Here is a 144,179-nt window from a genome sequence, read left to right on the forward strand (position 1 = left end):
TTTTTCTTGCTTTATTGTGTAGGCTTGGTTCGCTACTATAGTGACAAATAGAATAAGTAACAGCGGATATCTTTGCCTTATTCCTGATATTAGAGGGAAATGATGCAATTTTCCATCAGTCACTGTGGTATTAGCTGTAGGTTGTTCATAAATGTCCTTTGTCAGGTTGAAAAAGTTCCCTTCTGTTTCTAGTTTGTGGAAAGTTATCATAAATGATGTGGATTTTGATGAATTGAGACAATCAAGTGGGTTTTTGGTGCTTTATACTATTAATATTGTGTATTACATTAATTGATTTTCAGATGTTAAACCAATCTTGTGTTCCTGGGTTAAATATCACTTTTAATGTTGTATAATAATCCTTTTAAAAAGTGGCTGGTTAATTAAGGGTTAATTAATTAGTATTAATTAGTATTTAATTAAGGATTGTTTTCCTATGTCGTCAGTAAAATTGATCTTTAGTTTTCTTTTCTTGTGATTTTTTTCTGACTTTGATATCAGGGTAATGCTGGCTTCATAGAATGAGTTGGGAAATGTTGCCTCTATTTTGCCTAGTTTGTCTAAGTTGGGCATTATTTCTTTAATTTGATATTTAATATTGATGGAATTCATTAGTGCAGGCATCTGAGTCCAGGCTTTTCCTTGTGAGAAGATTTTTAATTATTAATTCGATGTACTTACTTGTGATAGTTGTATTCAGATTTTCTTTCTTTTTGAGTCAGTTTTGGTAATTTGTGGTTGTCTTAGGAGTTTATTCACTTTATCTAAATTGTCTAATTTTCTTGGCATACAGTTGTTCATAGTTTATCCTTGTAATCCTTTTAATCTTGGTTTGTTTGGTAGTTATGAAACCTCTTTCATTCCTGGTTTTGGTAATCTGTGTATTTTTCTCTTTTTGATTGGCTTGCCTCTCTAAAGGTTTGTCAATTTTGATAGTCATTGCAAAGAACCAGCTTTTTGTTTTATTGATTTTCTCTATTGTTTTTCTGTTTTCATTTTCACTGATTTCTGTTTTGACATTTATTATTTTCTTCCTTCTGCTTGCTTTGTGTTTAATTTGCTCTACTTATCTAGTTTCTTAGGAGGGAAGTTTTGGGTATTTATTTTGGATCTTTCTTCTTTTTAATACGAGCTTTTAATGCTATAAATTTACCACCGTCTGCAGCATTACTTGCATCCCACATTTTCATAGATTTATGGAGGTATACTTGACATATAACAAGCTGCACATTTTTAAAACTGAACAATTTGATGTTTTGAGATGTGTAAATATCCAAGAAATCACACTCAAGATAATAAGTATTTTTCTATCTCCTCTAAGTATTTCCTCATGCCCTTTGTGATCATGATCCTTTGTAGTCCTTCTACAAACTCTTTCTTGCTGCCCCAATAATTTCTGATATATTATCATCCTCATTCTGTTCAAAGTATTTTTTAATTACCTTTGTGATTTCTTCATTGAGCCATTGGTTATTTAAATGTGTGTTAAGTTTCCAAATTTTCAAAAATGTTTTGTTTTTGATATCTGATTTAATTCCATTGAGGCCAGAGGATATGCGTTAAATGATTCAGAGTATGTTAATTCATCGAGACTTGTTTTATGGTCAGATAACGTCTATCCTGGAGAATGTTCTGCGTATATTTGAAAGGACTATATTCTTCTGTTGTTGGAGTGTTCTATAAATGTCAGACCAATGTGGTTGATAGTATTGTTCAAGTGGTTTATATCTTTACTGATTTTCTGTCTAGTTGCTTTATTATTTAGAGTGAATTATTGAAATCTCCAACTATAATTATTGAGTTATCTAATTCTTTCAATTCTGTCAGGTTTTCCTTTTTGCATTTTGGGGCTCAATTATTAGGTTCATACATATTTATAACTTGAATACTTTACTGATGTATTAAGCTTTTTATCATTATGAAATCTCTTTCATTTTCTTTAGGAAAAAAATTTTGTCTTAAAAGTGATTTTCCATAACATCAATGTAGCCACTCCAGTTATCTTATTGTTAATATTTGGATCTTATATATTTTTCTATCCTTTTACTTTGATCTATTTATATCTTTGAGTCTAAAGCTCTTGTAGATAAAATATAATTAAATCTTGCTTTTAAAAAATCCAATCAGATAATCTCTGCTTGTGTTTACAGTGTTTAGTCCTTTCATATTAATTTGATTATTGATGTAGGATTTATATCTGCCATTTTGCTATGAATTTTCAGCATGTCTCATATCTTTAAAAATTTTTCTATTCCTCCTTTGGTGCTTTCTTTTGTATTAAATAAACATTTTTAGTATGCTATTTTTATTTCTTTAATTTTTTAACTGTGCATTTTTTTCATAGTGGTTGCTCTAGGGGTTTAAAACACACGTATTGAGAGCTGTACACCAGTAACTGATAACATTGTAAACTGTATACCTAAATTAAAAAAAGATTAAAAAAACACACAGATTGAGGTATCACTATTTCAAGTTAATACTGACCTAATGCAAGTAAAATTTAGCCACTTTGCTTCAATATAGCTCCATTTGCTCCCCTCTCCTTCATAGTATTATTATAATATATATTATATGTATTATAAGCCCAATGAGACAATTTTATGTGTCACTCTTTGCAATCTTATGCTTTTGGAAGAAATTAAGATAAGAAAGAAGATTTGTATTTTATATATATAAATTTTATATTTACCTTCATATTTACTATTTCTGGTCTTTGCATTTCTTCCTGTGGATTTGAGTTACTATCTGGTGTCATTTCTTTTCATCCTGAAGAACTTCCTGTAGTATTTCTTGTAAGGCAGGTCAGCTGCCAACAAACTTTTAAAAAGTGTTTTTCAAGGAATATATTTTGTCTTCATTTTTAAAGGATTGTTTTGCTGGTCATAGAATTCTTGGTTAACAGCTTTAAGTTTTTCCCCTAGCACTTTGAATTGCCATTCTACTGCCTTCTGGGTTCCACTGTTTCTGATACAAAGTCAGCTGTTAATCATATTGTTATTCCTCTGTACATGGTGAGTCTTTTTACATTGGCTACTTTCAAAATTTTCTGCTTGTCCTTGGTTTTCAATGGGCTGAATACAATATATTTATCCTTTGTTTTGTTTGAGCTTCTTGTGTCTGTAGATTACACTTTTTTTTAAATCAAATTTGGGAAACTTTTGGTGTTGTTTCTTTGAATATTGTTTTTTTTTTTTCTGCATCTTGTTCTCTCTTTTCAAAAACTCCCACAATATGTGTCTTGGCATGCTTGATGACATCTACAAGTCTTTGTGTCTGTTTATTAAAAATTTGTTTTCTCTGTTCTTCATGTTGGGTAAGTTCTATTTTTCTATCTTCAAGTTTACTGACTTTTTATTCTGCCATCTCAGATATGATATTGAGCTCATCTAGTGAGTATTCATTTTGATTATGTTATTTTTCATTCTAGAATCTTCATTTTTCACTTAGGTCTTTTTTCAGTTTATATTTCTCTCTTTCGGTTTTTTGATTTAAATAATTATCATTGTATTTTACTTTAATTCTTAAAAAGTTTTTGAAGTGAAATTCACACACATAAAATTAACTGTTTTAAAGTGTACAAATCAGTGCCATTTAGTAAACTCTTAATGTTGTTCTAAAACCTTTTCATCACTCCAGAAGGAAATCTTGTACCCATTAAAGAGTGGCTTTCCCTTCACCTTTCCCCAGCCCCTGGCAACCACCAATTTGTGTTATGTCTCTATTAATTTATCTTTTCTGGATATTTCATGTAAATAGAATCATTATTTTGTGTCTGGCTTCTTTTACTGAACATAAAGTTCCTGAAATCCTCAAAATACAGTATTAATACATTATAGCATGTGTTAATACTTTATTTGTCTTTATGGCTGCATAATATTTCATTGTATCTGTATATCATAATTTATTTATACATTCATCTGTGATGAACATTTTGATTATTTCTACCTATTTGTTATTGTGAATATTGCGAGTATGACCGTATATACACACGTTATTGTTTGCATACCCAGTTTTGATATTTTGTAGTATATACCTAAGGGTGGAAAATGCTGGATCATATGGTAATTCCATATTTAGCTTTTTGAGGAATCTCCAAACAATTTTCCACAGTGGCTGTACCTTATTACATTCCCACCAGCATTGCAGAGGTTTTCAGTTTCTCCACATCTTTGCCAATTCTTATTTTCCATGTGAAATGTAAGATGTGACCTCATTTTGATTTTGATTCGCATTTCCCTAATGACTAATACTGTTGAGCATCTTTTCATATACTTGTTGGCTCTTTGTGTATCTTCTTTGGGAAAGATCTATTCAAGTACTTTGCCTGTGTTTTAATTGGGTGTTTGTCTTTTTGTTATGCTGTGAAGAGTTCTTTATATGTTCTGAATGCTAGAATATTATTAGGTACATGATTTGCAAATATTTTCCCCCACTTTTCAGGTTGTCTTTTTACTTTCTTGACACTCTACTCTGATGCACAAAGGAAGTAGTTTTTAATTTTGATAAAGCCCAATTTCTTTATATTTTCTTTTGTTGCTCATGCCTTTGTTGGCCTAAGAATTTATTGCCAAGATAATGAAGATTTCCCCTATGTTTTCTTTTAAGAGTGTTAGCTCTTATTTTTAGGTTGCTGGCCCATTTTGAATTAATATTTGTATATGTTGTAAAGTGGAGGTTTTCCTTTAATTCTTTAAACATAGTGCTCCTTAATTCTTTGAACAATTTTATTATAATAGCTGCTTTGAAGTCTCTGTTTTCTAAGTCCAAATCCCACATCTGGGCCTACTCAGCATCAGTTTATATTGATTCTTTTTTTTCCCCTAAATATAGGTCATACTTTTCTGGTTTTTTGCATGTCTTGTGATTTTCTTTTTTATTGAAAACTGGACAGTTGAAATAATATCATGTAGCAACGCTGGATTGTGATTTTTTTCCCTGAGGGTTTTTTCTTTAGTAATTTGCCTGAACTTAATATGTAGAATCTGTCTCCTAAAGGTGTGTGGCTGTTAATGTGTCTGCTTAGTTTTTGTTTTTTTTTTTAACATTTTTTATTGAGTTATAATCATTTTACAATGTTGTGTCAAATTCCAGTGCAAAGCACAATTTTTCAGTTATACATGAACAAATAAGTATGCATTGTCACATTTTTTCTCTGTGAGCTACCGTAAGATCTTGTGTATATTGCCCTGTGCTATACAGTATAATCTTGTTTATCTCTTCTACAATTTTGAAATCCCGTCTATCCCTTCCCACCCTCCGCCCACTTGGCAACCACAAGTTTGTATTCTATGTCTATGAGTCTATTTCTGTTTTGTATTTATGGTTTGTTTTTTTTTTCCTTTTTTTTTTTTAGATTTCACATATGAGCGATTTCATATGGTATTTTTCTTTCTCTTTCTGGCTTACTTCACTTAGAATGACATTCTCCAGAAGCATCCATGTTGCTGCAAATGGAGTTATGTTGTCGGTTTTTATGGCTGAGTAGTATTCTATTGTATAAATATACCACATCTTCTTTATCCAGTCATCTGTTGATGGACATTTAGGCTGTTTCCATGTTTTGGCTATTGTAAATAGTGCTGCTATGAACATTGGGGTGCAGGTGTCACTTTGAAGTAGGGTTCCTTCTGGATATATGCCCAGGAGCGGGATTCCTGGGTCATATGGTAAGTCTATTCCTAGTCTTTTGAGGACTCTCCATACTGTTTTCCACAGTGGTTGCACCAACCTGTATTCCCACCAGCAGTGAAGGAGGGTTCCCTTTTCTCACCAGCATTTGTCATTTGTGGACTTTTGAATGATGGCCATTCTGACTGGTGTGAGGTGATAACTCACTGCAGTTTTGATTTGCATTTCTCTGATAATTAGTGATATTGAGCATTTTTCATATGCCTATTGATCATTTGTATGTTTTCCTTGGAGAATTGCTTGTTTCAGTCTTTTGCCCATTTTTGGATTGGGTTGTTTGTTTGTTTCTTATTAAGTCGTATGAGCTGCTTATATATTCTGGAGATCAAGCCTTTGTCGGTTTCATTTGCATAAATTTTCTCCCATTCCGTACGTTGTCTTTTTGCTTAGTTTTTTAAATTATTTTTTGTTGTTGTTGTTTATTTTTTAGCCTGGCTTTCTAAGAGTTACTTCCAAGACTTGAGGCAACTTTGCCTCAAGGTATAGTTTTAGTTTTTTTCTAGGCTCTTTTGAGTCTTAAGCTGCACATGGTGAAGGTTCTCCAAGCAGCCAAGGGTGTGTGGGCAGCTTATTTAGCTCTTCTGGGATCTCCCTGTTACATTTCTGGCTATTCCACCACTCACCCCAAGTGGGACCACAGCTTCCCGCAGCACAGCTGTGGGTTTTCCCCCATTAATTTTCTTCAGAGTTTGTAACTTTTACTGACAGCACCAGCAGGTGCTGATTTGTCCTCCACTTCAAAACAGGTCAGCCCCCTTTGGCAGTGAAAGTGCTGTCCTTCCCAGCCAGCTTTGCCCTGACAAAACCACTGTGCCAACTGGGCTGGGGAAGTAGACTGGGGCAGCCCTAGGAAGAAAGCTGCAGACTCCCACTGTTCTTACTCAAAGTTCTATCAGGTTTTTCATGAATAAAGACTTCCAATTTGTTGTTTGCCTTTGGGCAACTTCCAGAGTCCTGAAATGTTTGTTTTTGACAACTTTGTCCAGCTTTATAGTTATTTTATGAGGGAGGAAGTTTGTTGATCTCTTTCTCCATTACGGCTGGAAGTCTTGATGCCACAGTAATTGTTTTTAAGTTTGACATTTTCATTTTCACATGGGTCGAATATATCAATGTTTTCTCTAGTGTCGTATTTAGAATATCTTCATTCTTGGATTACATTCTAATTATAACAGAAATTTTATTCTGCAATATTATGGTTTAACTTTCCATTCTGATGAAATGATGACATTTCAAATTCATTTATTTCCTTGTAACCAAGTCAGAATCTGCTTATTTTTTTCTCCTTGTTATAAGCTAGTTGTCCCAGATCAAATTTTGAATAATTTTTTCTTTTCCTGCTGATTTGAAAAGCAACTGTTTGAATATTCAAAGGACATGTTTGCTTATCTGATCTTTGATTCTATTCCATTGATTTGCTTCTTTATCCACTCTTCACTGGAAATGCTACTGTTTTAATTATTAGTACCTTTAGAATGGCTTCTACTATAAAGTGTGACAAGATCCTCCTTTCTGCCCTCTTACATTTCAGCTCATACGATGGACTTACATTTTTCACACCACAGAGTTAGCATTGCATTCATTCATCCAATCATTTATTCTTTCATCCTACAGAAGTTTTCTGAGCTTGTGCTGTGTGCCAGGTAACATGGTGACCAGGGAAGTGATGATGAGCTGTACTGATGTGGTCCCTGCCTTGCTGGAATTTCCATTCTAGTATGGAGACAAGAAAAAAAAGTAAATGAGAAAATTAATAAATTAATCGACAATTAGAGCATGTAATACAAAGCACACAATTAAGGTGGTATGATGGAGAATTGCAGAGGGAGCCTGTTTTAGCTGGTGTGGTTGGGGGAGTTCTACTTTGAGAAACTGGTGTTTAAGTCCAATCCTGAAGGCTAGACAGGAACCTTACAGGAGCTAAACATTGTTTTTTATTTCCAAACAGTTGTCCATTTGTCCCAACACTATTTATTGTAAGATTTATCCTTTTGCCTGTGGGTGGGAGGAAGCAGTCTGTGCAGAAAACAGCACATGCATGCTTATCCAGCCCTGGAAGGAACCCAAGGAGCTGAAAGAAAACCTATGAGGCCAGAACCTGGAATGTGGGAGGGCTTGAGATGGGCACATGAGGTAAGTAGGTGACAAGTCCTGCCCAACAAGTCCTGCATTGCATCCTCAGTACAGTGAGTGGCTCCTAAAGGACAGTGATGCATCATTTTTTTTTTTCAGAAGACCACTCCTGTTGTGATATGGATAAAGGACTAGAAAAGGAAAGGGAGGAAGTGAGAAGACAGGTTAGTGAGGGCTTCCATGGTCAGGGAGAGGTGGTGGTGGTCAGCATGGCAGCCGAAGGATGGGCAGCAGGTCCTGCTGATGAGGCAGACATGCGGCAGATGGGAAGACAGGAAAACAGTGTGGGGACAATTTTGTCTACCTGTGGGATCTGTAAATAGGCCCCTTGTAATAGGCAGAGAAGGAATTTCTGCTCAGGTGAGCTGCCTTTGTTCAGGCAGCATCTATCCTAAGATTGGAGCATACACTGTGTCTGCCTTGGGAGATGATTGAGGTGGCATGTAACATACTTTATTGGAAATCCAGTGGTGTGGACAGTGAGGAGAGTGACTCTGAACCTCTTGGTAAGCATCGCCCACTAGAATTTGGAAGGGCCGAGCATCCCACAGAAAAGGTGATCAGTGTGAGAAGGAGATGTGAATAACTGACAGAATGTTATGGCGCTACAGAAAATGTCAGGCTATTCAAGTGGGTGTCTGAGAAAGCAGAAAGTTGCAAGCTGAAGTGATGAATAAGCCACTGCCAGTTGTCACTGAATGTGTGAGGAGCGTGTGTGAGCAGAGAGAAGCGGAGCTGCACTCCTGGGGCACAGACAGTGGTGGGCACAGCTCTCATCTGGACCCTTCTGCAGCCGAGGATGGAGCCGAGATGCTCCCCAACAGCACCTGCTTCTCCACTCGCCACCTCTCCAACCACATGTCAAGGCTTGCCATCCTGGCTGGAGTGGAAATTCCACCAGGGCAGTGTGGTAGGCAGTTGAGATTCCTGCTCCCTGGTGTGCCCACCCTGTGTAACCCCCACCCCTTGAGTGTGGGTGAGACCTGTGAATATGACATGGTGCATGACAAAAGGGAAGGGATTCTGTAGGTGTAATTAAGGTCACAAATCAGCTGATTTTCAGTCAGTCAAAAGGAAGGCTGCCCTGGGTGGGCCTGACCTAATCAGGCAAACCCTTTAAAAGCAGTTCTAGAAGTCAGAGACTTGAAGCAGTAGAGACACTTTCCTGTCGGTCTTGAAGATGCAAACTGGCATGTTGTGAAGGCCACATGGCAGGGATCTGTGGTGGCCTCCCATTGCTGAGGACCTCAGTCCCACAACTGCAAGGAACTAGATTCTGCCAACACCCAATGAGCCTGGAAGAGGACTCTGAGCCTCAGGTGAGATCACGGCCCTGACAGACACCTTGATTGTGGCTGGTGAGACCCTGAGCAGAGGACCCAACTGAGCTGTACCGACCCCCGCACCCCACAGAAACGACAAGATAATAAATGGATGTTGCTTTATTTTGCTGTGTTTGTGGTAATTGGTGTGCTGCAGTAGACAGTTTACACAGGCAGGGACACTTTGATGCCTGGTCATTACTGTGTCCTAATACCAGGCACAGGGCTGGCCCAAGTGGATATTCAACACATGATGTGTGTTTAATGAGTCAAAGGATGGATGGATGACAGACAGGAACACATGTGTGCTCCATGGGAGGCTCACTGGGACGGGATTCCTAACAGACACTGACTTGACTGGAGATGACGTCTGCTGAGGTCCAGGATGAGGAGCGGCAGTGAGCGTGCCTGCAGTGGTGCCTTAAGTTCTGTGCACTGTGATTTTAAAGAGATCCTGCAGTCTGAGTGTGTCACAAGAGGATCACCAGATGGGCTTAGGGTTCAAGACTTCATCTCAAGATGTGGGGAAGGGCACTTCTGAACTCTTCTGATTTGGATCCCTTTTGTTTCCTTTTCTTGTCTGATTGCTATGGTTAGAGCTTCCCATACTATGTTGAATAGAAATGGTGAGAGTGGACATCCTTCCTTCTGGACTCAAGGATGCAGAGCTTGGGGGTGAGGGCACTGACACCATGTTGATGGATAGGGTTTTGCCTGCTGGTGGGAGCCTTGTATATGGGGAGTGGGTACCAGTCTTGATTCTGCCAGGAGCTGTGTCATGTCTTCCTATGGCTTCCCAACACCTTGGAATAAAATCCAGCTCCTTCCACATATGTGTCAGGCCCAAAGTGCTCTGGCCTGGCCTTTGGTTCTGACCTTGGTTTGTGCCACTGGCCCCTTCTCCCTCCCACCTCTGGGAGGCTGGCCTTCTCTCTGTCCCTCAACATACCAGGCTCCTCCCTGCCTTGCTGTTCCTCCTGCCTTGATGCTTCCCTCCAGCTCTTCTCCGAGACAGCCCCTTGCACCTCACCTCCCCAGAGGTGTCTTCTGCACTTCTTATGTCTGAAGACACACCTGCCTACTCGCCCACCCACCTGCTCACTCTTTATCACATCACCTGCTTTGTTTCCTGCCCTGCAGTTCTCACTATCAGAGGTGACTAGGTTACTCGTTTACGTACTTGCTTATCGGTGGTCTCAGTTCTAGAACATGTGCTGTGAGCTTGTCTGCTCACTCCTGTATCTCCAGCAACTTAGCACAGTGTGCTCGGTACACAGTAGGTGCTCAAATAACTCTTTGTGGAATGAAGTTGCTTTTCCTTTTGCCTTCATTTCTCTGCCTCTAAACAGCTCATCAGGCTCTCCATGACCTCCGAGAGAGAATTCCTAAAACAGTTGCAGAAGAGGACTGTGGCCATCATTTAAGAGAAGGAGACCGAAGGCAGTCTGATGGAAGTGGGAACAGGGCATACTGAACAGCAAAGTTGAAGACTCCCCAGGGCACTGCCTACCAGCCTCCATGTGTCCTGGGTCTGCAGTGAATCCATAGCTCTCTGGGAGGCCATGGGGAAACCAGCTCAAATCCCTTCTTGTGGTTAGCATCATGTGACATGATTCCTTCTCCAAAGCTCTAGGATTCTCAAAGGGTTAAACATGTTTGCCAGCAATATTTAATGCTATAAAGATACAGGACAGCCACTGATTTGGATGATTACTTAGAGTTTATTACAGAGGAATTTAATTTATACAGAAAAGAAAAGATATTGTCCCTGCCCTCAAGGGCCTTGTGAAATGACAGGTGAGATGGGACAAACAGTGGAACATGTCTCAGTAAGCTCGGGGTGGAAATACTGATCACCGCTGCTAATCAGCGTCATTCACTCTCTGTGCCAAGAGTGCTCAGATGACAGCTGTGTCTTGTTTTTTGCCCGTGTTCTTGGATATTCCCATTTAGACACTGAATTAGACACACAGTGATGCTTGGTAATTTTTTCATGACCAGCTATATTAGAGAAGAAAACAGGAATCACTCTGGCTGTCTCAAGTTAACACAGGATGTGATGCTTCCAAAACCACTGGAAAGGCCGGTGGGATGAAGGTCAGGGTTATGGCTTGGCTCTCAGGCATGCTTCCGGCTTTCAGAGTGAACACCTTGCTGGAAACCACCAGTGATGACTGCAGGCACCCTCAGCACATAGCCGGGTACTTTGCAGGCTGCTGCAAAATTCCTATCTGCAGAGCCCACACATCTGCCCACTGCATCAGAGGACGAATGATCAGATTTCTGCTTTTTAAATACTGGGCAAATGTCTTTCATCAGCAGCATCCAAGAGATTCCAGAAAATGTGGTTTCCAGCCCCTGTGGTTCAGGAGAGAACAGAGAAGAGGGATTAATGGTGTCGTGTTGCCCACAGACAGTGTGGAACAGAAAACCAAAGGAAGTCCATCACAATCCAGTGTGTTTTGTCCCAGAAATGCAGTTAACGCCAATAATCTTCAGGCTCACAGACTAAGTACCCATGCATTCCTCTGATCTCATACCCGTGGGAAACAGGTGTCAGGGAAACCGAGGTCAACCTCACTGAAACATCGGGGAGCTCGAGGAGGACACATGATTCCTCAAAAGCATTAGATCGGATTCCCCGGCTTCAGTCTGACCCAATGGCCTTGGCCCCGTGGAGCCGCCGGGCGTGATGGGAGGAGAAAAGGCAGCAGTCACAGACAGACGGAGGGGGAGGAGGGGGTGAGAAAACAGGGCTGCATGGAGACTGTGGGCATGATGGGGGAGTGGCAATTAGAAAGTTACAGAGAGAGTGACTCTTAAGTGAATCAGGCTTGGGGGAACCCTGGGAGGGTTCAGAGGCGTGATCTAGAGCTGTGCCAGTGTGTGTGTGCGCGCCTGCCTGCGTGAGCCCACACACGTGCACACATTTGAAGTCAAGTAACAAGCAGAGTGAAATAAAGGCTCCTTAGTCCTGTGGTCAAGCCCCATCCTCCAGCCCGGGGAATAAAAAGATCTGTGTCTGGGAGTCTGTTGCCCGTTCACTCCTGGTTTAGGGTTTGCCTGCCTCCTGGGAAGCTGGGAGGTGGCTCTGATGGGAGCCGGGGAGGAACACATGTCGCAGCTCAGCTCAGTCTGTGCAGCACAGTGCTGGCTCCTGCGCAGCACGTGGCCCTGACCCAACAAAGGCCTCAGGGGGGCCTTGAACATCTTTGCATTCGAGTTCAGATTGGTTCAAACATAGTGGGAGATGCCTTTCCCTGTGCCCAGACCCACAAGCTTGAGTTTCTGCTTGGAGTTCAGAGGTACAGAGGGATGCTGTCAGTACTGCCCAGACCATGGGGTGAGGGGATTCCACGGGGAAAGGTCGCAGTGGGGAGCAGAGTAAATCTGAAAGCTTCCCCTTGGGGCCCAGGAGGGACTTTCAAGATCAGTTCCACTGAGCTACCTTCCTCTCTGGAGGAAAGTCATGTCACTGCTGGGCACATTGATGGGCGCAGGGCAGAGGGGAGAACCACTGAGTTAGAGGTCCAAGGCATGCCCCAGGTTTGGGCTCCCACCTTTGAATCTGACTTCAGGACTTAAAAGGCAGTCAGCTGTAGGACAGACCAGCCAATCCACTGCGTCCCCGTCGCCCTGGGCTCTTCCCCTTGTGGTGCAGCCCACCCCTGAGCCACCGCAGGGACAAAGGGATCTTGGCGGTAGAATGTACAACACTTACTGCAATTGTAAAGTTTTTCTATCATCTAGGAACTTTTTTTTCCAGTTTATACAAAGTTTGCATTCTATTTATTAATATCTATATCTGCTTTAATGTAAAAGGTTCTGTTTGAGCCTCCTTAGAGCATATGAAATGAACTCTAGCAAGACATGCCGTTTCACCCTGTGGCTTCACACCTATGTCCCTCCGCTGGCTCCAGGACGCCCCCCCCACCCCCCTCCCTCCTCTCCTCCACTGCCTGGGGGGGGGTCCTCTGGTGTGAGAGACTCTGCTGAGAGGATGGCTTCCTGAGAATGCCCGCACCTGACCCTCCCTCCAGTGTGGTTCCCAGCAACCAGGTAGTAAAGTTCTGGCTGTGATTCTTCAGCGGAGTCGTTGTATTCATCAGGGATATAGAATATATAAAATAAGAAATTGGGTCACATGATTACGGATGCTGGCAAGTCCACATCTGCAGACCTGACATCCTACTTTGGGTCTGGAGGCTGGCCGGCCACGGTCGGACCAGGAAGAGCTGACGTTCCAGCGTGAAAGCTGTCAGGCAGGAGAATTCTCTCTTACTTGGGGGGAGAGTCAGCCTTTCACTCTATTCAGGCCTTCATTGCGCTGGATGAGGCCCGGCCACATCGGGAAGGGCAACTGGCTTTACTCAGTGCACCGAGTCAAACGTTAATCCCAACCAAAAACACTTCCATGGGCACACACAGTGTCACGTTTGACCAAATATCTGGGCATCCTGCAGCCCCGTCAAATTGGCAGGTAAGATTAACCACCACGGCAGTGCTTAGGGCAGGAATTAGAGACGCCAAGCGTTTTCTCTGGATCGCTATCGGGTTTCTCTTTCACTGGGCACCAGCGCTTCAGCCCTCTCACCTGTAGCTACTACTAAAAGATATATTCACCTGCCAGACCTGGTGACTGACAGAGCGGGTGCTTAAATATGAAAGGGAAGGGCTGATTGCTCTTTTCCAACTCCAGGTGGGTCAGGCCTGGCTTATACTTTGGTCTGAGTTGGGGGTGATGTTACAGAGCCAGAGGGCAACAGCTCTGCAGACTCTGAGGAAATTTGGCTCTCAGGTCCAACCATAAGCCATGCCCACCGACTCTGACAGACCCAGCCAGCCACGCCCACCCTGGCCCTGAATCCTGAGCCCCTCGTTCTCCCAGCCCAGTTACCCAGCTGGCTCCGTGATCTTGCCAATCACCCCGACTCCCATCTGCACCATTTGCCTGCAGCCCAGGGGTGTAGCAGCCCTGGGAGTGAAGTCTGGGAGCAGCTGGGCCTGGTCAGCACAGGGCAAGAACTGGGTTTGGGGGCCCAGCCTGACAGTCTGACTCGAGGAGACAGTTACCTGAAGAAGGCAGCAACAAACAAAATGTCATCAAAGCCTTCTTTCTTTCTTTTTTTCCTCTACTTTCCAGCAAGGGGAGAAGATGTTTCTTCCAACCTCAACTGATAGATTTTCAGCCACACACAGAACTGGGTTTTCAACTGCTCCTCACACTTCATATAGCAGCTGCTTGGGAAATAAAACGTCCTCCATTTAGATAAATAAGCAAAAAAAAAAAAAGTTAGAAAATTAATAACCAGAAAGATACACTCATTTTATTACCCTATTTCTGAAACAAAACAAAGCACAGGCTCTGTAAAATTCAGGCCTCTGTGGTAGAGATGTGCGGGGAGGTGGCGGGGAGCTGGGAGCTCGCGGGGGCTGATTGCTGGGGCGAGGGAGTGGAACTTCATCTCCTCTGCTCCCCATCCGGGGCTCAGGTGGGGCTCAAGTCTGTGAAGGCCTGAGCTGGGCCTCCCCCACAGAGCCAGCCCTCAGGATCACTATGACCTAGTCCCACCCCCAGGAATGTGCAGTGATTTCTATGTACCAGGGTCTGTGGACAGCAGTTGACACATATTGGCTCATTTAAACCTCATGGCAACTCTGCTAGGTAGATGCTGGATTTGTTATGCCCATTTTACAGATGAGGACACTGAGGCACAGAGGGTGCCCAACGTGCACAGTTAAAGGCAGAGCTGAACTCCAAACCTAAGCATTGGGCCCTAGCTAGAGGTGGCCAGCTACTGGGTCAGGGACAGAGGCCCCAGACAAATCTGAATAAAAAAATCAATAAAAATTTTTAAATGAAGTCATGTCAAAATAAAATTAAAAACATTGAGTTATATGTAAAATGGTTGCCTTAAAAAATACCGACATTGTTAATACACAAAATCCCTATGCATGGTAATGGTGCCAGTCTGAGGACACTGATGAGTTTTATAGGAGTAACGTGACTCTGTAGTACACTCACTCTCAGGGATGTGGTTCCAGGATGCTCTCGAGACAGCAGTTGATGATTGCTTTTGCTTCCAGGGATGACTGCGTGCTTCCGTGACTGTACACCCTCCTCCAGGGGTAGCAGGGAAGTTCCCAACTTCCTGTAGCTGGCCCTGCTGCTGCCTCCACCCCCGCCCCCCACGCCCAACACATCTTAAGCTGCAGTCACGCAGGACCTACCTCTGCACACCACTGCCCTTCTCTGCCCTCACATTGCCCTTCCCTGTCTCGCACCCCTTTAACCACCCCTGTCTCTCTCCCACAGTGACCATCAGTGTCTGATGAAATCTCACCCACCCTCAAGTCCTGCTGGAATTCTAGCCCCTTCCTGGGCTGTCCGAGGGCACTGCCCTCAGGTCATGCTTTCCTCCAGTAACCTGTTCTGTGGCCTGGAGATGGTCACTCTGGCAGGGTTGTCATCTCCTGGAGTTCAGGGAGCTCGCCTTGCATGTCCGTCTCCCGGCAGGGCTTGTCAAAGGGCCCCGCACACACGGGTGCTGACTGGCTGACAGCCCTCGTGCCTGGCCAGGTGAAAGCCCTGGGACTGGTCCAGTGGGTCTCGTCATTCAGCAGAAGTCCTCAGAGTTGAGACCCTGTGCTCAGCCCTGGGGAGACATACATGAGCAAGGGTGGCCCGTCCTCAGAGGGGAGGGTAAGATGCTTGCTGATAGAGATATTGGCGGCTCTGCACTGGAAGCTGGGGGGAAGGTGCAGCCCATACTCTGCAGGTGGGACACCAGGGTGGGGTATGTAGGGCGTTCTGCAGGGGTTGGGGGCTCCTACTTTCTTGACATGGACCATAGTGGAGGCCTCCTGGCACCCCTCCCTGGGCTGGGTCTCTGGGGTGCTTGGCTTAGCATCCTTCCTCAGTTTCTGGGGGGCCTGGCTGCTTTCTCTGCCCTGCAAGGGGCCCCGGCCCAGGCAGCTCCTTCCAGCCCCCCTGGTGCACTCCTGGGCAGGCCTGGTGGGCGTGCTGTCTCTCCTGGAGCTGTCCTGGGAGTCCCTGCTTCCCTTACTCTCAGCTTATGGAGGTCCCACCAAGCTTTGGGGGTCCCCACAGGCTCCCACAAGAACCCCAAGTACTGCAAGTGGACCAGGACATCCAGGAGACAGGAGGGCATGTGCACCAGGAAACAGCACCCACACGACCTCTAAGGGAGGTACTAGGGGAGGGGTGTCCCAAATTCAAAGGGCTCCGGGCTCTGGGCGCCAAAACCAACGAGTGAGGTGCGGCAGGGATAAGACGCGGTCTTGGTTTGGTTCTTCTCACTTTTTTCTTAAATAAATTTGAAAAATTTGAATCATTGTAGGTTTACAGAAAAATTGCAAAGATCATACACAATGTTCCCAGGTACCCCTCACCTTGGTTCCCCTTAACACTAGCAACTTACACTCCCCGGTACGCTGGTCAGAACCCAGGTACCGATGTTGACCTGTTACTATTACAGAACCTCGGATTTCATTTGGGTTCACCAGTTTCCCCACTAACATCCGTTCTCTGATCCAGGATCCAGTCCAGGATTCCACTGAATTCAGTCACTGAGTCTCCTTCGTCTCCTCTGGTCTGTGACAGTGTCTTGTGTTTCCTGTGACCTCGACTATCTCGGTGAGCACTGGCCAGGGAGGCAGAATGTTCGTCCCACTTCTGATAGAAATGGGAGGTAGGCCTAGAACCCCCCTCTTTTTTTTTTTCCCCAAAAGATGGTATATTTCCATGTGGAAGGGTTTTTTTTTTTTTTACTGTTACTAGTTGATAAATGCTGGTTACGATTGGTCAGTGAGTCTGACTCTAGGATGTGTGACTGGCGTCAAGTCTATGCGATTGCTGCCTTCTCAGGTTGTGCAAGTTGTCAAGGAAGGCTCTGTAATGACAGCCTAATTAAACTTTTTGTTTTTTTAAAGTACAAGTCAAAACAAATGCATGTGCAAGGCCTACCCATCCACGTGGCCTTGGTCCATGAGATTCAAAGATGAAGGGTCTTCACTGGCTGCCCAGGAGAATGGATTCGGAAGGAAGCATCATTTTAGTTTCTGTGTACTTCTCCTCTCAGTCTGGCTGCTGCTTCCTGTTTAATCGCATTGTTTGGTCTGTAACCATTTTCCTGTGGAGTTCCTGGCTGATTTATCGGACCCCAGTGACCTTCATCAGGAAAACTCAGGTTGAGATGCTTTTCCCCAGATGTGGGTTGAAGAAGTGAGTGTCTGCTGGGCTTGTCATGAACTTCAATCCCTCAGAACAGGAGTCTATTTGGAAAACAATCCTGTATGTGACTGGCCTAAGACAGACTCACTTTTAGAAAATACCAGTGAGTGACATGTTTCTGAGCAGCCAGTCTGCTGGGTTGAGTATGTCCTCACCAGCCCGAGTTGGAGAGCAAATTCGCCTGACACCAAACACTGCCAGCCCATGTAAGCAGGGCATTGGGAAAGGTGTTTGGCAGGTTCAGCCTCTGCCCGCCTTTCCTCTTTACCGGTGAGTCATAGGGAGAGTCAGTCACTGGCCCAAGATCAGGCAACTGGTTAGCCTTGAACCCAAGGTTTGCTCCCAACCGACTAGGTTAGGACCAGACCCACTGCCTCTGGGCCCGAGATCTTGACCGATGTAATGGGAGAACAGTGAGTCTGTTTAGGGGAACACGTGTGTGAGGTCTGGAAGGAGGTCGTATTTGGATGAATGACTGGTGAAGGGTTAACAGGATTTGCAGGTGATTTCCCGGGATGTACCCGGGTTTAACTGGGGTCGTGGCGCTCCGGGAGCTTGGATTTCCACCCGTGGGTTCACTGGTACCAGCTAAAGTGCAGAGGAAACAGCAAGACTCCACATTTCCACAATAAACCAGCTTCCAAAAGCTTCCTCCGTCTGGGCCGGTTTCCTGGTCCCCACGGCAGCATCCTGGAACGAATGCTGAGGAGGGAAGGCCTTTTTGTGCTTCTGTGCGTGTAGAGTTGTCACATGACGCATCCCGGCGGGGATCTGGGAGCTGTTTGAAAACCCTCAGCTGCTTCTGAGGAGGTAGACGAGCCCTGCGTGATCTGGGCTGAAGCCTGAAGGTGTTATTTTGCTGGTGGCGCAGCGCTCCGCGTGGCCTGGAGCTGCTTCCCCGCGGAAGCCACATTTCCAAGCCTCATGGAGGGCTGCGGAAATGCTACAGTTGTTCTCTCCTTATCTACATAAACAACATAACTTTGTCAGAAAATGGAAAATGTGCACTTTGTCCCATCAGCTAAAATGGGCTGTCAGATAAGGCTTTTTTTTTTTTTTTTTTTTCCTGTTGCCTCCGATGAATGATGTAAATGGATTTTGGCTTTGGAGGTTTTTTTTTTTTCTTTTTTCTTTTTTTTGCCAGGCACAAGAGTAAATGATCAGAGTAGTAACATTTTTAACCTTATCTATCATACTGAAACATTTTTTCTGCCTCCAATAAAACATGTCAGAGTCGATTAAGGACATTTTTCAATGAGGGATAATTCACAGATTTTAGTAGCGAATCCAAGAGCACTGAAGTATTAAAGAGGCTGTGAATACTTAATTACGGGTATGTTCCCATCCTACCTTTTGCCTGAATTCCCTGAACGCTTTGGAGCTCTGCTCGGCAAGCGCACGGGGTCGGGGGAGCGGCAGGTAGGATGGCCCGGGATGTGTCACATCGTATCTGGTGACAGGGCCGTGAAAGATACGGCGGCTCAGTCCGTTTGGCGGTGCTTATCTGGTACATGAGTGCACATTACTTCCCAAAGACCGGGATCACTTTGGACAGTATCATTAAATGCCACGTCATTACCTGTTATGGAGCAGTGCTTTAGCTGCAAGGGCCTCTTGGGACACGTGCAACAGTCAGAAGAGTGATGGGCGAAGATGGAGCCGGCATTAAATTTTCAATGGAAGCAGTATTGGCTTTGACTTTTCAGAAGCCTTATCTGTTAGATGGTGTTTGTCACTGGGCCGCCGAGCTGTGGATGTTCGTCAGTTGGAAGTTGCAGGCAGTTGAACGATGTGGACAGGTGAAGGCTCCGTGGGGACCGGCCCGGCTCGCGGAGAGCTGGAGGGGGTAAATTGAAGGTTTATTTATCCCATTCGCTGTCAAGGTCAGCTTGCTAGAGAGCTGTCCTATGGATGCTTACAAATGCCAAAATCCTGGCAAATTGTCGGAAAGCGCCTCCAAATCACTGACCTTTGTACAGCTCCCATCAACGTGCCCGTGTCTCTGAGCGGGGTCCTTAGAGGGAGTTAAATGTTTGGTAAAATGAGGCGTATGCTGTTGCTGTAATGTCAGCCGAGCTGGTATGTATTTTTTATTTTGGGGATTTTCAGCAATGAGGATGAAGTTAAAGACAGGACTGATGGAAGGGGAGGCGGGGGGTGGGCTGTGCATGATAATTACGGCGGTGTGGGTTTTGGCAAATGGGTCTGTCCAGATTTCTGCATCTCCATTGTTCTGGTCCTTGTTGAAAAGGGGTATTTCGAAGTTCCTTTGTCCCTCCTCCCCACCCATGGCTCCTGATGTAGCCATCGGGTCTCCCGGGGCTGGCTGTTCTGAGCAATGGGCTCTCCTGGCATGGACTTCTGGTCTGACGTGGCCATGGCAGCTAATTGAAGGAGGCAGAACAGAGCCAATCATGTTGTCTTCCCTTTTTTTGGCTGAGGGTGGGAATTCACTAAGCAACACCACAGTGACACGCAGAGGTAGAGGTAACTGCCCGGCAGTTGAGGAAGTGCCACACCACAGAATATTATGCATCTGTTAAAAAGAACGTGTCTGGCAAACATCTCTTGGATTGGAGAGCTATCCATGGAGCCTAAGAGAGAATAATGTGTTAATCTACAATTTGATTTGACAAAAGAAGAAAACCACCCTATGCCCAGGATGCTTAATACGTTTGTATTTTGGACAAAAAATGCATAATTGAAAATAGTTTAAAAAATGTGTTGTTGACTTGAAATTCAAATTTAATTGGATGTCCTGTGTTTTTATTTACTAAATCTGGCAACTCTCTTCCCTGCCCCCAAATATGTAGTATGTGCGGACGTGGTGTGTGTGTAAGTATGCGTACTTACATGGGGTGATAAAGGCATGGAGTAGATAAAGAAGCACACATCCTGGATAATTGACAAGGATTTTCTGGAAGGGGCTGCATAGGGGTTGATAGGAGAGCGAGTCGTACAAGAAGCAGGTAAAGGGGAAAGCAGAGGGTGAGAGAAAAAAGGAAAAGCCCACAGGTCATTCCTTGTTCATTCTACAAACGGTTATGCAGACTTCCTAGGATTCCAAGAGGATGTGGCCAGGGGCTCCTCTTCCGGTGGGAAAGGCAGACAGGGAGCATCTGCATCGTCCAGCGAGGGCTGCCACCTGCCCTTCGGGGCTCACAGGAGGGGTCTCTGCTCGGGGCTGGACAGTCTGCAGTCCCTTTTCTGTTGTTGGTTTGGAATAAAAAAATAAAATGCCGCATCCTCATAGGGCTTGCTCTCAATCTCTGGGAATGCCTTCTGGTCTCAGCTCTCTCCTTAGGCCCCCGTGAGCTCAGGACTGATACAGATGGCCTCCCAGTGCACATCTGGGGCCCTGGGAGTGTGAGAGGGAGCTACCGGTGGGGGACGCTGCGTTGCATCTCTGTTGAGAGTTGACGGCAGTCACCGTGGGGGCCCGTGTATCCACTCTTCACAAGACTGTTCAAAACTCTCCTTCTTATTTCCAAATTCAATTAAAGAGCCGTTAATACGTCCCAGGTTTGTTGTAATGAGCCCATAACTGAAACTGACATCATTATCAATTCAAACAAAACACAAACGCTTCATCTTCTGCTTCCTCTGGGAAACCCCCAACTTCCTGAGCCCGGCCCCTCGCTGGCTGGGATGCTGGGAGGTGTGCCTGCGATTCTTCCTTGCAAATACAGAGTTTTCTGAAGGGCTCTCTCTTCTCCTCCACCCTACTCCCTTTGGTCAAATGAGACTTGGATAATCATGGTTCTGGTATGTTTTTTTCCCATGGCCATTCCTGTTTCGATTTCCTTTCGGGGAAGGACCAAGTGCACAAGGACTGGCGAATGGAGATTTTCTGTATCCTTGTGGGGCCCAAGTCTCTGATGTTCTGTGGCCCCAGATATCACCTTCTTATGATGCAGATTTTCAAGTCTCAACATCCATCTTGGGAGGAGGAAGAAATGGGCAAAGAACCATCCCGGCAGGTTAGCCGTGCAGAGAGAGGAGGAGCGTGGGGCGGCAGTGGTGAGAGGGGACCGGGATAGAGGGCGGGGTGGGTGACCTGGGGACCCCCAACCTTCAGTTAGGGTGGGATATGTCCTGCTGGGCTCACCTTTCAGACCCAAAGACTCCACTGGGTTTCGTGGACAGGGTGCTGAAAGAGAGACAGCGGGGGCGTTAGGGAGAAGCGCTGTGAACAGTAGTGAGCACAAACAGAAGGCAAGGGGTGGGGGGCACCTGAGGGGGTGCAGGCTGACCTTGCTTAGTTCTCTAACAACCCACAGACATAGCTGGTGACAACCTCAGTATTTTCAGCTTAGAACTGTAGGTCACTGAGAGGGAGGTCATATCATTTGCCCGAGCCCCCAAAAAAGCTAGTAAGTGGTTGAACTTGAGTTCAAAGATCTTGTCTTTAAAACTTCCTCAGGGCAGCTGAAAGCAGCGGAGATTTGCAGAGTCTTCACCCGACAGGTGTTTCTGGGAGCTGGGAACTCCACCCCCAGGTGACCCGGGGCTCCCTCCCCACCCACAAGCTCACCCCTCTCCTCTCCTCCTGGGTCCTCAGTGGCTGAAACATGAACTGTGGTCTCCCCTGTATTTCTATATTCCCTCTGTATCCTGAACACCTTCCCTTCTGAAGGGCCCCGTGTTCCAGAGTCCCGCTGGAAGCTCTCACTTGCCCTGGAAATCCGTCCCTCAGTGCTTGCCCTGATTTGGGGTGTGTGCCGGTTTTGATGAGGCTGTGAGTCTGGGCCCGCCACGCGGAGAGCCGGCACTTCCTGCAGGCCTCCGGGGCCGATGCAGCGGCCGAGCGGCATGTCTCAGCCCTGGCTGAGAAGCCAGCGTGCAGCCTCTTTCGAAAGCCTATTTTCCAAAAGCATCTGGCGCCTGGAGGCCAGGCTGCAAGACCCCTCAGCGATGTCTGGGCAGAGCGTTCTGTAGCACGTGTAATTTCCTCACTCCCTCCATCAACTGCCCAGCCCCGGTGTCTCAGTGAGCCCCCTGTGTAGGTCTGGAGGTCTCCATTGCTCTGACCATCTCAAAGTGGAAGGTGATCAGTGTACTCTGCACAGAGCCTGTCGGCTTTGCCCTGGCTGGCTCTCAGCCGCCTGAGCTATGTTTCTCATGCTGCTTCACAAACTCCTAGAAAGGATGGACAGCCACAGAGTCCAGTGATCGGGACCCAGATGACACAGAGGCCAAGCTGTACCTTTACCCCACTCCCTCCCCAGATAGTTCGTTAGCCATTGAGAGTTTACTATTAGCAGACATTGTCCCAGCCTCTGGAGACAGTGGACAAAACAGACAAGATGCCTGCATTCATGGAGGTCATATGCTTTGGGGGAGCAGATGATGGACAAGTAAACCAACAAACGAGATACCTTCAAAAAGCAAGAAGCGCTCTGGAGAAAATACCTGGTCAGCTCTATTTAGGCCTTGAGATGTGAAAGTTCAAGGGAGGCAACCAAGGGGATGCAAAAGATTCGTGGCTCTGGAAAAAGTCACGTGCAAAGGCCCTGGGGTGAGAGGAGCCAGTGTGATGGACGCTCAGGGAACACAGAAGCACATGGTTGGAGATGAGTTGAAGAGGCAAGAAGAACTGTCTCAGGCAGGTCTTTCCCCTGGAGCTAGTGTCTGGGTCTTATTCTCAGCCCAGCCTTTCTCAGAAGGCCCAATGAGTGCACGTTCCTGTTGTTCCTGCAATTCTAGCTTGTGCCACTGCCTTCCTGGGAAGATCTTTCCTCCTTTGCCTACTGAAGTCTTACTTATTCATCTGAGATGACTCCTTGCCCATATAAGACCCATCTCCCTCTCCCCGGTCCCCGACTGGTCACAGCACCCTGTCTGCAGCACTGCCATGGTTTCCGTGCCTTGTTGCCGAGCTCCGGGCTGGTCCTGTTCATCTGTGTGTCCCACAGTACCCGGAGCACGGCAGGCCAGCAGGTGCCTCGTTTGGAAACAAGTCTCTGCCCTGGGAGGCAAAGCCAGAGCTAATCTTCCCACATCCCTTCCCATGCTTTGGAAGGGCCCTGGGCTAGGGACCTGCGGGAGCAGTTAGGCGTCTGCACCAGTTATTTTTAGCTTTGAGTGAGATGCTGCGTAAGACGGCTCAGCGAGCAAAGGGATAAGTCTGTGGACGTCAGCAACATCCCAGGCTGTGTGCCCAGCATCTTTGAGGTCCACCCAGCAGGATGGCAGGAACCAGAACAGCCAATGGTGAGGTGTGTCTTTCTCACCATCGGCGATAAAAATTCATTAGTTCTTGAGCAGAAGTGGCTAGTGGAGGCAGCCTCTTGTAGGGTGATGCTGTGTGGAGCTCTTTGTCCCCACTGATAGGCCCCGGCTCTCTGAGCAAGCCCTTGGCCTGAGGTGGGGTTTCTGTTTGAGCGATGGCTGGTCTGGGCCATCTCTCAGCTAGGAGACATCCCACAGTGGGGCCACATGGTGTGGTGTTTCCGTGAGAGCCACTCCCATTTGCCTGGTGCCTTCCCCGAGATGGGGGCTGGCTGGGATGTTCCCTCTCCTCACCCTAGTGCCCTCACTGAAGACACGCTCAGCTCCATCCCAAGGAGAGGGGCACTTGGATTCACCCCGAGGCATTTATTCTCCCAGTGCCCCCCCCCCCCCCAGCACATGGCCTGCTCTGACCGTCTGGGCCTGATGAGAGCTGGGAGGCAGTACATTCAGTCCCTGGAGAAGTCTGAGAACCTTACATCCCCTGGTACCCACTCTGCCTCTGCTTGGTTTCCGGGTCAGCCTTCTCCTCCGCCCACTCCTACCCACTGGCTCAGTACCCTCTGTGCAGAATGCATGGACCAGTGGGGACCCTGCCCACCTCTAACGTGTCCTCTACTGCCCACAGCTCTTTTCTCCCTCGAGAGACAAAGAGATCTGTCTTCTTTCTGGGTGGCCTGCTTCTCCTGCTTCTATTTTTGGTGGCAGGTGCAGTGAAGTCAAGAGACAGGGAACACGTTATGGTGGCAACTATACGTCCTTAACTCATATTGGACCAACAGCTAACATACTATCCTCACTTGGGATGGATGCCCGTCAGCCCATGGCCAGGGGCGGGGACAGGGGACTTGTCTCAGCTCCGGGTGTGGGATGGTCACACACGTCCTCTCTCTGCCCCAGCAACCGACTCCCGTTGATGGCTGACCATCGGGACCAGAGTCCAGCGTGCTCCATCCAGCTTTGAAACCCCGAGCCCAGCAGAAAGCCTGGCACTGAGTCATTCCTGAAACACACGGTGCTGTGGCCTTTGAGAGATTTTCTCCCTCGGTGCTGACTTTCCTTAAGCAGGTGAAATGGTGACCTTGACCTTGACCTTGAGGCAGCGGGCATTATCATCAGAGCTGCAAGGCTGTGCTAGGGGCCGCCTACCGATGCCACACAAAGTTGCAAAAAATCCCGGGAATATTTACAGTTGGTCTTTAAACAGCAGTGGATACGAATAAAAGAGCAATATCTCACATCATTAGTCCATAAATATGAAGCTTAGTTTTATTTGTCAAATAAAATAACCTGAGATTGAGCTGCCTAGTTGAAAGACACAGACATACATACACCTCTCCCTGCCCCCTTTCCCGTCCTTGTGTCTGCAGACTTTCAGGAATGTTTTTCCCCAGCTGTGTTCTCCTCTGCCCCTTTCTAGCTTTCCTGGGAGGAATCATTCAGGCAGTTTTCCTTCCCCTCCCTCTTGAGGAAGACAGATGCCCGACTGCCACTGAGGCCACTGGCTCACGCTCCCCAGTGAAGGGACAGCTGGAACCCTCTCCCGTCTCTCCCTATTTAAAGGAACCTCAGTTTCAGCCTATGCTGGGCAGGAAGTCTGGCCTGCTGGTTGAAGGGGATGGTGCTGTGCTCCCGGTGGGGACAGACTGGGAGAGGTCCATAGCTGGCCAGCTGGGAGGTCAAACCCTCCCTCTGAGTCCAGATGGATGTGTGCAAACCAGCCAGGGCCCTGGAATATAAGCAGGAAGGCAGGAGCATATATCCCCAGGGATTTGGGACTTCAGGTTGGGGGGCAAGGTGTTCTAGCCCCATGGATCCTGTATGAAAGTCCTGCTTCCCCAGGGATGCAGATGTGCAGCATGTGTTGCCGGTGGAGAGGGCCCTTTCTCCAGAGTGACGTGTCACAGGGGAATGAAGAGGGTGGGCTGGGCGGGGCCAGAGCTCCTGATAAATTGGCAAGGCTGGGTGACACCGCCCCGCCTCTCCACGATGCTGCCTGCCCATCAGGAGTCTCTGAAGAGGAGACTTGAGATTTATCTAACTTGGGTACCGCTCAGCCGGAGCAAAACATGTTCTGATCTGAACTCGAACAGTTGTTGGTAATTTTTAAAGCAGAAATATTAAAGACAGCTTATCCTGTCAACACACAATATCGCCATGACTCAGTATATTAAGTCTGAACTTTATCTCAGAATGTCAGTCCTTTTGCAAAAAGGACTTTGACTTTCAAATTAGTGTTCACTTTGCGGGCTCAGGGACTGAGCTGCATCCCGGAGCTCCATCAGGGGTGAGGGAGGGATAGCAAAGGGGGACCCAGTGGCTGTGAGACTCCCCCCACCCCCAATTCAAGAGACTGCTGCTTCAAGTTTTGGAGTTGCTGGTTGGCCTGTGCCCTCATTAGAGGTGCGGGTTTGCCTCTCCTTGTGTTCTGATAGTGACTATGGTCAAATCGTCATAGCTAGGTTTTAGCCCAGCTGGCACCATCACCCTCTAGCGTGGGGGGCCCCCATAGATAAATAAGCCATAGTTTTCAGACCTTTTCTTATTGTGCCTCTTCCAGATAACGTATGTTCATAGACACCGTATTTGATTAAATGAATCTGTGTTATATTTTTTAAAAAGGAAGTTGGTCATGTAATGAAATTCAAAGCCGTTGTATTTTTTTTTTTTTTTTCCCCATCAAAACGCTCTGTCTCCAAGGTGCTTCAGACGCAGAAGGCTTTGGCACTACAAGCTGATACAAGTGATACTCTGAACTGAGAATTCAGTCTTCTCAGGGATCCAGAAGCAAAATGGAATTTTAAAAATGATAAAAAGTGGAGAAAGGACCACGGTTGTACCCAGTCTGGCTTTGCCAATCAGTTAGCCGTGGCCTCAGCCCGTGAGGCGTGTGGAATTGTTAGGCATCAGCTCTGGGAGGAGGGGTTAGAATGCACAGGGGGCGTCCGATAAGGGTGGGCCAGTTCTGACACGCTTTGTCGGGACGGTTTGGGGACATGGGAGGGGCTGGCTTTTCTATTGCGTGTCTCCCATGAATTCTTATCCCTTTGGTGTCCTTGGGCATTACATCTTTTTAAGTGACGGTCATTTCCTCGGTGCCAAGATACTGTTTTTGTGCTCAAGCACTTGTCAGAAATGGTGACATAAGACAGATACTTACACTCCTTGCCGTGAACAAAAAAAAAGAATGTGTCTTGTTAGTGGCACAGGAAGGATACACAGCCCTGGCTGGCGGGGGTTTTATTGCTTTTGCACCAGAGAGGAAAATGCCCAATTCCACTAAGAAATGGGAAGGGTTTAACCCAACGCGTGAGAACCCAACGCGTGAGAACGATGGGTTTCTGATGGCCCAGTCCTGCTGCCCCGGGCGCTGCATCGCTGGGGAGCGCACTCAGACTCTCAGGACGAAAGGGACCACCCACAGCACTTTGCTGTGCCAGGTGTCCCACCCAGGGCCAAGTGTCTCCCCCAGACGCATCCCCAGTGTAGCCGACTCCATGAAGCCACGTTCAAGGCCAAATCCACCCCGTGAGTTTTTTCTTCTTGCCTGAAACAGGCCCTGTACACACCAGGCTTTCACGGACCAGGGCTGCCATTGTCAGACACACGACCAGACTGAAATACAATGGTCTGCTGTTCATTTCACTGTTTCTTATAGACCCAACTGAGAAGGTTTTTCCTCAAAAGCTTACCTTCAGTTCTGCTGTAGCACAGCGGGTGTGTCTGTCATGAGAACAGCTAAGTAGACATACATTACACATACATTTCACGAAAAGTATTAAAACAATTTTTTTCCTTTTTTTGGGGGGGGAGGGGAAGCAGTTGCAATTCAGTTTATTTATTTATTTTAATGGAGGTGCTGGGATTGAACCCAGGACCTTGTGCGTGCTAAGCACACACTACCACTGAGCTATACCCACCCCTGACCATGAAAGGTATTTTCAAAGGCAGCTGTTGACAATAAGTAGAAGTGTAGTCAAAGGTTTAAACCACAGCACCTCTCTCCCCTGGGTCCGTAAGGTCCCCTGGGGGCAAGCAGGCCCGTGTCCCCTGGCCTCATTGACAGAGAGTCCCTTCCTGGGCACGGGAGTGAGGGGGTTGCAATCAGCCCGGCGTTACCCATGGGCAGAATGAAGCACCAGCCTGACGTCCACAGAGAGAACAGAAGGGTCAACTCCCCAGAGGAGGGAGCAGCCTTCGCCTTTGAAGGACGCATTTAAAACATTTATAAGACCTCCTTAAACTTCTTCCAGGAACAAAAGTTTTAAATGAGGGAAAGAGCCCTGAGCTATTTCAAAGGCTTGGATTCATTCCCTTTCTGCAATTGTGAGCAGCCGTGCATTCTGAAGCTCCCTCTAGAAATGGAGGAAGATGGATTTAGCAGGCACGTGGAGTCCACTCCGTGCAACATCTTCGTCCACTTTAAGGTAAAGCCCTTCTTCATGGGGGAACAGATAAGTTTGGATGGTGCGGGTCCTCGTGTATTTCTGCGTTCTGCAGAGTTAGTTACTGCTGGGGCAATCAGATGTGGGTCATTTAGGAAAAAAGATCAGATGAAAATATGGGGGCCCAAATCTTTATCACCCTTGCTCTCCATCCTCACATGCTCCTTATCAGTTTCTGTTAACCTGCAGTGCTTCCAGAATGACCACATGGCTAATGTCTCTTGATCACACTGACAGTACCTTGAGAGCAGGGCAGTATCTTATGTAGCACCTCCAGCCAATTGCCGGAGTGTGGGCAATACAGGTTGATCAGTAGTTGTTGACTGACTATTTGATTCACATTAAACAGGCCACTCTCTCCCCCATCCCCCGCCCCATAAGACTTGCAAAGGTATGATAGGAAATATTGTGAGTGTCAAGTTTTGAGAACACCAAGTGTGTGGTCTTCATGAGAACTTCAGTGCTTTTTTTTTTTTTTTTTTTTTTTAATGATTTCTGAACAAGCTTCCCAGGATGATTGCAATGCTCTATATGCCTTAATCCTGAATCTGAATTCAATGGCCACCTGCTCCAGGAAGTCTTCTCTGCATGTGGCAGGGCTGATGCATAATCATGGTACATACCAGCCATTGGGGGGGGGCATCACCGAGAAGGAGACTGGGAAGGCAGGTCTGAAAAGAGGGGTGTGATCGGCTGGAGGAAATGGTCAAGGGTTAGGGCAGCTTGTGTCTGCGGCAGAGAGAGGGAAGAGGACACTTTATTTTGGAGAGACGTGAAGTGTGAAGTCAAGGGAAGAAGAGTGACAGGGAAAATCTATTTGATGACTGAATTCCAGGATGACAGCCCCAGCCTTCCATGACAGGGGCAACCGAGGCTGTGGACTTATGCTCAGCAGTCAATTAAACTAGGAGAGAAGCTTCAAAGGAAAGGCATTCCAATAAAAATTTAACAAGCTCCGGGCTGCCTTTCAGGATATGTGTGCAATCACAACAAAACAATTTTTTTTTTTGAGCCAAATTCATGGCAGTTCTTGGTGGATAAGTGTTTGGAGGTGGGACAATTTTTTTCCCTAAAGATGAGTTCTGGAGGCCCAGAGAGTCAGCCCCTTTTGAAGAGAGAGACCCTTAGATGAATCAGAAGGGGTGGGCAGGAGGGAGAGGCCAGGAGGAAGGGCTGTGGCCAGGAGGCTGCTGCTGGGGGGGGGGGTGGTCCCCCTTCCCTGGGACAGATGACATTGTCATGGGGACACAACATTAGCCAGAGAGAATTAGGAACCTCTCACACTGTCCCTCAAGCACTGTCACATCTCAGAGAACCTTAGTGGGTTTGGATCAAAGGACAAAGTAAGGCAAAAAAGTCAAACAATAACAACAACAAACAATAATAATACCAGAAGAAGATTCAGGGCCTTAATCAGATTCCCAGAGCGCATCTGCTGGCGTGATTGACAGCTCAGTGCTGTTTCAATCATTCCCTTTTTGTCACAGAGACAGATAAAAAAGGGGAAAAAAAATGAACTGCCTATCCCCTGATAACACAAACACAACTGCAAATAAACATATCAGTGTCTCCGTGCAATGCGCATTTATGCAGAATCCATGTGCTCAGCGGTTCTTCAGTTACCAAGTAAATGTCCTTTGGAGTCTAAGAGATGACTCCCTGTTAATTCAGTCTTGGGGTTTGGGGTAAAGTTTGACTGTCTGTGAATAAAAAGGTGAGGCTAATTAAGCGGCGTTCATTGGGGATTTGGAAAAGAAGAGGCTTCTCAGGGGAAGGTAATTATATCTTCATTGACCCTCGAGTAGTCCCCCCACCCCGGCGTCGGGGGCTCTCTGCCTGGCGGTGTGACATCTCCTTCGAGATGAGCTGCCGTCACCTTGCCAAGGCCCCCCTCTCTGCGGATGCATTTTCTAATCAGCTCACATGATTGAGCTTCCAGCAAGGGCTGCTTTACTTAATTCCTTTCCGCCTGTAGGGTGTGAGGCTTGGAGGGCCCCTCGTCAAAACTTTGGAGGGCTCTGTCAGTTTGAAAAGAACATGACCTTTAAATTGTATCAGTATGTTTGCTGGTGCATAAGGCAAAAGAAAAGGTTCGTCCTGATGGAAAACCACTCAGAGACCAAGGAGTAATTCAGAGGGAACCGGCCCAGGAAGTTAATTTGTTTATACATAATTGGAGAAGTGGGGCAAGAATGGGGGTCCGTGCACCTGCTGGCTAGAAAGGGCTGACAGTCAGGTCTGGGGACATTTAGCCTGTTTTAGGGCATTTTTCTTTCCATTGCCTCTCCTGTCTGAGTCACAGATGTTGCTATGCTGTTTGTGGAAGAGGTAAACCAGGATGCTCCTGTTACTGCAATTGAGGGACAGATCTAAGAAAGAATTTTCTTTCATACAACTGTCAGCTCTGGGGCTGCATTATTAACTCTTCCAGAAGGATTAGTGGGAGCCATCCTGATGCTGTGTGACCGAAGCAGGAAGCAGAGGACCCATCTTGAAAAAGCTCATTAAACACTGCTTTTTAGAGATCAAGGCGTATACTCTGATTTTATTTTGGAAGTTTTATTAGAATGGAAAGAATTTAGGAAGCCCATCTGTTTTATACACACGTGGACACACACATATGCTCTGTGCATTGTGTATAATTTTCATTGTGTAATTTTCTTTTTTGAAGTTGTTGGACTTTGAATTTAGAAAACCTTTCACTGTGACCCTTCACATCAGCGTTTGTTACCACTCCCCTCTTCTTTTTTTCCAGTTAAAATCTTTTGATTTACAATGCAGAAAAAAATAAAGGTTAAGATAATGGGCATTTGTGGGTTGAAGGAGGTGACCAAAAATAACCATTTGAGCTGGAAGCAGAGATACACTTGTTTTAAATTTTTAAAATTTGTAACATGTTTACCTTTCAGGATCAAGCAAGTTGCCCACACTGCCATTCCTCTCCGCAGAGTGGGGAGAGGCACCGCTAGCCCCGAGGAGGGGAGTGAGGACGGATGGAGATGGGGAGCCAGTAGACTTCAGGTCTACTTGGCTTGGCTCTGACACTGGGATATAGCACCTTGTTTTCTTGTGGGCAATTATTTCTGGATATTCATAATTTTGGAGTAAGAAAGGTGGCTCCCTCAAAAGGCACTCACATTAGGAGTCATGTGTATGGTGGTCTGTTTCTTTCTATAAGCACGTGGTGACTAGACAATGTATTTGCTCTTTGCAGAGGGAAACAGCGGTGAGCCGGGTGCCTTCCCCGAGCCCGTTTATCCTCGTGCTGTGAAGCACAGGCATTTGTCAGCTTAGGTGAAACCCCTGTGCCCGACTGCGGCACTGGTGCTGGGAGGTATCGACTGAGGCTGGGTTCCTAATGCAAAATGCAAAATGAGCATTGAAACATACTGGATAGAATTAAAACATTAGTATTGGCTTTCGGCTCTTGGTTCTCTGGCTCCCGTAATAAATGCAGGGCATCTTAAAAATAAAAGCCGGCAAACCGACAGAAAACAGCCAGACGCCTTTGCCAGACGGGGGGGAGGCACAGACTCTCTCCGCGAGATTCGCGCATTGATTTTCTCCAGTGTGGACTCAGCGACTGTTTCGTCTCTAACTTTGACATAGACTTTCCATTTCTTCTTAAGGAGAATGCTTTTATTTTTACTGCGAGTATATGAAGACACGGTGACACGTGAGATAAATGAAATAATCCCGATTACCACACTGAGCCACGAACAGGGCATCTTAAAACGAAAGTGCCGTGAAAAAAGCGAACACACGTTTACTCTCTGCTCCGCGTGTCACGAGCACGTGGGGCCCGCGCCTGCGCACCGCGGGCTCCGTGCGCTGCGGGGTCGGCCTCCCCCGGGGCGGTCCGCGCCGAAGTTAACAGGAAGCAGCCTCCTGTGGTACGTGGATCTGGGCGCGGTCCTTGGAACCCTGTCCTTTGTCAAATAGCTTTGACGCTCGTCAGAATGCCACGCGTTGGTTCCTCCATGACCCTGGAGGACGTTTAGGTCCATATTTAATCCCAAATTTTGGGACTCAGATTTGAGTCTGGGTTACCGCCCTGTTGCTCACCCATGGGTGGCCCGCTTGGGTCAGGGAAGCAAGATGGCCCAAAGGGCCATGTCCTGGTCCCAGACATTCCTTTATGCTCCCGCAGTTGTCAGTAATCACACCCGAAAGCAAAGCAAGCCATGGCGGTATTTTCTAAGGGGTTTTCATCTCCCCTTCATTTCAGAACATGGCGTTTCAGACGTCCGTCTGGTTTAGAGTCACTGATCCTCGATCCCAGTTCCCGCTGCTCAGTCCCTGCCGAGCCTCGGCCCCGAGAAGGTGAGACGTTGTTAATGGGGGAGGGTGGAGGACGGCCGGAACCTTCCTCTGGCCCCGGTCCGTCCATTCAGCTAGGAAGCCTCCCGGGGAGACAACACTCCCCCAAGTCACCACCACCTGCTCTTCGGTGTCTTGGGCTGGCCGGGGGATGGCTTAGCCTGACAGAACCCAAACGTCTCTGGTTCCTTGTCCTGTCACAAGTCGCCGCGCTGGTAGGCTGCCCCTCTAAGGAGCCAAAGGACCTCGCAGCTAGATTTGCTCTTATGAACCAACAAGATTTCCTTGGCCTCAGAGTCTCATTTATTCCTGGGTCTGAGCCCCCAAGTTTTCAGGATTACGCCTGGCATTCCAGCCATCTCTCTCCAGATTTTATTTCAAGGGTATTACAGGGTGAAGTTCACTGGTGGTGCAGTATGAAGAGGCCCTCTGACCTTGGTCTGGGGATCCTCTGGTTCTGAAGACCTGTGGATAATTTGCGGTGACTTCCCCAGGGGATGGGGGGCGGTTTGGCTCTCTGGTGCGTGCCTGGGTCTGGGTTCTCCAGATCTGGGTGTGAGCGAACAGCTTGGCCGATTGATTAGATTGTTGTCCTGGGGTCTGCAACTTTCCTGAGCCTTGGGCCTGTCTGGGCGAGGTAAATCTGTGACTCTGCAGACACATTTTGAGTGAATCGGTTTCGGCTTTCACAAAATGCTAATGTTGATTTTGTTTATGTCTGGTCGCATTGTTTTTCACTTTAAAATTACAGCTTTAGTACATTAAGCTAATTTCATAATACTGTATTAACTTAATATTCCATAAATCACACATGTCAGATTGCATTGTTACGGATGCACAAAACCCAAATTTACTACTCAAGCTCTCCCAACACATGTATTCATAATTTGCTCCAGCGAGCCTTGTGCCACCATATAGGGTTAAGGAATTACACATTCCAATGCCAGGCACAGATCATGCTGCCCTCTCTCTCTCTGCAATTGTTCTCCATACAAATTGAAACAATATATTTCCAGCCATTTTCATAGTTGTAATTACTAGCAAAAATCGTAATACCATGAACATATTTTAAACACCTGCACTTTTGGTCTGACTCATTTTTTTTTTTTTTTAAGCTGAGCGTTTCCATTTGAATAAGGTTGAGAAAGCTCACTGGTGGTAGCAATCGCTGGGTATCTCTTTTTTTTTTTTTTTCCTGGGAGGAAGATGGTAACTTTTGACTTGGAAGGAAGAGGTAAAGAGACTGGCGGGAGGAACTCAGCATGCATCCTCTCTTGCCATTTCCCCCTCTCCCTCCTTCTCTCTTTTCACCTTGGCAAAAGCGATTTAATTGGAGCCGGATTGCCTTTTACATGCTGCCTGGCCCTTCTGCAAGGGTGCAAAGTTCTGTGCTTCAGCCCGGCTTGCTGGTTCCGGGAACAAAGGGATGCTCTCCGTGGGGGACATGGCGGTGGGCTGGGGCGGTTGAGGAGCCTCTGTTGGGTTTTAAGCACACACTGTCTAATCGGGCTCTGACAAGTCCATTGTAAATCAAAGGTCTGGTAAGTGGGGATGCCAGAAATGTTTGATCTCCTTCCAAGCCTTGAAACAACTTGCTTATTTTTTCTGCAGTTTGGCTCCTCACTAAAATAAAACATTGCGAGATGAATGTTCTGACGGGTCATTGTGTGTCAAGCTGTCACTCTGTAATGGTTACATATTTCAGCTGGATTGAGGTGGTGCCGGCTGGGGGAGGTCTGGGAGAAAGAGAGAGGCAGAGAGATAGGGTAGGGAAGGAGACAAAGAGTAACAAGATTTCTGCTTTCTCCTTGTGGCTGATCTTCATTTAAACCAAACACTTGTCATGTTCAGGGGAAGTTTTATAAATTTTTAATGATATTGGGTACAACTGGTGCTTTGAAATTTGCTGTACTTTAATTTTTTCTTCGTTAGCAAAGGTTCACTAATGCATTGAAGTGCTAAGAGCGTATCCTAGGGATGCCACGATAATTGTGTTGTTAATAATATTGTGGCACTAGTAATGTTCTCCTGGTAATCAAGGCATGAGATTTTTTTTTAATATATTCAGTTATTACACTGCATCTCGTACAAATCATGTCAATTACAATTGCCAGCCTGTGACAGTTAAAATAATTGTATACGTTTTCTAGAATTTTCCATTGGCTTGGCTAATCAAGCTAAAAAAAAAAATCAACACATTATTTGCATTAATTTTGTTTCTAGTCTATTTCCGCTCCTAAATCATTTGTCCATCGACTTCAAAAGGCAGAACAGTAAGTATTTTAATAATAAATATACAAACGCATTCACACCAACCTAATTTAAGAATACGTCTATAGGTCTAGCAAGACGGAATCGTCTGGTGGGAAGGTTTTGTGTGACTGGGTTTATGACTTTCAGCGGTGTGCATGCATGCAGTCTGCTATGGGGTTCACATTGTATACGCTTGGGATATGTGGCATCTGTGTTTATGCAGACAAACCTTGTAAGAACATTCACTCCAGCATTTTCTATTTCTGTATTCCGTCCGTAGTTCTGTCTAGGTCAGGAAAATTGCCTGATTTTGGTCTTTCCTTTTTGGCTTCCCTGAAATAGCTCAATATTCCTCTGCACCAGGAATGATGTATGTAATGCTTTGCGGAACGGCCCTGCAAATTTGCAGCTCAGACACTAGTCTTCCATTCTGTGAGCTCTACCTTCTGACCAGCACCGACTCTTTTCTTTATTTGGAACTCAAACAGCTAAACACTCTGAAAGTCCTGAACACGTGAGACCGGAGGCACACGGAATCCCCTGCAGTGTCTCAGCGCATTTTCCCAAAGCCTGGCCTCTTTCTCTGTCACCCAGGGTCTCTCCTTGTCACAGCCAAGGACGGGGAGGGATTTTGGTGGCATGGAGGCATTTTTGAATGAGGACCCCAAGGTACCCAGGAGCATGGGAGGAGGTGCTGGGAGGCTGGCTGGGGAGCCTTATGCTCCCATTGCGGTTAGGAACAGTGGGTCAGGGACAGGGTGAGGTGTCATGCCCTGAATGACTCTCAGGCAAACCCTGAAGAGTGAGTCAGCCTGGCCTGTCACTCCTTTGGAAAAGAGGATCTGAGAGCAGGCAGGAGCATAGCAATGTCACAAGGAGCCATCCAACAAGAAGGAACAGCGGCTCTTGCAAAATAACAGTGGCAGAGGGATCCGAGGAGTGACAGGTGGATGGGCAGGATTATTTGAGCAATTTTCGGGCAGCACCGTGATATCATCTGGAGAATAATAAATAAGCTTCCCAATTCCTGAGGTCCTCCACCCCCCACCCTTGCTTCTGTCCCCTGCTAGGCCATGTCTGTGGTGTCAGGATTTTGCATGAGGGTCAGTGGCTGCAGGTTCTGGAGGGTCAGGGAAACCAAATATTTTCCCCCCCCTTTTAATGCAATCATATTCTCTTAAACATGGCTTGAACAAATCATCTCTCAAAACGGAGAATTTATTTTTCAACTTTGCCTGGAGGTACAGCAGAGAGAACAGATTTTTTTCCTCTCTCTGGCCCTTTGAGTCCTGACCATGCAGAATGGATGGCTTTAGAACTGTACACGGACAGGAAAATCAATGCGTCATACCAGGAGGCTTCAGGGGTTAGGTTCCCATGTCCATGTCAACAAGGCTATTGGTTTTTTTAATGCTCCAAAGTTATCACTTCCCGCCTGCAAGAGCCACCACTGTGACTTGTGTGGTCAAACCTTAACAAAAGAATTTCCCTTTGCCCACCGCTCGGTGGCATGGAATTTAATTACCGTGCAGGGAGAATTTTTCTAAGTCTGACAATTGAAAACAAACAGGCAGGCCCCCAACAGCTGATGTTCCCAGGGCAGCTGACTGGTGGATTATAAGGGGGTTCACGATCTTGCTGGGGGCTGGGACCCCACCTATGTACCAGGCCTCAGCTCTGTGGTGGGATGGTGAATGAGCTTGGGGTGTCTGCTACCTCTGGATCTTCTGGGGTGCAGCTGGCTGGGAAAGAGGACAACTAACCTTCTTCGGGAAGGTCATCTTGGTGTCTGTTGAAATTTGGACTGTAGAGAGCTGGGACTGTGGGCAGCATTCCTGCTTTAAAACACCACTGCTCTGTTATAGATGCTTCAGTCGGTCAACAGAATTACGTGCCATGAGGTGAAGCCCACGTTGCTTCAGATAATACTTGTTGTCATTAGATTTTAAACTGAGTATCCGAAAATGAAGCTGTGGCTAAGTCTTTGTCAGCTGAATCAGCCCAACACCAGCATTTGGTGTACTGAGCTGGGAGGAGTCCCCGGCCCCCGACAGCAAACCTGTCTACAGACTCAGAATTTCTCAGATTCACCGAGCTCGCAGCCATGCTGGGTCCAGACCTTTCCCGGATGCTGACACCGGGCCAGGCAGACCCCTGTGCCTTCCTAAAGCGACCCTTTGATCTGGTTGCCATCCTCGCCACCCCCTCCCCCATCTGCTTTTCCCCGGGCTGTCCTGTCGGTGGTGACACAGTGCTAACGCCAGGGTGCTGGAGGCCACGGTGAGCATTGCTCACTCACAGCGGGCGGATGAAAAGGCAGTGCAGATGTAATTTGTTTTCAATGGCTGTTTCAAAAGAATAATTGTGGTGACATTGCGGGATCAATATTATAGATTTTTGTTTTCAAGTACACTGTATGTGTGGTGCTAAGGGGAGGCAGGAAATACAACACTGCAGCCTGAATACAATAAAAATGGATTGAGGTCTGCGGGTATGTGTCGGCTGCTAGCCATCACGGGTTTGGAACATCATTGGTGGGATTACCGAGTTTGTCCTTCGGGTGGGTATTTCATGGTGAATGTGTGCACGTTTCCTGTAGTTTTCCTCCTTTGCTTCTTTGGGGACCTGTTTCTTGAATCCGCATAAAGTAACTGGAGATGAGGTTCCCTGACCCCGGGGCTGGGCTTTGCCGGCTACCAGGCGGAGCTGGCCGGGGCTGGCGTGGCCCTGTGTGCTGGAGATGGGGTATTAAGATCTACAGCAGGGGCTGGACGTCTCCACAGGAAAACAGCAGCTTCTAACCCAGGGCAGGCATAGGACGACTCAGGCAGCGGTCAGATACTTCCTCTTCGTGCAGGGCTTCTAAAGGCCAGGCCTCCTCCCAGCGTTTACAGGTCGTGCAGGGAACCAGGGACTTTTGTGATGGTGGGGGCACATGCCAGGCTCCCCTTCGGAATGCCTTAGGCTGCTGCCTCATCCTTGGACAGCACGCTCTTTAGAGAAGCCCTTTGCTCAGGAAGCTTGTCTGAACATAACGACTGTCACTTTGAAACCCATCAGCATCAGGGGAGATGATGAGGCTTCCTGAGTTCAGGTGGGTTCCCTGACTTGCAGCAACTAGACAGAAATGCAGATCCCAGGGTGAACAGCACATGAACAAAGAATTAGTAATGAAGCTGAATAAATGTAATGAGATCTGAAAGAGAGCGTGGTGCCTGTTTTCCCCCCATTCCTTGGGAATTAGCTCTTGAAAGAAATGGAAATTCTGGCAAAATTCCTTTCTGGTTGCTGGCTTCAAATTGTAAATGGAAATGACTTGTTTTGAGGTGAGAGAGTTGTTGGGTAGTCCGCAGGATTCAGAAGGACACCCAGGATGTGAGAATTGGAGCATCAGGTCCAATTGACTCATTTGCCAGATGGGAAAACTGAGTCACGGACCTTCCTGGGGCCCCGCCTGGTCTGCGGGTGAGTTTGCAGAAGCTTTGTACGCTGACTTACAACCTGAAGCCTCCTGAAGCCCATGAACTTGGCCCTTATATGGGCACGTTTTGTTTGGATAGCGCAATATCTTTTTTTGTTTTCTTCTTCTTTAAAAAAATTGAGGACACATATAAAATTGCGAGAGTTCAATACAAACCCAGTTCAGGATTCTTTTGAAAACTCAGAATATCCAACGAGACCGAACCCATATCTGACAGGATGGTGTCTGGCTGGGGTGGGTCCCCACTGCCTGGTTTGGTGGGACACTCCCCCACCCATTCAGCTCAGCCCAGGAAGCATTTGGGTGTGTGGGCTCTGTTGCAGGGACGCAGCAGTGTCCGTAGGACCTGAGACCTTTCTGGAACATTTAATTTGGCAGAGAGGTGATCACCAGGGGTGCATCTCCCTCAGAGTTAGGCTTCCTTTAGTCCTCAGCGTAGAGCAGGAGGAGTGATTATGAACTGATCAGCAGCCTCTGACCTCTAACATCCTATGTTAGCAGTGTGTGTGCCTGTGTGATACAACTGTCTGGAAGAAATAAAAACCGAAGCATCTCCACATTTCAAAATAGCCAGATGTTTACATTCACACTTCCTGAGGATTTTCTTCAATAAACATTCACCAGGCTCCTCACTTGAAGTTCAGACAAGAGGGAACTCCTTCTCTCAACGAGCTCACAGTCTAACAGGAAAGAAAAACACACACACACACACACACACACAAAAACCACACGCATTAACCACTTAAGGTGTAAATGCAGGTATTGTGGCCCAGGTGCTTACTGTGTACTGGGTCCTGCGACAGTCTCTTAAGTCACTGGATGAAGAAAATACCCACAAGAAATAACACTGCAGCAAAAAAGATGGTATTTATGTATTGAGGGATTTGAATCTAGTTTAAGGAGGAATTAGCATCTTAATTTAACAAATGTTTATTGTCAGTTATGAGTTAGGCTTTGTGATAGGTGCTGGAGCTGTAATGGTGAGCAAAATAAACATTAGTTAAACAATGACCAAATGTATAATTCAAACTCATAAGTGTTATAAAGAAAGAGTGCCTTGTGCTATGAGCATGTACGACAGAATGATCTGATCAAGTTTGGGGAAGATCATGGGTCTCTCTGAAGAAGACGTTGGTCTGAGGGTTGAAGAATGGATAGAACAGAAGACCTTTCTGTGCAGAGGAATCAACATGTGCAAAGGCACTGGGGCAGGAGAAATCACGTGTCATACCTAAGGAATGCAAGGAAGGCCGGTGCAGCTGGAACAGAGAAATCGAAAGGGAGAAGTGTGGGCAGAGGACCTGCAGAAATGGATTGGTGGCTGTCGGACCAAACAGGATGTTATGGGCCAGGGTAAGACATTTGGTCTTTGCCCTCAGAGGAATAGGAAGTGAGAAGATTTTAAGCATGTGTGTGTACATGTGGTAACACAAACAAATCTGTCTTTTGAAAGAAGCATTTATTATAAGCCAAGTTTCCCAGGAAACAGATTCTAAGGTTCAGAGATCTGTGTGTAGAACCTTCATTGGGGAAATGCTTTTAGGGGTAACACCTGTACAGAGTCTGGAGTTCCCGATTGGGCAGAGGAGGAAGTTAAACCACAGGAAGTTGCATCAGAGGCCTCAGCAAATCTTATGGAGCATTCTGTGGCTGGAATTGCTCTGCAGAAATGGCCCACATTGAGGCAAGAGGTTGGGGTCTGGTACCCCTACCCCATCTCATCAACCAGCTACTGGGTTGGGCTTCCCCTGGGGAGGGGGTCTGATCTTGGACAAGGCTACTCTCTTCAGCTGAGGACAGTTTCCAAATTACCAGTGCTCTCAGGAGCTAGGATGAGTAGCGCACACAGCCCTGTACAGTCCAGCCCTTGCACAGCACAGATCTCCTCGTTTCGTATGATACGTTTTGTGAGCAGCTCTTTCAGGATCCTGGTTGGTCTTTTTTTTTTTCCCCCCCCAGGGGAGTCTTATAAGGGGAGAAAAGCTATAGTCCCCATCACTGAAGCTGGTCTTTGGCCACATCTGTTACCCATCCTCTCTGTCCTCTACTGGCTATAATTCTTATCCTTGGCTAGCACTTCTGTTGATCTGAGTGACTCATCTGTTGCAATAATCAGACCCTCATCTCTAAAGGGAATGGCCCTCTGGTCACCATGCCCTTTTCCAGTCATGGCTGCTGCAGTCATCCATCTGATTTCAAGATAGGGCACTGGTGACAAGAGATGCTTCAGTAGATCAGCTAGCTGCCTCCATTATATAACAACAGCCCTATCTCTCCTTTCTTTCTTTCTTCTTCTTCTTCTTCTTTTTTTTTTTTTTTTTGTTAAATTTTGGCATAGGAACTCCAAATGAATAAGTGACAGCTGGAGCTAAAAATGTAATGGGACTCTTGCCAGGTCTCCTGCTGGGAGAGTTCTTGGTCTGGGTATTGGCACCTCTAGATCCATAGAACTAGCAAGCCCCAAATTCCCCAGGTCCCCAGCAAGCACCATCCCCTGGGAAGGATGGTGAGTGGGGCCACTCTTGCTTCCACATCTGGTGCCTGACCCAATGTGCTCTACCTATCAGGACACAGAATCATGTAAGTTTCATTGCTTTCGCGTGTGTACTGAGTCCTGGAAAAGGATATCCTGTTCTTTCAGGATATTGCCTCCAAGTTGATGCCTGGGCTGAACCTTCCAAGGGTCATTCTATTGCTCCATCAAGCTGAAAGCTTCCTTGGTGGTGTGGGAGGTGACAGAACCAGTGGATCTCATGGTCAGATTCCCACTGTCACACCTTCTGTGATATACAGTGGGTCCCTTGATACAATACAACAGCATGTGAAATCCAATTTCGGTGCAAACCCTTGGATAGGAGGGCTAGCTAAAGTCGAACTCAGGCAGGAAAGGCAAATTCTTATCCAGAATATGTCTCAATTATAGACGAGTTGAATTACTGCCTTTTCCAGGGTGGAAGGCATTCAATGAAATCAAGCTGCCCCCAAGTCGATGGTTAGCCTTCTTGTGGTATGGTGTCATGTCAGGGACTCAACGCTGGTCTCCATTGCTGGCAAGTTGGACATTTGGCAGTGGTAGCAGCTAGGTTAGTCTTAGAGAAGAGGACCCCTTCATACTGGAGCCATATATCATCTTTGGGCTACCATGTCTCTAACTCTATTCATGAGGCTGTTGTCCCAGCACAATGGCCAGTGACAGAAGCTGGCTGACATCACGTGGCTGAGTCGTTCGTTCTACTTACTTAGTGCTTCTCCCGTGCTTCCTGGTGGACATTGTCCTGTGATACAAAGATCGTCTTGGTTTGTGCCTTCCCGTAGATCCATTTATGTGCTTCTTTCCCAGAACTCTTTGTAGTCTTCCAATGATCCTGTTTCCAGACTCTTGAACAACCAGCCAAGCCATTTGCCACCGCCCACGATTCTCTACATATTCTTATGTCACGACACTTCTTTTCTGTGCAGAGTGAATTACCAGGTTTACTACTATTGGGAAGATTCTCCATCACTGTGTGGGGTTGTATTGTAGCTGCAGTCTATTTGAAGCTTATGTTCATGAACTGACCTGAAAACTGAGCTCAGCCTTTTTCCTTCTTCATCCGCTGGTCCTAAGCGTACCTGTGGTACCACAGGTGTTCGCTGAGGGAGCGATGCTGATGCAGCAGTGGTGGACGACCCAGGGCCTGGGCTACCGGCTCGTGCAACTCACCTGGGCCCTGTGGCCCTACGTATGCCAATCCTGGATGAGATTCACCCATCTTACAATGGAATGCTGCTGGGTCTACCCAATCTTATGACTGTGGGTCTAACAAAACCCAGTTCACGACGGGCAGCTCTGACTGCATGGTAATTTGATATTCCTCAGGCAGGCAGTTTGTCTGTACCTGGGCCCAGGTGTATACCGTGAGTTGTTGGCGGTGGGACTGGTGGTTTTCACACCTGTAATTCCTTCCCACTTAAACTCTGCATAGTCTTTTCCCACCTCAGCTACCTCTAATAACACTCCGTCTTCCAGCTCATGGATCCTGGATCCTGGACTCACCACAGAGCCCTTTCCTGATCTGGGCCCCTCTCAAAGTCAGAAGACTTTCCTGTTGCTCAGCAAATGGATTGGAGCTGTATTCCGAAATGTGGAATAACTGCCTCTGGAACCCTGGGGTGGAGGCAAACTGACAGTGTTTTTCATTTGTGAGAAATGTGAGAGGCAGTAATTTGTCCTTCAATTTGGATGGGATGTTCTGGTATGTCTTTGGCCATTGGGCCCCTACAATCTTCATTGATTTGGTGGGTCTCTGAATTTTCTTAGGGTGTATCTCCTACCCTCTGGAGTGCATTTATCTCACCAAGATTGTCTGCAGCCATCCTTCAGGGTCTGCCTGATTTTTGTGGCAGTCAGTCTGGTGAATTCAGTGAAATATGACAGAGGCCACCACCTTTTTATCATAGACATATTGACCACGTTGACTGATTCATAAACAGTTTCAGAGGCTTCCCTTTGGCCTTCTGTACCATGGTGGTTCTTATCCGAAGGTCCCAAGAACCAATTTAGAGATTTAACCAACTGCCAAGGGTGTCCATTCCAATTAGGCGTTCTGGGCACTTGGAGATTACCATCAGGTGGACCTCAGTCAGTGCTGGGTCTGGACCAGGATTTCATTTTTCACCTGGATCCACTCGTGCACGCTCGGGGCAGCTTGCTGGGGAGCAGGCAGAGTGAACACAGAGAGAAATTGGAGGTGTGGATGCGGAGGGGCTGGGTCTGATTTGGGTCTCAGTCTGAGGAGGCTGCAGAGTTTGATGAAGTGGCCTGGGGTTTCCCAATGTGTGGGACCTATGAATGGTATTAAATAGAATAAGGATATGGTATTCAGTTAGACCGAATCACGAGGTAAGTTACTCCTTTTTCAATTCAGCATGTTTGAATATTTGCTGTGGTTCCAAAATGCACAGGTTGAAACCTCTTGGGTGGGAGTTGAGATAAATCTCACATACAAATGTGGCCAGGAAATTGGCTGATTTTTCCAGTATTGTCTTCCTTTCACTCTGTAGTAAGACTTTTCCCCTTATCCGGAGACAAGAAACATTAGGTCAGCTTCCTGCAGAGAAACTAATGATCTTATTTCTCCAGCCTAGTCCCCACCTTGGAGATGTTTCCACCTTCTGGTTCTAATGACATATGTGATGGTGTGAGCTGGGAGCTCAGGGGAGTCACCCAAATCTCTCCAATCTCAACAGGGGAGAAAGAGTTCACCCTCTGGTTCTGAATATTTTTATTTCTGTGTAGTAGAAAATGCTTTCTAGGATTTAAATGGACTAACTGCTGGTCGCTCTTGGGTTGGAGTGTTGGTTCTAAGCTTGGCATGTTCTCTATGCTATCTTCAGTTTCTTTGCTCAGTTTAGCATAGGGACCTATCTCGTTGAACTCATTTATTTCATGCTGGAGGTCAAAAGGGGAATAACCTTGGAACTCAGGGCTTTCTGATCAAGTTTTTTTTGACTTGGGTAAGAAATCCTAAGACCATGTACTAGTTTTCTGTTGCTGCTATACCAAATTACCCCAAATTACCTAAAACTCCGTGGTTTAACACAAAATTTACAACACTGCAGTTCTGTTGGTCAAAAGTCCAACCCAGGTCTCACTGGACTGAAATCAAGGCGTTCCTTTTGGAGGCTCTAGGAAAGAATTCATTTCCTGCACCTTTCCAGCTTCTGCAGGCTGCCCTCATGCCTTGCTCAAGGCCCTCATCTTCAAAGTCAGCAGAGTTGCGTCTCTCTGACACTTCTTTTGTCTTCATGCCTTTCTCTCTGATCAAAGCCAGGAAAGGTTTCCCCCCCAAGAAATCCTGTGGTTAGTTTGGGCCCACCTGGATAATCCAGGATAATCTCCCCATCTCAAGGATTTGTGTCCCTAATACATCTGCTGAGTCCCTTTGCCCATGTAAGGTAGAGTATTCCTAGGTTCTGGGCTTCCGGGATGGACGTTTTTAGGGGCCGTTATTCTGTCCACAAGCGACCATGACATTGAAAAGTCATGAGGAATCTCTGATTCTAATCTCTGACCTCCCACTCGTTTTGGAATTCCTTCTGAAGCATTCCTCAGAGATGCGCGTTCAGCCTCTGATTCAACATCCGGACATTGTGAGCTCACTGCTGATCCGAGGCGTTTGCCCCGAGGAAGCTCCGTTTCCCATTCCCTTCAACATCCCTTTGGGCTGCTTTGTTTGGTTTTCAAATCAGGCTCCAATCTGGAAATTTGATAGAATGAACAGAGCCCAAAGCTGCCTCCACAGGACTTTGGGCTGGTTGCCTGCACTGGTGCATTGGTGCATGACAGGGCCGTGCCACAAACCAGGCTGTGCTTGCAAGTAGGTTCTGAGTTTGGATTCTTCCCACCAGACTCAGGATGCAGGAGGTGGCCTCTGGTGACAAGCACCAGCTTTGAATAGCCTCTCAGACTCGTGAGAGCCTGAGAATTGACGGTGTCCTGTTCACACGGCCCATTCATTCCCAAATATTAATTGAACCACTGCCATGTGCCAGGTATTGTTCTAGGGGCTGAGAACCCGCAGTGGACAAGCCAAAGTCCTTTCCCGCATGGAGTTTCCATTCTAATGCTGGGGGTGGGGCAAGAAATGATAAACAAATAAGTCCCTGTTGTAACATCTCAGAGAAATGAGTGCTAAGATGAAAAATAAAGCAGAGTAAGAGGAAGGGTAGAGACTGATGGGGCTGTTCTGTATCCCATGATCAGGAAAGCCCCTCTGGGAAGGTGAAGCGTTGAATCGAGGGGTGAATCAAGTCGGTGGCATCCCATCCAGAATGAGGGAGAATCGTGGAGTAGAATTCTGAGACCTTAACCATGTTTATTTCCACCCTTCCTTTCCTTTCCTGTTCCCCCGGCCCCCGCCAGCCCTCCCTCAAACTCAGGCATCCTACGACCCTGTTTCTGGGAAAGGTTGCCAGGGCAACACCAAAGGACAAGCGAAGTCATACTTTCCAAACGTTCAAAATAGGTTCTAAAACTCATGGCAAAAGATTTTGCTTGGCCAGAGCCAGGCTCTGTGGATAACAAAGTCCTGAAGAGCTCAGGGTCTGATGTATCCATCATAAACAGTAGATCGGGAAGGACAGGTAAGGAGCAGATGTCCCGGGTCCCGGATGAACATTCCGTGGCCGTGTGGGAGGCTGGGAGGGGCTGGAGAGGGCTGGAGTATGTCCTGTGCGGTCCTGACAGTGATGTGCTGTAGGTAGCCTTACCCTAGATTCTGGGTAGTGCTGAGAAGGGAGACCTCTTGCCGATGGTGACATGGCCAATGTGTTGTGCAGGTAAGACTCTGGTGGTTTTGGCTCCTTGTCCCAGTCTGTGATCCCAGATCTCAGTCTTCTTCTTTTCCTTTTTTTAATTGAAGTATAGTCAGTTTACAATGTTGTGTTCTGGTGTACAGCATAGTGATTCAGTTATGTGTGTGTGTGTATATGTATTTTTCATATTCTTTTTCATTATAGGCTATTACAAGGTATTGAATAGAGTTCCCTGTGCTATACAGTAGGACCTTGTTGTTTATCTATTTTATATATAGTAGTTAGTATCTGCAAATCCCAAACTCCCAGTTATCCCCCCCTAACCCCGCCCTGGTAACCATAAGTTTGTTTTCTATGTCTGTGAATCTGTTTTTGTTTTTGTCAGTAAGTTCATTTGTGTCCTTTTTTTTTTTTTTAAAGATTCTACATATGAGTGATATCATATGGTATTTTTCTTTCTCTTTCTGGCTTACTTCACTTAGAATGGTGATCTCCAGGTCCATCCATATTGTTGCAAATGACATGATTTCATTCTTTTTATGGCTGAGTAGTATTCCATTTTGTGTATGTGTGTATGTACGATTGATATATATATATACACCACATTTTCTTTATCTAGTCGTCTGTTGATGGACATTTAGATTGCCTCCATGTCATGGCTGTTGTAAATAGTGCTGCTATGAACATTGGGGTGCTTGTATCTTTTTGAATTAGAGTTTCCTGCAGATATATGCCTGGGAGTGGGATTGCTGGACCAGATCCCAATACTTCTTCGTTTTCCCTTACCTTCTTCACTGAGTGTCTGCAGGGAGTTTGGTTCCCAGCCTTGAGCCCTGAAGCCCCCACATGTCCCACGTGCCCTATGAGAGACATCAAGGTTGATTTGAGTCAATGGGATCTGGCAAACAGGGAGGACGAATTCATCTCATTAGTTTTCCCATCACCTAGAAAAATGCTTCGGAGACATTGTCTTTGGGCTGGTTAACTTTAAAAACCAACGAGCTCATTGAATAGGAAATACCTGAATATTCCCCATTTGGCATGTTTCCCTGGACTAGCCCAAGAACCCCTGAGCCCGGTGGTTGTGCCCCCAGGGTGCCCCTCCTTGTTCACGTCTCTCTCCCAGGGTGTGAGGGGAGCCTTGCCCGTGGCAGGCTGAGTCACCCCTAGGTTGAGAGCTGGCGTATTGGCTGTGCAAGACTTTGCTTCATGGGACGGTTTCCAACGTAACTGGCCAAGGCTGGGAAAGGCGGCTGCAGCTCTGACTAATAAGGATTGAATCCCATTGTGGCCGTCAAAACAGCTGGAAAAGCTGTAACCCCTGCTCAGTGAGGAATTGGGCAAATATCTTGATGCAGAAAAAACTGTGCGTGTACCCTGGTAGAAATTATACTTTTATAGTTACTTTTACATCCAAACATTACTCTTTGAGTGCAGTCATATCTTATGAAAACTTTTATTAACATTTCCCAATGACCTTACCCTCACCGTGGGGCTATCCGTCCCGGGAGCCCTAACCTATTTAAAACATTTTCCTCTTTACAAACACAATAAAGTCAGCTGTCTTCAGCCAAGATTTGTAGATCTCATTAGAGATACTTTTTAAAAAGGTAGTGCATCTCTGGGGTACGTAATGACACGTTGTAATCTTGGCACGCAAAGTTTTCAAACATGACGACTTTGTGCCAATGGGTAGTTTCAGCTGTGGGGCATCGTTGTCACCAGATCTGGTCCCTGATTGCTCTGATATGCAGCGAGGATGGTGAGGGCCCTGGCGGCCCTAACAGGGCAAGAACGGGATGGAAGGGGGCCGGTGATGCCCACACTGCAGCTCCCGAATTGGCTTGGCCATCTGAGACCAGGTGAGGTGAGGGGCTGGGGACCGCGGGGGTGTGGGAAACTCTCGCAGAGACCAAAGACAAACGATGCCTTTCCTTTGATTAAAGCCTGCTCGCTCTCCTAGGTTGTAAATGAGGCCTCTCCCTTGGGTAGTGCCTGGCTTAGGTGGCAGTCGGGGGCGGGGTGGTGGTGGTGATGGTAATTTTTCAGAAATGCTGCCTCCAGCGGGCCAGCGTTCTGGAGGCTGCCCCGCTTAAATGGTCTTTTTATGCAGCCAGATAATGGCAGCTCGTGCGCTGCTAAATCAGGCCTATTTTCTGAGGAATGGTTGCATTCAGGGCACTTCTAATTTGTCAGAAGAAATGCAGACCATCTCTCCAGGAGCCTGCTGAAGAGGACATCATTTCTCTGCAAGCTCTGCCTTGGGTCAACGTGCAGCTTGGCTAGCCTGCTGTCCCCTGTTGCTTCTACCTCCCGGGGACACTCTGATTTATTGGGATTAAACAAGCCATGTCCTCCTCCTGACTCAGTCCACAGGAGGAACACTCCCTCTCTTTCCCCTGCTCTCTTGCCCCTTCCCTCTGCAGCCACAGGACATAGAGATGCTCTCTACGTTACTTGTGGAAAGCGGGGCCGAAGAGGTTCCGCTCTGCTGGGCCCAGTGATGGTGCTTCTGGGGTACAGCTGCTCCACGTGGAGGACCAGGCCACGGGCAGCAGGCTCTGGGAGGGCCTGCCCTTCTGGGTTTTCAATCGTGAGACGACAGTGAGATCACAGGCTTTCAAATGTTGGAGAAATGAAACCGAAGCCTTGATAACTGAATGTAGTGACTTTCCCCATTGTCCGTCTGGGGGCCAGAGCCCAGGGAATCACACTGCTGAACACGCCCCCGAATGTTTTATCTTGTAACCATTCTAGCTTACTGACCTTTGAGCCCCCTCTTCGTGAAGCTCACTGAATGAAGTACTCCTCTGGCTGGGCATCCATTTGAAAACTGTTTTTTTTAGCATGGATTTATTATAGTAATATTATTATTATTATTGTCATTCTATAGATGTGGTCTGATTCGCATCCTGGGTTCACCCTCTGTTGTGTTACCTCCTTGTGATGGCCTTCATCCCTGGGCCCCCAGACACCCCCTGCAGCAACAGAGCACTAGGGATCCTGCTGTCTGCTCTCAGCTCTGGGATCCCAGCCACATCACTTGAGTCCCCTGAGGAACAACCGTGGAACCGTCGTCATGGGGCGCTGGTGAGGATGAAATGAGTGGTGCCTGGCACGGGGTCAGGCGTCAGCAGGCGGCGTTCTACTACGCTGGGATTGGCGGGGGCTCTCCAACCCCCTTGTCTTTTGCTGCTCCTGTGTCAGGAGTTGGGCTTGGGCCCATCAAGCCTCCTCTTCTAACACACTCTGCCAGCTGATGAGTGCGTGTGGTGTCGTTCGGCTCAGGGGTCGGAGCCGTTGGCCTTTGTCCACCAAGCAGATGAAGCTGGGGCTGAGCAGCACAGCGCTATGGGAGGTGAGCCTGCCGGCCTGCAGCCCAGTGTGTTCTGGGCATCACTTCCTCCTGGGCCTCTGCATTTGAAGGATGTTGCTTGACTTCTTCTGGAGTCTGTTCAACTGAACTGTCTTCCTTGTTCAGCCATCTGTGTGTCCATGGTGGCTTGTTCAACCTACAAATACATTTTGAGGGCCTACTGTGAGTACAAAGGCATGATACATTCTTCCCATTTATTTAGGTGGAGGCTGGCAAAGAACAAGGATTTGTTCATTGAAATATCTCTTCCTCTGACTTTGTTATTTTTGGCTAAGTAATGAATTTGTCTGCAACTTCAGTCGTACTAGGAAAGGCTGATCCAGTTAGAGAACAGGGCCTGAGTCCCAATTCCTAGGAATATTAGATATTCTTTTCCTTCCTTCCTTCCTCCCTCCCCTCCTGCCTTCCTGCCTCCCTCCCCTCCTCCCTTCCTTCCTTTCTTCCTTCGCTTTTCCAACAGAGAAACTTGACTGAAAAGTTTCAGGCTTGGTTTTATATTCCAGCAGCTGGAAGCTGTTGCCCTCTCCAACCCGGATTTATTTTCAGCTCCTGCATCCCAGCTTCTGCTCCAGTGCATCAGCCCTAATGCTACACAGGCATGAGGTGGTCAGGGAGGCCTCTCTCACTGGGTTGGAGACAAGAAAGCTGTGTCCTTGCACCCAGTTGTGTGCGCAGTAAAGCAGTGATGATGGCACCAAAGGCGAGAGGCTGTCAGCAGTCACATCACGAAGACCAGAGACACGGTTCCTGGGCGGAGAACTGAGGGACTGGGCATCCTTGGGAAGCCACGGGGTGCAAGGCACAGGCTTTCATTGATCACAACCCTCATGAAGCTCCCAGAATTGTGCTGTCTAGGAAACCATTTAAACTGGTGAGAAGAGAATACAGCATCTGACAATGGTTGTTTTGTTTTAAGACACATGCATTAAAAATACATCTGAAATCCAGGGCACAAAGAATCCAAATGATGTTATTAAATTTCTTGTTGAAGAAGGTCCTGAGGGACAGCTGGCTCTGCTCTTTTACAAAAAAACTTGCCGAACTCGACTTGTTGCGTGAACAAAGCATCTTCATCTCTTTTTTCTTCTCCCTCTTTCTCTCTCTCTCTCTTTTTTTTTTTTTTTTTGTATTTTTCCACTTTCCTTTTTCTCCAGAGGAGACAAACAAATCTCTGTAGGACTATTAAGTTGCAAATATACCGGAGCCAAAAATAGAAGATGGAGCCTTATAAACATTTTGCATATTTTGGTGTAATTTATTGAAAATAGTACAAAATATGCTCACAGTTGGCATCTAGAATGCAAATATTAGGAATCCAGTCCCCTGATACATTACGGTTTTTTCAGCAGTATGGTGTGGGCTCGTCCAATAGCTATTGTGTGACTTTGTAGTTAGTTAGAGTGTGAATAATGTCGGTGACTTGTTTGCACAGTATATTAGGGAGATGCATGTCGCCGAGTGATATTAACTCCTCTGGAGGTTCCCAGGGACAAAAGCCGAGACTAAGGTTCAGGGAAAAACAGATGCATAGATCTGGAACATCCCTTGTGCTATTTGCTTTTCTGAGCTATTTCCTTAGAATACAAAAAAAAAAAAAAAAAAAAAAAACCCAAAAAACCAAAAACTGGGGTGGGGATCAAAGCGTGCAGGGAGCCTGTGGCTGCGGGAGCCCTCTCCTTTCATGTTCCAGAGCACGGGGTTAAGCGGAGAGGCTGTCAGTGAGGGGATCAGCAGTTCGTCTGTGAGCTGGCGGAGGTCTCTCCCACCCGGAGCTTAAGTGAGGCCGACTGGTTTTACGGCGGCCGGTAAATCCGTCTTCCCCCGCCTCTGACAGGTGAGGAGCCGTCCTCCCCGGGCACGGGGGCTCCCGCCTGTACATCTGGCACCCACCTCACAGGTGAACCTTCCCGCTCCTAAAAGATGACTGGTAAGAAAAACAAGATGTCTTTCCTGGTTATAAATTTAACTCTTCTATGATTAGTCTGGGCAATTAGGACACCCCTGGGGTTGAGTCTAAGGCGGAGGCACAAGCTGGAGTCTGATTAGCTCAAGTCTCTCGATGCTTGTTCCTGGTAGTAAATGCCTGGCACATATAGTATTGATTTCCATTTAGATATCTTAATGTTTCCAGACAATCCCGGCAGATGTGGGCTGAACTCAGATCGGAGGGAGCGCCGGTCTGCAATCTGCAAACATTTTTCTTGCCACTTTGTTTCATTTTTCCTAAACTTAACTGATTTGGAATCGGGAGATATAAATGAAAAACGCCGCGGCGGCCTATCAATCACGGCCGGCACAAACATCGCCACTGCCCTTTCCTAACATCCTATTACCACCGGGTAGTTGGCTAGTCAAACAGGAATAAAAATTACTGCTGCAAACATCATAAGTTAGGCTTGATTTGTTGAGCAAGTAGCCTGACAATTCGGTAAGAGTTATATACCCCAGCTTCGCTGAAAATCAGGCTTGTTATGGCTCTGGTACGTCTATAAAGATTGTTCATTTCATATAAAACAGCTACCTGCACTGAACGCCCTGCAAGGAAAAATGATGCTGGTTATAAGTATAGAGGAAAATCTATTTGTCTGCCCCTTCATGCTGTTAGCGAGTCACATGGAGGGGCCCTTTGGTGTTTCTCGGCAGCAGGGGGAGTTCTCCGCGGCCACCTTCCCCTCTGCCAGGCTGGCCTGGATTGAAACACATCATCCCTCTTTGTCATATGAGATAAAGCAGTGAAGTGTGACCGGTGCCACTGCCTTGCTCTCTGCCCACCAGGGGGACGCTAATGATATCGAAAAACTAGACGGCACTGCATTTAAACCGAACGTGAGGGGGAAGGCTGTCTGTTGGCCGGCTGGGCTGGATAACAGTTAACGTCAGGAAAGATAAATAGAAATTATTAGAATGGGTTTGGAAGGGATTTTTTTTTTATATAGGGGCAGGGTTGGATTCGTTTAAAGATACATTATTGGACTGTTATATCTGATTTCAGGCTGCTGGGTAATTAAAATGATTAACATCCCTTACTCATAGAGTTCAATTCATTAAAGTTTTAAGCACCCTTTGTGCTCAGAACGGAAGGATGGAACACCCGTGTGGACTCACGCCAGGGATTGCTCGATTCGGCCCTGTGGTTATTGTCACTGATCTTTCAAGCCACTGTGTCCATTTCTAAGCTGCTGGAGCACAATTGGGTAGAAAGCATCGCCCATAAACACCCATCCTGTAGGATCCCTTGTTCCGAGAGGAGGAAAAGAAAGGAAAGAGAGAAATTGGAGGATCCTGCTAAGAATTCTCATCCAGGGTCTTCCTGCAGGCATTGATTCTTTCCAGCTGCTGGTGCCTGGGGAACTGTTCCTTTCTGGGGGCTCATCAGCTGTGACCCAAATGTGGCTAGCCCGCAGGCACACAGTGTCAGCAGAGGGGCTGAGCAGGGCACCTGCCTTCAGAGTGCAGGGGACATGCAGGGGACGCAGTTCTCACTATTATCGCAATGCAAATGTGCTAAAGATGTAGCTTCCTGTGCTATACTTCTATTTTTACATGTATGAAGTAGCCAGCAATGGCTTGGTGAATAAATGGGACATCTGTAAGAGACCACTCATGGGATGGCAGAATAAACATTCTGTTGTCTTTCAGGTACACTCATTTTTGCCACCATTGTTCCCTAGTGTTCGGAGACAGAGAATGACATAATCCTATTTTCTAGTCTCCTAACACAAACTTTCACCATTAGTAGCAGTGATTTGCAAGACTGCTTGAGACACAAACTTATTTTTTAAGGCAAAGATATGGCTTGGAATTTATCACCTTTTGGCAGATTCTGGGGGAGGTCAGCACCATTGCTGAGCCCAGCTGTGTGACCTTGAGTAAGACAGTTAACCTCTCTGTGTCCTCATCTGTAGGGAAGAGATAAATATGTCTTCTTTATAGGACGATAAGGATTAGAGAGTGTTATAAGGATGATGCTTGTCCAGAATGGTGCTTGGTGCATGATAGCCAATATTCTTAGCATCTGTTATGATGTGAATAATAGTATTACTATCTTATGCATATCTGAACGTTGTTGATGCTGAGAACCAAAAGGAGATATGCAAATGGGGCCAGGCATTCCTAGCCTGGGGCCTCAGGAGCGTGGCCCATATGGTGGGCTGTCATTTTCTTTGCTGATTAAGAATTTTCCAGCCATCTCCTTGCCCAGATCATTAGTTAACATGGAAACTTCTAGAAAGACTAGATACAGTCTATAATTCCATCGTGTTAATGTCAAAAAGCACGCACACTAGCAAGTGAGAGAAAGAGAACTGAGACAGAAAGACCGAGACCATAAATATTGCTGCACAAGTGGGTTTCAGGTCACTGTGTAGGGAAACTGGCCGAGAGAGGAATGTCAGGGAGTCTTGAAGAGGGTCCTTCCTGCGTATTGGGATCCCAGGGCCAGTCTCTGTGACTCTGCAATTACCCTGGTCTCCCTGGAGTAGGGGGGTACCCGAGGCCACTGCCAGCCCACCCAGGACTAATCATTCCCTTTTTCCTGCATAGTGACCCTGAGCGAAGAGGTCTCCACCAGCTTGGCAGAAAGACAGCACACTGGTGATGGTCCCACTTTTCTTTAGGTAGGAAGACCATACACCACAACTGGCCCGGGCCAGCCAAGGCTAATGCTGTTTTCCTGGTGTAACAATGTCCCTTTCAATCTGCAAAGTGGTCCAGTGGGTGTGAGAAGTTACACAACCATCCCAGGCCAGCAGGGAGTTTAGGGCGGCAGGCATTTCGGGTGTCGCCCCAGGAAACGTGCAAGACGTGTTACAGACCTGGAGAAGCAAGATCAAGCAGTCAGTCCCAAGGTTATCTGTGTGAAGGCAAGGCCATGATCAGTTAGTCACTCAAAGGGCAGTGACAGTAATGCATTTGCTCCCAGGTGTGAAATCCATGCTCCTCGGAAGGAAAAAAGGAATGTTATAGAAAATGTCATTTTAAGTGTTTGTGACAAGTGTTTACTTCTGGGGAAAAGCTCATTTTCACTCTCGAGACCGGCTTCTTGGTAAAGTTTAAAAAAACATCGAGGCTCACGTTGATTTGATGACTTGTTACTCAAGTGGTTCGGCTCTGAAATTCTTCACAACGGCTTTGGTGAGTTCAGATCAAAGTCTGCAGTTATTACATCAGAATACCTTTTCATTTGGACTTGGCAGTAAGTCTAAAAGAATATTGGAAATTAAGAAGAATGAAGCGTAAATAAACAACGATTTTCTTTCACCCTAAGTCGAGAGGGGTTTTTTGGTCCTGGGAGAGAATGTGGCTGTCCCATCTTCATGCCATTCGAGTCAAAATCACAGAGTCTCACGTGTTGTGTTTCCAAAGTCAGGTTTCCAAGTCGGGACACAGTTGGGCCAAGTCTGCAACTGTGGGTTGATCAGGGGAGACTTCTCATCAGCAGAGTGAAGAATGTTTTCCCATGATGTGTTCTCTCTACCTCTCTTTAGGCACTGTTTTCCCCAACTTTGTCTTAGAGTTACTGGTGAGGTATAGGGTCTTTCCATGTATCATGGTATCTGGTCTCCAGTTCCCTGAACATCAGAGGGTACAAACTGGTGCCCCACAGGGAAACAATCAGAAAACAAACACATTTGTTAAATGGAATGAGCTGAGCTGCTCACATTGAAAAAGACTTCAGATCAAGCTGGAAATCTGTTTCTTTGGGAAAAGAAAAAAAAAAAAGAGGATGAGACAGCAGTATTGGGCCTGCATTTCTGCAGAGCAGTCATCAGGGACAACAGGTGGAACCTACCCTCTTTAGAGGGGAACCTGCTCTCTGTTTCCTTCTACCAAGGGCTGCTGCATTTGCTTAACTCTGTCTGGCCCCTATGGGTACATAGGCTTGAAACCCTTGCTGTACACAGTAGGTGCTTAATGAATGCTTAACAAATGAATGAACATAGGAGTCAATGAATGAATAAGAGAATAACCCAAGTCAGTTGCTGGTTGCTGGTGTTCGCTGGTGCATGGTAAGGATGCTGGAATCTGGGCTGGCCATCCTGCTCAGATGATGCCAGCCTCAGGGTTTAATAGCTGAGAGGACCGTGCACAGGTTGGAAAGCATCTGTCCATGGGCTGCCCACCCGAATCCCTTGATCGATGCTCTTGGTCATTAAAAGGAGGGTGAAGATGACCTAGGCTAACCTTTCCCACTTCTGGGATAACCAGCCAAACCAAATGGGTGGGTTGTGTCCCCATTGCTTCCTCACTTGACACAAGTTGCACTGAGCCCAAGCTGTGCACCTGCCGCCATCAGACACAGGTGCAGAGATGCAGAGTGATGGTACCTACCTCCATGAGCTGGCAGGGTGAGGAGAGACACTGTAGATGGTGGGAGGCAGAGGGTCTGCACCTGACCTTTGTATACCCTGTCACATTCACTCTTCCCCTCTATTCTCAGCCTCAGGAGGTGGGTGTGTTTGCATTATTTCAAGGGGTCCCAGGTCATCTGGATTCTGTTGGGTTCTGACAGAGGGATCCTGGGTAGGAGATTGGAGGGGAATCTGAGGTCAGAGTGTTTCATCTGCTGAGCCCTTCCCTCTGTGGTTTCTCCCTTGCCTGAAGGTCTCTGCTATTCTCCAAACAATGTGGGGTCCTCTTTCCAGGCCCCGGGAACCTTTCCTTCTGTCATCCCTTAAGGCCCAGACTGGTTCCTACACCATCGCTTGAGGTACTCCTGCAGGCACTTCTCGTGTTATAATTTGCCCCTTTGTAGATACCCTGCCCCTGCCCCCTGGAGAATCTTTACTGGAGCATGCCATCTGTTGCTGCTCACCTGATTGAGAGGGGGCCACTGGGGAGGTGATGAGGCAGAATGCCTGTGGGACATCTGAGGAAGGAGCGGGGATGGGATGAGAGAAAGCACGGCATCCCACTTGAAGAAGGCACTGTGTTGCCAAGGTGCGGGTCCAGGGCAGGGAGAGTGCAGACACGGTCAATTTCTTCCAAAAATGAAGAGGATCAAGAGTGGTAGGTACTGTGATTGGAAAGTCAGTCTGAGCTTGTTTGGAGAAGGACTCATTCCTCAGGAAGGGTTTCATGTTGTTCATACTGAGTGGGGCAGTCCCAGAAGGTTTTGGGTCTGGGAGATGAAATAACTGGAACTCCCCTTTTGATAAGGAAGATCACAAACAAACAAACAAAAACCTCCAAATGAGCATTTAGCATGAGGTTTCCCTTGAAACAGCCAAAGGAATGTAAATATAGGGGAAAATCTGTGTTCACACTGGAAACCAGGAAAGGTGGCCAGGCCCATTACAATGTTTTGGGAAGATTTCTATGAAATATAGAGCTAAAAGCACCAGACCAAGGGGAGGACCTGTCCACGGATGGCTGCATGCAAATGAGCTGCGTACCTGGAAGGAGTTTAGCAGGATCCCACCAAGGGAGGGAATGCCACGGGATGCGTGGGGTCAGTCCAGTTTCCTAGCAGTGCAGAAAGGAGAAGGAGAAGAAGACTGGAATTGGATTCCAGCCTGACCACTGATTATCCATGTGGTTGGGCAAGTTACTTACCTACTTGGTATCTCAGTCTTGTCATCTGTAAAATGGAGTTCATCATAGTCCCAACCTGATAGGTTTGAGTGAAGATCCATTGAGGTGATCCTTGTTGAGCACATAGAACAGAGCCTGGCCCGGGGAAGAACTCAGTGAACGCTAGGTGGGGTTGGTAATACCTGTGCTTCTGGTAGTGTGCTGAGACTGAGAATCCCATCCTAGTCTGTACTCCCAGATCCATGAGTGAGAAGACAGTTTCTTATGAAAGGAATAAAGAGCTGAAAAATGAGAGGACCAAAAGGAGACAAATTCAGGAGATAAGTCCAGGTGAGTCAAATCACACATTGCTAGCAATTCCAGCAGGAAATGGCACAGAAGTTAAAAAAAAAAAAAAGAAAAAATGAAAAAAGAGAAGAGAAGAAAAGAAACAGTCTTTGAGCTCAATAAAAAATTTACCTTTTAGATGAAAGCATTCACTGAGTACCAGTCATAATTATGAATACAGTGCTGGAGACATAGCAGCACCTCATGACATTTTTAAACTTCAAGATTAGATGAGATAAGTTAGGAAGCAGTAGGAAGGCAGGTGGCAAGTGAAGTTGCTCTCTGAGTTTTATTTGGTTACCACCAAGTGACAGGAGCACAGGAGAAATGTTTACAGAGATTTGGAGAAAGACTGTGCTTCAGTAATTGTTCATAAGGAGGTGAGCAGACAAATCCAGAAGAGAGGGCACTTGTTCGAATCCATTCAACCACTGGTCCCTTTTGCCTACTGGATTGCGTCTAGTTGGGGCGATCCATCTATAAAGGACAATTAGGGAAATTTGAGTACAGTCTGGGCACTAGATGACATTATAATTTAATGCTGTGGAAAGGTGGACATTTATTTATGGAATAAAAGCATGTTACAAGACAATGTGTGCAGGTTGATTTTACTTTGATAAACATATATATACATGTATGTGTACAGAAAAAGATCAGGGGAAGATGTAGCCTAGGGTGTTAACAGTGGAAAAATGTTGATTTTATTTTCTTTTACTTATCTATATTTTCTAATTTTCTACACTGTACCTATACTGCTTTTGTGAAAATGCAATTCTGCAAACTCTCAACCTATTCTTCCTGAGGCGATCTCGCAGATTTTGAAATATGAAAGTACTTAGAATGTACACCACCCATGTGCCCGTCATTTAAAAAAACACTCAACTTGACTGATTTATGGGTGTTGAACAATCCTTGCATCCCTGAATGAAATTCCACTTGATCATAGTGCACGATCCTTTTAATGTACTGTTGAATTTGGCTTGTTAATAATTTGTTGAGGATTTCTTCCATCTATGTTCATCAGGGATATTGGCCTATAATTTTCTTTTTTGTGGATTCCTTGTTTGTTGTTTTTTTAATCAAGGTAATGCTAGCCTCATAAAATGAGTTCGAAAGAGTTCTCTTTTCTATTTTTTGAAGAGTTTGAGAATTCACTAGTGAAGCCATTTGGTCCTGGACTTTTGTTTGTAGGGAGGTTTTTTTTTTTTTTTTTTTTAAATTACTAATTCAATCTCCTTACTAGTAATCAGTCTGTTCCAATTTTCTATTTCATCATGATTCAGTCTTGGTTCATTGTGTATTTCTAGGAATTTATCCATTTCTTCTAGGTTGTCCAGTTTGTTAGTGTATAATTGTTCATAGTAGTCTCTTATGACCCTTTGTATTTTTGTGATATCAGTTGTAACATCTATTTCATTTCTAATTTTGAGTTGTCTTTTTTTCCCTTGATGAGTCTAGCTAAAGGTTTGTCAATTTTGTTTATCTTTTAAAAAATAAGCACTTTCAGTGACCTTTTTTCAGTCTCTATTTCATTTATCTTGGTTTCTAATCTTTGTTACTTTCTTCCTTCTACAAACGTGGGGTTTTGTTCCATTCTTTTTTCCCTAGTTTCTTGATGTATAAAGTTAGGTCATTTAGTTGAGACTTTTCTTGATTCTTGAGGTGCTGTGAACTTCCCTCTTAGAACTGCTTTTGCTGCATCCCATGAATTTAGTTATGTTAAATTTCCATTTTTGTTTGTCTCAGGTATTTTTAAAATTTCTCTTATGATTTTGTCTTTGACCCATTTGTTGTTTTCTAGCATATTGTTTAATCTCCATGTTTGCAAAATTTCCAGTTTTCTTTGTGTAATTAATTTTATCCCATGGTTGGAAAGGATGGTTGATATGATTTCAGCCCTCTTAAATTTACTAAGACTTGTTTTGTGGCCTAACATATGATCTGTCTTGGAAAATGTTCCACGTGCACTTGAAAAGAATGTGAATCTGTTGCTTTTGGATGAAATGTTCTGCAAATATCTGTTAAGTTCATCTGACCTAACATGTTGTTTAAGGCCAATGTTTTCTTACTGATTTTCTGTCTGGATGATTTATCCATTGGTGAAAGTGGGGTATTAAAGTCCCCTACTATTATGGGGTATTGCTGTCTATGTCTGTCTTTAGGCCTGTTAATATTTGCTTTATATATTTAGGTGCTCCTATGTTGGGTGCATAAGTGTTTACGAATATTATATACTCTTGTTGTATTGACCATTTTATTATGTAATGCCCTTTTTTGTCTTTTAAAACAGACTTTTTAAAAAAATCTATTTTGTCTGATATAAGTACAGTTACTCCAGCTTTCTTTTGGTTATCAGCTGCATGGAATATCTTCACGTTTATTGTGTGTGCCCTTACATCTAAAGTGAGTCTTTTGTAGGCAGTAGGTAGATGAATCTTGTTTCTTTTTTTTCCCCATTAAATTCATTCAGCCTCTCTGCCTTTAAATAGAGAATTTATTCCATATACATTTAAAGTAATTATTTATGGGTATATGCTTAGGCCTTTAGATAGAGAATTTATTCCATATACATTTAAAGTAATTATTTATGGGTATATGCTTATTACCATTTTGATAACTGTTTTCTGACTATTTTTGTAACTCCTTGTTGTTACTTTCTTCGTTTGCTGTTTGATGACTCTCTTTAGTGGTATCCTTATATTCATCTTCTGTGTATTTATTATAGGTTTTTGCTTTGTGGTTATCATAAGGCTTACATATAACAACTTTTCATCTATAACAAAGAAAGTATATCTTATTGAAAGTCTATCTTACATCAGAAAACTACTCCAGATGAATGAAGGGCATATAAATAATAAAGAACTCAAGAGATGGGAAAATGTGGTGTGAAACAAATGGTACAAAGCCCTACAAAGGAAACAGCATTCATTCATATTAATTGTTTAAAACATGACAAAGGAGAAAATAAATTATTTAATGGGAATATTTAAGTTCCAAATTATATCAACTAAAATTTGAAGACAAGATGGCATAAAGAAAGAGTACACAGAATTAATCATTTTACATGGGACATAGTATACACATTGTATTATTTTCAATGTTGCTTGACTAAAGTAAATTAAAAATAAATTCTCAAAATTTCAGTCCAACCAAGTGGGTGTAAGAATAAGATGTTTACTTCCATAACACTAATTGTTTTAAAAAGAGTAAACAAAACTGGGTCCACAAATTAAAGATGAAAAACAAAACAAACAATAATCAGAAAATCAAGTGTTAAATGAGGTGATGGAAGAAAGACCAAGATCAGACATGATAAAAATCATGAAGAGGTTATTCTTTCCATATGAGTCTCTCAAAATGAAAGTCAAATGACATGTGAATCAAAACCCATGAATTGTAGTCCAGTTAAACATTTTATTAAGTCTATGTCATTGTGGAAGATTCTGGCTATAGCTCTAAAACAAAATGCAAAATAATACTCAAAACAAAATGATTTAACAATTACTGAAAACTGCAATAGTAGGTTGGAACTAAATATTTCTAATTGTATTAATAAAACTAGAAAGATTGCAGGGAAACAATATTGATATTCTCATTTTACAAAGAGCTACCAATAATTATAAAAAAATAAAAGTGGGTAAGTTCTCTTTTTTTGTTGTTGTTTGTTTAACTTCATTGAAGTGTAACATATATGCAGAAAATTGTTGTATGTTCAGCTTAGTGAATTTTCACAAACCGAAAATTCGCTGTCGCAACCACCAAGATCAATATGAAGACCATGGCTAGACTCCAGAGGGTACCTCCTGCTCCCTTCCAGTTACTGTCACACCCTCAAGGGTTATCAAGATCTGGACTTTTACTTACATAAACTGAATCATATAGTATGCAGTCTTACTTTTCGCTTCTATCTCTCAAAATTATGTTTCTGAGACTTACTCAGAAAGTGTGGTTATAGATCACTGATTTTCTTTACTGTGTAGCATTCTAGTATGTGACTGCATCACAATTTACTGATCAATTTTACCATTGATGGCATTTATGGAGTTTCCAGTTTTTGACTAATATGAATGGCACTATCTTGCATATTATAATATGTGGTTTTTGTTAAAAATATGGGGGTGTTGGGTAAGTATGGACTTAGGAGTGGGAATCTGGGTCAAAGATCCACGCATGCTCAGGTTTAGTAAATGCTGCCAGTGTTCCAAATGGTTTGTACACCACCAAGAGAAGTGCACGGGAGTTCCAGTTGTTCTGTGTCCATTGGTATTTCCTGTCTTTTCATTTTAGCCATTCTGATGGCTAGAGCATTGATTGTAGTTTCAGTTTATATTTCCTTGATAACTAGCTTGACACATTTTCATGTGTTTACTGGCCATTTAAACATTTTTTTTTATTGAAGTGTAGTTGATTTACAACGTTGGTTTCAGGTGTACAGCACAGGGATTCAGTTATACACCTACATACATATAAATTGTTTTTCTTTTTAGATTCTTCTCCATTATATGTTATTACAAGAAGTTGAATATAGTTCCCTGTGCTCTACAGTAGGTCCTTGTTGTTTATTTTATATATAGTGTGTGTGTCTGTTAAGCTCCAACCCCTAACTTATCCCTCCCTGCCCTTTCCCCTTTGGTAACCATAGTTTGTTTTCTATGTCTGTGAATCTGTTTTTGGTTTGTAAGTAGAATTTGTATCATTTATTTTTAGATTTCACATATAAGTGAGATTATATGATATTTGTCTTTGTCTGACTTCACTCAATATGATAATCTCTAGGTCCATCCATGTTGCTACAGATGGCATTATTTCTTGTCTTTTTTTTTTTGGCTGAGCAATATCCCGCTGTGTGTTTGTATGTGTGTGTGTGTGTGTGTGTGTGTGTGTGTATGCCTGCCACATATTCTTTATCCAGTCATCTGTTGATGGACACTTAGGTTGCTTCCATGTCTTGGCTACTGTAAATAGTGCTGCTGTGAACATTGCTATGAACATTTTGAGAGTTTCTTTTGTGAAGTATCTGTTCATTTCTTTGACCTATTTTTCTATTTAAAAAATCTTTGCTTATTAATTTGTAGGAGTTCTATGTACATATTTTAATAAGAGAATATTTCTGGAAATTGTGTGTGTGTGTGTGTGTGTGTGTGTGTGTGTGTGTGTTTGTCTTTACAATGCTGTGGTTGGCCTTTTTATTCTCTTTTTTTGCTGTCCTATTTAAGAATCTTTGTATACTTCATAGATCTCTAAGATATTTTCTTCTTTAAGTTTTATTTAACATTTTACATTTAGAGCTGCAGTGCATGGGGGATTGATTTTTGTGTGTGGTGTAAGATAACAGTTAGGGTGTACTTTTTCTCATATGAATAGTCAATTGACTCAGCATCATTTATTGAAAAGACTGCACTGCAGAGTCAACTTTTCATAAATTAATGACTAAACATTGCGTAGTTTCTAGACTATTTTATTCCATTGAATTTTTTGGTCTTTTCTTGCATCAGTATCACACAGTCTTCTTTATTATAGCTTTATAATAAGTCTTCACACTTGGTAGTGTGAGTCCTTCAGCTTTGTTTTTCTTCCTTTAAATAGCCTTGACTATTTGAAATTCCATAAAAATAAAGAATCAGCTTGTAAAATTATACACATACACAGAATCATGTTTGGATTTTGATTGGGATTATAGCAGATTTATAGAACAATTTGGGAAGATAATGTGATTTTACAAATCAAGCCTTCCATTTATTTAGATCTTTGTTAGTTTCTCTCAATAACATTTTATAGTTTTCAGTGTAGAAGACTTGTATAAATTCTTTTAGATTTGTTTCTTGGTAATTGTCACTCTTTGGTGCTAATATAAATGTTAATGATTAAAAATTATTTTATATATGTTTGTTGCTAGTGTACAGAAATAAAATTGACATTTGTTTATTTCCTAGTCTCCAGCACCTTTGCTAAATTCTCTATTAATTCTAATTGTCTTTAGATTATTTTGGATTTTCTTTGTACACAATCATGCCATCAGAAAATAATGGTATTTTTTCCTTTTGTAATCTGAATAGCTTCTGTTTATTTTTCTTGCTTTATTGCGCTTGTTGGAACCTGCAGTAAGATGTTTGGTGAAAGTGGTAAAATTGGACATCCTTGTTTCATTTCTGATCTCAAGGAGAAAAGTTTTAATCATCAAGTATACATTTGCTATAGGCCTGTTTGTATCTATGTATTTTATTTCAGATTTATTGAAATATAAGAGACATACAACATATGTAAGTTACTGCAAAATGGTTACCACAATGAAGTTAGTTAACACGTCCATCTCCACGTATATATACATTTCCTTTATTCATTCATCCTGTCAAGGGCACTCAGGTTGTTTCCATGTCTTGGCTGTTGTGTGTAATGCTTCAGTGAATATGGGGATACATATATCTCTTTGTGATAGTGATTTCAGTTCCTTCGGATATATACCTAGATGTGAGATTGCTGGATCATACGATAATTCTATTTCTCATATTTTGAGGAACCTCCGAACTATTTTCCATAGTGGCTGTACCATTTTACATTGCCATCAGTAGTGTACAAAAATTCCCTTTTCTCCCCAGCCTCACCAACACTTGCCTCTTGTCCTTTTAATAATAGTCTTTCTAGAAGGTATGAGATGATATCTCAGTGTGGTTTTGATTTACAGTTCCCTGATGCCTAGTGATGTTGAGCATCTTTTCATGTACCTCTTAGCCATTTGTAAATCTTCTTTGGAAAAATGTATTTTCAAGTCCTCTGCCGATTTTTTAGTTGGATTGTTTGCTTTTGTTGTTGCTGCTATTGAGTTGTATGAGTTCCTTATATATTTTTTATATTAACCCCTTCTTGGCTAGGTGCTTTGCAGACATTTTTCTCCCATTCTGCATGTTGCCTGTTCATTTTGTTGACTCTTTTGTGGTGGTGCAGAAGCTTTTTAGATTAAGTCCCACTTGTTTATTTGCACTTGTGTTGCTTGTGGTTCTGGTGTCACGTCCAAAAAAATCATTGCTAAGACCAATTTCAGGGAACTTTTCCCTGATGTTTTATTCTAGTAGTTTTCCAGTTTTAGGTATTATATTTAAGTCTTTAATCCATGTCAAATTAATTTTTGCATATGGTGTAAGATAGGGATCTAATTTCATTCTTTTGCATCTGGTTAATCAGCTTTCCCAATATCATTTATTGAAGAGGCTATCTTTTCCCATTCCATCTTTTTGGCTCCCTTGTCAGATACTAGTTGGCTGTATATGCAAGGGTTTATTTGTGGGCTCTTGATTCTGTTCCATTGGTCTATGTGTCTGTCTCCCCCCCCCCCAAGTACCATACTGTTTTGATCACTACAGCTTTGTAGTAAAGTTTGAAATCAGGAATTGCGATGCTTCTAGCTTTGTTCTTTTGAATTGCTTTGGCTTTTTCAGTTCTTCTGTAGTTCCACACAAATATTAGGATTGTTAAAATATTTTGTGAAAAATGCCATTTGAACTTTAATAGAGATTGCATTGAATCTATAGATGGCTTTGGGTAGTATAGATATTTTAACAATATTTATTCTTCCAGTCGATGAACATGGGCTATCTTTCCATTTATTTGTTTCCTTCATCAATGTCTTGTAATTTTCAATGTACAGATTTTTCACCTCCTTGGTTAAATTTATCTCTCAATTTTTAAAATCTTTGGTGCTATTGGAAATGGTATTTTTTCTTTATTTCTTTTTTTAGATAGTGTATAGAAATTCAACTCATTTTTATGTTTTTTATATCCTGTTACTTTTACTAAATTTGTTGATTAATTTTAATAGTTTTGGAGTCTAGAATTTTCTACATATAAGATCATATCATCTGCAAATAGAAGCAATTTTACTTTTCCTTTCTGATTTGAATGCCTTTTACTTATTTTTTCTTGCCTAACATCTCTGGCTAGAACCTCCAGTACTACGTTGAGTGGGTAGGGTGAGAGTGAACACCTCTGTCTTGTTCCTGATCTTAGAGGAGAAGCTTTCAACCTTTCACCATTTGGAGGCATGTTTTTCAGTCAGTATTCTTCACTGGATTAAAAAAGATCTATTTCTTGTTTGCTAAGAGTATTTTTTTTTAAAACAATGAATGAATATTGAACCTTTTTTATTTTTCCTCTTTTAATTTGAAGGTTAAGACTTGTAGAATAAACAAGAAAGCAAATCGGCTATACATCTAAATAGTTACAGAAAATAAGATGCAAAAGAGTTTATAATAGCTGGAACCATGTTTGTTCTTTTCACCTCTGAATATTAGACCTCATGCACAGTAGTTGCTCAATAAATATTTGTTGAAAGGATAAATGGGATTAAACTCTTTCACAGGTCAAAAAAATGAACTGAAATTGAAGTTTTTTTCCTGCTTAGGAGAAACACTAAATTGGTGGAGAAAGCATAAGAATAAATGGATTAGCAAGGATATATTATGAATATATAAACCAAAAGAAAGCTGCATAGACAGTATTAGAACCAGAAGAAGTAAAATGTAAGATAAAATAATTGAATAGAATATATTTATCTCACCTTGTTAAGAGGTTCACTTTATTGTTAAGCTTGAGTAGTCATGAACTTTTATGCCCCAAATAACAGCATCTAAATATATAAAGCAGTTCTAAGGTTGTTATTATGAAACTAAAATTATAGTCAAAGATTTAAAGAAACTGTCCAGACTTGGACAAATCAAGAAGCATATTAAATAAGGATATAAAAAATTTATTACATAATTCATCTTTGTTATTAAATTATTCTTGATTTACTTGATGAATATGTAGAACTTGTGAAAAATACACAAATGGTCATAGTGTCTTTAAAATGATCATAGTATTTGTAAGAATGTTTCATCATAGTGATGTAATACAGGGCTATGGCAATGGATTCCATTAGCAGGAGTGGTTCCCGATGGGCAAAAGATGAAGGGTGAAGAGGAAGGACATAGTTGTTCATGCTCTGTGCTGTCTGAGATCCTGTGGTGATGATCAGATAGAAGAACAACAACAACAAAAAAAAAAAAAAAAAAAAAGAAAAAGAAAAAGAAAAAAAGAAAAACAAACCAAAAACTCCTATAAAAGAAGAATTAAAGGGAGCAGGGAACAGGTCTTCAACCAGGAGGAAAACACATTCTGAATGATCAGGATCGGACAGGAGTAGGCTTGTGGATGACAAAATTGGAGAACGAGAAAGACGAGAAGATGCAACAAAGGGGCTGCTGAAGAGGTGGGGGCTAGGTGGCCTTAGAGATTCCTGGCTCGGTGTAGACTGTCAGCTAGAGGACAGTGGAGGGAGAAGCAGGTAGGTTAGTTAGAGGTCAGTGCACAGCACAGGGATACTGGCTCATAGCATGACTTCTACATGATGAATTGAGTTCAGGTCACCGGAATTTATTTCTGGGGGAGGGTTGAAGGGTGACGTTATAGCAACCAACCAACCAACCAACAAATAAAAGGGATGTACGATCTGGGATATGCTATGTCTTCTTTGAATAATAATGTCTGGAATTAACTAAACTCTTCTGATCTTGGTAGGTATTAGGGTCTTCTCTCCGACATCTTCCTCCCCTAATCCAAAGCCAGGCTCTCAAATTGCCCTGCCATTTCCTGTCTCAAAGAACTCCAAGTCAGAACTCTCTCATCAGTGAGGAAAGAAGGAATTTTTCTTGCTAATCCAACACCCAAGGAAATTTATCCAACTACCCCATCCTAATATATGAAGACAACCAGGTGTGTGTGTGTGGGGGGGGGTGTGTGTGTAGCAGATAAAAGAGGAAGACCAAGATTAAAAGCAGGACAAAAATATATTCTAAAAGCACATTCAGCAACATTAGCGACATTCAAGATGTTACATTCAAAGAACAAGAACAGTAGTTTAGGGAAAAGTATCACTCAGAAAACAAGAAATGTCTTAGAGATTAAAAACATGATCGCTAAAACAAAAGAAGCAATAAAAGTTCTGGAAAGAGAAGAAAGTATAAGAGGTAGGAGAAATAAAGAATCAGTCCTCAAAGGTCTAATCCCTATTATTGGAAGGACTAATAGCAAAGAACACAAGATGCTAAGATAGAAAAAAATTGAAAAGGAAACAATAGAAGAAATTTCCCCCCAAAGGAGAGCAGTCTTTATATTGAAACAGTTCTCTGAGTTCTCAGAATACTAATGAAAAAGACATCACAACTGGATTTATCACTGAGAAATTCCAAGGCACCGGGAATATTGTATGTAGAGCAAGACTTGGAAGACTGTAAGCTCACAGTAATGGTTTGTTAATATCATCATCATAAAATTTAAAGAAAAAGGAAAATATCACCTCATAAGAGAATCAGACCATTATTTGCGTTTTCCTAAGCAGCACTGGATTCTAGAAATAATGCTTCCAGTGTTTGGAAGAGAAGAAACAATTTGACTTGAAATTGCATACTCTGTGGAACCATTACTTGAAAGTGGAGTTTCGTTTAAGGGCTTAAGAAAGTTTATCAGCTAGACACCCTTTCAGAAAATTAGCTTTACTGAAATAAATTTACATATAATCAAAGTTTCCATACTTACTCTTATAACTGACAAGTTTTATGTACACAGAATCATGGTTCAGAACTTTTCTGTCACTCCAGAAACTATCTCCTGTCCATTTGCCACCACCCCTTCCCCCAAACTCCTTTTTCTTTGCTAGAATTTCATGGGTATGGAATCATACAACATGCAGTCTTTGTGGCTTCTTTCCTTTAGCGTAATGTTTATGACATTCATCCATATTGTTTAGTGTAGGAATAGTGCATTCCTTTTCATTGCTGTATAGTAGTCCATTGTATGAATATAGCATAATGTGCTTATCTGCTCACCAGATGGGGTCATTTGGGTTATTTCCAACTTTTGAATATTAAGAATAGTGCTTCTCTGGACATTTGTGTGAATTAATGTTTTTATTTCTCTTGAGTAAATACCTAGGAGTGGAATAGTTGCATCATATAGTAAGTGTATGTTTAACTTTAAGCAAAAGTGCCAGACTGTTTTCCAAAGTGGCTGTACCATTTTGTATCTCCATCAGTAATGCATGAGGATTCCAGCTGCTTTACATTCTTGGCAGCACTTGGTATTTTTAAGTCATTCTAATAAATAGGTGTTTAATGGCATCTCACTGTGGTTTTAGTTGCCATTTGCCTAAAGATGAGTAACACTGAGCATCTTTTCACATACTCATATCTGTACATCTCCTTTTGTGAAATATCTAAATCTTTTGCTCATCTTTTATTTTTTATTGCATTGTATAGGTTCTTTATATATTTTGGATACAAGTCCTTTCTCAGATTCTGTTTTGAGAAAAATTTTTTCCATCTGTGCTTTGCCTTTTCATTTTCTTAATGGTGCCCTTTGAAGCAAAAATTTTTCTTTGGATTTTTAAAAATCTAAAATATATTTTATTTATAATATTGTATTTGTTTCAAGTCTACAACAAAGTTATTCAGTTATATATGTATATATATGTATTTTCCAATATAGGTTATTATAAGATATTGAACATAGTTTTGTATGTTATACAGTAAATACTTGTTGCTTAGCTATTTTATGTATAGTGGTGTGTATCTGTTAATCCCATTCTCCTAATTTGTTCCCCCTTTTTCCCTTTGGTAACCACAAGTTTGTTTTCTATGTCTGTGAGTCTGTTTCTGTTTGTATTATTTTTATATGCCACATATAAGTGATATTAGAGGCATAACCCTCCCAGACTTAAGAAAATACTACAAAGCTTCAGTAATCAAAACAGCATGGTATTGGCACAAAAACAGATCAATGGAACTTTGTAACAATGTCATGTATGTGATGTGAACTAAATTGCTCCATTATTTAAACAACTGAGGAAAATTAATAAGACTTCACTTGATCTTAATGCTAGGCATATTCTCCTCTGAATGACCCAGGAGTCATGACATTGATTTTCTGAGACAGAAACAGAATTCTAGCATATTCTGTGACCAGCACTGTATAGTTGCATACCAATAATACTGATGAATGGTTTTCTGGTTTTAAGGTCAGCCTAATGACAAAGTATGGAAGGCTTGATTGATTTCAGGATGAAAGTCTAAATATCACCTTCCTTGACAATGTGTAGTTAACAAAGTAGCTAACTGAAGGTGGGTTGTGGAGGTGTGTACATGAGTGGAGAGGGGAGAAAGATGTAGAAAGAAGACTTAGGTCATGAAATCTTGAGTTTACAAAGTGTATACTCAACACACACCATCAAACATTGATGAAACAGAAGTAGAAGTTTTAGTAAATTATTTAAATTTCCAAAGGTAACCAATCAAAACACCAATAATAATACAATGAAAAAATAGGAGGAGGAGAATAAGGATGATATCTGAATGAGTTAAATTCATGTTTAATACTGATTCATAATAAAGCCTAACCCTTAGGAACACAGATTCTGTCTCATATATTGCTAGTGGAAATATAAAATATTGCAACTGTTATGGAAAACGGTTGGGTAATTCCTCAGAAGTTTAAACACAGACTTACCGTATAACACAGCAATTTTACTCCAAAGTATATATCCAAGAGAATTGAAAACATCAGTTCACATAAAGACAGGTATTCATAAAAATATTATTCATAATACCTCTACAATAGAAATAACCCAAATGCCCATCAACTGATAATGGATAAAAAATATATGATACATCCATACAATGAAATATTATTCAGCCATAAAAAGGAATGAAGTACTGATGCTATGGCATGGATGAAACTTAAAAACATGCTAAGTGAAAGAAGTTGGACACATATTGTATGATTCCATTTATATAGAATGTCCAGGATGGGCAAGTTCATAGAGATTGACAAGGGGGGCATTGTGCCCGTGGGGGTTAAGACTTACTGCTCTTGGGTACAGGGTTTCTTTATGAAGCAATGGAAATGCTCTGGAATTAGATAGTGGTGATAGGTGTACAACGCTGTGAATATATGAAAACTCACTGAATTGTATACTTTAAAGTGGCAAATTTTATGTTATGTGAATTATATCTCAATTAAAAAATATTAATAAAAAAAAGAGACTCTGGAACCTGGGTTGAAGAGTGCTTCTGGATTTCCTTTCTGTGTGGCTTAGGACATGTTATTCAATCTCTCTGTGCCTCAGACCCTTATTTGTATAATGGGGATAATAATATACCTTATAGGTTGTTGGAGGGATTAACTGACCTAATATTTCTAAGATGTCTGCCATAAATAGTACCGTACAAAAGGCATAGTACTATTTATAAATACATAAAGATTTTAAAACTAATTGAGACACATCTATTAGAATAGTGCAAATCTGGAACTCTGACCACACCCAGTGCCAGTGAGAATATGGAGCAACAGGAACTCTCATTTATTGCTTACGGAAATGCAAAAAGAATGGTATAGCCACTCTGGAAGACAATTATTGGTTTCTTACAAAACTGAACATACTCCTACCATATAATCCAGCAATAGCACTCCTTGGTATTTACCCAAGGGAGCTGAAGACTTATGTGCACACAATAACCTGCACATAGATGTTTCTAGCAGCTTTATTCATAATTGCTAATCCTTGGAAACAACCAGGATGACCTTCAGTAGGTGAATGGGTTAACTCTGGTACATGCCAACAATGGAGTATTATTCAGTGCCAAAAAGGACTGAGCTATCAAGCCATGAAAAGATACAGAGGGAATTTAAAGCCATATTACTAAGTGAAAGAAGCCAATTTTTTTTTTTAACATTTTTTATTGATTTGTAATCATTTTACAATGTTGTGTCAAATTCCAGTGTAGAGCACAATTTTTCAGTTATACGTGAACATACATATATTCATTTTCACATTGTTTTCTCTGTGAGCTACCATAAGATCTTGTATATATTTCCCTGTGCTGAAGCCGGTTTTAAAAGGCTACATACTGCATTATTCCAAATACATGACATCCTGGAGAATGCAAACTATGGAGAGAATAAAAAGATCAGTGACTGCCAGGAGTTGGGGAGAAGAGGGATGAATAGAAGATTACAGAGGTATTTTAGGGCAGTGAAAATACTCTGTGTGATACTATAATAATGGCTGCACGTCATTATACATTTGTCCAAACCCACAGAATGTACCTCATAGAGTGAACCATAATGTAAACTATGGGGTTTGGGGGATTATTTTGTGTCAGTGTGGGTTTTTCAGCTGTAACAAATGTACCACTTGGGTGGGGGATATTGATAATGCATGGGGGATATATGGGGAATCTCTGTATCTTCTCAGTTTTGCTGTGACCTAAAACTGCTCTAAAACAATGAAGTCATCATTTTTAAAAAAGGTTTAGAAAAGGAGTATAGCGGGGCCTGGAGTGCTGTAAGTCACAGTTCAAAACAAATGATTAACTGTCATGGATGGTTATGCACACACTTACAAAGCACTAAATTACACAAAGGAATAGGGGGAAATGAAGAAAAACACAACTGTAATGATGGAGCCTAATGCGTATTTCTTAGCCCTTGACCCACCAAGCAAACCAAAGAGGTGTTCAGTCTTTGAAATCCACACCAACACCTTGACCTCTGCAGGAGAGCCCATTCTCTTCTCACTAAACACAAATGAGGCCATCAAAATGTCAGCGTATTTTAAAAAGTAGATATACTACAAGTTACATTCTTTGACCATTTAAAAAATAGTATCAGATAGCAATAGAAAAAATGCCCTCTCGACCTAACCATTTGGAATGTCAAACAATAGTACTTGTTTTCAGAAACAAAGCAAAACAAAACAAAACCCTTGGGCTGAAGATAAAATCAAAGCTGCAATTTACAAAATATCTTCCTCTCAGTCCTGTACTGAGAAAAACATTCATATTCTTTACTGTTTAAGAATCCAACAATACAAAAAGGAAAATAAGTGAATTAAGGATTCAACTCAAAGAGTTGATTAAAAAACAACCAATTAAACCCAAGCAAAACAGAAAATAACATTAATAATAATAAAAGCTTGAAATTTGATGTATTAGGAACCAGAAAAACCATTGACTAAGAGCTGGGCTAAAATATAGTAAAATAGCTAAACTTTTAGAAAGCATAAATAAGAAACAAAACAAAACAAAACGAAACCCCAACAACTTAAAGCACAGTGTTAAGAAAGAGAAAGGAAAAGAACTACAAACACAGAGAATTGAAAGACTTGGACCTCTTTGTAAAATTCTGATATAAAAACTTGATGACAACATAGATGAAATGGATAATTTTACAGAGATATGGAGATTAACCTTGATAAAAAAGAAAAGCTAAATAGACAAGTAATTGTGATATGAATTAGAAACTTTGGTAAAGAAACACCTCAAATAGTTGTAGGCCCAAGCACTCCCCTTTCTTTTTATTCCTTTCTTTCTTTCTTTTTTTTTAAATGGAGGGACTGGGGATTGAACCCAGGACCTCGTGCATGCTAAGCACACATTCTACCACTGATCTATACCCACTCCCCATACCTGTTTCTTTTCAACCTTCAGGGAACATCTATGCAATAAAGAGTAATCTCGTTAACAGAGTGAAAATAAATATATATGTCAAAAACAATAGCTGACATTGCGCTTAATGGAAAAACAATCAAAACATTTACAACAAAATGAGAAACAAGGGTCCTTTCTATCACTACTATTATTTAACATTTAACAAAATTTAGAATGCTACTCATGAATTTTCTCAGTAAAATAGATTAACAAATTTGTTAACACGATTAACCAATACGTCTATCTCAAATGACAGGCAGTACCAGGTGAGACGCTAAAAAAGTTCTTGATAGTAACGTGATAAGTGTGCGTTCAATTGTTGCTGTTATTTGGTATAATTATGAAATTGTTAGGTGATGTAATTAGATAGGAAAGTGCCATGAGATGAACGTTGAAAAGACAGAGGTGTATACTTCACTATTTACAGATGATATGTTTACATTCTTGAAAAACTGAAGAGAATTAACTCAAAAACTATGAGCATCAAGCACCTGATTAAGAAATTTTGTTGAGTCCATACCTCATGGCTGGCACTGAAATTACAGTGATGAGCAAGAGAGAGTCCCTGCCTTCACGGAGCATGTATTTCAGCTGGGGAAATGGACCACAGCCTATAAGAACCAACGAGTGTATAACGAAATGTCAGATACTGATGGAGATCACAAAGAAAACCAGGGGAAGTCCATGAATGATGGGGATGCCCACACTAAGGCAGTTCCCCTAAATTACTTCCAGCATTAAAACAATGCCAGCCAAGATTCTGATGTAATTCCTTCCATCCCCATCTCTCCCCTCCTTACTTGCTTTTAGAAATTGACAAAATAATTTAAATTTTATCTGGAAAAATAGAAGTGGAAGGATAAAACCCAAATTTTCAATGAAGACAAATGGGGGTCAGAGGGGAGGGAGGTAACTGTATTACATTGACATATTGTTAAACGACAAATATCAAAATGGTGTGGTAGTCATTCTGTAAATACAAAGAAAGTGAGACCAGTGAATTTGAATATGAGGTCTAAGTTTTTTAATGAACTGAGTGTACAAAAATCTTGGTGTATTAGCTGTAGCTCATGTAAAATATTTTGTGTCATCTCAGCAGACCTAAAAATGTGAATATATTAACCCATTTTATTTATCCACATATTTCCTTTTAAGTACAATTGGCAATATCATATTTCTCAGGTATGGCACTTCATGAATCCAATGATCGAGCCCTTGAAAAGCCAACGTAGAGCTCTTTGAATTTAAATACAGTTTAAGGAGGCAGTAACAGAATTTTAAGAAGCCTGTCCTCAGAAGGCATGTACTTTTCATGAACACTTCTATGTATTATTTTAAGGTAAAAATTGGTGACACGTGCGTAATAACAACATATTGCAGAGATTGCAAAGTTGAGTTAAAAATTCTAAGTAAAAAATTGTAGAGAAATTGCCATGAGTTGTATTAAAAAAACTTACGTGCTGCACCATGTTAGTTCAACATGTATTAATAAATAGAATTTCCAAGAAGTCATTGGGGTTTCAGTGTCTGTTTGGCTAAAATAATCGAATGAAAACTGTACTGAGCTAGAACTTGGGGGAGGAAGTTCATAAATGTTTTCTGTGGATATGACTGATTTGACTATCTAAATTTTTAGAAATATACAGCAAATTGCACTAAAGTTAAAACATACATGACAAATCAAGAAAAAATTCCATAATATGCAATAATGCTTTAATAAAATTACTACATAAATATTTTTAATCAATAAGGAAAAGATAACACTAATACAAAAATGGGCCAAGGGCATAAGCAAGTTGCATTGAGTAGTCTCAGTCCCTCCTTTCTTTTGTTTGCCTTGGTTAATTAAACGTTTGGAAGCAGAGGATTAGTTTTTTTTCCTCCAGACATATATCCAGCAGTGGAACTGCTGGGCCATATGGTAGTACTATTTTTATTTTTTTGAGAAGCCTTCATATTATTTTCTACAGTAGCTGCACCAATCTACACTCTCACCAACAGTGTGCAAGTGTACCCTTTTCTCCACATCCTCATCAACATTTGTTATTTGTGGTCTTTTTGATGACTGACATTCTGACGGGTGTGAGGTGATATCTCATTGTGCTTTTGTTTTGCATTTCCTTGATGATTAGCGATGTTGTGCATTTTTCATGTGCCTATTGGCCATTTGCATATATCCTCTTTGGAAAAATGTCTATTCAGGGCTTCTGCCCATGTTTTAATTGGTTTGTTTGTTTTTTGATGTTGAGTTGTGTGAGCTGTTTATATATTTTGGATATTAACCCCTTATTGGTCGTATCGTTTGCAATTTTTTTCCACTCAGTAGGATGTATTTTCATTTTGTTAATGATTTCCTTTGCTGTGCAAAAGCTTTTAGGTTTAGTTAGGTCCTGTCTGTTTATTTTTGTTTTTATTTCCTTTGCCTAAGAGACAGAACCAAAAAAAGTTTGCTATGATTTATGTCAAAGTGTTCTGCCTATGTTTTCCTCTAGGAATTTTATAGTTTCCTGTCCTACATTTAGTCTTTAATCAATTTTGAGTTTATTTTAATATATGGTGCTAGAGAATGTTCTAATTTTATTCTTTTACTTCTAGCTGTCCAGTGGTTTAAAAACTGCTTAGTGAAGAGATTATCTTTTCTCCGTAGTATATTCTTGCCTCCTTTGTTGTAGATTAATTTGACCATAAGTACATGGGTTCATTTTTGGGTGCTTTTTTCTGTTCCACTCAACTATGTGTCTGTTTTTGTGCAAGTACCATACTGTTTTGATGACTGTAGCTTTTTAGTATAGCCTGAAGTCAGGGAGTGTGATTCCTCCAGCTTCATTCTTTTTTCTTAACATTGTTTTGGCTATTCAGGGTCTTTTGTGTTTCCATACAAATTTTAAAATTATTCTAGTTCTGTGAAAAATGCCACTGGTATTTTGATAGGGGTTGCTTTGAATATATAGATTGTCATGGGTAGTATGGTCATTTTATTAAAAAAGATATGTGCGCCCCAGTGTTCGTAGCTGCATTATTTACAATTGCTAAGGTATAGAAGGAACCTAAGTGTCTATCAACAGATGAATGGATAAAGAAGATGTGAGATATATATACAATGGAATACTACTCAGCCATAAAAAGAATGAAATCTTGCCATTTGCAATAACATGGATGGACTTGGAGGGTATTATACGTCAAGCAGAGAAAGACAAATACTATATGATATCACTTATATGTGAAATCTAAAAAATAAAGCAAGTTAGTGAATATAACAAAGGAGAAACAGACTGCAGATATAGAGAACAAACTAGTGGCTACCAGTGGGGAAGAGGGAAGGGGGAGAGGGGCAACATAGGGGTAGGAGATTAAGAGGTACAAACTATTATGTATAAAATAAGCTACGAGGATATATTTTACAACACAGAGAATATAGCCAATGTTTTGTAGTAACTATAAATGGAGTATAACCTTTAAAATTGTGCATCTCTATATTGTACAGCTGTAATATATAATATTGTACGTCAACTATACTTCAGTAAAAAACAGCATTAGTAATATTTACTGGTACTCTGTTTATATTCTGTACTTATTTCTCTAAATTGTGTTAATTACTTTTTATCATTGATTGATATGAGAAAGCTCTTTGTTGTATGTTGCAAAATCTTCATAATTTGTCACTTTAGAAATAGTTTGTGGTGTCATTTGCTGTAGAGAAATTGTAATTTTTTATGTGTTTAAAAGCATCAGTATGTTATAATCTGCTGCTTTAAGTTGTGAATATTTTCTATTTTAAATTTACTTACAAAATTATTCACCACTTATATTTAGAGAAAATACAATTAAATAATTAAAAGAGAAGATGGTGATGTAACTTTTGATGGTTTAATCTTTTTGTAAATATGAATCACAATTACGGTAAATAGAACATAAAATAATGACAGAGATCACTAGGAGGCAAAACTCATGGGATGCTATTAAAGCTGAACTTAGGAAAATTCACAGTGTATATACTTAAATTATTAAATCTAAAAGGGTAAATGTAAATAAAATAAATATTAAATGCAAGAAACTGCAAATTTAGAGCACCAAAGGAGGAGAAAGGGTATAATAAAGGTAAAAGCCTTAATAGAGTAAACATTAATATGTATATATATATAAAATCAATATTTAATATATCTAATTTAAAAGCTTTTACATATATGATATATATGTGCATACACACATACAATATTACACATCATATTACGTAATACATGCACACGTATGTAATATATATGTATGTAATATATGTAAAAGCTTATATTTACAAATACATATTCTTAGAAAAATAGGCAAAGAATAGAAATAGACTACATGTCAATATTGCTATATTACTTATTCTTTGTTTTGAATGTTAAAGTAAGATAAATTTTTGAGAGCAAAAATAAGTGAATGGAATTAATAAATAAGTCTAATTCCTGCTTCTTTAAAACTATAGGTGAATTTCTAATATACTTAGCAAGAAAAAGGAGGAGAAAATTCCCCGTCAAATATATAAAACAAATTATGAGAAAGAGAAGAGTAATCAAATCTTTAAAAAATGCTATTTTTACAATAAATAAGTTAGCAAATGTATATGTGAATTGGTTGCTTTTTAAAAAAGCTTTATTACAACACAAAACTATACAATGCTTGCAAAAATAAATAAAATACAAATGATTAAAAATGATCAACATTTTACTTCCAAAAAAGAGCAAACACAAGATGTTTTTATCAGAAGTGTATTTTTTATAAACAGTTTTAGAGCATAGTAACCCTTAAAAACACTGCCCAATTTATTTTAAGAGGCCATGGTAACTCTGATAATGTAAGTGGGCAAAGATAGTTCAAAAAAGATAATACTCTTGAACATAATATGAAAATATTAAATAAAATATGAAAAAACCTGACAATAGAATAAAAGAATAATATTCTCTGACTAAATTTTTTCCATTAATTGATTCAGAGATAATTAAAGTATTTAAATATGTTAATATACAAGAGAGAAAATTTACATACATCTATTGAGATGATTTATAATAAAATTTAACACCCATTCTCAAGAAACAACATCCAAAACTTAATATCTATTAGTATAATAGAAATTAAGCCTTCTTTATCAAGAAAGGTGGTTTCACTTCTCAAACAACTGGATCACATTTTAGAATGAAAAACAGAGGCTATTATCTATTTAAATAAGAATTCTCACAATCCCTGCCATAATTAACACAGTTCTTTAAACTATGGCCAATAGACTAAAACAAGAATAAAAAATAAGAGGGGAGACTCTCTGAAAGTAGATGACATAGCTGTTGTCATTTATGCATGATAGAATTACGTAGCTGGAGAACCCAAGGTAATAAACTGAAAAATTGTGAACCCAGAAATAAAATTTGCTCAAAGTAAACACATAAGTAAAATTCTGTATACCAGTGACATAATGGTGTTAAAAAACACCATTCACAAAAGCAACACAAACATAAATGTCTAGGAGAAAATTCATAAGAAATGTGTAGAAATGTGATGAAAAAAGAACTGAGGGCTGAAAATGGAAAATTGTGCCATGTTATTGAATTAAAACTCAAAAGACATACAAAGTTATCAATTATCTCTATAGTGTCTAGAAATTTAGTGGAATCCAAATCCAAACACCAGCGGGACTTTGGAGAGGATAATGCTTTATACAAGTATTACGAAATTCATCTGGAACTTTGAAAAAAATAGAAGGTCAAGGAGGGGCTTGGGAAACTGAGTAAGCAGAATGCAGCGATGTACTTGTAACTTTGTATATGGTTGTTCGCAGTTGTTCCCACTTACCTGCCAGGATATGTTCCAACCCCTGGTGGATGCCTGAGATGATGAATAGTACCAAACCATAAATACAGTATGTTTTTTCCCTGTGCATAGATGCCTATGACAAAATTTAATTTACAAGTTAGGCACAGCAAGATTCCTAACAATACCTAATAAAATAGAACAATTATAACAATACACTGTCTTGAGTTATGCGAATATGGACTCTTTCTCTCTCAAAATATCTGATACAAATTTAATATCTTTTCCACCTTCACTAAGCACTTATCACACACTGTGGCTGTAACTTTTGCAGTTTGAGGTGTAGCAGCAAAACTAGCATGGATTTCTTCTTCCTCCTTCACAATTTTGTGGCTAGATTTGTTCTTACCGTAGGTCTTAGGAACCTGAGCATACTTTTTTTTTCTTTCCTTTTTTAGTTGAGAACTTCCACCTTTTAGCCTAAAGGAAGTACTTTAAGGCTTCTCTTTGGAGTATCCAAATTGCATCACCACTCTTGTGCAGGAGGACTATTATTAAGTAAAATAGGAGTTACTTGAACACAAGCATGATGATGCCAAGACCATTGATCTGGTAATGGAGATGGCGACCAAGTGACCGTTGGGTGGGACAGGCTGGACAAATGGATGATTCACATCCTGGGCAGGATGGAGAAGGAGCGCACGAGATTTCATCACGCTACTCAGAACAGCATGCAACTGAAAACTTATGAATTATTCACTTTTGGAATTTTTCATTTAATATTTTCAGACCGCAGTTGACCACAGGTAAATGAAACTGTGGAAAGCAAAACCGTGGATAAGGGGGCGCCACTGTATATTCAAACCGTCTGCTTTAATTGTAGGAATAGACACATAAATCAATGAAACAGTACGAAGAGCAGAAGCAGGCCCATGTAAATATGAATTTCATGTAAGATGAATGTGACATTTCAAATCAGTGGGGAAAAGATGAAGAATTCAGTAAGTCAAATTGGGTCAATTTGCTGACCATGTGAACTTTTTTTTTTTTTTTGCACCACAACATGCAAAACTTCAGATTGATAAAATATTTAAATGTGAAAGCTGAAACCATAGAACGATTTTAAGAAAAATACATAAATATTTGATGTCATAGTGTGCAAGTACTTTCTAAGAGTATATATAAAGGCTTAGTCCATAAAAGACTGATGGATTTGACTACTACAAAATGACAAAATTCTCTATGTCAAAATGATCATAAACAAAACTAAATATTAGACTGGAAACTGGGGGAAAACATTTTTGCAACAAAAGCATTTAGTATCATTATTATATAAGAGAATTTACAAGTCAATAATTAAATGACAAACATGTAGGAGAAAAATGTGCAAAGAAAATTAGCGGGAAATTTTATAGTGAAGGATCGCAGTGGCTGATGAATGTAAGGAAAAAAGTTCAACCTCACTATGCTTAATCTTACCCAAAAGGCTGAGAAGCGATTCAGCCTCGCTAGATTAAGGCGTTACCATTAAAAATAAATGATATATGTAACACATTTAGCTCAGTGCCAGAAACGTAGAACATTTCAGACAACTTTAATTCGTGGTGATGATGATGATGATGATGAAGGTGGTGGAGATAATGATGATGGAGGTAATTATGATGTTTGTTTCAAATGTTAGCACTAACTGTTGGCATACGGAATGGTGGTGTAGGGGTAAGAATTATTCTGTTGGTAGAAGAATTAATGAGTATATTCCTAAAGCGTGATTTTGCGATGCATCACCAAAGTATTGAAAAAGAACATTCCTTTTGTTAAGTTGTTCTCATCCATATGCTCATTCTAATGAAATCCTTTTCAAGGATTTACTTCCAGGATGTCCCTTACAGTATTGATTATAATAGTTACCATAAAGTTGGGTACAAGAGAAGATTGGTTAAAGTACAGGATATCTATGTGGTAGGAAATTATGTGGTGATTAACAGTGACGTTGCGGGAAACGATTTACTGGCATGAACTCAGTCCCAGCACGTTGGGTGAAATGGATTTTACAGTTAAAGTAGGTGTATATATACCCAGGGGAGAGCTGCATGTGCATTTAAAAGTCACCAGTGTTTATATTTAAATGGAGGGATAATGGGTGATTTTGATTTTCTTTCTTGTGTGTGTGTTTCAACGTTTTCTATAATGAATAGGTAATAATTTTGTAAGCGGGAAGACAAAAACCCCACTAGTATATATTACCTTTCAATTTTTAGAAGACTTCTGGGAATTTGGGGGCTGAGATTTGGGGCAAGTATTTAGCACTTGGCTGTGTAATCTACTCCCTACGGCTGTCCTTAATTAACAGAGGTGAGGCTCACTGGGCGGAGTGGCTGGAGCCATGCAGCTGCCAGGTGCTGAAGAGGGTCAGGAAGCTTAATCAATCCGGGACACGTGATGTGCTTGGTGGTGGAGGAGCCCAGGGCATCCCTCCTTATTGGCATTGTGTCAATAGGCACAGAGGCGTGTAGCTGTATAAACACAGGGCTTGAGCGACAGCACCCTAAATGCTTAGCCAATAGGTCAGGAATTAAATAGACTCACAGACTGAGCTAGAAAGCTCTGTGGGGAGCATCTGGTCCAGCTCCCCAAATCTGCAGGAGTCTTCACTGGGATTCAGCATTTGTGCTAGCCTCCACAGCTGGCAGACCCATCTTCCCTGCCGTCGCTGTGATCTGCTCCTGGATGGGAGGCATGGAGCCCAACACATCCCTCGCTACACACGGTGTTGTTACTGCAGAGGGCAAGGAAGGTGCTGGGAGACGTTTGGAGGAAATGGATTCTCTTTGAAAGCTGTCTGTAGAGGTAGGGCCCAAGATAGGTGCCTGTGAGGTTGAACACGTGTGTTTTGGATAACAGGGTGAGAAAACCCTGGAAGGTGCCACCAGGGCAACTGCTCATTTTGCTTCTACCTCCCTTAATTTAGGTCAACAAACAGAGCAACTGTTATGTGCCAGCTCTCTGCTAAGCCTGGCTATGTATACTCGGCCCTTGAGTCCAGGCTCCAGTCCTGCTGTGCTTTGTTCTCCAGCTTAAAGTCTTCAGTGACTTCCCCGCTAAGATAAAAGTCCCACACAGCGCCTCATTATTCTTCCAGGCTTATCTCTCCTGCTCTCTAATTCTTCCTCTACCATCTCCCCCGTGCCCCAGACAGTTAACTTGTAACTTCCTTCATGCCTGCTTACACTTCCTTCTGGAAGCCTTCCTTGATTTCTTAAGACTTGATTGGTCCCCTACCATGTTATAACACTCTGCCCATGGCCTAAACCCAGGGTTTTGCTTTGTAATTTCTCATGTGGTTGTCTCTTTCTGTTAGTCCACTCAGCCCTGGGATGGCGTGTCCATCTTGGATGCTACCTAGTATGGTTCACAGCCTGTTATAGGTGGTACTCAGTTTACTGAATGAATGATTGAACAAATGATTGAACTTAAAATGAGGACAATTCATCCTCTCTTTGCAAGAAGCTTATAGGGGAGACAGACCTGTGGAAGTGGTGCTAGGAGTGGCCTCAAATTGATGTGCATTCAAGGGGAGGTTGCAGGAGAGGAGAGATGATTGATTAATTGGGTCTGAGAGCAGGTGATCCTGGGTCGTTTTCCCAAGAGGAGGAGCCTAGCGATCAGGTCCCTGGAGGGAGGATGACTAGAGCCCCGCCTGTTAGTGCGGACTCAGGGTGGAGGGCCTGGGAGTCAGAACGCACCAGCAGGCGTTCTGGGTCACTGCTGTTTCAGACTGAGCTGGCAATCGTGAAGCTCCAATGGTGTGTCTGGCCCGGGGACACCGTGAAGCCGGGGCGGGTCCCAGCCCTCCAGCCCCTGCGCCTGCACCCTCAGTGCTCCGGTGGTCTCTTTCACAGCCTCCTGACTGCCCTGCCTGAGGATGTGGGCTGAACTCGGGCAGCCGGGGAGGGAGGGGCCGGGCCAGCCTTGCCCACCAGCAGCGCCATATGCCCACGCCTTGGCCTATTCCAGTCATGTCCCTGGGCTGCCCAGCTGTCACTGTCATAATTACCGCAGCCACGGCTGAGGGAAGTGCGTGGTGGTGGGGACCCTTCGGTCTCCTTAGAACTTTACTACTGTTGTTATAGCTTATCAGGACATGGCCTGCCTTCTGTTAGTCTCTTGAAAATGGCTGTAATTCCCATCCATCATGGGGGGAAGCCAGCTGCTGCTGGGGCAGCTGTCAGGGAGAGGGCTCTGCGGGCTCCTGACACGCTGGTCCTGACCTTGGGGAGCTGGCGGCTGCCAGCCAAGTGCCTTTCTTGGGGCAGCATTTGGGCTGTCTCTTTTCTCTGAACCTGGGTAGCGGGTGACCTCTTTGTGCTTTATGCTGTGCCCTGACCTGCTTGTCCAGCGTCTTCCCTGGACCTCGACTTCCCAAGTGAGGGGGCACTGGAGAGGTCACAGGCGATCTTCTGCTATAAAAGGCTTTACTTTAGTAAAAAAAAAAAAAATCACCAATAATTTCACTTTCCAAACAAAACTTGTTATGGTCTTGATCTATGTCCTTTCATGATTTTTGCTATTCATTATTTATCCATAATTGTGATTATAGTATGTAATCAATTTTGTCTTATGCTTTTAGAATTAATATTGTCACAAACATTTTCTTATGATTGTATCATATCCATTTTGTGAGCTTAGTATCCTTTATTGTTCCTTTTTTTGTTACTTGATTGTATCCATTTTTTCCCTAATGTAATGAACAAAATAACGTGTGTGTGTGTGTGTGTGTGTGTGTGTGTATGTGTGTGCATGCATGTGTGCACGTGGGTCCCCCCGCCCCCTGTATGCACCAATGTGTGGGCCCAAATGTGTGTTCCTTACTGTATACTTGATTTCTTGTTAAAGTTTGTAGATACAGTATATAATTTATTCTTGAGTAATCCTGTGAGGTAAAGAAATATTAACTCCCCCATCAAACAGATCAAGAAACAAAGGTTCAGACGGTTAAATAAATCACCCAAGATTACGCAGCTGGCAAGAGGCAAAGCCAGAATTGAAACGCATGTCAGTTTGACAAAACCCATACTTTTGGCCATTAGTCTATACTTTGACTATAAAGCTTTTCTCCGTATTATATTTTTGTTTTTATTTTTGGATATACTCCTGTAGTGGAAATATTGAGTCACAGGGGCTAATTGCTTTTTAAATGAGTTAGAGGAATTTACATTCTGTTTCTGTTAGATCTTCCCCTTGCCAGCACTGACTACTATCCTTGAATCCATTGGTAGGGTTATTAACAATCCCCAAGCCTTAATGACTTGTGACAGTCCAAGTTTACTTCTTGCTCGTGCTCTGTGTCCGTCCGTGTCAGCTGGGTTCTGCTCCAGGTGTCCTCACTCTGGGACAACTGATTGAGTTGTCACCATCTGGAATGTGGCTTGGTCACTGTTACAGATGGAAAGAGAGCTCTGGGCAGCTCCCACTCAGTGATCTGGTCCAGAAGTGACCAATGTCCCTTCTGCTCATAACTTAATTGGCCCAAAGTAGTCACATGGCCCCACTCACGTGGAGTCAGGAAGTTTCTCCTGTGTGTCCTAGCAGGAGAAAGGGCTGGAAAAACCTGATGAAGGCTCTCATGACTAACACAGTCATGAAAGTTACTCATTTGATGGTTAACAACAGTAACACACTGTTGTTTGACATCATTTTTCTCTAAGTCTTAGTATTTCTTCATATTTTCTTGGCCGGTTGGACCTCCTTTTTTCTGTAACTTGTTTGTCCTGCTCTTTGGCTATTTATTTGCAATATCTTAATACATTTCACAAATGGTTTCTGAACAAGGCGATGTCCTTAAGTGAATCTCTGATGAGTTAAAACACTTGGTGTCTTAAAAGCCATTTTCTCTCCGATATTTTTAAACCTTTATACGTAAATTACCCTATTAATTTACTCCTGTTTTCCCAAAGAAGTGACCCAGAATTTATGTTAATTTCAGGTTAAGCATTAAGTTATGTTCAGTTCAGCTTTTCAGTTAATCCAGGAAAACGGAAAGAGGTTTCTGAGTTTCGAGGGGTTCTAGCATCTGGGTTTGAAAACTCTGCCATACTCTTGGGCCCCTTTTTCTCCCTGGGCCCCCACATCCTGCTGGGCATCTGGCTCTCAGTATCCGTCCTGCAGCCATATTGATCCTTGAGTCCACCTTCTCCCCCTCCATCCTCACTCCTCTGTCCCCAGGTTAGGGTGACACCTGGACAACTGATACAGCTTCCTAGCTGGTATCATGGATGGACTACCCGAGAAGAGGCCATTCTAACTCTGCCATCCTCCACGAAACCCATCACGTGGCCCCATCCACCATGGCCATGCACAACGGATTTTTAGGTGGGACACAGGTGAATAGTCTGTGTAGTTAGAAATACATTTTCGTGCACCTTAGGAAAGTGATTATCTAGCAGTGTGGACATGTGCATCGGCACCCATTATTGCTTATGATAAGGCTGTGAGTAAAAGTGAGTAAAACGTAACATTTTGAAGGAAACTATTGAGTTGGTAATATTATAGGGAGCACATGGATTTGGCAAAGGTAATGGGATAGCATATCAATGACAGAAATTTGGGAAAGACTGTTCTACAGTCTAACTTCCAAACTTTACAGTGTCCATGAACCTGCCCCAGCCTAGCCCCTGCCCTCCCTACAACACTGTGTCCTATTCCTACAATATAGAAATACGGGTCATCCTTAAATGGATAAAGGAGATATGTGTGTGTGTGTGTGTGTGTGTGTGTGTATACATATATACACACACAATGGAATACTACTCAGCCATGCAAAAGAATGAAATTTTGCCATTTGCAGCAACATGGATGGACTTGGAGGACATTATGCTAAGTGACATGAGTCAGGGGGAGAAAGATAAACACTGGCTGAGATCACGTATATGTGGAGTCTAAAAAAATACAACAAACTAGTGATTATAACAAAAAAAAGCAGACTCACAGATACAGAGAACAAACTAGTGGTCCCTAGTAAGGGGGAGGGGCAGCATGGGGTGGGGCGTGGGAGGTACAGACTGTGGGGTGTAAGGTAGGTTCAAGGATGTCTTGTACAACACGGAGAATATAGCCAATATTTTGCAATAACTGTGACTGGAAAGTAACCTTTATACAAATTATATACAAATAAAAATATTTTTAAAAAAGAAACACTGATCATCCATTAAGGCTCCTCAGCCATAAAGCCTTCCCGCTTTGTTCCTGGCAAGGGTAGGCTTCTTCCGTTTGTCCTTTGATGGGTCCTGGATTCCTTTTTACCTTGGATATTCCTTAATTGTTCAAAGCCTTACTTTTGCTGCTGGATATTTATCTAGAAGCACAGCTGGGGCTTTCTCTGAGCAGCCAGCTTCAGCCTACAGAAAGCTTTTGACTACTTGGAGAGTTTCTTGGTGGTTGTAGTCTAATAATGCCTTCTCACAACAGCCCCCTGAGGTTGCTTCTCTCCATTTCACTGATGAAATCACCACGGCTCAGGGTCAGATGCCGTTCAGCTCATTGTTTCCACGATTCAGGCTCTGATGATGTGACCTGACCACCGCGCTGGCCCCGACCGCGCCCTCCCATGGCGCTCCTGCTTCCCCCATGCCTAGCACGGTGCCTGCACAGAGTACCTGCTCAGCAGAGTGTGTGGAGTGAACAGACTTCGGTGCGTTTTTATTTCTATGACTTCGGTTCACTTTATGCGTGACAGCATTCCCCACAACCCTTCTCTCCTCAACACAATACTGCTTCCCTCCTGCCTGGGCACTAGAGTGGTTCTTTGGAGACAAAGGCATCTCCCTCAGAGGAAGGATGGCTTGACTGGAGATGCAGCTGGGAGCAGAAGAATGCGTTAAAAACAGTATTCTGAGCTACGGTTTGAGAGCTCCTTGAATGGGTTCAGCTGTGTCCTCAGAGATACCCAGGAGCAGCTTTTATAACACTTGTGGGGAAGACAGAATGGTAAAGAATTAACTAGTATTTGAGTGTCAATATTTTACCACTGATGCCTCCCAAACCAGCAGAGGCATGCCAGACGCTTAGAGTCAGGGAATCAGGGCACAGTCATCGGGGCCAGAGAGCAGGAGATGCAGGTGAGCTGGTTCTGCTCTGGTCCTTGCTCGTCACCCCTGTGGGTGTTGGCACAGGTGACTCAGCGGGGATGTGCTTGGCTTGATGAAGGAAGGAAAGGGACAGGATGCCTCCAGCCTTGGCAGCAGGTGCCACAGGGATTGGAGGAGAGGGCTTGGATTCTGAGGAAGGTGCCGGGAGCCAGATTAGTAGGTCTGATAAGGGAGAGTTCTTTCAGTATTGGACCACTCTCAGGTATGCCAGAATGCCTCTCCTAGACAAAGATCCTGGGAGATGGAAAAAGTGAGGTTGAAATACCATGGTTTTCATGGAAAGTTGGGATAGAAATGATGAAAAAGTCAGAGGAGTAGGGATGTTGAATGCATGGACCCTGAAAGGCTGATAAACCCTCCAGGGGGTCATGTTCCACAGGAAGACCCAGCAGGCACTCAGGGTTTCAAGACCACCAGGAAGGTGTCAGTGGGAAGTCCCCAGCACCACTGAAAAGCTCAGTGGTGGCCGGTCTCTGTGGGCCAGGGCTGACTTTACTCTCCAGCCATCACAGAACCAGGCTCATGACAGCAATGGGGATGAGAGGATCCCTCAAAACAAGGAGGCCAGATGGCCCTGTTCAGCCACCAGAAGTCAGGCAGGTAGATGCAATCATTTTAATGAGCAGCCTCGATGGTGGGGCAGCCAGGTTGGCCTGCCCCACAGAGGGATGTAGAGACGGATCTGTCTCCTAGGAGCAGCCAGCATGGCCACTGCTCAACAGTGAGATTCTCAGTTTTCCTTGATTTCTTTTGAAATCAACAATGATGGGTCAAGAGGTTGAAGGCAGTTACTCCAATAAAATGACAGCATAGCAGGCCCAGGTTTTGGACCTGAGCTATTTTTCGGACCTGGAACCCTTGGACTGAAGAAAAGATGAAACACCCAGGAGGACAGACCCTGCAGATGTCCATGGTTACAAGTCCCCGGTCCTTCCCCAAGGAGAACGTTGGTCAGTTACTGGGGTAATTATGTCCTGGGAGAAAGGAAATCGCCAAACATTTCAAGGAGTGTTGGGCACGGAAATCTGTTTGGAGGCTTAATGTATTATCGTGGCTCTTCGATCTGAGTGGGGTTCCCTGAGGCTAGGTAATGAATGGAGTCCTGGTCAAAGACCACGCTCTCAGGGGTTAGTTGCCTGATACCTGGGTGTGTAATCAGAACAGACATACTTGGTATTTGGCACAGTTCCCATAGTAGGCCCTCGGACTCTATGGTACGAGCAATCCTAGTGGGGAAATCAGTATGATTCTAGAGAGAAGGAGGTGGTAAAAATAAGGTCCACTCTTAAAAGATCTAGAGAATGTTGCAGGGGTGGTGGTCTATGCCATATCTCCATCTATTCACCAGTATGGCCTTCGGGAAAGCCAGATGAATCCTGGAAAATGACAGTGATGACCACGAACTCCGCCATGGAGTGACCTTGTTCACAACTGCCATGCCAGAGGCAGAGTTTTGCTAAAGCAGATTAATGAGGCCTCAAGTTGATGGTTTGCAACACTGATTTGGCAAATGTGTTCTTTTCTTTTTTTTTTTTAAATCCCTATTGGAAATGGTCTAAAAGAGTTTGCATAGACAGGGAACAGACAACATTATAATTCATAGTTTATCCCCAGGGAGATGCTCTCTTTTCTGCCCTGGGTCATAATATGGTCCAAAGTAATCTGCCCTGCGTTGGGCAGGAGATGAAGCAGTATATCGCATTGATACATTGTATCGAGAACAAGAGAATTGGACCAAATGAGCAAGACATATCTAGCACGTTGGTGGCCTTGGCAAGACGTATGTGTTGCAGAGGTTAAAAGATAAACCCTAGGACGATTTGGGAGACTGCCACATCGGTAACAATTTCAGTGGTCAGGGTGATGTCACAGCAGTCTATCCAAAGTAAAGGAGAAATGATCACATCTTGCATCTCCCATGATGAATAAAGCACAATGTCTGGTAGGCTTCTTGGGTTTAGTAGGCAGCAAAATCTAGCTGGGACTACTGCTCTGACCATATACCAGTGGCTTGAAAGACTGTCAGGTTTGAATGTAGCCTAGAACAAGAAAGGATTCTACAAGAAGTCCTGGTTCCATTGCAAGAAGACCTGCCCTTTGGGCTATAAAACCCAGAAGACCTGATAGTATTAGAGGTGAATTCCAGTGCTCGGAAGGCATGCCATGTGGACTTTATGAGAAGCTCCAGTGAGAGAGTCACAAGTATCCCCTAAGGTTCTGGGTCAAGGCCAGGCCATCTGCCCAGGAGAATTATATACCATTTGAGAAACTACTCCTGATTGTGCTGTGGGCCCAGGTAGAGATGAGGCACCTGACCATGGGGCCCTGATGACCACGTGGCCAGAGCTGCCCATTGTGAGCTCATCGTCAGACTCACCAACCCACAAGGCTATTCACGCCCAGAAAGAAACCATCATAAAGTGGAAATGGTGCATGGGGGTCAAGTCCAAACAGGACCAGGGGGCATAAGTAGTTAGCATGAGCAGTTAGTCCAGACCCACAGAGCATCCTCTGCTGTTGTATCAGCACCTATCCCTCAAGGTGCTCCTCTGGCTGTGTAGGGGATCCCTTGTGACCAGCTGATGGAGGATTAAAAACCTGAGACTGCCTCATGGAAAGGCTGGCTCTGCACAAGGATATAGCCTGTAAACAGATGGCAGCCACACTACAACCCCTCTCAGGGATGGCCTGGAAAGAGTGGCGAGGAAACAACTTCGCAAAAGGCAGAACTTCAGGCAGTGCTGGTCACCCACTTTGTGTGGAAAGAGTTGTCTCCCAAGGGTGGAATATACATGGTCTCATGGGCCAGGTGATGACTGTTTTGGCTGGCTAGTCGGAGCCTGGAAGTAGCAAGAGTGAATGATTGGGAATGAGAGGTCCAGGGTAGAGTCAAGGGGAGTGGGCACAAAGTATGAAGATCTTTGTATCGTGTGTTGATGCCAAAGGAAAGCTTTTATCACGCTAGATGTACTTAATGGTCATGTAGACAAACCAGCTCAATCAGGTGACATCAGCCACCCTTTGTCATCAACCGTTCCAGTGCTGGCATGAGGGAATGTGAGCCGAGCAGCCATGATGATATATATGGCGGCCATGCATGGCCCAAGAGCATGGGGTCCTACTTACCAAGGCCAGTCTTGTTACTGCTGCTGCAGTGTCCAACATGCCAGCAACAGGGACCAGTGATGAGTCCCTCATATGGCACCATGTCTCAAGAAGACCACCTGGATCCTTGTTGGCAGGTTGATTACATTGAGACCCTTCCCCTCTAAAAGGACCAGTGATTCTTTCAGGCAGGAATAGACGCATATTCCAAGTAGGGTTTGCCCTTCCTACCCACAGTGCCTCAGCCACTATCGGAGGGCTTGCTGTGTGCTTGATCCTATCCCATTGGAATAGGATTCCATGTAACTGCACATTGGACTAAGAGACCTACTCTACAGCAAAGGAAGTGTGGGACTGGGCCCACGCTGATCGGGTCCACTGGTCAGGTCATGTACTGTCTCCAGAAACTGCTAGCCTAGCAAAGAGTTGGAATGGCCTGTACAAAGCACAGCTAAGGCTCAGAGGTGATAATTTATGAGGATGAGAAATACATTTTGACTTAAAGATGTTTGTTCGACATTTTGTCCTCATATACTATAAAAAGAACCCATGCACCCAGGATCCAAGGTGGAAGCATGAGTGCCTTGCTTCCCGTTGCGCCTATGAACCCACCTGGGGGATTCGTGTCTGCACAGCTCTGGCTTCTGCACGTGTAGAGGTCTTCGTTCCCAAAGAGGAAACACAGCTGAGTCCCTCAGGGATGAGAGGTAGAAAGAGAAGAGGGAGAGAGACAAGGGAAGGGCCTCCGAGGGGGCATGGAGACCCCTGGGCGGTGGCTGGAAGGTGACCACACAGAAAACTGTGTCGACAGTTTGTACCCAACCATCTGGCCAGATGTGGATAAGATCAAGTCCTTGGTGGGATGGGCAGGGCCAGGGATCTTTCTAGTCATTGCTGGGGGATCTCCCAGACCCCTGCATCCACTCCACGGTTCTCAGCACCTTGGGAAGTGTAGATTTTTGAAGTGGACCAGCTGGACTGTGCCGGGGCTCTATTTATGCATGTCCTGGCGGTTCTGAGTTTGAATAATTGATTACGCTTTGCAGAGCAACCCTGCAGCTTTGGCCTGGAAGAAATTCACACAAGGTTGTATCCATCCACTGCCGCTCAGCCTTCACCCACCTCAGGAAAATCTGCTCTTTTAATTAGCGGCGTGCATGAATCTATCTGGTGCGCAGGTGCAGTTAATAACAGAGCTGGTTCAGGCTACTGGGCGAGACTCCTATAAGGGGCTTAAAATATGGAACGTTGCTGCTAAAGACCTTCCCGGATCTTGGCCGCGTGAGGATGGAGACTGGGCTGTGCTCACGATGTGTGGTGATGCATAAGTATTAGCCTTAAATAACTCTGAATACCTTGTTTCCTAAAAAGATTAGTGGCTCTTCCCCGTGTGATAAATTGTGTGAGTTACAGTGCAGACCTGTCTTCCCACTGTATTATCCCAGAGCCCTTTAAATAACCAAGTCCGAATTATGCTCGGCCGACTGCGGGGAGCGCGCGTGCAAGCTGTGGGCAGAACAGTGTAATTTGGGTTCATTCTTCTTCCGTTTCGACCTCTTTCTCTCATGCCTTCATTTCACTCTCGCCTCGGCCTTTTCCTCTAATTCAGTTTCTGTGTATTTCTTACTCCTCCTCTCCCTCTCTTTCCCTCTGAATCTCCGTGTTCTCAATTCTCATTTTCATAGAATAATGATGGCTAACTTTTATGAGTCGAATGAGACTCTTACCAAGTTAGTGAAGTTCTAAGCCCTTTATTTCTGCTGTTTCATTTACTTCTAGCACTGACCCTGGGAGGCAGGCCCTTTAACTGGCCTCCTGGTGGAGCTGAGATAACTGAGGCACAGAGAGGTGAAGGAACTTGCTCAAGGTCACACAGCTAATAAGGGAATGGAGCCAGGATTTGCAGCCAGGCCTGTCTGACCACTGAGTCAGTGCTCTTAGCTTCTGCGGGCTCTGCTGATGGCATGTGGGAAGCTGTCAGGGCCCCAGACGGTGGGGGTACAGTGCTTCTTTCTCCTGGCAGTTCCTCGAGAGCGCCCTCTGTGGTAAGGAATGAAACGGCTGCTTCATTGTGAAGGCAAGTTTTAGGGATGTACTGAGGTATCCGGGCTCCTGGGATGAAGTGACAGGGTCACAGGTACCGTGCCCTGCCTCTCCCCACAGGCAGTAGAAGGGGAGGAATCAGCACTGAGAGAGGGACCCAGGTTCCTCCCCTCTCTCCTCTCTGTTTGCATCAACTGACTTTCTTGGGGCTTGAGTAACAGACAGGACCAAAGTAGACCTGACTGCTTGGTGGCCTGGATGTCCCCAGGGGAGAAAGGGCCAGGTGCTTGGTCTGAAGGAGGTAACTCCATGAGCCCTCAACACCGTGGGCCCACTCCTTTCCAGCTAAGCATAATCTAAAGCTTGGAGAGAAATTTGGTTTTTTCTTTCTACAATCAACTTTGTTAAAATTAGTTTACATACAATAAAATGCAAAGATTTTAAGTGCACAGCTTGATGACTTTTGACCGAGATACACGTTCAGGTAGCCACCCCTCCCCCCCTTGCTAGATTTTTGACTATTTCTGCCCCCTGGGAAGTTCTGTCCAACCCTGCTGTAAGCCAGCCTCCACACCCTTCCCTGAGGCAACCACTCACACGATGTTTGTCATCATAGCTTCCTTTTCCTGGCAGTAGGACTTCCTATAAAAAGAATCATACATAGTATTTTTGAGATTCTCCATGTTGTTGGCTATATCAGTAGTTTAAAAATGTTTTAAATTTCTGACTACTATCTTATAGTGTCACTATGAAACTACACATTACCCACTCCTCAGCTGGTGGACATTGGGTGGTTTCCAGTTTGGGGCTCTGATAGGAGTGATGCTACTACGGACGTTTGTGGGCAAGTCTTTTTGTAAACAATTTCAATAAATAGGAGTGGAATTTGCTGGGTCAAATTTTAAGTGTTTGTTTACCTTTGTAGCCCTTTTCCAAAGTGTTCCATTTTACGTTCCCACCGGCAATGCCTGAGAAGTCTAGTGTCCCCACATCCTTGTCTGCACTTGGGGTTGTCTGTCTTTTCAATTTTAGCCACGATGACATCTCATTGTGGTTTTAAGTCGCATTTCACTGTCAAACCTCTAGTCCTGTGTGTATCATCTCTCCTTGTATCTTTTTTTGTGAGGTACCCATTCAAGAATTTTGCCCATTTTGAACCTAAGTTTTATGGGTTTTTTTATTATTAATTTGTAGGAATTCTTTACCTCTCATGGAATCAAGTCCTTTGTCACATATGGGTACTGTGCATATTTATTCCTTAATGGTGTTTTTTGGGGGAGCAGGAGGAGGGAAAATTTGATTCCTGGCCTTATAAGAGCTGTTCCTACAGCGTGACTGTTGAGAACTACAGTAACTGGAATGAAAATGTCTGAAATGTCTTCCTTTTATTGGAATTGAGGCCCAGGGCTGAGTGGACTCTCAGTGACCGGGGCCAGCAGGGTCAGGCTGATGATTCTTCAGGACAGGGCATAGAGTCCCTTGGTGAATCGCAGACACACTCAGGAGAGCCTGGCAGTCACCTTTACAAGAGACTAGAGTTCCGGTGTGAGCTGGTGAAGAATTAACAGCCAAGTTATTCTGCAGTTAATCTCAATGGAACCTCACTATTTCCCACAAATAGAAGGAAAGCTTGGGGGATGTTTGTTTTCCTGAAACTCTGTCTTCAACATCCAGCAGCTAGGTGCGTCACAAACACTTCCCTGTGTCCTCTCAGCAGGGGATTGAGCTGAGTCACAGCAAACTGGAGTAATTGCTCAGGGTCCCACAAAGCAGCAGGTGGGGGGCTGGGATGGAGGCCACCCACGGCTGTCTTGCTCTGGGGCCTGGCTCCTTCTGCCGTCTGCACTGCCTCTCCGCCCCCATGCCCTGAGTGTCTCTCTGCAGCTCCACACAGCAGTTTAAATCCCTCTCCCTCTGTGTTATCTTTCAAATAATTGCCATGATTCCGTTCAGCCATCTTTTTCTTCCAAGGTCAACATTCTCTGGCCCTTAACCCAAGCCTCGGAAGACTGATTTTGCGCAGTCCCTTCTCGTCTCCCAGTGCTCTGGTCCAGCTCTTTTCTCCGTGAGATGCCCAGAGGTGGCCGCAAAACGCCGGGATGCTCCTTCTGCACACAGGGACATGGGATTGGCTGCAGGACTGTTGTGAGGCCCCAGGGGGAGGCATGGACCACATCGCTTTCTGAGCTGGTACCCAAATCACTTTGTTTACCAATTATCCATTGAGATATCCACTCTTGGCAAACAAAAGGCTGGAGGCAGCAGGCTGAGCAGCGGGCATGGCAGAGAGCACCTCTGTCCTCCCCGCTGCCTCCCAGCTTCTCTTACTGGATCACAGAGACAACATAAGATAAACCACTAATTGAAATGAACACAAAGTGTGCATGTTTCTCTTAATTAAGGGACTATGAAACAGAGAAAGGAGGGAGGTGCCCTCCATAAAATAGAGTGATCAGAGAAAGTGACATCTGAGTGGTGACCCGAAGCCTGAGGGTTCTTCTGTAGGGTGGGAGCAGAGCGTTCCAGGCAGAGGAGCTCCGTTTGGGACACAGTAGGTTAGAAATACACATCGGTCATTAAGAATAGATATCATTGGAGCTGGAAGCTGTACACAGTGGGAGCTTCTGGGCTGGAGGTTTCGATCCAGGAGTCATCAGCCCAGAGCTGGTGTTGAGTGTCCTGGGGCCGGATGAAACCCCAGGGTGCGCGAGGTTGTCATGGCGTTGTCAGGGCAGCAAGAGGTACACCCAGCCAAGTGGTGATGCTCAGAAAGAGAGTGCTGGCCTGGACCCGTGCACTCGTGTCCCCAGCACTGGCGAGGGGTGCACTTTTCACAGCACTCTCCTTGGGCCAGTCCTGCACCTGCATTCCCCTCTCCCAGACCTCCTGCCGTTGCATGCATGCTCACTCTTGGTCAAACCTTTTCTGAGGAATGGGAGATAGGATTCCAGACAGTTCGTTTGTTTTCAGCTTCAGAGGAAGAGGCAGCCAGTGCCTCATCCCTTCAGTGGTCCCTTGTCTGAGCTGGACATTTGGGGGTGGACAGAGGATGGAGCCGCCTTCCCTCTGACCCTCACTCCTCCTTCGCTCCACTAAAGCCCGTCACCAACCCCTCCTTCCCACTTCTCTCCAAGTGCATCTTGATGAATGGCTTTCTTGGTGAGAGCCCAGCGTCAGATCCCCCATCTGAAAACTTTTCTCCCTGTCTTTGCACTTAGGGGTTTCGCTATACACAGAATCCACCCATCCACTTTCAGTAACAAAACATGAGAGGTTTTCATCAGCAGGTAGAAGGAGAGAGTGGAACATTAAGCATGCAAATCAGTCACGTTGTTCCCAGCATCATAAGGAAATCACTCCAAGAGCCGGAAGTGCACACCAAGGGATGGAGAGAGGCCACACGGTGACTCTGGCCGCACCTGCCAAAGGTGGTCCTCCTGAGAACGTTCTCTCTACTCGCTGATCCCGACTCCCTGGACCTGGAAACAAGTGCTTTAACCTTGAAAGATTAAAATATTTTCATGCAATCAGTAAATTCTGTTATTAAATCTTAGAGCCACTAAATTAAATGATAAGAATAAGTAGTATTTTGAAATTCTGAACATCTTCTAATTAGACCAGCCTTTAAAAAATATTCCAACTTAAGGCACATTAGAATGTATTCCACAACATGGAGACAGCCTGACAAAGAAACATTATTCTTAGATTTACAATTAATTACCCTTATGTCTATACCTTGCATTCAATTTGCATATCTTAAAAGTGCTGTAAATTTCACAGGGCTCCTTGTTATTTAAGATCCTACCGCTTAGTAAAAGTTTCTTCCTTGATAACTTTCTCTTGGTTCCGTAGCCATGAGGTCAGTAAATCTGGCGCCCCTCGGCTCTCCCATGTTATGATTTTTCTTCTGTGTGTGTGTGTGTGTGTGTTTTCATTATTTGGCTCCTTGTTCCCTTCTGCCCTCTCATTTATTATTCCCCAAAGAACCACCAGATAGAGGAGCCGGCTGGAAGACTAAGTGAGTGGTCAGAGTCGGAGATGGTATCTTTCCCGCACTACGCATTGGTACTGGGTGTCTGACATGTTCTATACATCTTTCCGATGCCAACCTCATTAAACAAATACAACTTGATGTATAGCTCTCAAGAAATGAAATTTCATGCAGCAGACTCGTTCTTGCCCCGACCGGTGTGCTCTGCCCCTCCCCTTGTCCCTCCGTTGTCTCTCCCTCTCCCCCTTCCTTTCCGAGCCCCTCACTCCCAGAGTGAGCCGGTGCCTTGCGATTTCTTGTTACAATTTCCGATGGTCACCGCTAATTTCATCACCTTTCATTTGCCTGAGATTCTGTGCTCACTGTGAATGTTATACTTTAAAAAGACTGCCTTGGAGTTCCTAACTTATTCATAAGGGGCCATTAGCACCATATAAAATAGTCTATATTTTCTAGAATGCCATTATATATGTTTACCTTGAGCCAATGCACGTTCCGCACATGCTTTAATCTGCCCCTCACCTGCTGTCCCGCGTTGTGTTTTCAGCCACAGAAAAGCTCTCTCAGGGATTCCATCTACTTACTGTTCCAGCCTCAGAGGAGGGGGATACGGAACGCTTTTGCAGAATTGTAAATATCATTGGGAGGCTGCTACAAATAAAGGATTTGAAAAAGAAAGAACCGTTTCAACCAAAAGCAACTCTTAGTTGCTTGGAAAAAAAAGTCAGACACAATTAGAACTGGTATCACCACGGAGGGGAATTTCGAGTTGTTTTTTTTTGTTTTTCTGGGTTTTTTTTTTTTTTTGAATGTATTTTGTTAGAATCGTTTACCCACCCTAGGATAATCTTCCACTTTGAAACCGAGTAAATTCTCTCACAGGTGAATATGTGGTGCCAGGCAGTGTAGATTTCGTCTCAGGAGGGGTTGGGTTCAGAAGATTGCAACTTGGCGTGTGAGAGCCCTGTGCTTGTGCTTTTGGAGAAACGAGGCGGAAAAAGCCCCCCTCGCCCTTTAATTTTATTTTAAGCATGACCAGGTAATTTCCCCTGACTTCCTCTTCCCACTTATTAATTGGCAGTTTATTAAAGCAATTTTTAAAAAGTTAATACCATTGTCATTTCTCCATTACAGCTGCCGGGGAACTGAGTGGTAAGGAGTGTCAGGGAAGGAAAAAGGAGCCGGCCAGGCAGCACAGGTCCCGGCAGACACGCCAGGGTCTGACCCCTAGCCTTGCTCCCCTCCCCCACCCCCGCCCCAGGGGAGTGTGACATTGAGGGAGAAACAGGAGCCTTGCCTCCCTCTTGACAAGTTTTCCTCTCCCTCCTTCCGTCCTACCGTCTCTCCCTGCCCTCCTACCCACGTATCTTCTAACTCCTTCTGGGAGGTGGGTGAATGGGAGACTTTTTTACAAATTTATTAATTTCCGACAGTGACATTCTTCCTGACAATTCAATATGTAAGCGAGTCCCCGTGATTTCAGAAAGCCCGTTTATCCTGGCTTTTGATGGGCTGAATGCTCGCGAACATACAAGTGGCTCTCTCCTCGCTGATTATAATAGAATATTTCTATTAAAATCATTTTTTAAAAGCCTTCTGAAAATCCGAATCATACTTCTTCAAAGAGTATAAAGCTACCCCCACCCCGCTGCCCAGACCGGCTGTCCTGGAATACCTTGGCAAAAGAATCCAAGTAGCAAGAGTTTTCCTAGTCTTATGTCCTATATACATCTGTTAAATTACTCTGAGATCTCATTAAATAAAGCTAATGTACTTGTAAAACAGTAGGGAGAGACAGTTTATCATTGTAACTGTTAGAGAGAGCCATTCGGGTAGGGAGGGAGCCAGGAAGACTAGGTGTATGCTGGTCAGTGTAGATGTTTCGAAGTCATAAATCTTGGCTCTTTCCCGCCTAGTTATTGTGTATTTCTTTAGGTGAGAGATTGATTGTAGCAGCCGAAGATGAATTTGCCCATAGTCCCTTTCTTCTTCTTCTCCTTCTTCTTCTTTTTCTTTCTTTTTTTTTTTTTTTTATACTCCTGATGCTTCGCCAAGGTGATAATGCTTTCTCTGCCTCCTGTAATCATTTGTTTCAGATTAAAAGCAGGGAAGGCACAAAGCAACACGGGGAGGCTGGTCCCTGTGGCCGGGCAAACACGAGGGCATGAAGATGTATAATGTCCCAGGTGGGCGGACACCCCCCGCGGAGCCCCCAGGATTTATCGCAGGCTCCCCTGAAGGAGAAACAGGGGCATCTCCACCATCAGATACCTGGAAAGGCGCTGTCATTTCCTCGCCGAGGAGTTTTCAAGCAGATGGTAAAAGGGGTTTAATTTGAAAACACTGAGACATTGTGTACGCTCCCAAACCACGACAATTGCAGTTTTATTGTCTCCACTCAGGGAAATGTGTGTCTGGATCATCTCGTGGCCCGAATGGGGAGAAAAGGTACTTTTCATGAATATATATAGATGCTGAATTTATAAGGATCAATATAGTCGCCAAATGTTGTACAACATGTCAGGATATCATAAAAAGCAGGCAGTTCTACATAAAATACCAGCTTAATCTTGGAGATTTTAAAGCCTCATTAAAATGTGGATAAAGTCCATATATGGAAAGGCAGCCTTCAAAAGGTTGAAGTTATATATCTGGAGGGCAGGGACTGTAACCGCCACTTCTGAATGTCAGTGGCCTGGTGGGTTGCAGGGCTGGTCGTCGGAAACTTCAGCCTGGGGTGTGTCCCGATCTGGAGGTGGTGTTGCGGCACCAGGGTCTGTCCGTGCTCTGGGATCTCCGCCCCCTGCCCCCTTCAAGGCATCAGATGTAGCCAGAGAAGCCACAGGGGACAGGTCAAGTCTTGCTACCTTTGGCAAACTGGCACTTTGGGGGATTGAGGTATTTTGTTGAATTAGAAGTCGGTTCCCTGTGCAGCAGAGCGGAGGCCAACAGGGTTATTTCAGGGCCTGGGTGATGTGACCAGGGGACACAGAGACCTGCAGGATCATCTGTGGGCAGGAGGGGAATTGCTTACTGAGCGGCTCCCTCTGTGTCCCCGGGCAACTCGAGGGTGAACCGTCCATGCAAAGAGGACGAGGCTCTTGTTCCCTAGCGCCAGTGTCCTCACCCAACCCACGGCTTTTGATCCATGCTGCCCCTTTGCCTGGAACTGAGCCCAAGCCGGTCCTCCTGCAGCAAAGCTGGAGTTTGCACCCTTGTTGGGAGTCTGGGTGGTTTGGGCTCATTTGCTCGTTTGTTTTCTGGAGACACTCTGAAAGTCAAGCAAATAGTTTTCTCCTGCCCTTTCTGCAACACCGGCCCCTCTTCACCGCGTGTCAGCAGCACACATCGGCCAGGAGTCATCCGTCACTGCCAGCCGTCACTCTGTGGCCGTTCCCATCAGTCCCATTCCCCGGGATCAGGAGAGAGCGGAGCCTGGCGTCGGAAGGATCATTAAACTTGAGGCTCCCAGGTAGCACAGGTAGGCCAGGTGCCTCTTGTTATTTATAATAAAGGAAAGCGCAGCAGAAGCGCCTGACAGTGGCCCAGGAGGCCGGCAGAGGACGCCTGAACGGTGTCATCTCTGAAGGACAGTTAAAAGTGGACTCTCCCCCCCTCACTGTAAGCAAAGAGGATTTATTGAACATCTGTTCTGTACATGGCTGGGAAGATTGATTAATTTAATTGCTCACACTTTGCTTAAGTAACATTTGAATACTTAATGTCAAGTTTGAAGGATATTCCAGCGTTCGCCTGCACACCTTCTCCTGACGGCTTCAGAGGGGGCATTGGGAAGGGGGTGGGAGAGCGTGGCCGTCCGGAGCCCCTTCCAAACTCTTCCGCGAGAGCCTGCAGGAGTTGCCAGTGGGAAAAGCTGCCTCTTTTCATAAAAGCAACTAGTTACTTTTCACATTTTCCCATTGTGATAAATCATTAATGTAATGAGCTGGGATCTTCTTCACTGAGTGGTGGTAATTTTCCCTCTGGTATCAACTGTAGAGACAGTTGAGCACATTATATATTTCTGTACCCTTTAACATAATACCGTAATCGTATGAAACTACCAGATGAGTTAAAGCTGTTAGAATTTATGGCAGGTTACAGTCAGGCGGCGTATTGAGAAGGAACTCCCGAGAAGTTCTACAGGAAACCAGACTTGAAGATGGTTCTCGGCTCCTCGACACGTGCCCTTCCCATGACTGGTTGGTTTTTCCAGGTGTTAATCTCATCCAGGTTAGCGGAAGAGGTGCCCTGGAAATGTGAGATGGCCCTGTCATGGGGCTTGGCTTGGGGAGGGCTGGGCACCTCGAGCTTTGAAACCGCAACATCTGAACCTCACGCTGAAAAACAATTTAGGCCAGAGCATGGGAGTTAAGGTTGTAAATGTTTTCCACAAAGACTTTCTTCCCTCCCCTCCAGAAGTTCTTAAACATCGAAAGTGGGGTTCCATTTGCAAAGCAAAGACAAAAAGAATTATACCCAAATTTGCATGAATGCAGCTGCAAGGGGAGTGTGGCTGGCTGAGGTCTACCACAGTGAACAACGTCTGAACTGGCCTTGGCAGGTGACTAGGAAGGCTTTCTTTATAAAAACAATCCCACTTATTCGTTCATCCATTCATTTATCCTTGCAGGCAATTCATATATTCATTTATCTATTTAGCAACCATTTCTGGGACACTCAGCCCCTTCTAAAGCAGAAAACATTGCTCCGTTTTTGGAGATTTCTTTCAGGAGTCGATTACGAAGGGAGACTTTCTAGTTGAAAATTTAAAAAAATATATAAGGTTATTTTCGAGATGGGGAAGATGAGGCCGAGGTGCGTAAAGAGGAGGGGGCTAAATATTCAACTCCAGCCAGAAAAGGGCACCAGCCTTGAATCTCCTGCTGTCAGAGATGCTGTATAGAACATTCTCACAAAAACACTTACATCTGGGAGGGCTGGGACCAGGGAGGCTGCGCTCCTAATTTACTGCCAGAGCCAGAGAAAGAAGGAAAATCACAGAGCTGAGGGCTGGGGAGGACTCCACCAACCCACTGAGCTCCGGGTTCCAGGGAGGGTCCTTCCTAGGAGGCTACGTTGGGAGGAACTCCACCAGCAAAGGTGAGTCTTTGCCAAGGATGCTCTTCGGTCACGTGTGACTGAAGGCAGGTGTGGCGTAGGCTGATCCCCTGAGAGATGCCCGTCTGTCCCCGGCTCTGACCGCACACAATACATCCTGCACGGGGTCTCAGACTGTCAAGGCCGGAGCCAGGTGCCTGGGCTACGCGTATCCTTCTCCATCAGTCATACTGCAGGGAGCAGACAATTAATTCTGGAGCAAAATTGAAAGTCAGAGGCAGAGTCTGAAAGAACAGAATGACAATAATAAAGTGCCCCAGCCTCGCATTAATCTCCCTCACTTCAGGCCTGTCACAGCCGGCCTGGCTGTGACTAATGCCAAGCTTTGCATACAGTGGTCACAGACAGGAGCAGCATGCTCCCTTTACAGCGCCCGCGATGCGCTTTGTTGGGTTTTTGACTCCTGTGGAATCGCTGAAAAAATGCTGCCGCTGGTCATAGGTAAGGGGGTTAGAGGACCTCCGTGCCACACCTGGTGATGGATGCCTGGATTGGGGACCCACTGCGGGAGCCACGGGAAGGCTCTCTCTGTGTCCTGAATATGTATTTCCCTCCTTCTCTTTTCTACTTTTCCCATCTCATCTCTCCTCCTAAGCTCTTGGACTCAGTTCTCACAGTCTAACTCAGGTCCTCCACGTCTTCCTGTCGGTCCTGTGGGCTCCGTCTTTGCTTTTCCCAAAGAGCCGCGTTCACCTAATTAAATGGAAGGAGGGCAGGTGGGAGGGACTAGTTCCCACGTGGCTGGCTGCGTAGGAGGAGGGGGATCGTGTTCACGGGGTGGGGGGTCTACAACAGGTCATTGGGATCAGCTTATTCTGACCCGGGAGCTTTGAAGAAATTCAAGTGGGAAACGGTGGCACGTCGGGTTTAGAGGGACAGCAGGTCCCCACGTGGCCACGGGACCGAAGGACCCTAATGACTTTCCAGAGCCCAGTGAGTTTCACGACCCTGCTGGTGACATGGGACGAGGCAGCAGGGGGTGATTGGTCAACAGCAGAATGAGCAAGCACCTCAACAAATCTAATGCACAGAGGCAAGGAAGATGATTCCTCTAACGGGGAATCATGATTCCTCTAACAGGGAGTCATGCCTCCCTGATTCAATCGAGTTTTTCTGAGTAAAACAGAAGACGATCGAGGGGGCAGGCATCGTGACAGATTTCAGCAAGCTGTGTGACGTTGCTTTCCATCCAGAACCTGGGACAGCCCCTAGCACGGGGGGCCGGGGGGCATTCACATCCATATACATTCATTTTGGGGACAGAAAACAAAAGGAAGGGTTTCGACAATTATTTCTTAGATGCAGAATTACCAGTTCCCATGAGTGTCCCTCTTCCCAGGGGACTGGCCTCTGGGCAGGAATTTAGCACCCAGATCATGTGCAGTGCATTTGCACAGAGCCACCCCACGGAGCCCCAGGGCCGGTTCAGATCTCTGCTTGCACAGAGACACCACAGAGCTGGCCCTGAGGGGACGGCTCAGACTGGCCGGAGTAGCAGTGCAGTGACGGGGCCTGACCTTTCCAACTGGCCCTGTGGGTCTCATCCTTGCTTTTCGCTGTCCTTGACGTCCTGTCTGTCAGAAACGAACTTACACTGGACAGACTGCAGGGCCACTCTCCTGCAGCTTTTTTCCACATCTCTTTAAGGCTTTCTCTGTACCCTGCTCTTGGTTTCCGTCCAGCCTGCCCTTGCTCCCCACCACATGCGACAGTAAGACAGCCCCGGCCACCCTGGGCCCACACGGTGACTGCAGCAGCACAGTGCAGTCTGTTTGCACCGCTCTCCTGTGCCTTTGCCCCGGCTCTGTTCCATCAAGCTTTTCCCACCCCAAGTCCTGCCTCTCCTTGGCCATCGACATCCCCGCGTGCCACCCGGTGAGCAAGATGAAGGCAGCATTTGCTGCAGTGAATTCCCCTACCAACACTCCGCACCTCTCTTCCCACCCAAATCCTGGCTCACAGACATCCTAGAAATGCCAGGCTAGCAAAGTGAACTTGATGCTTATTGTGAGAGTTCTCAGGACCTTCTCAGTCATACACTGACTACCCAGGACAGAAATTTTTATAGAGCCTTCCCCAAACCTCTCTGAACACTCAGGCCTTGCTGGCACTTGGATGAGTCACAGCCCAGGACATCCTGCCCTCCTGGCTGCAGGTGTTGCTCTGCTCTAGAGACCTCTGTTCTAAGAAGGGATACCAAAAGTGGGGGAGAAACCTCATTCCACTGCAACAGCAGAGCGCTGGATAGAATTTTCAACCAAGGACCTCAAGCTACGGTTTTGGGTCTGGCTTCGTAACTTATTAGCTGTGGGGCCCCAGGTGGACCATTTTCCCTCTCTGGACCTGTGTCCCTGTCTGGAGAAGATGGAGTTGGACCTGTCAGTGCCTCTAAGTGCTGGCCAGCTCACAGGGTTTGTGATTTTATGTACCTGTCAGTCTGCCCTCACCCTTCTTCCCCCTATTCCACCCATTCGCTCAGCCCAGGGACTAAGCAAACTCTTTAGAATGAATGAATTTGGCAGACGGGGGTTAGCAGACGGGGGTTAGCAGACTGATAAGAGAAAGGCCGAACGTCCCCTTGCTGGAGCCGGGCATCCACTCAGGCCGGCATGAGCTCACACCTCTTAGACCCACCAGTCCATTAACATTGCAAAAGACTTTGATGGACTTTGGGGAATTGTGCAACATTGATTGTATTGTCATCTTTTTGCACGAGCAGTAAATAGGCTAACATTTTAGGCACCGGATAATTATTCCCGAAAAGCAAGACATCAAAATAAAGTTTATAGTTAGCAGCCCGACATTTTGACAGCAGCTGTGTGCAAGTCCCAGCGATGTCTGAGCTCCTGGAGAGGTTAAAGGTCAGCATGCTGTGCAGGCAGGAGGGAGATGCAGAGTGGGAGGGCAGAGATCCTGGGCTGGCCCCCACGCAGGCCGACATGGCAGGGGATTCTGGGGCAGGGGGCAGGTAACTGCTTGTCCACCATGGAGCTTGTCCCTTCCACCAACGCCACAAGACTTCTAAGGACCGTCGGTGGAATGAACACACCTGCTCTTGCTCCCAACTTCTGTTAGGAAGCAGAATGCAAGGTACGGAAAGCGATCCCCCCACCCAGGAAGTGGGGCACTGAGGGGGTGGGGGCACCACAGTAGCTTCCATCAACCAGTACGGGGACTGAAAGACCTTACGGGCTTCTAAGTTGTGCACTTTTTGGACATGTGACTTAAACCAAATCCAAAGATTATTTAGGCTTTGATGGAAGAACAGAGTGGCTTTGTCTTCCTGGATGCCATCCTTACCAGTGGGGCCGTGTCTTGGAGGATGGCTGGGGCCGCTCCTCTGCTGTGCTAAGAAGGGCTTGTGGTATAGACATTATGCGGCAGGTGGAAAGAGGGTGGCCTCTGTTTCCTGGGCAAGACCACTGTCGCTGGCCTCTGAACTGTCCTCCTTCCTACCTCAATGACCCCAAGTTCCCCGCCTGTTCTTCTGGATCTTGAAGGTCCCGACAGCGCTAGGTCTCCTTGTCCGCCTGTACGCTGTGGGGGAGGTTGAAGGCTTACTTGAGTGGACGTGAACACAGCACCCAAGCCCAGCTCTTCCGAGGGCACGTTCTTCTCCCGCCCAGAGGGGATCGTTTGGGGGTTGTGTGTTCTCATGGGCTCCTTTGCGCTTTCTTCCCACAGGTGCACTTGGGTCATTTGCAGGTCTCTGTGGCGTCTGGCCTTCTTGCAGTCCAAATACAGAACAGACCAATGTGCATCCGTTCAGTAGCTGGCAGCACCCTTTGTATTTGAATCCCGGCGTGGGGCAAACACTCACTTAATGCCTCGTTATGTGAAAGAGTTGTTCCACGAGCACAAGTGAAGAAAGCTCCTTGCTCCCTGTGTCTGCACGGATCAGCTCAGAATCTTCCTCCCCTTTGCCAGCTCCTTCAAGGAGCTCAGCGGAGAGATGGCTGCAAATATATTCTTGAGGAAGAATGGAAAAGGACTTTATCTGCAGGCATCCCAAGACTCTGCTTTCTGGAAGGGGCCCTTTCAAAAGGCAGAGGGGGAGCCCAGGGGCTCTGGGCTTGCCTGTGGCCTTCCAGTAGCTGCCACTCAGAGCTGCTCCAAGTCCCTGAGAAGCTCCAGCTACCCCGTCATCTCAGGATCTCTGTACCTGCTCCTCTTTCTGCCAGGAAGGGCCCTCCATCCCTGCTCTGTGTTCTCCCTGTTGCCATCAGGCACCCTTTCCTCCAGGAAGCCTTCTCAGAGGCAGACTGATGTACATTCACCAGTTCACCAGCAACTTGCCTTGTTGCCTGGGGTACCACTTTCCTTGTGCCTCTGCATCCTTTTGCTCTGACATGGTTTGGGACTTCCTGCTTCCCTCCTGTCCCAGCACCTATCACAGGTCATGGCGCCTGGAGCATGACTTAGGAGTCAGTCCTGCACATCAAACTAATTACTCCTGACTGTTTGTGGGGTTCGTGGATGTGGAGAGACAGCTGTTCCGTCAGTTGTCCAGGGACCCTTGGGATTTCTCTAGCTCCTTCTTTGAAGATCCGCTTATATAATCTTTTATCTCCCTCCCCAGGAAATTCAAAGGAGAAGCTACAAAAGTAGAGATTATTGTAATAATAACTGATCATTTAGAGTAGTAACTCACTGTTTATTATTGTAATATTAACTATGATTATTGAGAGTAGTAACTGATTATTATACAAAATGTCAGCATACAGACTCCCCCCTTGCTTTGTTGAGATACAATTCACGTATTATATTGTGTAAGTTTTGGGTGTAGAATATGTTAATTTCATCCCATGTATACAGTGTAAAATGATTACCACCATAGCATTAGCTAACACCTTCATCACATCACATAATTGTCTTCTTTTTTGGGGGACAAGAACATTTAAAATCTACTTTCTTAGTAACTTTCAAGTATATAATACAATATTATTAGTTTTAATAATCATTAAGCTGCACCTGAGATTCCCCAGAACTTGTTAATCATACACCTGAAGTTTGTACCCTTTGGCCAACATCTCTCCATTTCCTCCACCCGCCACCCCCCAGGCCCTGGTAACCACCACTCTCCTCTGTTTCTTTGAGTTCAGCTTTTTTGGATTCCATATACAAGTGAGATCAGAGACAGGATTTCTCTTTCTCTGTCTGGCTTATTTCACTTAGCATAATGCCCTCAAGATTCATCCATGCTGTTGCAAAGACAAGATTTCCTTTTCTCAGGGCTCAATAATATTATATGATACACACACACACACACACACACACACACACACATTCACCTGTTGATGGACACTTAATTTGCTCCCCTCTCTGGGCTATTGTGAATAATGCTGCAGTACACATGGGGTTGGTGGTGGGGAAATACCTCTCCGAGATCCTGTTTTCATCTACCCAGAAGTGGGATTTCATGGATGCCATGGCTGTTCTATTGTTTTTTTTAAGGAGCCCCCATACTGTTCGGCGGGGAGTTTTTGTTTTTTTTTTTTTTTTTTTTCGAAAGCAAGACCGTTCTTCAAGGATGCTAAAGGGAACTGGAGATTCATACCTTGAGAGCCTCGTGCCTCTGAGCCACTTGTGAGGTTAGGGGTTCTAGCTGGTGGAGACTTTCTAGCAAATTGCTTCCTGGGCTGGTAAGGTCCCAGCTACCACACCTGTGGTCCATGGTGTGGCTGTGGCGTCCCTGTAATGGGCCTCCTACTCTCCTCCCCCCAGAGGACAGGGAAGAGGGGACCCCCCATCCCAACATCACTTTTGACTCTACTTGGATTCCACAGGAATTGTCCCTCCTGCCAGCGAGGTTGTCCCAGTTCTCTGTTCTAGTTGGACCACTAGAGGTGGCTTTTGAGACCACGAGGAGGCAGCGAGAGTCTGCAGGTCCCCAGCCTGTACCTCGTGCGTGTTACAAACCAAAATGTCCAACATCCAACTAGATGTTTTGACTCCGTGGGGCCAAACTATCAAATGAAATGCAATTATTAGATATTGTTTCCTTTTTAGTTTCATTAGATTTTCATTCCTACTTCATTTCATAGTTTTTAGCATCATCATTATTATTCCTACAACCTATTTTTGCTGTTGAGATGGTCAACGAGGCTGTGAAATGTCAGCAGACAGCTTTGAATTCCTGCTCTGCCACTTGGCCCACATATGACATTTATGCGCTCAGTCTCAGTTTCACCATTTGTATATAAGGAAACTATGAACCCCGACTTCCTTGGGTGGCTGCTAAAGTTAGATGGGCAGATGGTGGGGCGAGACTGCATCTCTCAGCAGGGATGATTGGAGGCATAAGCTTGAGAGAACTCGGGTTTGTCTTTGTGCACTTGACCTGAGGGTCCTATTTCTGGGACACAGGTCCTGGGCTTCTGGTCCTTTTTGTGCCTTGAATTTCTTGAAGAGTCTGGAAGAAAGGCCTGGACCAGCACTGTCTCTGAGTGTGAGCACTGTCCCAGCCCTCTTCCCAAGCCATGGGCAATCAAAGCCAGGTCATTCAAAATGAAACACCCCATGGTTCTTCTTCCTTTGAAAAAAAGAAGAAAGAAAAAAAATTACATCGCTCTCCTTTTGTGCCACTGCAAACATTGCGACGTTTTTGGCGGGAAGGGGAAGTTATTTTGTGTATGTGTGAACGAGAATTTTGATAGACAGGGTGAGTTGCAATCCAATTCTAAACTATAGATTTTCAAGCAGATTGATGCAACAAATTGTTAGCAAATAGCAGTTTGCAATTTGATGCTAATTAGACATAAGGCAAATATGTGCCATGACAAATTAGCAGCGAACCATACTGCAGAGGATTAGCAAGAGCTGGCACAGCTTGCGCCCTGCTTCGCACACCTCCCTGTCGCCGTCATCGGCGTCACCGTCGGGGCCTGAGCCAGCCTCGCCTCTCTCCCAGCAGGAAGCTGGGGAGGAGACCAGGAGCATCCCAGGCCAGCGCTCCCAGTGATACTCTGCCTCTTTGCTTTCCAGCCGTGCCTGCTTGCTGGTCAGCGTGGTCCTTCCCGAGAGCGGTGGCAGGTTCTGGGAAGCTCACATGATATACATGCATGTAGGTTATAAATACAAGAAAGTAATCCTGGAAACATTAGAAAATACACACCAGCCAAAAAGAAAAGCAAAGCAAAGAAGAGAAAAAAGAAAGAATGAGAGAAAGAAAAGAGAACCAAAGGTAACCACTATTACCACTATTAGGAATTCAGTATTCATTCATTGCAATCTTTGTTTCCAGGAATAACATTGTATTTGTGTGTGTGTGTGTGTGTATATATGTGCAATATTTTATATATGTAATTATTATTTAAAGCAAAAAGGGCTCATTCATATATTGTTTGCAACCTGTTTTCTTCATTTAATTTTACAGTAAGTATATTTTCCCAAGTCTCTGAACACAGATTCACATTGAAAAAAAAATAGTTACACGTGTTTTCTTTTATTAATTCCCCCAGTAGTTTAGCTGGCCCATCCTCTGCTGTCAGACACCTGGACTGTGTGTAGCTTTCAGCTACTATAAACACTGTAGCATTAGAGGGGCTTGAAAATTCATTTCTGCACACACGTGTAATTATTCCTAAGGCTACATTCCTAGATGAAAAGTGATGGAGTCACAGCAGAAAGTTTGTGTGAAATTTTTTTCTCCTTTCGGAATAACCATTTCCTAAGCCCTGGCCAACACTGGTTATTATTTTAAATCTGCATTAATTAGATGTACCTCCAAAGTTACCCTGTTGCCATTTGCTTATTAATAAGGTCATGTCTCAGGACCCCATGGTCCCTACAGATAATCACTGGAAATTGAATTCATGCTCAAGATTGTTTTGCTAAGTTTCTCTGTCATATAGATTTCCATGAAATTTTAAAACCATGGGTTCCACAGAGATAATGCTAACAGTGTGACTGTCAGGCTCAGAGAAAGCAATGCAGTGTTTTTCAGGCTTGTCTTGTCAGAAGTGCCTGCGCAGGTCTTCAGAATCCAGGTTCCCCTTCTTGCTTTTAGGGCTCTGGTTCAGTGCGCCTTTGGAGGGGTGGGGATGCTTCCCAGTTAATTTTCATCCTCGGAGCATCTTTAGTAAACATAGCTGGAAAGTGCATAATGCACCTAGCACAGTCCTTCCCTCCATCAAAGTAACTGGTACTCCTCCTCGGGGGGTGAGGAGCCCAGGTCCTGGAGCCAGGGGGCACGAAGGAGACTTTTCAGGCTGGTCTTACTGTGGGACAGAAGTCAGGAGTTCCAACTCTGGGTCCTAGGCATCTTGGCTTGCAATCTAGAGACCTGAGTTCACAGCCCTAAGTCTGGACACTGCTATTTCTGTGAACTTGGATACATCCCTTACCTTCTCAGAGCCTTTGTGTCCTTGTCTGCAAAATGGGACAAGAGAGGCATAAATAATGCACCACCAGGAGAAAAATTAGCAATTCTATGTGTACTTTTGCATTCGAATGAGCATGGCATGTGGTCATGTGTGATGAAAATGCATGAGAAGTGGTAAAGTGATCTGGAATTCCATCAGGTACCATGGGGAGGTCTATGGGAGTTGGAGGGCTCACTATTTTCAGGAATAAGCTTGAAGCCGTGTTGTTTTGGTTCATAGATTTGTAACTATGAGTGTCTGTGTTTGTGTTTCTGCACAGATACATTCAAGGCCCACATATGAGTGAGGATGATTAGTCATCTCTTCAGAGGCATCACATTTTTCTTTATTTTTAAAATTTTTAATTAACATATAAGTAGTATATCATAAATACACTCTTGTAAAGTATACAATTCATTTGTTTTGCATCAGACATCCAACTTAAAGCTGGTAAGTTTCACTGCTTAATAACTGTTCTCAGCAGAATGGACTACCTGATTGTAAAAGTATTTGTGAATCTCCTTGACTGTTTGTTGCATTTTTGAATTAAAGAGAATCATCATAATAATTTAAATAAATAGAGAAATAATCATGTTATGAATACTTTTTATAATCTAAGGATATAGGCGTGATACACACAAATGTATATATATATTTATGTCATGTTTATGTTGAAATTTTCTTTTGACCCTAAATAACCATGCTCTTTTGAGATATGATATTGGTTATATTTTCTAACTGATCATTGCTTTACTTCAGGAAGGTGCTTAATTTTTAAATGTGTATTACTTGACCACCTCTCTAAAGTCTATTATTAGTACAAATAGTTTTCTTTTTTAGGTACACACATAAAATATGTAAATAATGACCCTTTTCCATTTTCCTTTCCTAAATTTCCTAAATTTCTATTTTTTTCTTATCTTATTGCTTTGGATAGGACTTTCAGAAAAAAATGTTAAATAATGGTGGTGATAATAGACATTCTGGTAAAGATTTTCTCCTTAAAGGAATGATTCAAATGTTTTATTACTAGGTATAATGGGTGATGATTGGTTTGAGAAACTTTTTTTTTTTTTGAGTCATATAAAGGAGTTAGCATTTTATTTTTAGTATTCTGTGCATTTAAAAAAATCAGAAATGGCTGTCAAATTTTATCAAATGTCTTTCCCTCCACTATAAACACTATTATATGTCTTGTTTGTCACATTTGATATTCTAAATTATATTAATATTTTATTTTCTAATGTTGAACCATCCTTACTTTCCTTAAATAATACAGACTTGATAATGGATCATTTTTCATTTTAAATATATTGTTGGATATTATCTGTTGAAGCACTTTAGGCAGAAGGACTAGGAAGTCAAAGCTATCGATACAGGAAAGCATCTAGGATGTTGGCTGAAGTGAGTAGATTAATTGGTCTGGAACACAGGGTATGTGAGAGGGTAGTGGGAAATCTGGAAAAAATAAACTGGGATATGGGGACATAACACCTTGAATCCTGTGTCAAAGATCTAATTTCTAGATAGGTAGATTGATGATGACATTTTAAACCATGAGAGGAGGTGAGAGGCTTGGGAGAGTGTTTGGAATGAGATAAGAAAACTCTGATTGTAATTTTGAGAAATGCCAAACTTTCAGAACCCTTGAAAATGGGGACAAGGGCTTATGAGGTCAGAGAAACAGGAAAAGAACTAGAAGAGAGCAACAATAGGGAAAAGAGAAGGGGAAAGAGCTTTAAATAAGAGGCAGTGGTCAGCGGTAGTGAAATGAGTTGAGAAATGAGACGTAGATTTGGAGTTGGTTATTTGAAGATTTTAATGGAGCAGATCTAGGCTAGAGTAAAAGAAATTAAAGAGTTAAGAGATACTGGTAAAAAAAAAAAAACAACACCAAGTGTATCTTCTTATCATGGTGATTGTTACTGTAACATCATCATAGTTATTCACACCCAAATTGTTGACATATGATCCAGAAGTTGTATGAAATAATTCAGCAATACTCAAACATTATGTGGCTATAGGAATGCACATAATTATGGGAGAAAAACCAATGAAGTGGAAAAACAGCAGGAAACAACTCAGGAAAACAATGTTTAATTTCTTTCTTAAGCCCTCTGGGGGAATTCTCCAGACAGTTTTGAGAATGATCAATAATGAATGTTGCCGTGAATTTATTTTCCTTGCAAATCTTTATTTAAACAGTATGTAATAGGCTGTAGCCTGCCAGTATTCTGGGCTGTCTGGGCGGGTGGGAAGCCCTGGGGTTTGGGGAGTTGGTTATGACCAGAGTGTATCCTTCTTTGCGCAATAAATAGGTCAATCTCAATCTCTGGCTGCCGTGATGGTGGTGTCATTCACTAGTGTGTCATTGTTTTCTGAGTTTTGAGAATCATTGGTCACTTACAAGAGTCAAATAGGTTTGTGAATGATTTGCTTAAAAGATATCAAACAAATTTATATTTATCCCTGTCATAATATTGTTCTAAATTCTTGAGTTCAGATGTTTTCTAGGTAGGCAAGAAAAGAATTGGTGTTTCACCTAAAAATCTAGAAATCAGGCTGAACTTCAGAAAGGTCCTATGGACAGTTATTATGGGAATCTAACATTGTGGTATTTGCAGATGATGTGCGTCTTTTACTTTTTGGAGATATGCACATGGGAAGGTTCCACCTAGTTGACCTTAACCCTCAACATATGTGCCACATAAAGAAAAAGTGGAGGGAATCTTGGTGTGTGAGGGTGTCACTGTTCCTTACATCAGTTGCCTCTTACAAAGTGCCTGGCAAATTATTTCCAAAGTGTATAGACTGAGACTCCTCACAGAAGTTAGTGGAACACAATGTCCCCCCCCCCTTTTTTTTTTCGCCTAGTCATAAAGCTTGGAGCCTGGCTGACCCTATTCTAAAATAGGGAACCTTGGGCTCCATTTTACATCAGTCATCAGGAATGTCTGCAGAAAAGGCAAAACCTTAGCATATTCCCCTCCTGTATCAATATGAGATTCTGAAACACTGTGATTGGGGTAGGGCCTAGCAATCTAAATTATTCACAAGCTCCCTGTGGATTAAGTCATAGGTAATTCTCAGATTACTCTTTTAATTTCTGCAGGGTCTGTAGTGATGTCACCTTTCATTCCTGGTATAGGTATGTCTCTCTTCTTTTTCTTAGTACATCTAGTGAGAAGTTTATGATTTATTGATATTTTCAAAGAACCAGGTTTGGTTCAATTAATTTTCTCATATTGTCTTATTTTTAATTTTAGTGATTTTTGAACTTATTTCTTTTCTTCTACTTGACTTGGGTTTTATTTATTCTTCTTTTTCTAGTTCCTTAGAGTGGAGGCTTAGGTTATCAATTTCAGACATTTCTTTATATTCTGTACAAACATTTAATGCTGTAAATTTCCCTCTAAGCATTGTTTTAGTTGTATCCCCCAAATTTCATTATGCTGTCTTTTTCATTTTGTTCAGTTCAAAATATTTTCTAATTTTCCTTGGCTATTGTTTAATTTTTAACCCATCTGTGTCTTTAAATTTAGGGCAGGATTCTTTGAGACAGAATATAGTTGGCTGTTGTTTTATTTTTTAAATCCCCTTTGACAATCTCTGCCTTCTAATTGGGTGTTTAGACCATTTATGAGTAATGTGATTATTAATACAATTTTGTGTAAACTTACCATATTGTTTATTGTTTTCTGTTAATCCCATCTGTTCTTTATTACCTTTCCTCCCTTTTTCTTCCTTAATTTAGAGTAATAGAATACGTATTACGGTTACATTTCATCTCCTTTCTTGACACATTAGCTATTGCTCTTCATTGTTTTCTTTTAGTGGCTGCTTTAGGGTGTACAGTATATATCTGTCACTCATCACAGTCTGCCTTCAGTAATATTATACCATTTTTCATATGGTAAAGAACCTTGCAACCATTTCCATTTCTCCCTCTCTTGGCCCTTTTGCTATTGTCATAGTATATTTGACTCCTATGTATGTTATATACACCACAATGTATTCTGTCTTCCCTCCTTCTAGGACTACAATATTAGTCCACTTAAAGTTTTCCTACATAACAATGTTTATTTCTTCAGTCTTTTTATTCTCTGTGCTTCATTTTGGATAGTGCACTTATTTTTCTTCTTTAGTCTAACCTGCTCTTAATCACATTGTATATTTTTCATCTCACACATTGTATTTTCCAATTTAAATGTTCAGTTTGGGTCTTTAATAAAATGTCTTCCATGTCTCTACTTACCATACTCATTCATTCTTTTCCTTTATTGAACTTATGGAATATATTTATAGTAACTGTTTTAATATCCTTGTATTTAAACTTTGCAAGACAAGGAAGGAGTAGCTTTTTATCTGAGGCTACGGTTGCCACAGTATTGAGGCAATACTCTACTGAATACTCAACCCAGTGTCCTCTGTGTTATGAAGCTTCTCTACTCTATTGTGACGTGAATTGTTTCTAGCCATATGTGACCTTTGACAATCTTTGCACCTGCTCTTTTCTGGTGGTTTTATCCAAGTTTGGGGTAATTTCCTCACAAAAATGTACTGATCAGTATTGAATTGAAGAATTGATCTCAAAATCTCTCTCTGTAAAGAAGTCTTTTCTCCTGAATTTTTCCCTGTGAATTCTGGCTTCCTTGACTTTCTGAAACTCAAAATTTTGTCTTCTTAACTTGGAGGGCTCACTGGGTTCTGTTTGGATTCTCCTTCCTTGTTGCACCATAGGCTGAGTCCCCAGCTCTCTAGGAAGTAACCTCAAGTGGTTGTAGGGATCACCTCATTTGCTTTTATTCACTTTGGGGTTAGTGTCTTATGCTGTCAGTGGTCTGGTGTCTGAAATCCATCATTTTATACAATTTTTCTATTAAAAATTTTTTTAAAGTAGGAGAGTAAAGTCAATTCTTGTTCCTCCATCATGGTCATAAATGAATGCTACTTTCACTTTTAAAGATATTTTCAGTGGTTATATAATTCTAGGTTGATAATTATTTTTGGACATTTCCATTTTTTTCCTGTGACGATCATTTTCTATAGAGTTAGCTGTCAGTCTTACTATCGCTCCTTTTAAGGTAATATTTCTTTTTCTTTTCTGGATGCTTCTAAGACTTTTTTTTTGTTAGTTATGAGGTGTAATTTTCTTTGTATCTATGAAGCCTAAGATTTGCGGAGTTTCTTGAATCTTGCCTGGATATCTTTTTATGAGCTGTTGCTGTTATCTTGGCAAATTATTTTCTCAAATTATTCTTGGCCATTATCTCTTCAAATATTGCTCTTGTACCTTACCCATTCTTCTCCCTTCATTGTATTCAAATATAGGTATATTAAACATTTTCACTATACTCTATATGTCCCTTACATTTTATGCTGTATTTTTCATACATTTTTCTCTATGTGCTTCTCTTTTGCTTATTGTTTACTGTTCTACTCCCCAGGTTCACTTATTCTCTATTTAGCTATCTTCAATTTGCTACTAAATACTTCTTTTGAGTCTTTGGTATCAGTTACTAAGTTTTTTAGATCTCAAATTTACATTTTATTCTTTAAAAATATATTTTAAATAAAATAACTTTATAGGAAATTTAATAAAAATTTATAATTCTTATAAAAATCTGTTTTAAAGTTCTCTAGGAAAACTTCATTTTGTCTGTTTCCCTGAACATGCTAACCATAGTTATTTTAAAACTAATGTGCCAAGTTGGCAAACCCAAACTTAGATAGCTTTCATGTCCCTGTAAATGTTCTGCTTGACCAGAAATGTTCTGCTTGGCCAGCCAGTTCCGAAATGCCAAGCCAACTCTGGCATCTGTACTTACTTCTTTGTTCTTTATTAATTTTCTCTTTTCCTCTTCCTTATTCCTCATCCTTTATCCTATAAACACTTCGTGCCCTCTGCCCCATTTTGCAGTTCTCTAGACCCCTGGAGACTTTGTATTCATGGAGTGTTAAAATTTGTGTGACCTAAATTGTCTTCTTTAATCCTTTTAAACACAGTATTAGAATTTGTCTTACATTTATATCATGATTAGACCAGATAGGTTTTATCATGACTAGATTGGGTTTGGGGAAAAAAGGCCACAGAGGTAAAGTGCCATTTTTTTAATCACATCGAGTCAAGGCTACTTAATACCAACATGAGTTATCACTGTTGATGGTGAACTTCATCACCTGATGGAGGTAGTGAATCAGATTTTTCCACCATAATACTGTACTTGTTGGAAGGAGGTCACTATGCAGCGTCTGCATTTAGGGGTTGGGGAATTATGTTCTCTTTCTGTAAGGGTAGAGTCTTTATGTAAATTATTTGGAATTCCTCTGCACAAGAAGTTTGTCTTTTCTCTCCATTGATTTATTTATTCAGTCATTACTTATATCTATTTTCCACTGTATGAATGTACCACAAATTGTTTACCCATTCATCAATTGAATGACATCTTGGTTGCTTTGAGTTTTTGGTGATTATAAATAAAGCCACTATAAACATTCATGTGCAGGCTCTTGTGTGCATATAGATTTTCAAATAAGTTGGATAGATACCTAGGAGTACAATTGCTGGATTATATGGTAAGACGAGGCTTTGCTTTGTTTGAAACTGCTAAACTATTTTCCAAAGCAGCTGTACCATTTTGCATTCCCACTAGCAATGAATGAGAATTTCTGTTGCTGCACATCTTCATCAGCTTTTGGTGTTGTCAGTTATTTTGTTTTATGTTCTTTTTTAGTTATACTTATTTTAATAGGTACCCTAATAAGAGATACCTTGTTTTTGCTTTAATTTGCAATTCCCTAATGATAAATGATGTTGGACATTACTTAATGTACTTGTCACCAGTGTATCTTCTTTTGTGAGTCATCTGTTCAGATCTTTTGTCCATTTTAAAATTGAGTTGTTTGTTTTCTTATTGTTGGGGTTCAAGAAATCTTTGTATGGTTTAGATACAATTCCTTTTTCAGGTATGTGCTTTGCAAATATTTTCTCCCAGCCTACGGCTCATCTTTCTATTCTCTTAACAGTGTCTTTTACAGAGCAGAAATTTTAAATTGGAATAAAGTCCAACTTATCATTTTTTTCCCCATTTTTGGATCATGCTTTTGGTGTTGTATTTAATCACTCATTGCCAAATTCAAGGTAAACTAGGTTTTCGCCAATGTTTTCTTCTAGAAGTTTTACAGTTTTTCATTTTTCATTTTGGCCTGTGTTCCATTTTGGTTAATTTTAGTGAAAATTCTAAGGTGTGTGTTTAGATTCTCCCCCACCCCTACTTTCTGGTATATGAGCATCCAATTGGTTCAGCACCATTTGTTGAAAAAAACATTTTTTTGTCCATTGAATTGTTTTTGCCTTTTTTTTTTTTTTTTTTTTGGGGCAAAGGTCTATCCGCTATATTTGTGTGGATCTATTTCTGGTCCTTCTAGTCCATTTCATTGATTGATGTATCTTTTCCTTCACCAAAACCATGCTGTCTTGATTTCTGTAGCTTCCTACTAAGTCTTGAAATCAGGTAACACGAGTTTTCTGACTTTGTTATTATTCAGTAGCCTGTTGTCTATTGTAGGCATTTTGCCTTTCTGTACAAACTGTAGAATCAGTTTGTCTATATCTACAAAATGGCTTCCTGCAATTTTGATTGGGATTACACTGAATCAAGTTGGGAAGAACTTTTAACAGTATTGAATCTTCAAATTCGTGAACATAAAATGTTCTTCCATTTATTTAGATCTTCTTTGATTTCTTTCATCAACTTTGTGATTTTATACATATAGATCCCAAACATACTTTACTAAATTTATGCCTAAGTATTTCATCTTTTGGATGCTTATTGCAAATGGCATTAAAAAAATTCAAATTCCAGTTATTTATTGCCAGTATATAAGGAAGCAGTTGACTTTTGTGTATTAACTTTGTATCCTGTGTGAAATTCTGAACCCACTTGTTAGTTCCGGGAGTTTTTTTTTTTTTTTTTTTTTGTCAATTCTTTGGAATTTCCTGCATAGATAATCATGTCATTAGTGAACAAACACAGTTTTATTTATTCCTTTTCAATCTTACATGTTTTATTTCCTTTTTATTTCTTTCTGCACTAGATAGGACTTCCCAATCAAGGGAAAAGCATCTAGTTTCTTACCTTTAAGTGTGATGTTAGCTGTTTTTTGTAGGTGTTCTTTATCACACTGAGAAAGTTCCTGGTTAGCTGAAAGTTTTTATTGTGACTGTATGCTATATTAGGTCAGATGTTATGCTGACCTAATAGAATGAATTAGGAAGTATTCTTTCTGCTGCTCTTTTCTAGGAGAAAATAGGTATAATTTCTTTTTTAAAAACACCTTTATTGTGGTATAATCCCTGTACAGTAAACTACACATATTTCAGATGTATAATTTAATGAATTTTGAATTTCTACCTTAAATGTTTGGTAGAATTCACCAATGAACCCATCTGGGCCTGAGTTTTTCTTTTTTTCTGAAGGTTGTCAATCGTTGATACAATTTCTTTATTCCTCATAAGCCTAGCCATAATATATATTTCTCTATGCATGAGTTTTGGTAATTTATGTCTTTGAAAGAAGTGGTCCCTTTCATCTAAGTTATCAAATTTATTGTCATAGATTGATTCACAGTATTTCTTAATTGTTCTTTTACTGTCTATGGATCAGTTGTGATGAGCCCTATTCACTTCTGATATTGGTATTTTTTTATCTTCTCTCCTTTTCCCCTTGTTTAACCTGGCTAAAGGTTTATTAATTCAATTGATTTTTTTTAAAGAACCAGCTTTTGGTTTCATTCCTCTTTTCTTGTATTCATTTTATCGATTTCTACTTTTTTCTTTAATTCCTTCCTTCTGCTTGCTTTATGTTTATTTTGTTCTTATTTTTCTGGTTTCTTGATGTAGGAATTTGGATTATTAATTTGAGATTTTTTTCTAATGTAAGCATTTAATAATACAGATTTCCCTCACAGCATCACTTTAGCTTCTTCTCACAAATTTTGATATTGTCTACTATTATTTTCATTATATTCTATGCATTTGTTATGTTCAATGAGACTTCCTCTTTGACTCATGGGTTATTTAGAAGTGTGTGTGTTGTTTAATTTCCAAATATTTTGAGTTTTTCCATTGTCTTTCTGTTCTTATAGTTTGATTCCTTTATGGTCAGAGAACATAATCTGTATGCCTTCAATTCTTTTACATATGTTGAGGCTTGTTTTATGATACACAGTATGGTTTATCTTGATAACAAAGAATATGTGAAAGGAACATGTATTCTGCTGTTTTTCTGGATGGGGGGAATGTTCTATAAGTGTCATTTAGATTATGTCAGCTGATCAGTTCTTCTGTATCCTTGCTAATTTACTGTCCTGTAGTTCTAATTGTTGACAGTGGGGTACTGAAGTCCTAAATATAATTGTGGGCTTATATATTTCTTCTTTCAGCTCTATCAGTTTTAGTTTCGTGTATTTTGATGCTCTGTTATTTGGTGCATGCACATGTAGGATTGCTAGATCTTCCAATGAATTGATTCATTTATCATTGTGTTATGTCCCTCTTTGTCCTAAATAATTTTATTTGTGCTTATCTATGTTATTAGTGTATTAGTTATCTGATATTAATGTAGCCACATTTTCTTTCTTCCTTCCTTGCTCCCTCCTTCCCTCCCTTCTTCCTTTTCTCTCCTTGCTTTACTTCTCTCTCTCCCTGCCTCCTCTCTGTCTTTCTTTTTCTTCCTTTCTTTTTTTGTATTCATGATTCTGTGGTGTACCTTTTCTTCAGTCTTTCTCCAGGCTGTTACATTCAACCTATCTAGTCATTATGTCATTATGTTTGAAGTGAGTTTCTTGTAGACAGTATATATTTGGGATTTTATTTACTCTGCTAATACCTATTTTTTAACTGTTGTATTTAGACCATTTATATTTTAGTAGTTTACATTTACTTTTATTATTGATATATTAAGATTTGAGTATGCTATTTTATTATTTATATCTTCCCCTTTGTTTCTCTGTACTCTGTTTCTTTTTTGTTACTTTCCCATGCATTAATTGAGCATTTTTAAAGTTCCATTTAAAAAATTTTATAATGTTATTGAATATATCATTCTGTATAATTTTCATAATGGTTACTCTAAATCTTACCATATACATAAAGTTTTACCATTTCAAGTGAAGCATTCCTTTACCCTCCTCACTTTTAAAATGTAATTGCTTAAAGTAATCCCTCTATATACAGTGAGTAACACATCAGGTGGCATTACAACTTATGCTTCAGACATAAAGAAACTCATGAGGCAAAGAAGAACCTATTATGTTTACTTCTATTTTTGCCCATTCTACAGTTTTCCTTTCCTTTTTGAAGGTCCCAGCCTTTTTCTACTTTCATTTTATTTCTGTTTGGAAAGCTTTCTTTAGCCATTCTCAAAGGGTAGGTGTGCTTGCAACAAATTCTCTTAGTTTTCATTTGTCCAAATATATCTTTATTTCTCCTTCATCTGTGAAGGGTAGTCTTGCCAGATATAGGCTTCAAGGTTGACAGTTCTTTTCTTCCAGCAGTTGAAAAATATTGTGCTGCTTCCTTCTGGCCTCTACAGTTTTAGATGAGAAATCCACTGTCATTCACATTGGGGTTTCTTTACTGGTAATGTAGCATTTTCCTTTGCCTCTTTTAGGGTTATTTTTGTTGTCTTTTGTTTTCAGTATTTTGATTATTACGCATCTTGGTATGGATTTCTTTGGATTTATCTGTATTTGGGATTTGCTCAGCTTCATGAATCTGCAAGTTAGTTTTTTTCCACCAAATTTGGGATGTTTTTAGCTATTATTTCTTTGAATAGTTTTTCAGTTCCACTATTGTTCCCTTTTCTTTCTGAAACTCTGACAGTGGGAATGTTAGGTCTTTTGTTATTTTCCCTCAGATCCCTGAAGCTCGGTTAATTTTTCTCTGTTGTTCTATTTGAATAAATTCTATTGATTTGTCTTCAAGTTCATTGCTTCTTCTGTGTCATCTTCAACTTCCCATTGAGCCCTTCAGTGTATTTTGTACTTTTGTCATTGTAGTTTTTAGTTCTATACTTTCCTTTTCGTTCTTTTTTTTTTTTTTATAAATTCTATTTCTTTGATTACATTTTTGATGTTTTCACTTGTTTCATGAGAACTGCAATCAATTATTGAAGTGTCTTTATGATGGTCACTCTAAAATCCTCTTCAGATAAATTCGACATCTCATTCATCTTGGTATTGACATCAGTTGATTATTTTTCTTCATTTAAATTATGGTTTCCCTGATTCCTGGTATGAGGAGTGGATTTAGACTGTATCTTATACATTTTGACTGTTATGTTAGGGGACTCTTGGTCCTATTTACATCTTCTATTTTAGCATCTGTTTAGGTTAGTGTGCAATCTGGCCTACTTTTATGGGCTTAGGTTCCAAGGACAGTTTAGTTTTCTGAGCTGTTGCAAAGCTGCTCTGATCTGTTTCATTCTTCTGGTACAATGGTTCTCCCAATCTCTGCAGGTGTCATCTGTGGGGACAGAAGGTGCTTTCTTGGGATACCTGATGCTAGGTGCTGCTGAGAGGAGAGGTGGAAGTTAGTGGGCCTGGATCTCCTTATTCCCCTGGGGAGATATAGGGCTTTGCTGCTCCAATAATGCATATTTATGAAGTGGAAGGAGTATTCTGGAACTTCTCTGTTGACACTGAGGACAAATCAGACTATCCTTGTGGACCCTAGTTATAAAGCAAGGGTTGGGACAGCTGGGCTTTGCTGCTGCCACTCCTGCCTACAGATCAGACTGTTCTTTGCGGCCCAGGCTGTGAAGCATGGTTGGGATTTCCCACCAGGTTTTTGTTGAGCTTCCCCTTTCCCAGTTTTTTTGGCTTTGTGTGTGTGTGTGTGTGTGTTTGTGTGTGTGTGTGTGTGTATACATATATGTGTGCCTATAGGCAGTTCCAGGTTGCAGGCTTCTCTGAAACCTAGTCTAGGGGTATATGGGAGATGGAAAGAAAACTGGGGCAACTCACTATGTCATCATTCAAGTTCTGAGATTCTTGGCCATTCTACCCTCTCCTTTCCAGCTTTGGGAGCTCTTTTATCATTGTCTGTTGAATTATTTCCATGGCATTCAGTTGTATTTAAAGGGTGAGAGTAGGGAAAAGTGAGTCTATGCATTCTTGCTCCTGAACTGGAAGTCTGGTCTATATTTTTTATCGAGGTATAATTGACATATAACATGTTAGTTTTGGGTGTACAACATAATGATTTGAAATTTATGTGTATTAGGCAATGATCACCACAAAAAGTCTAGTAACATCTGTTACTATATAGAGTTAAAAACATTTTTTTTCTTATAATGAGAACTTTTAAGATTTACTGTCTTAGTAACTTTCAAATATGCAACACAGTATTATTAACTGTAGTCACCATGCTGTACATTACACCTCTATGGCTTTTTAATTTCATAAGTGAAAGCTTATACTTTTCACCCCATTTACCCATTTGGCTCACCAACCAACCCTTGCCTCTGGCGATCACCAGTCTGTTCTCTGTATCTATAAGCTTGCTTTTTTTTTGTTTTAGATTCCACTTGATAAATGAGATCATACATTATTCATCTTTCTTTCCCTGGCTTATTTCAGTTAGCATAATACCCTCAAAGTCCATCCATATTGTCATAAATGGTAAGATTTTATTACTTTTATGACCAAATAATATTCCATTGTATATATGCACACACACACATATACGTACAGCACATTTTCTTTTTCTGTTCATCTATTAGTAAATACTTAGGTTTTCCATATGTTGGCAATGAACATGGGGATGCATATATCTTTTTGAGTCAGTGTTTTTTTGTTTGTTTGTTTGTTTTTGTTTTGGATAAATACCCCGAAATGGAATTGCTGGATCATATGGCAGTTCTATTTTTAATTTTTTGAGGAACCTCCATATTGTTTTCCATAAAGGCTGTACCAATTTACATTCCCACCAACGGTACACAAGGGTTCCCATTTGACCAACACTGATAACAGCCATTCTAACAGATGTGAGGTGATATCTCATTGTGGTTTTGATTGGCATTTTCCTGATGATTAGTGATGTTCAGCATTTTTTCATGGACTTGTTGACCATCTGTATGTCTTCTTTGGAAAAATGTCTATTCAGACCTTCTGACCATTTTTTAAAAATTTAAATATAGTTGACATACCATTTTATGTTAGTACTACATAGTGATTTGCATGTTATGAAATGATCACCATGATAAGTCTAGTAACCATCTGTCCCCATACAAAGTTATGACAATATTACTGACTGTATTCCTTTTGCTGTACATAACATCCCTGTGGCTTATCTATTTTATAACTGAAGATTTGTACCTCTTAATCCCCTTCACCTATTTTGCCCACCCTGAACCCTGCCCCTCAGGCAACCACCTGTTTGTTCTCTGTGTCTCTGAGTCTCCTTTCATTGTGTTTTATTTGTTTGTTTTTGTTTCGTTTTTTAAGTTCTCTGTATAAGTGAGATCATGTGGAATTTGTTTTTCTCTGTCTGACTTACTTCACTTAATCTCCTCTAGATCTATCCATGTTGTTGCAAATGGCAAGATTTCATTTTTTTACATTGGATTGTTTGGGGTTTTTTGCTATTGAGCTGTATGAATTCTTTATGTATTTTGGGTATTAATCCCTTATCAGATATATAATTTTCAAGTGTCTTCTCCCATCAGTAGGCTGTATGTTCATTCTTTTGATGGTGTCCTTTACAGAAGCTCTTGAGTTTGTTTATTTTTGTTTTTGTTGACTTTGCTTTTGGTGTCAGCTCAAAAAAAAAAAAAAAAAAAAATCACCGAGAACGATGTCAAGAAAGTTACTGCCTATGTTTTCTTTTGGGAGTTTATGGTTTCACATTTTACATTCAAGTTTTTAATCTATTTGAGTTACTTTTTGTGTATGGGGTAAGACAGTAGTCAAATTTCATTCTTTGATGGGTGGCCATCTGGTTTTCCCAGCACCATTTATTGAAGGGACTGTCCTTTTTCTCTTGTATATTCTTGGCTCCTTTGCCTACATTTTAAACATCAAAATTAAATAAAAGAACGATCATCTTTTGTCTTCTAATCCAATGGATGTGCCTCTCCATTGGATAAGGAAGTCTTTGGGATCCAAATGGAAGAATCGTTCTCAACTCTCAGAAGGTCCTCTTTCCCCTACTTGTCTCCACTAGAGTCTGATCCTTCTGCTTGCATTTAATGCAGCTACTTTGTAACTTTGCTTTTTGGCTTTTTGCCTGCCTTAACAAGCTTATCTGCTTTATCACTGTCTATCCCTGATGAACCCTCATGTCTGTGATGGGGACCTCTTGTCTCCTGAACTCACTCTGTCCCAGGCCTCAATTGAAGCTCTCTGTGGACGGAATGCTTCGTGTGCGGTTTTGACGATGGTGGGGTGGGTGACAAGAAATGACAGCAGCAAGAAGAGAGTGGCTCAATCCTGCAGCCCTTCGGTTTGGCCACAGTCCCTGTGTTGATAGTTTTTGACAGTAAAATCCACCCTTCTCCGGCAGCTGCTTGGCTCCATGGGCTGCCGTCCAATGTCCAAGTTAAGCCTTGGAAGGAACCAAGGTGGCCAGCCCATCTGAAGGAGCTGTGTTTAGGGATGTTTCCTTACTCTTGAGAGCTTGTTTTCAGGAGCTTGCTCTCCACTGTAAGCCACTCCAGGGAGCATTCCAGGGAGTACTTTGATGGCCCCACTTCTAGGGGGCAGGACTTCATCTGTTGCATTCCCATATCCCTAGAGATAATGAGTTGCCAGGATTGTCCAGCAGATGAACAGGGGCTGCAGGCCAGGGCACGTGTGTGGTTAGGAGCAGCATACCTGCTCCTGATTTTGTTTTTTCTTTGGCGTTGGGGAAGGGTAATTCCTCAGTGCCTGGATCCCAAAGTGACGGTGAGCACTGAAACCACCCTCCAGACCCAGTCTCTGTGGGGGCATCCAGGACCCACCTGGAGCTGGATCACATCGGCGGTGGGCCGGCCAGACTCTAAGCAGAGTGGTCCTAATTAGGAAGCCGGCAGATTCGAGGAGGGAATAAATTCCAAACTCAAGCACAAGAAGCTAGGAGATGCAGGCTGTGGGAGCTGTGCTGGTGGTGGCTCAGGGTCACAGCCCTGCTGCTAGTAGGTTTCATGTGAAGTGGGAGCTTAGAAGTGGAGATCCATGAGTCTCTACCCACTGCCTCCCTGATCTCCTCTTTTTTCCTCCCTTACATTCAACAGGCTACTTCAGCCTCAGGACCTTTGTATATATTGTCCCTTCTGGCCTGAACATCCTTTCCCTAGATCTTGGCCTGCTGGCTCCTTCTGGTCCCCTAGGTCAGATCAAATGTCACCTCCTCATGGCGGCTTCCTCTCACCACCTGTCATACCTGTCACTCTCTGTCCCACTGTCCTGCACGGTGTTTTATGCAACATGATCTCAAGTCTCAGTCTCTGCCTGCCCCCACTAGAAGGGAAGACCCTGGGTGTCGGGACTCTACATAGCATTCACTCTGTGTCTCCCCAGGAGCCAGACCCACATCTGGCATTCTTAGTGGAACAAGTGACTGTGCCCACTGGACACCAGGTTATTTATTTTTCCCAAGACATCGTTTGACACAGCAGGAAAACTGCAGATAAGAATCCCAACCCCGTCAGAAAACAGAAGGATTTGTTTGGGCAAATGAAAGAAAATATGTTTTTAAGCTGCATCAACATATGATGAATGCTAACAAGGTATTTTCAAACTAAGAAGCACATAGAAACAGCTTATGTTTCTGGTCAAATGAAGTTGTAATCAAATCGTTATCAAAGCAAGAGAAAAAAAAGAGGAATCAAAATGAGTCAGAAGAGTTTTTTGGGAAAGATTCGGCCACTTGACTGACGTGAAGGGGTTTTCCTTGTGAAGTCTTGTTGCTTCTTCTGGGAGATGCACTTTCTCAGTGGAAGCAGGGGGAGGTCCCAGCCCACCGGCACTCCAGAGGGACAATGAAACATCGCCTGCCACTTGCCACGGTCTCACTCTTGGGCCAAAAGAACTTCCACACAAAGGTTTGTCTTCCAGGCTGGGCTTTCCTTTCCAGACCGGCAGAAACAGCTTACCAGCAGAAATGCTTAATGACTGAGCCCGGACTGGGGGAGTCACGCGGCTGCAGCTTTGTTCCCAAGAAGCCAGCCAATTAGCAGTCCTGGTGATTATTTACGTTTCATGCAATATATCACTAAAGCTGTGTTGATGATTTATCATTTATATTATGGTATTGTCAGCATAATTTATTCAGATCATGCTGAGATACCTGCAAAATTAAGTAAAAGAAAAAGAAATGGCACTGAGTCCAAAGATTTCTTAGCTGCTTTCTTCTTTCTCTCTCCCTGCCCCCTGCACCCTCTCTCAAGGAGGATGTGTTAAGGAAAAGCATGGATCACTTAGCTGTTAAATTGTTCCAGGATCATCTGCATTGAAAGTTTACTTGGTGTTCTTATTTTGGAGAAGAACTTGGGCCTTTCATTTGATTTTCTTCTGTATCATTTGCTTTCAGTCTCCTGTCTCAAAGCCAAAACAAACAAACAAACAAACAAACAAACAAACAAAAAAACCCCAAAAAACCCAAACAAGTAAATGCGATTGTCTTGAGAGCAAAGTTGTGTGGATTAATATGAGACTGGAGGCTTCTCTTCTGATTTATAAAACATCCTTATCTACTGCCTTATATTCTATTTGTCCCACCCTCTGGGAAATAATTGTAGCTTATCAGAATTAGAGATAAAATATTCTGGTTGTTGAATTCATTAATCATCTAGGCAGTAGAGAAAAACAGTCACTGAGCTATAGGCAGGTTTTGGGTGTCAGAGCCCTTGGTTCTAGTCCTGGCTCTGCCCAGCCTGTGTGTGGCACTGGGAGTCACCGAAGCTTCACAGCTTCTGTTTCCAAAGTTGCGGGCATGGTGTTTCTCCAAGTGTGACCTCCAGCGCCATGCTTATGGGGTCTGCTCCAGCTTGTGGAAGTGGGATGTCTGAGAAGGCACATGGGGTCTTTTTGACAAGTGTCACACGTGATAAATCTGCACACTTGAGTTGGAAAATCATTGGGCTAGAATATGTCTACAATCCCTTCCAGCTCCAATCTTCCTAGAATGCTAAATACTCTAACTAGATGGTGTGTTTTGCATATTCCTCAAACTTTGCATGAGAAACAAACTTCTGGTGATTGGTTCTTGTTTAAAAAGCTGCATGGGACTCTGAAGTGAATTATTAATGGTAGGAATCGTCCTCCGTAACATGAGCCCCTCCCCTACTTGCTACTGATTGACCAATTGTGGTTTTTCTTCAAGTGAGACCCACGGGTGTCTCCCGGCACACCTGGCAGGTGTGTGCAAGGTGAAGGATGATTCTCACAGAGCAGCCTCCTCAATTTCCCGGTGCTGGGCTGGTGATTTGCACCCGGGGCAAATCTGCGGATTGCAGGGGTGATGGTTTGAAACCGCAGGAGTCCCCAAGTTATGATCTTGGCCAAGAATGTTTGCTTCTCTGAGCCTTCTCAAATGCCAAGTCCAGACCGAACCATCTCCCTGGGAAGATATGCAAGGACTTCTTCTAGGTCTCAGGGGAAACAGAAACACACTCGCAGGAAGATTTCTGTTGGGACAGTACCTTTACCCTGTTTTAATTGAAATACAGTTGACTTGCAATGTTGTGTTAGTTTCAGGTGTGCAACAAAGTGATTCAGTTATACATATACACGTACATACATTCTTTTTCAGGTTCTTTTCCATTATAGGTTATTACAAGATATTGAATATAGTTCCCTGTGCTAGACATTGGGTTCTTGTCTAACCTTTAATCAATGATTTCAGGCAAGTGTGGCATCAGCCTTGGGAGGTGGACCCACTGGCTGCATCGTAAACTGCAGGTGACCTGCAGGCAGAAGCTACCCCCACCTCTTCCCTCTGACTGCCCCACGTCCCCTGCTCTGAAAGCTGTGTGTACAAATCCCTTTCCCACCTGCTGACTTCCCGCCTTCTGACCAGGCTCAGTTACTTGGCTGTTACCACCAACTGACATCCAATGCTTGCCATTTAAATCCATCCCGGCCCCCGGCAATGCTGGGTGAGAATATCTTTCTCTACCCAGAGACTCCAAGCTCCAGAGGTCAGGGGCCATGTTTTACCTTCCTCTCCTGCTGGTCCCTGTTGCAAGGGCTTGGCGAAGGCTTGACGATTGTCTGGAACCATGGTTTAGTTGGTCCCTGTTGCTGCTCACCAACTCTCCCCGGTGATGGATAATGGAAAAATGGTGACCATAACTACCAGCGGAAGCCCTGCCTGCATGTAGAGAATACTGTTTTCTTTGCTCGTCCCACTCTTCCCTCTTGCTTAAGAATTTACTCCATTTTTTCCCTTGCGCTCCAGTTACATGACCCTGGTGATCAGCTCTGATTCTAACCGATCGTCACGCTAATAGGTCCGGTGATGGGTACTTGACAGTGGAATTTTGGGAATTTGGGATGCAGCGGGCCAAGTTTGTCTCTCTCCAGCCATGGGCATGTGGGCATGTTTGGCAGCCTGGGGGCCCACCTTGGCAGCGAGAGGGAGAGGGAAGCATGGAGCAGAGGGAGTAGTGATGGGAGGCGGAGGGTCCTAATGCCCAGACCATTTCTGGACTTGGTTCCATGAAGCCCCAGAGCATGTCCTCGATTGATCACTGTTTAAACTCACACTGCCTTGACCCTGGTTTCTTATAATTGCAACAGAGACTCAGAAGGGCAGTGAACTTTCTAGTTAGCAAGCTCTCTCTGTCTCTCTCTTTTCTTTGAATCTCCAAATTTTAGTGGAACCTTCTGAATAGATTTGAGCACTTAAAGTTGCCAGGTAGGAGAGAGGTGTCATTTATCCCCTATATTAAAAAAAAGGACCGTATAAATGTGTAATTCACTTTATTATGTTGTGGCTTCAGATTCTTTTCTCAGTTCAGTGTTAAATGTCATGATCTCTAAATGAACCCCTTATAATTTCATCTAAATGAACCCCTTATATATTTTCTCTTTTGTCTTCCAGGCAGGGATATGTTTTTTTTCTTTTGCCCTTAAAAGTATTTTTGAATTATTACTGACCACTCATATCTGATCAGCTAGAAGAGGAAACATTCTGGAGGTGGGGGGTATGCATGCGGATAGCAGGAGGCATTTATGTGATATTTCCCCCAGCCAACTCATTCACCGTCCAAGAGCTGGACCTACAAAGTCCCAAAGACTTCCAGCACCTTGTCCCCACCAGACGAGCAGAAGGGACCACTTCTGCACTGGCCACGCAGGGGCCACATGCCTCCCATTAGAGAACAGCTGAGGCATTTTTCTTACATCCCTGAAAAAGCTTTGCTCCTAAAATGCTTGAGGGATAAGGTCTCTAGGCAATGAGATTTTCTAGTTATTTGGAGGATAAACTCCCAAAGCTTTTAGTTTCGACTGTTTGGAAGTACTTTTTAACATCTGCACGCATTTTCCTGCTCAGGTGCACAGCAGACTCCACAAGAGGGTTGTGTGTCTGTGGACACTGGAACGTTCTTGTTCACAAGTTGGAAGGAAGGTCTTACCAAGACAAGTGGATGTAGGCTCAGAAGGAATCACCATTGACCTTTACTACCTAAACCAGAAGTTGACTTTTCGTATGAATCTCAATACCAGCTTTTTAATAAAAAAATGCAGGAAAGGTAATAATTTTTCTTTGGTATGTTTATGAAGTTCATTAACTTTGAACTCCTTTTAGTGATGTGCAGTTAAATGAGATTTTGGAAGGTGTATATTACAATGGGCGGGAGCTAGTGTTTGTTTGATTCATGGATGCTCTCTTGGGATTCAGTGGTGTAAAGACTGGTGGTGGTTCTTTTGTAGGCTCTGCGGTGGCCAGGGTGATGACTGGATGGACATTTTGCTGGAGGTTCATTTGCAGGGGAGCCTGGTGCTCCGCAGACCGTGGGGCTAGCTTTCGCTGTGGAGGATGGCCCTGCTGGTTTGGGGCCGAGCATCACTTTTTTGTCTCCCTACTCATGGTACCAGTTCAATCTGATCACTAGTAGATGTCATGAATTATCTTTCAAGAGTGACCAGGACTCCCCCCACCCACTTCTGAATGTACTGCTGAACCCCTGACATGCAAAGCAATCCATCTAGGCTGACGGCTTGGCCAGGGACCATCTAGCCCAAGCAGTGAAGGCAATGAAGTGGTCCTGAGGTAGAGGAAGAGAAGGAAAAAATGAGAACCATAGGGGACAATGAAGGGAGGGGCCCCAGAGGGTCTGAGGCTCAGAGACCAGGTAGCTAAGGGAGCCTGGAGAGGAAGGAACATCAAGAGCAGGGAATTGCCGCTTTGATCCCAGAAGCTACCTATGAATTCCAGCTGACTCCGGACCTCCCCACCGTCTTATATCCCAGGTTACCTCAAAGGCACGTGCAAAGTACGGCACTGGGAAGATACGAAGATGGCTTCCAAAAAGACTCTGTGCCCATAGGAATTTCAGTTTGCAAACACTAAGCCCTGTTTACAGGGAGACAAGGGGTCTCACGAGTCCGCCGCCCAGTTCCTGGGAGATTTGTTCTGTACACACTTGGGGTCTGAGTCCATTTTCAACGTGACTGCCTACACCCTGTGAAAAGGAAAATGCCTCGTGGAACACATGGTGTCTTGGCGTGTTGGTATTTCCAAGTCATGGACAAATGGGAAAAGTCTTTTATAAACTAGCATTCTGTTTTTCAGAGCAAAAATTTTCAGCTGTGTAAGAATGAGCACTCCTCCTCTTTATAAATGTGAAGTGAGATAATCCACAAATGCATACACCCTCAGCTCCGCTCTGCACACACACAAATGTGCGCACACGTGCACACGCGCACACCCAGACGCGGTTGGTTAGTGATTATAACTTGGTCAGGTCGGAACAAAAGCAACAGACGTCTCCCTGTCACCAAGCAGACACCCAGGGCTTGTGCCCGCCCATCAGCCCCGCTAGCAGCAATTACACAGTCCATGGATGTGATGAGCTGCAAACTAAACATTTGTAAAAAGGCTGTAATTAATGCAATTAGCTATTTACACGATAGCCCATAATGAATCCAAAGGCATCGTTATCGACTATTGAGTAAATAATCTGACATTAAAAAGTCAATGATCTGCAAATGAAAAATTCTCTCCTTTTTTTTTTTAAGGAGGAAAGATGAAGGATGGAAAATTAGGGAAAAGAGGAAAACAAGCAAAAAAAAAAAAAAAAAAAAAAACCCCAGCAAAGATGTCATTGCATAATAGTCCATTATGTCTCCAATTGAGCCGTCATGAACTATCAAAGAAATAATTGCACAATAGACCGTAATGGCTTCATCGCGTCAACATCTTTGCCATTTGCATATTTTTTTAATCAGTGGAAATTAAGTACAAAAGTGGGTCTTTGGGTTCCCATCCTGCTTTTACCTTGGTGATGGGGGGTGGGGTGGGGTTAGGTTCCCTCCGCCACCTTCAGGGGAGGCAGCGGTCCCTGGGAGTCTCCCAGGTGTGTCTGCTGTGGGCTTAGTTTGTGGGCACTGGAAGGGCACTGGTGGGGGGGCCCGACATCCATGGTGCTGGGACAGGAGGGTGCACCACAGTGCCTCGCTGGTCACCCCAGCAGGAGCCAGCAGAGCCTTGGCGTTGCCCCAGGACCTGGCATGGACTGACCTCTGACCTTCTGCAGGAACACAGGCTCCTTCTCTCTCGCCCATGCCTGCCTTTCTGGTCCCAGCCATTTGTCCTGCGTGATGTGAGGCCCGTAAACAAGGCGCTTCTCCCCAGAGAGAAAGCCACCCGCTTAAGTGACTTGACCTCTGAGCCATTCACTGTTGCTGTGGTCCAACCTTGATTTTGCTGTGGTCCTTTCCACCCAGGGTTTGATCAGTAGAGCTCAGTGACCTGCTGGGGCTAAAACCAGCGGCACCAAATGAGCCTCCCCTTCCTCCTTTTTCCTTCTCTCTGTGGCCTCTTCTGTGGGCAGGATTGGTTCAGTTTAGTTTCATAGAGCACCCGCCCTGCTGGGGCCCTCCGTGAAGAGCCTCTCCTGTAGTCAGGCGGTCATGGGTCCGTATCTCTCCATCATCTCTCCCCGATCTACACATACACACACACATACAAACAGGTGTAATTTCAAGTCTTGGCATTTACGTGTAAAGCTGCAGCAGGCAGAGGATTGCAAGGCCAAGGAGGCACCTTGGGACTTGGCGGGAGAGAAAGGTTGGAGGGATGCTGTGTGTGCGCAGACAGGACACATGGCAGGAATGGGTGGCATCTATCTTGGACTTCTGAGAGAGGGCGAGGGTCACCAGTTGGCCTTCTCTTTGAGTTTGACCCATAGAAGAAATAACATGAGCTGATGTCTGCAGAGAGCTTTGTATTTCTAAAATACACCAGCATGCTTTCCTTGCAGTTGCTTCTCGTGGCCAAACTCATTAGTAACAGTAAGCGTAGTAACGGCCATTGTTTGCTTAGCACCTGCCTGCCACTTCACCCTACAGAGCTCAGACATTTGCTCACCACTGTCACCAGCACCTAGAACATTCCCTGCAGCTCAGTGAGAGCTGAGTAAGTGCTTCCTGAATGGCTAAGTGCATGAACACACCTTGAGGTGTAAACCTCTATTTTACAGATAGAGTCAAGCTCAGAGAAATGTATTAACTTGTCCAGAGTTGCACAGCAATTCAGTGGCAGAGCGAGGCTTTGAAATCAGCTAGGTTTTGACATTTTGGTGTCTCTCAAGCCTGGGCCACTCTCCCTCCATTTTATAGAGGAAGCAACAGATTCGGAGCGATTCCAAGCCCAAGGACATCCGGTAGAGTTGCAGTGGATCTGTATGGACTTGCTCCCTCCATGTACCCTGACCAGGTTGAGTAGGGGCTCGCCTGTCTCCTGGGAAAACTGTACCCTCGCCTTCATTCCCGTGAGGGCTGATGGGACTGGTCGGTAGGGCAGGGATGGGTCTGAAGTACTTAGCCGAGTGCTGGGTGTATGGAGCTGCCTGGTGTGGCTGGGGACGTGAGCAGGACTGAACCATGTACCTGCCTTTTTAGGGAACTTTTTGGCTTTTTAAATGCTTTCCCCCTTGTCAATAGGCAAAAATTGCTTGTTTCTCTGCTAGGCCAACACAGCTTCTTTATTTGGGAGATTCTGATTCAGGGTGGAGGGGGCAGGGGGGTGGGCTGTGTGGAGGAGAGGAGGCCTGATGATGCTGCAGGTGAGATGGAGGCAGAGTTGTGCTTTCACCAATGTGACGGAGATGCAGATGGGGCTCATTCTGAGGAGTAGCCGGCCATGCTTGCCTGCTTGCTCCAGATACAGGTGGACCAAACCCGGTGAGGTGTGGCCAGCTGAGGGACGGCTCTGGGTGATTCTCAGCATTTGTGCACAGGCTCAGGGACGGTCTGGACCGTACAATGCTATCTTTGTCCCCATTCACAAACCCAAGGTGGAGAAGGTGAGCTGCATGGGCCAGGCGCTGGCATTTCTGAGCAGGGCCGGGAGTTTTTGTACTTTTCTGTTCTGCGGTCCCCTTCGTTCAGCCAGGGCCTATCTCTGCCATCTCTCACTGGCCTGATGGCTTTCAAGCACTGTTGCCTGTGCTGTTGATTAAACAAAACGAAGCTGATTGCAGCAGGTGGCTCAGAGTAGGTATTGCTACCAGCACACTGAGAAACCATTTATCAAAGTTTTATCTGATCTGAAGCTCCGGATTTATCAGTCACTGCTTACAAATGGCACCAAGCCAAGCCCTGTCTGAGTGTGTCTGGAGCTGGCTTTGCTCCTCCAAGGAGCACCGGCCAGTGCAGATGTGGCCTTGAGTAGCCTGGCTAGTGAAGTACACTTTGGGGTGGGGATACTTGGGAGATTTTGCCCCAAGAGATGGGAACGTGGAGTGATTTGGGAATGAGTGCTTTCTTGGTGAGGCCTGGACAGGCATCCTGCCTGGGTAAAGGCACTTCTGATCGGGGACGGGGGAGCATACAGGTCAACTGTACATGCCAAGGATACCAAGGGCTGGCCACCTGGTGAGATGGTGGTTCTCAGGGGAGGGGTGGTTTTTCTATTTTTGTAAAAAATACCATTGGAATTTTGAGAAGGATTGCATTGAATCTATAGATGACTGGATAGTGTGGACATTTTAACAGTATTAATTCTTCTGATCAATGAACATGGGATATCTTTCCTATTGTTTGTGTCTTCTTCAATTTTTTTTTCATCGACATCTTATAGTTTTTAGTGTATAGAATTTTACCACCTTGGTTAAATTTATTTCTAAATATTTTATTGTTTTTCATTCTATTGTGAATGGGATTATTTTGTTTCTTTTTCAGATGTTTTGTTGTTAGCAAATAGAAACACAACTGATTTCTGTATGTTGATATTATATTCTGTAACTTTACTAAATTTATTAGTTCTAACAGTTCTTTTGGTGGAGTATTTAGGATTTTCTGTATAAAATCATATTATCTGCAAATAAAGACAATTTTACTTTTTCCTTTCCAATTTGGGTGTCTCTTCCTTTTTCTTGCCTCATTGCTATGGCTAGGACTTCCAGTACCATGCTGAATAGGAGTGGTGAGAGTGGATTATTATTATTTCTGATCTTAGAGGAAAAGCTTTATGCTTTCACCACTGAGTGTGTGATTTGGCTTTGCCATATGTGGCCTCACTGTGTCAAGATATGTTTCTTCTATAGCTAATGTGTTGAATGTTTTTATCAAGAAAGATGCTGGTTGTCAAATGCTTTTTTCTGCATCTGATTATCTCATTTTTCTTTTATTCTATAAATGTGTGGTATATAACATTAATCGATTTACGTATGTTGACCCATCCTTTCATCTCACAATTTATATCGCTTTCTATTGTGTATCCATCAACACATTTTTGTAGTGACAACTGTCTTCAACACTTTCTAACCTTTATAGCAGTGCGAGGTAGGTAACGGGCCACCGTATCACAGTATTAGAGAGTTTTGAATTCTGATTGTGCACTCACTCTTCTCAGTGTGTTACATATTTTCATATGTTTTCATGTTACTAATTAGCATCCTTTGATTTCAGCTTGAAGAACTCCTTTCAGCCTTTCTTGTAAGGCATGTTTAGTGGTGGTGAGTTCACCCAGCTTCTGTTTATCAGAGACATCTGTATCTCATCGTCATTTCTGAAGGGCAGTTTTGCTGGGCAGAATTTTCTTGGTTGGCCATTTCTCTCTTTCGGCAGTTTGAATGTATCAACACATGCTCTCCGGGTCTCCAAGGTGTCTGGTGAGGAATCTACTGATAACCTCATGGGGGCTCCTTTGTATGAGATCTTTTTATTTTTTTTTCTCTTGATGCTTTAGAAATTCTTTGTCTTTGGTTTTAGACAGTTTTTACTATGATGTGTCTCAGAGAAGACACATTTTGGTTTGAGATTTTGAGGAAAGCTATTCGCTTTGTGAACTTGGATGTCTAAATCTTTCCACAGGTTTGGGCAGTTCTCAGCCATCATTTCTTTAAATAAGCTTTCTACCCCTTTCTGTCAAAGAGGTACTGTGTTTAAAAAAAAAGTAAATCAAAAGAGTGAGCTTAGTTTAAAAACAAGTTTCACTTTAATTTCTATAGTTGGGAAGATGCTCAAATAAACTGTCAATTTCGGGTTACCTGGTGAAATATAAGACACTGGGAAACGGCATCTAATTTTGTAAAGGTTTGATGATGCTGAAAAGAACAGGTAAGGCTTCAAAGGGGAAATTCTTCTAAGAATTGTACAAAAAACAGAGCCTTTCCTGTCTGTTGGGGAGTGGGTCGCAGGGCCTGTGTGCTGTTAGTGGGGAACCACATTGATCCTGTCCTTGGATTCAGAAGTTGACAAAATTCAGCCTGGGCTGGTCTAAAGTTTCCCTTTGCAATGAGGTGCAAAGAAGAGGTTCCCTAAGGAGGTAACATGTGAACCAGGCTTTACAGTTTTCTTTATTTTAAGTGGAATGCTTGGTTGATAGATATCCTGCTCACAAACATTATGAGTTCCTCAAACAGTGGTCCTTTCTGTGTGGGTCCCTGACGTTCACTAAATACTTGGGAATGAGCTGGTAGAAAGTCATGGGCCCAGAAAGAGCTCAAGCAAACATTATTCTGTTGGTATCTAGTTTGTGACTTCCTCCTGTTCTCATTGATGAGAGTCTCTAAGCCATCCTTCCCTTTACCTCCTCTTGTCTGAATCAGCTGATGCCAGCCCAGACTCAGGGCCACCAGAGCTGCTTCCCACAGGCAGAGGAGTGCACTCCTTCAGACAGGGGTGTGGGGTGTAGAAGAAGCCTGGTGAATGTGTTTGGGAAGGAGATGTGGCGTGGCCTTTAATAGAGAAAAGTGCAAGCTGCCCCCTTGGGAATGTAAAAGGATTGTCCCCTGTCCAGGATGAAGAGATGGAGGGGAAGACTTTGAGTTATTATAGACTGTAGTCAGCATATGCACTATAACATGGAAAAAGTGTTGATTTCTTTGAGCATGGAAGCAAAAATACAAAACTCACATTAAGAGGGAGGGTGTAGCTCAGTGGTAGAGTGCATGCCTAGCATGCACAAGGTCCTGGGTTCAATCACCAGTACCTCCATCAAAATAAATAAACCTAAGTACCCACCCTCCCAAAAGAAAAACACAACAACAAAACTCACATTATATTTCAAAATTTTTTAAGGGTCACCTTAGGTGTCATTTCTCCCTAAAGATTTTTTTGTTTTCATGTTATAGGGTTCTCCATTCTCTGATTCCTTCCTTCCTAAATATATGCCGAGTGCCCAGAAAGTGACAGACACTGGGGATACTCCAGCGAGCGGGGGAGATAGTATCCCAGCCCATGGGGGGCTCTCTAACAACAGCTATGGGGTCAGTGCCAGTGTTCTCACCTGGAAGACACTTGGGTGAGGACACTGAAGCCAGAGATCACGGACACACACATGGTAGAGTGGAGCCAGCTTCTGACCCACAGCTCCCAAACCTTTACTCCAGCAGGTGGCCTCCACTGGACCATGCTGGCACATGCTCACTTTTATGGCCCTTGAAATCACTTCTGAGGACTGTCCAGTGAGACTCTGAACTGCCAGAAGGAGCAGCAGGGTGTCCTCTTAATGTGCCTTTGGGGTGATTAGCCCAGTACCATATAGCTCTTCGGATGACCTGAATTGATTATGACCTGGAGTATTGGGAAAGAGTCCTTCCTTCTGCCTGGCACCAGGCACAACCAATTCTGAGCCCAATTCTGGCCATCAAACATTGAAGAGAGACAGAGGAGAAGGAGACATTTTTGCAATGAGTAGGGCCGCATCTGCAGTGGGCCAGGAATGAGGCCAGGCCTGGCCTGACTGCCAGGATGAGAGGGGCACAGTGCCCGGGCCAGGCATGCAGCATCCATGAGTTGTCGTGGATCCAGCACGAGTCACATAAAAATCTCACCAAGGGCATCAGAAGGAGGGCCCAGGTAGAGGGGTGGCTGATTCAGGCTGTTCCCCCAAGAGATGCTTTTGAGCTAGACAGTGAAAGAGGGAGAAAGAAGGCTGTCCAGGCATTGGACACAGGGGCAAGCAAGAAGGATGTGAGCACACGGACCACTCTGGGGGATGGTGTGTCCTATAGTGCAGCCATAGCACAGGCTTCCTGCAAATGCCTGAATGTCAGCAAGGGCATGTGCTTCCCAGGAGCACAGAGATCTGTGTGCACCCTGGGAAAATGTTTGGACTTTACTCTGTAGGCCATTCACAGCCATTTTGGTAGGGGCAGTGACAAGATCCAAGATATGTTTCAGAAAGACCATCCCGTGGGCAGGAGAGATGGATGGGATTGTAGCAATGGTTGAGAAAATGGCTGAGGACCTGCTGTAGGTCATTTCCCTGGAGGACAGATGGAGGGGATGGAGATATTTCACAGGTGATCCGCTGCCGGTTAGGTGGAGGAGAATCAAAAGAAAACTCTGTGGGCTGCTGGCTGCCCCGCTGCCTGGTGGTGAGCTCTGGTGAACACTCAGCTAAGAGGCTCCGAGATTCCAGTGAGAGGTTTGGGCCGGAGATGTAATTTTGAGAATTACCAGAGTGTAGGTGCCCTGGAAGCTGTGGGCGTGGATGAGATCAGCTAAGGAGAGTGAAGAGAAGGAGTGTGAGTTAAGAGTAGAAATGTAGGTGACACCCACGTTAAGGACTTGGGAAGCAGGAGCCACCAAGGGAGGCAGAGAAGATGGAGGGAGAGAGGATGATCTTGGAAGCCAGGATGGCAGAAATCTTCTAGAAGGAGGAGATCAAAACATGTGATAAAACTCTCACCTTGAAGCTCGAGCCATACTCGAGAATATTCTGTTGTGTTTCATGCTGCGCTCCTCCCTGTAAAACTCAAGGATCTTATTAAATGTCCTCTCGGGCTCCCCCAAATCCATGTGCTTGAGCACTACGGGGGTTGTCCCTCAGTGCCCTGAACGGGATTTCTCTCTGTTGGAAACAGGGGCCACGTCACCTAGTAAAAGACAGCAGTCCCTGAGAAAATGGAATAATCCGCTTGGCTGTGCTTAGAGTTGTCAGGAAAAGAAAGGCAGGGAGTCTGGCTCGCAAGGATGGAACCTACTTTTGGGCACCCCATCCTTTGTTGAAAAAAATTAATCTGTAAATAGTTTATTAAGGTCGGAAATGCTGCCAGCGACCCTTTCCAAACAGATACAACATCTTTAAGAGATTGCCAAGGTAAATCTTATTGTCTGGGGAAATGACTTCTGCACAGTTATTTCTTTTATTGCTCTGCTGAATGTGACGGCATTACTCAGTTTAATAAATCCTAGTGTATCTCTCAGTCCATGTAGGCTGATATAAATATCTCCAGTTATGTCACATTACCACCTTTGTACAGCTAGACTGGGCCCTGATGACTGGGGTCTGATAAATGCAAAACCTCATTTGGTTTGTGAGTGATTGAGCGCTAACACTGTTTAGATTTCTTAATATACTTGTATTAGCATGAGTAAGTAATGAGCATGCCAGGCTTTTTTGAATATTTGATTGTATCTGTGTAATGGATTTGTGTCTCTCTCTTTGTGCTAATGTCATTGTAACTTTGTTGGTGTCATAACTCCGAGCCATGGCAATTGATCTTTATCACCTCATCTTGAGTCAGTCGCCCTCTCCTTACCGAATCGCAGCATGCTTGTGCCTTCCTTCCCTGCATAATCCCGAACGTGGTCTTGTTGAGAAGAGGTGCTGGTCACCGCTCCATCCTCAGGGAATGCCTTTCCTGCTTCATGTAGAGCAGAGTTTAGATTTTTCAGAAGAGGTAGATGGAGCCAAGGCTTGAAAGTCGACCATGCCCTTATGGAAAACCACCAAATAAGATTCGTGTCCAGACCTGACCTCTAGCAAAGCCCTGTCAACCCATTCATTAGGGTGGGGTTGATGGGTCGACCATGGTACAGGCAGCTTCTATAAGCTGGAGGCTCTGAGGCAGAGAGGATCCCAACTTAAATATAGAAAGGATGTATAACATTCATGAAAGCCTACGCCTATAATCAGGGCTTTCTTGCCTGATGTGAACAGAACATCAGAACATGGCCTTTGTAGGCAACGGCCAATATTTTATGCTTGTGGGAGTCCTCATCTTATGAAAGATGACTTAATTTGTTGGACCTGTTAGCAACTGTGTCCCAGTTCAAATACTGAGCAAGCCAGTTCACATGTTACAAGCCTGAATCCGTTTGCAGATGTGGCTACCAGGATTAACAGTCCCCCGGGGGGCCCACCAAGAATGTCAGTGATTCAGAAGCACCGCATGCTCATGGCGCAGGGAAGGTGGCACAGAGCTAGCGCTTTGAATTTGGGGAGAACCAGGAGCACACTTCCAAGTGCAGACACCTGCTCATATTTCCATTGTCCTCCTCAGTCACTTAGTTAAGTGGAAGCTGTGTCTTAAACCGAATCCATTAGTGATGACGCGGATGTAAAAATGTGTTTGGGGTAGTCCTGTCTTCGACGTCACCCCAGAAATCCAGGTGAAGATGGTACTTTCATGAAATGATAACTACAATGTGTTCATTGAATCTCTGATAAACAAATAAATCATAATTATTTCCATGGTGATCATTATAATCAACCTGGTTTGAACTTCTAATTGCTTTTCTCTATACTGATGTTTTGGGTTTTTAGACACAGTGTATACGAATTGAATAAATACCATTAGTTTGGTTTTTCATTTTGTTTCTTCTGGAGCAGTGATCCTTCCTTGTCCCAACTCCCAGTACTCTCAGCCTGGCCCTCTCCATTGGCCTCTCTCCTTTCCATCACTCAGGACTCTTCTCTGTGCCCTTGACATCTGCTTTCCTACCTCCTCTTAGCTGCTGCGACCACAGGCAGCCTGAGTGCCCAGTGCTGCTGACTCCGTTTTGCAAGGGCACCCGGGCCAGGCTGGTGGCTGGGTCTCAGGACTTCCTCTCCGCTCGCACTCATCTTGTCTGTTCCACAGCACTGGTCTCTAGGGATCAGCCTCCCCTGCTTGAACCCCTCCAGTCTTGGCTTTGGGACCCAGTTTCCTTCTCGTCCCTTCCCAGACTGCCTGAGCTCCCCAGCACCTGCTTTCCTTTCCTCCCTGGGTTCACACCATTTGGACGATCTCACCTGTGAGTATGAGCTGAGCTGTGACTCCCCAAATTCATATGTTGAAGTCCTAACTCCCCAGTGTCTCAGAATGGGCTGTATTTGGAGAAAGGGCTTTAAAGAGGTAATTAAGTTAAAATGAGGCCATTAGCTTGGGCCCTAATCCTATATGATTGGTGTCCTTTTAAAAGGAGGAAATCAAGACCACGTGAGGACAGAGGGAGAAGATGGTCATTTGCAAACCAAGGAGAGAAGCCTCAGGAGAGACCCCAACTGCTGACACCTTGATCTTGAACTTGCAGATTCCAGAACTGTGAGAAAAACTGTTGTCTATGCTACTCAATTTGTGCGTTTTGCTGCAGCAGCGCTAGCGGACTAGGACACCTGCGCTCTGAGCTCTCAGGTTCTGCGAGGCATGTGAACTGGCGGTATCTCTCTTGGACCCCTGTCCCGAGTACCCAGTGGGTCACTGGGCATCTAGGATGCTGAGTAGAGGGAATTTTTACTCCTTTTCAAGACGGGATTAATCGGAGCATGTCAGGAGACAGGAGAAGGAACCAGTGGGAAGGAGGAGATTGACGCGGCTGGGTGAGGGGACATTTGGAGACGAGGAGGAGTGAGAAAGGGGATGGAGCAGAAGGGGAAGAGATCTAGAAAAGGAAGGTGGAAAACGCCTCTTCCTTTAGGATGGCAGCTTCTGCTCGGACTGACTATCAGTGATGAAGTGAACATACATAATGTGTTTGGAATTTTCCCAAGTCGTCCACTTTACAGTGGAAATCCAGGTAGAGATGGAACACCTGGACAGAGGCCAGGTGACAGGTCGCTGTGGGAAGGTGAAAGACATAAAGCCTGCTGTCTTTGCTCTTTCCAGGAAGGAGGATGAGAGTCTTGAGAAGCACACGGGCAATGTGTGTGGTTGCTGTGGGGATCTGGCTGGGAGATTGACATGACTCAGCTGGAAGGAGGGTCTGGATGGTGGTGTAGGGCATAGATATGCAGAGGGCTTGAGTCAGATCTGAGACGTTTCAAAACGCTTTGTGGCCCAAGGTGGGACTTGAGGCAGAAATGGGGTGGGGGATGCTTCAGGTTAAGGAAGCACCAGTAAGTTTCGTGCAAGCTGGGGTCCCGGAGGGGGTCTCCCGGATGAGAGTAAGCCAGTTATAACTTCCCTGATGAATGAAGGGAGTTAGTGGGACCCTGACGCAGGGAGGGGCTGGGTCATCGGGGGTCCCAGGGGAGTAAATAAGAAGTAGATTGATCCGGAGGAGGGGCAGAGGTGAACCGTGATGAGACTTTTGTAAGAAAAGAGACAAACTTTCTGAACCGCAGAGAGATAGTATAGAATGATAAAGTCCAAGGACAAGAATCAGTGCAGGATGAAAGCGAACTTTCTGGAATAGATCACGAGTTCCATGGAAAGGACAGCCAACGGTGGGGACTTAGCAGGGCAATCCCACTTCCCTCAAGTTCTCAAGCAAGGCAGGTGATGAGAAGCCCCGGCCTTCTAGTCAGGTGCTCAGTAGACCCTGGACGCTGCTGTTTGGAGCCTGAACTCCGCTTTCCAAAACGTGACAGGGCCTGGAATTCATCCTTTATTTCTCCTTCAAACCACGTGGTGAATTTTCTAGTGAACGATTCAAGGATCATTTGAGGCCAATGGGATTCAGTACGTGTAGATTTCATTTTTTTTTAAAAAAGCGTATAACGACATGACACAGGTCCCATCTTCCAGTGTCATCATTTCTGCTTCACATGGGTAAGGAGACCTTTCCCTGCTGCTTTCATTTTTATCATATAAATGAAGGAGTCACCTTGAATCTTGGTGTCACCCTCTTCTCTTTTTCTAAATAGCCTTTTCCTCTGGTACAGTAGAGGAAACACACACACACACACATACATATACACATACACATACACATAGCCAGATGCATTCTGGAAATTCCTTTTTTTTTCTTCTTAAATGGAGGTAGGGGGGCTTGAACCCCAGGACCTCTTTGCATGCTAAGCACACACTCTTACCATTGAGCTATTCCCTCCCCTCCACCAGATGCATTCTGATTTCCTCTGTTCTACTGAAATCAGGCCTCTCCCACTCTATGTCACATGATGATGGAGGAAAAAAGGTGTTTAAAAAAAATCTACTATTTGTGTGTGTGTGTGTGTCTTTCTCTGCGAACCAGTGGTAGAGTTGAATGCCTATGGCAAGCCAATTGCTCTGTAGATTTTTGTCCTGATGATTAAACCCTGAATGTGAAAAGCTAAGCGTCTAGAAAGAAGAGTTATCCTCTAGTTTATGTAAAGTCAGCAGTGAAAATAAAAATTGTGGCATGTACGTAGATGTTTATTTGCTTTACCTTATCATCCTACTGCAGAGCTTTGTCTTCTGCGCCGAAGTTTTTTTTTTTTTCCTTTCCCAGCGATGACAATGGATTATTTCTGTAAGCAAGTGCTCTATCCATTATTAAATTGATTATTCAAATCTCATTTAAAAAAAAAGAAGCCAGATGGCAATTTTCCATTATTTGTTGCTACTGACAACCACCAACCCTAAACTGAAAGATTTTCTTTTTTCTTTCTTTTTTTTTTCCCCCTTTCTTTTACTGGCGAAAGAGCCTGCTGCATTTCCATGCAGATCAAACGTAGATCCCATATTGGAAACAAATAGCCAATTACCAAACAAGATTGTCAGTATTGATTATTTTAGAATCATCTTCGCATTGACAGAGCCGTTGTTCTTTTGATGATTCCATAATTAACTTATCTATATTCAGGCACAATAACTTGGTTCCCTGTAGTCACTCGGATGTGAGCATTATTGTTGTTATTTAGTTGTCATGACAGCAAGAAACATGTTTTTACATGTCCAGCATCCTGGTTATTTTAAGATCCTAATAAGTATGCCTTGCTAATGAATCAGAATAATGGCGAGCCTGCAAAATAATGATTTTTAAAATTCTAAGGGAAGCTGAAAATCTAAACGTGAGATAATTGCTTGCACTTGTGATAATCATGAGGCATGGTCCTTTCCCTGTGCTCACTCACGTGCGCGCTCACACACGTGCGCACTCACACACGTGACCTCTTCCTCTCCTCCTTGTAAATGCGTGTGTACATTTCTGTTCTGGAGTCAGCAGGCTCTGTGGCGATGAAACTTCCACTGGCATACCTTTCAAAGGGTATCTGTCAGATCATCTCATGGCTGGAGCCACACTTGACATGTTTGTACTCTTAGAAACCTACTGTGGGAATCCATCTCCAACTTCTGGTGCAGCTAACTTTTTTTAAATTAAAAAAAAAATTGTTTTTTTCTTAACAGAGACACTGGGGATTGAACCCAGGGCCTCATGCATGCCAAGCACGCTTTCTGCCCCCACCCAGTAGCTAATTTTTAACACTTTTTAAATGTGTGTGTGTTTATCAGTTCACCTGTTTAGATGTCTTCTGCCAGTGTACAAGTGGGATGTGTTTTAAGTAACTGAAACGAGAAAGATCATACTCTCATTGAGTGGATTCTTGCAGGTCAACATAGTTTCCTTTCCATGACTCCTGCTTCACCCCATCTTTTGGGTCAGTTGACCCTGCCAGGAGAAAGGACATTCTAGTTAACAGAAAAGAGACTTGCCTTCAGGATGAAATATATGGACACAAAAGTCTTTGGAGGCATCCTTGGAAGGTTAAAACCGTGACCCGTATAAGTTCTAAGGCGAGTTTTGAAACTTTCCGATGAACAGTCAGCTAATTCCCTTGGCCTGGGGAGGCACCTCGTAAACATTTTGGCCGCTGGAGCTAAATTCAAATTCCAGCCAAAAGAACTAGAAAATTCTGTCCCCTTCTGCCTTCATAAAATTGCGATTGTTTTGTCTTTTGGAGACTGCCTGGTTGTTAGGAGAGGGCCGGGTAGGGAGATGGGCTGCTTCCTTTCCTAGTGGTTTCTGGAGAATGCCCAAATAATTTAATAGTTAGTAACCAGTTCCATACTGAATATACCCCATGGGCTACTTCCCTCCACTCTCCACAAGTGAAATTCTTCTTTAGCATCAAGAAACACTTACTGGTAGAAGGATTGTTTACACATTGTTCACCAGAAACACACTTTGGCTCTGCATTTCAGAATATCTATGCCGGCAATTGTGAGAGACAAAATTTAAACATATAAATGTTGTAATGGTAAAAATGCGCTAGCATACATGTTAAGTTTCTAATCAAACATTGCAAAAATGCATTAATCAGTATTTCATAGTTCATTACAGTCTGACTAATTTTGAAATCCCTCATGTAAATTGATTAAATGTCTTCTGGAGGCAGATAAATGGGCTTTTGTTTTAAGCAACCTTTACTGAGAAAACCATAATTCTCTGTGACTCAATTCTTGCACGTTTGTGACTAGGAATAGCTCTAGACGATCTAGAATTTTCTTGTTTGCTGCTGGACCGACAAGCCCATTGGAACATATTCTTTGGGCCTGAGTGTTTAGTGAGTATCACTTTGTGCTCAAGATTGTGTTTAGTGCTGAGACAGAGGTGAGGGAAGCAAGAGACATGATTTTTTTCCCTTATGGAGAGAAATGACTCCTCTATGTGCACAAGTAAAAGCAAAAACTACACACACGTTAAGACTGGACTGTGGAGCATAGCCTGTAAGCTTTCTTTACTTTCCAAAAATATAAACCAACTCTGGATAGCTTAAAAAAAAAAAAGTCGGGGTGGTTATTGATTGGCAGGATTCTGGAGTTGTTGTCATGTTGAATTATGGAGAGGGTAGGGGCAACTGGAACCAGAGGCTCAAAACTCTCAGGACTT

The 144,179-nt window shown here is 43.5% G+C and overlaps 1 long non-coding RNA gene across 1 annotated transcript; it reads left to right on the forward strand.

The window, feature by feature from the left end:
• Nucleotides 1–31,844: 31,844 nt before the first annotated feature.
• Nucleotides 31,845–107,779, forward strand: LOC116665717. The gene is made up of 3 exons (XR_004322365.1): nucleotides 31,845–31,966; nucleotides 32,302–32,396; nucleotides 107,338–107,779. It is a non-coding gene; the product is annotated as an uncharacterized LOC116665717 (long non-coding RNA).
• Nucleotides 107,780–144,179: the final 36,400 nt, after the last annotated feature.

This window comes from Camelus ferus, chromosome 9 (assembly GCF_009834535.1).
Source record: "Camelus ferus isolate YT-003-E chromosome 9, BCGSAC_Cfer_1.0, whole genome shotgun sequence".
In the NCBI taxonomy this organism is placed as follows: Eukaryota; Metazoa; Chordata; class Mammalia; order Artiodactyla; family Camelidae; genus Camelus; species Camelus ferus.